Raw genomic sequence first — 101,912 nt, 5'->3', positions numbered from 1 at the left:
GAGCTTGAAATGGTGGGTGTATTTCTATACACCCCACTTTGCCATACCACCCCCAAAGTACTTCCTGTGGCTATGCCCTTGCCCCATTTGTTAGATATTATGCACAGCTTGATCGCAAACTTCCTCAACATGTGATTTATCATAGTAGCAGGCAGCAGCAATCGAAATGATCAGATCGAAAACATGCAAGGAAAACTGATTGGGTGAAATTATGAAGCGAGTGGAAGGAGAAATACAGTTTCACTCTATCCAATCAGAGCAGCAGGATCAACGCACAGCCCGCCCTTCTCTTTACAGACAGCCAGTTTAGTTATTTAAACCAGTGGTTCCCAAACTGTGGGGCATGCAGGGATCAGCAGGGGGCACATGTTTCTCTGTTTTCAAAACTAGAATCTGTTACGAACAAAGTGGACAATGTTTTGTAGACTTTACCCTTCGCACAAGTTATAAAAAATTTCTTCTTTAGGAGTGCAATGGCGAATTGAATTATTGCCAATTAAGTATATAAACCCTGGATTGCTGATGCTATGTATAGGCCATTGAGAGGCTTTGAAGCCACCGGTCGGCCATATTGGCACTCCCTAGTAAGAGCAGTCCTCCATAGGAATGAATGGAATCCTACAGTATTTCAATTAAATGTTTCAAGGACAAAATTACATGCATTTAAGTATTTTTGCTGTTTAAGGTCCCCAAAGCACATACATCCGTGGGTCGCTCCTCTTTTCAGTTTGCTGCAGCTAGCGACTGGAACGAGCTGCATAAAACAATCAAACTGGACAGTTTTATCTTCATCTCTTCATTCAAAGACTCAATCATGGACACTCTTACTGACAGTTATGGCTGCTTATCCTGATGTATTGTTGTTTCTACCTTCTTGCCCTTTGTGCTGTTGTCTTTGCCCAATAATGTTTGTACAATGTTTTGTACTGCTACCATGTTGTGTTGCCACTATGTTGTGGTCATGTTGTGTTGCTACTATGCTGGGTTGTCATGTGTTGCTGCCATGCTATGTTGTTGTCTTAGGTCTCTCTTTATGTAGTGTTGTGGTGTCTCTCTAGTCGTAATGTGTGTTTTGTCCTATATTTTTATTTCATTTTTTATTTTTAATCCCAGCCCCGTCCCCGCAAGAGGCCTTTTGGTAGGCCGTCATTGTAAATAAGAATTTCTTCTTAACTGACTTGCCTAGTTAAATAAAATAAAAATAAGTAAAAAATTGGTCATAATACCCATAAAACCAAGCGGTCAAACAAGAAAAAGGTTCCAATCATTTTAAGTCCATACACTTTTCACATAAATTAACATTAACACTTAAATTAATGGCTGTATTTTGTATAGGCTTACCCTGGCATGACGTTTTAATAACTGTATAAATCTCTCTAGGTCAAGGTGGCTTTTATCAATATATTCACCTGTATTTAGCCCCCCAAAATGAAATGCTTATTAGCTGTTAATGTAGCTATCATAAAGAACTACAAATGCCTTGATGATCTGGACGAGACTGCCGAATCAAGGCAAAGGTAACAATCTCTAGATGAATGTTTGCTAAATTTAGTAATGAATAAATTCGCAACATTACTTTAAATTGACAATTCTGTGAACTGTCTTATGCAAGTTTTAAATTGACACAGTACCTGTTAGCAAAGGTGTCAGCTAGAGAGGTGCAGGAGCTTGCATGGATTTGTAGTCTTGCATGATGTCTGCTTTGATAACTAATGAGCATTTTCGAATCTAAGAGTAAATAGAGCTGAATACATTGATAAAAGTCACCTTGTCCGAGAGAGGTTTACATGGTTATCAAAACGTCACACCAGGGTAAGCCTACCGAAACAGCCCTTATTTTAAGTGTTTCTAAAATTGTTTCTAAAAATCCATTTCTCTGTTTGACCACTAGGTGTTATGGATATTATGTACTCCTCCGATGTGGGGCTCTATAGGAAACAACAGAATGTGGTCTATCTTGGGTCAGTTATAACATTCTTAGTATTGTACATGCGTGATGTTCACCAATGACAGCTCATCAGTTACTAGGCAATCACGTTTCACAACATTTTATCATCATTGTTTTCCTGCTGCCTAGTGTTGCTCATAAAATATCCACAGAGTAGTGTTATCAACCCGACCTTCAGTATGCTGGTCTGCATATTGTTTGTATTTGGTTTTTACTTTCAATACTGATGCAATTTGCATGTGACAAGCACTTGCACTATATGGCTGAGCATAATCGAAAGGCAAACACTACCAGCTGATTGCGAGGAAACGTGCTTCGGTTGATTACAATTCTATACATTTTGCCATGACTAATGAGTATTCATGTGATATTTCAGTGACTCAAACATCACAACAAAATCTATGGGATAAAAAACTATCTAAAAAACCTAGCTGATATGTCTTAGTTCAGGTATTCCCAAACTGGGGTATGCTCAATGCCACCGGGGGTACGGCAAAAAAAAATCTGTTTTGAAACATTTCTTCACATTTTCAAACAGTCCATTTATATTTTCCATGGGGCTATACATTTGGGTGAGGTTTTTTTCTCGCCCGAGTAGCCTCGTTTCACTGTCATAAATAAAATTAAACCATTTACTGTTCAGCGAAATAACAACACAAAGGCAAATACAGGTAGCCTATTCAAATAATTCCACAAACGGTCCGCATGTAGCCAAACGTAGCTGCTGCTCAATCCGTTAGTTCGAAAATGGATAAATGGTTAAAAAAAGTAACTCCCAGCAGTAGTGCTACTACCAGCAGTACTACACCTGCACCTGTCGATGACACAAGTTGTTCTGCTTCCACGAGCACATGCAATGCTAGCATCAGTAATTCTACATTTGTTGTTAGCCCAGCTAGCATGGACACTGACAGTTGTGAATCTGATGCAGCCGAAGAGCTACTGCCGCCTTACCCAGAAAGCACCGAATAACGGACTAGAACGTTGTACCATCGAAGAGGCGCAAATATGATGAGATCTACATTGATTTGGGGTTCACTTATATTGGGAGTAGTGCCTTTCTTCACCCACAGTGTGTTATATGTGGAAAAGTAAAAAATCTCACAACTCAAAGAAACCACTCGTGCGCAGTTATTAGAAACAAATCATACCAATTAGAAAAATAAGCCACGGGAGTTTTTTGAGAGAGAATTAACATGACTTTCTAGTAAGACGTGTAAAAGCAACAGATACCATTAATAAGCGGCTAGATGCGTCTTATATGGTGAGCTACCGAGTGGCTAGGACAGGCAAGCCCCATACTATTGTGGAGGACTTAATTCTTCCTGCTGCCGCGGATATGGCTGGGACAATGCTGGGGGAAAAGGCCCAAAAAAACTATACAGACAATGCCTTCATCAAACAACTGTAACGGTCGTCTGAAGGAGAAGTGGACCAAAGTGCAGCGTGGTAAGTGCTCATGATTCTTTATTATCACAACACACTCAAACAAAATAACAAAAGGCGAAAAACGAAAACGTACAGTTCTGTCAGACAACAGAGGCTAAACAGAAAACAACCTCCCACAAACACAGGAAGAAAACAGGCTGCCTAAGTATGATTCCCAATCAGAGACAACGATAGACAGCTGCCTCTGATTGGGAACCACACTCGGCCCAAAAACAAAGAAACAAAAAACATAGATTTTTTCCCCACCCGAGTCACACCCTGACCTAACCAAACATAGTGAATAATAAGGATCTCTACGGTCAGGGCGTGACAACAACACTGTTTCATGACGCATCAGCGACATGGCAGGAGATGTTTTGAAACAGTTACTGCTTCGCATACAAGCCAGTGAATCATATGCGTTACAGCTGGATGAGTCAACAGACGTGGTGGGCCTCGCACAGCTCCTGGTATATGTCCGTTACGTTTATGGGGGGTCAATTAAGGAACACATCCTCTTCTGCAAACCCCTGGAAACCAGGACAACAGAAGCGGATATTTTTAAAGTACTGGACAGCTTTGTGACATCAAATGGACTTTGGTGGTCAAGGTGTGTTCGTATCTGTACTGATGGCGTAAAAGCCATGACAGGGAGACATACTGTAGTGGAGTGGTAACGTGCGTGCATGCATTTGCTCCCGTCGCCACTTGGGTACACTGCAGCATCCACCGAGAAGCTCGTTGCCAAGGGAATGCCTGACAGCTTGAAAGACGTTTTGGACACTACAGTGAAAATGGTTAACTTTGTTTTTTAATTGAGAAACGAGTTTAAAGTTTTCTTTACTGACCATCATTTTCACTTGTCTGACCGCTTGCATGATGACGAGTTTCTGACATGACTGGCCTATCTGGGTGATGTCTTTTCTCGCCTGAGGATTACAGGGACACTCCGCAACTATATTCAATGTGTGGGACAAAATTTAGGCTATGATTAAGAAGTCAGAGCTCTTCTCTGTCTGCATTAACAAGGACAACACACAGGTCTTTCCATCATTGTATGATTTTTGTGTGCAATGAACTCAAGCTTCCGAACAATGTCAAATGTGATATAGTGAAGCACCTGAGTGAGTTGGGTGCGCAATTACGCAGGTACTTCCCCAAAACGGATGACACAAACACCTGGATTCGTTATCTCTTTCATGTCCTGCCTCCAGTCCACTTACCGATATCTGAACAAGAGAGCCTCATCGAAATTGCAACAAGCGTTTATGTGAAAATGTAATTTAATCAGAAGCCACTGACAATTTCTGGATAGGGCTGCGCTCAGTGTTCCTTGCCTTGGCAAATCATGCTGTTAAGACACTGATGCCCTTTGCAACCACGTACCTATGTGAGAGTGGATTCTCAGCCCTCACTAGCATGAAAACTAAATACAGGCATAGACTGTGTGGAAAATGATTTAAGACTGAGACTCTCCAATACAACCCAACATTGCAGAGTTATGTGCATCTTTTCAAGCACACCCTTCTCATTAACCTGTGGTGAGTTATTCACAATTGTTGATGAACAAATAAAGTTTTATATGTAAGATGGCAAAATAAAGAGCAAAATTACTGATTATTATTATTTATGCCCTGGTCCTATAAGAGCTCTTTGTCACTTCCCACGAGCCGGGTTGTGACAAAAACTCACACTCATTCCTATGTTTAATAAATGTATTGTATAGTGTACATTGGTACTGACCCTGGTGCTAGAGGGGGTACGCAGCTGGAGGTTGAATGTTTGAAGGGGTACAGGACTATAAAAAGTTTGGGAACCACTGTCCTAGTTGATCTGGACATTTCTGACAAGTTATAAATAACTCTAAGGTAGGCTATGACTGAGATGACAAAAGGAAAACTCATGATGATACCAATTTCAAAAGTGCACCTCATACAGTATACTATTATAACTTTCAAGAGTAAGTTGAAAGCTGGACTAAGTTCCCAAAAATAAATACAAATATTATAATTATTTTTATTTATTTATTTTTTGGGGTGGGGGACCCACGCGACCCCCTGCCGACACCTCGCGCCACCGTAGAGTCCACGCCCCACAGTTTAGGAACCACTGATTTAGACCACGTAGGACCTTGCACAACCTGAAGGACATGATAAAGATGCATGCTAGCAACTGAAAAATACTAGGATCATAATCGTATCCAGAAAATTGCCCATATCCTTTATGATACTCATTTTGTCCGACTACTCGGCACACCCCTACTTTTGTCTCTTTTGTTGTACCGCACCACGACATTACACTTTAAAGTTAGTATGGGAATTCACCACCAAACCAGAAGATGCATCAAAACAGCCTGGTGTCATAGGCTAGACGTAACTTAGTAAATGTAAATCCGGGACACTCAAATTAGTATGATATGTTACGTTTGGTATGGTAACATAAGACAGATGGTTACTCAATATCAGTCGCAATCTGTCTTTTATATACAAGTACATTAGAGTTTCTAGTTTGAGAAACAAACGCCTCACAAGTCCTCAACTGGCAGCTTCATTAAATAGTACATGCAAAACACCAGTCTCAACGTCAACATGAAGAGGCGACTCCGGGATGCTGGCCTACTAGGCAGAGCTCCTCTGTCCAGTGTCTGTGTTCTTTTGCCCATCTTAATCATTTATTTTTATTTGCCAGTCTGAAATATGGCTTTTTCTTTGCAACTCTGCCTAGAATGCCAGCATCCCAGAGTCGCCTCTTCACTGTTGATGTTGAGACTGGTGTTTTGCGGGTACTATTTAATGAAGCTGCCATTTGAGGACTTGTGAGGCCTCTTACTCAGTTGTGCACCGGGGCCGCCCACTCCTCTTTCTATTCTGGTTATAGCCAGTTTGCGCTGTTCTGTGAAGGGAACAGTACACAGCGTTGTACGAGATCTTCAGTTTCTTTGCAATTTCTGGCATGGAATAGCCTTCATTTCTCAGAACAAGAATAGACTGATGAGTTTCAGAACAAAGGTCTTTGTTTCTGGCCATTTTGAGCCTGTAATCGAACCCACAAATGATGATTCTCCAGATACTCAACTAGTCTGAAGAAGGCCAGTTTTATTGCTTCTTTAATCAGACAACAGTTTTCAGCTGTGCTAATATAATTCCTAAAGGATTTTCTAATGATCAATTAGCCTTTTAAAATTATAAACTTGGATTAGCTAACACAACGTGCCATTGGAACACATGAGTGATGTTTGCTGATAATGAGCCTCTGTACTCCTATGTAGATATTCCATAAAAAAATCTGCCGTTTCCAGCTACAATAGTCATTTACAACATTAACAATGTCTACACTGTATTTCTTATCAATTTGATGTTATTTTAAATGGACAAAAAATGTGCTTTTCTTTGAAAAAGAAGGACATTTCTAAGTGACCCCAAACCTTTGAACGTTAGTGTATGTGTAGGTAGGGGTAAAGGGACTTTGCATAGATAATAAACAGTGGGTAGCAGCAGCATAAAACAGGGGTCAATGCAAATAGTCCGGGTAGCCATTTGATTAACTGTTTAACAGTCTTATGGCTTGGGGGTAGAATCTGTTAAGGAGCCTTTTGGACTTAGACTCGACGCTCCGGTATCGCTTGCCATGCAGTAGCAGAGAGAACAGCCTATGACTAGGGTGGCTGGAGTCTTTGACAATTTTTAGGGACTTCCTCTGACACCACCTGGCATAGAGGTCCTGGATTTTATTTTTAATTTAACCTTAATTTAACTAGGGAAGTCAGTTAAGAACACATTCTTATTTACAATGACAGCCTACACCGGCCAAACCTGGATGACACTGGGCAAATCACGGCCAGTTGTGATACAGCCTGGATTCGAACCAGGGTGTCTGTAGTGATGCCTCTAGCGCTGAGATGCAGTGCCTTAGATCGCTGCGCCACTCGGGAGCAGATGGCAGGAAGCTTGGCCCCAGTGGTGTACTGGGCTGTACGCACTACCCTCTGTAGCGGCTTGCAGTTGGATGCCGAGCAGTTGCCATACCAAGCGGTGATGCAACCATTCAGGATGCTCTCGATAGGCATTGTCGTGCCCTCTTCACGACTGTCTTAGTGTGTTTGGACAGTGATAGTTTGTTAGTGATGTGGACGCCAAGGATCTTGAAGTTCTCGACCCGCTCCACTACAGCCCCATTGATGTGAATCGGGGCGTGCTCGGACCACTTTTTCCTGTAGTCCACGATCAGCTCTTTTGTCTTGCTCATGTTGAACGCAAGGTTGTTGTCCTGGCACCACACTGCCCACACTGCCATGTCTCTGACCTCCTCCCTGTAGGCTGTCTCATCATTGTCGGTGATCAGTCCTACCACCGTTGTGTCGTCAATAAACTTAATGATGGTCTTGGAGTCATTCGTGGCCATGCAGTCATGGTGAACAGGGAGTTCAGGAGGGGACGAGCACACACCCCTGAGGGCCCCCGTATTTAGGATCAGCGTGGCAGATGTGTTGTTGCCTACTTTTACCACCTGGGGTCACTCTGGCGGATGTCAAGGATCCAGTTTCAGAGGGAGGTATTTAGCTTATTGATGAGCTTTGAGAGCATTATGGTATTGAACGCTGAGCTGTGGTCCACGAACAGCATTCTCACATAGGTGTTCCTTTTGTCCAGATGGGAAAGGGCAGTGTGGAGTGCAATGGAGATTGCGTCATCTGTAGATATGTTGGGGCGGTATGCGAATTGTAGTGGGTCCAGGGTGTCTGGGATGATGCTGTTGATGTGAGCCATGACGAGCCTTTCAAAGCCCTTCATGGCTACAGACGTGAGTACTACGGAGTGGTCGTCATTTAGGCAGGCTACCTTGGTGTTCTTGGGCACAAGGACTATGATGGTCTGCTTGAATACGTGTCCTGGTAATCCGTCTGGCCCTGCGGCCTTGTGAATGTTAACCTGTTTAAAGGGCTTACTCACATCGGTTACAGAGAGCGTGATCACACAGTCGTCCGGAACAGCTGGTGCTCTCATGCATGGTTCAGTGTTGCTTGCCTCGAAGAAACCATAGAAGGAATTTAGCTCGTCTGGTAGGCTCGCTTCACTGGCCAGCTCGCGGCTGGGTTTTCCTTTCGTAATCCGTAATAGTTTGCAAGCCCTGCCACATCCGTCTAGGGTTTACAGAGAATGGTGCAACAAACAAAAAACATCCAGCCAGTGGCAGTCCTGTGGGCAAAAACAGCCTGATGATGAGAGAGATGGAAGGAGAATGGCAAGAATCATGCAAGCCAATAGACGGGCCACAAGAAAACAAATAACCGTGCAGTACAACAGTGGTGCGCAGAATGGCATCTCGGAACTCACAACTCATCGATCCTTGTCACGGATGGGCTATTGCAGCAGACGACCACACTGGGTTCCATTCCTATCAGCTAAAAACAAGAAGAAGTGGCTACAGTGGGCACATGATCACCAACACTGGAAAATTGAGGAACGGAAAAACATTCCTGCTGTGTCATGCTGATGGCAGAGTCAAGATTTGGCATAAGCAGCATGAGTCCATGGACCCATCCTGCCTGGTTCAGATTGGTGTCGGTGGTGTACTGGTGTGGGGAATGCTTTCCTGGCACACGTTAGGTCCCTTGATGCCAATTTAGCAGCAAACTTTTACACACCTCCAGGCTGTTCTGGAGGCAAAGGGGAGTCCGACAGGGTATATTTCCTTACACATCCTGTTTTGTGTGCTTGTTCTTTTACCAGTTACAGCAGGAATGTCTACCAATGGCATGCCCATATTTTTGTGAGAAAATACACTGTTCACTCAAAACATTTATGGAGTATAAATAGCACTCACTTTAGATTTGGGACTGCGCAAAGACTACTAATGATTAGTAAATGCTTTATTAATGGGAGAGTAATGATTAATAAATGGTGAACACAATTTATAAATGTCTTATAATTGGTTTATTACAGACTCTTACAAAATAAAGTGATAACCATCCTAGTTGTGAATGAATAAACACTTTGTATATTAGACAAAGAACAAAAACACAAAATAAATGCCTTATAGATGAACATTGGCTTATGTAATATCTTAGAACAGCCTAACTACAGTGAGGGAAAAAGTATTTGATCCCCTGCTGATTTTGTACGTTTGCCCACTGACAAGGAAATGATCAGTCTATAATTTTAATGGTAGGTTTATTTGAACAGTGAGAGACAGAATAACAACAAAAAAATCCAGAAAAACGCATGTCAAAAATGTTAGAAATTGATTTGCATTTTAATGAGGGAAATAAGTATTTGACCCCCTCTCAATCAGAAAGATTTCTGGCTCCCAGGTGTCTTTTATACAGGTAACGAGCTGAGATTAGGAGCACACTCTTAACTTCTCTAGGGTAGGGGGCAGTATTTTGACGTCCGGATGAAAGGCGTGCCCGTAGTAAACTGCCTGCTACTCAGGCTCAGAAGGTAGGATATGCATATTATTAGTAGATTTGGATAGAAAACACGCTGAAGTTTCTAAAACTGTTTGAATGATGTCTGTGAGTATAACAGAACTCATATGGCAGGCAAAAACCTGAGACAAATCCAACCAGGAAGTGTGGAAATCTGAGATTTGTAGTTTTTCAAGTGATTGCCTATACAATATACAGTGACTTAGGGTTCATTTTGCACTTCCTAAGGATTCCACTAGATGTCAACAGTCTTTAGAACGTTGTTTCATGCTTCTACTGTGAATAGGGAGAGAAGAAGAGCTCCTGGAATTAGATGGCTGAGAAAATGACATGAGCTCAGAGGTGTGCGCTCACCTGAGAGTTAGCTGTGATCCTTTTCTTTTTTGAAGACATTGGAATTGTCCGGTTGGAATATTACTGAAGATTTATGATAAAAACATCCTGAAGATTGATGCTATACATCGTTTGATATGTTTCTACGACCGTAAATATAATTTCTTTTGACTTTTCCTTGTGAAATTTTGCGCGTGCTTCCTGCATTTGGAGTAGTTGACTAATCGCGCAAACAAAAAGGAGGTATTTGGACATAAATGATGGACTTTATCGAACAAAACTAACATTTATTCTGGAACTGGGATTCCTGAGAGTGCATTCCGATGAAGATCATCAAAGGTAAGTTAATATTTATAATGTAATTTTTGTCATTTCTGTTGAGTCCAATATGGCTTGTTTTGATATCTGAGCGCTGAACTCAGATTATTGAAAATTTGCTTTCGCCGTAAAGCTTTTTTGAAATCTGACACAGCGGTTGCATTAAGGAGAAGTGTATCTATAATTCTTTGAATAACTGTTGAATATTTTATCAACGTTTATGATGAGTATTTCTGTAAATTGATGTGCTCATTCACCGGAAGTTTTGGGATGCAAAACATTTCTGAACATTACACGCCAATGTAAAATGGGGTTTTTGGATATAAATATGAACTTTATTGAGCAAAACATATATGTATTGTGTAACATGAAGTCCTATGAGTGCCATCTGATGAAGATCATCAAAGGTTAGTGATTAATTTTAGCTTTATTTCTGGTTTTTGTGATGCCTCTCCTTGCTTGGAAAATGTGTTTTTTCTTGTCTAGGCGCTGTCCTAACATAATCTAATGTTATGCTTTCGCCGTAAAGCCTTTTGGAAATCAGACAATGTGGTTGGATTAAGGAGAAGTGTATCTTTACAATGGGATATAATAGTTGTATGTTTGAGAAATTTGAATTATGAGATTTTTGTTGTTTTTAATTTGCCGCCCTGCTATTTTTATGGCTGTTGAATAGTGTGTCCCGCAGGTGGGACGCTAGAGTCCCACATACCCCAGATAGGTTAAAGGGAGTGCTCCTAATCTCAGTTTGTTACCTGTATAAAAGACACCTGTCCACAGAAGCAATCAATCAATCAGATTCCAAACTCTCCACCATGGCCAAGACCAAAGAGCTCTCCAAGGATGTCAGGGATAAGATTGTATACCTACACAAGGCTGGAATGGGCTACAAGACCATCGCCAAGCAGCTTGGTGAGAAGGTGACAACAGTTGGTGCGATTGTTCGCAAATGGAAGAAACACAAAAGAACTGTCAATCTCCCTCGGCCTGGGGCTCCATGCAAGATCTCACCTCGTAGAGTTGCAATGATCATGAGAATGGTGAGGAATCAGCCCAGAACTACACGGGAGGATCTTGTCAATGATCTCAAGGCAGCTGGGACCATAGTCACCAAGAAAACAATTGGTAACACACTACGCTGTGAAGGACTGAAATCCTGTAGCGCCTGCAAGGTCCCCCTGCTCAAGAACACATATACATGCCCGTCTGAAGTTTGCCAATGAACATCTAAATGATTCAGAGGACAACTGGGTGAAAGTGTTGTGGTCAGATGAGACCAAAATGGAGCTCTTTGGCATCAACTCAACTTGCCATGTTTGGAGGAGGAGGAATGCTGCCTATGACCCCAAGAATACCATCCCCACCCTCAAACATGGAGGTGGAAACATTATGCTTTGGGGGTGTTTTTCTGCTAAGGGGACAGGACAACTTCACCGCATCAAAGGGACGATGGACGGGGCCATGTACCGTCAAATCTTGGGTGAGAACATCCTTCCCTCAGCCAGGGCATTGGAAATGGGTCGTGGATGGGTATTCCAGCATGACAATGACCCAAAACACTCGTCCAAGGCAACAAAGGAGTAGCTCAAGAAGAAGCACATTAAGGTCCTGTAGTGGCCAAGCCAGTCTCCAGACCTTAATCCCATAGAAAATCTGTGGAGGGGGCTGAAGGTTCGAGTTGCCAAACGTCAGCCTCAAAACCTTAATGACTTGGAGAAGATCTGCAAAGAGGAGTGGGACAAAATCCCTCCTGAGATGTGTGCAAACCTGGTGGCCAACTACAAGAAACATCTGACTGCTGTGATTGCCAACAAAGGTTTTGCCACCACGTACTAAGTCATGTTTTGCAGAGGGGTCAAATACTTATTTCCCTCATTAAAATGCAAATCATTTTATAACATTTTTGACATGCATTTTTTGTTGTTATTCTGTCTCTCACTGTTCAAATAAACCTACCATTAAAATTATAGACTGATCATTTCTTTGTCAGTGGGCAAACGTACAAAATCAGCAGGGGATCAAATACTTTTTCCCCCTCACTGTACATATTTCAAATTAGTGCATTTCAAGTGTTCCCCCCTGCCCACTTTAGATAAGTGTTTAAATATTAGATTGCATATAATTCAATAGAAGAAAACAGAGAGAAAAAAGGAGAGAGAGAGACTGCCACTTCCTTAATGTTTAGACTGTAGCCAATGGCTACATTAAGGACCTAGCAGTCTCTTTTTTCCCTCTCTCTCGGCTTTCTTCTACTGAATTCAAAATACAGTACAACATTCTGTGTTTGTCAACGAAGAATGCCGGGACTAGTGTTGTGCTTTGTTTGACAGTGCCGTGTGCATATACGTATATTTCTGCCAGGAAGTGACAGGCCTTTCAGCGAATAAAATAAGTGTGAGATAGGAGGGACTTTCCAGCCTTCAGTGCAGTGGCAATATAATGTAATCCAACACCATAGTCACTTGTTACTACAGATCATAAACTCACTCGCAGGGTTAAAGAGACTGAGACTCAGAACACTCAAAACATTTATAAAGTATAAATAGAACTCACTTTAGATTTGGGACTGCACAAAGATTTTACTAATGATTAGTAAATGCTTTATTAATGTGGGAGTAATTATTAATAAATGGTGAACACAATTTATAAATGTCTTATAATTGGTTTATTACAGACTCTTAAAATAAAGTGTTAACCATCCTAGTTGTGAATGAATAAACACTTTGTATATTAGACAAAGAAGAAAAACACTACATAGATGCCTTATAGATGAACATTGGCTTATATAATATCTTAGCGAATAAACATTGATAAAACAAATACATAGACAGTCCGCAAATTGACCTTTATTGTAATACACGATGACTTGTGTTTAGTAAAAAGCACTGTATAAATGTCTAGTAGATGGCTATTGCCTTACCTATGTTTTATTATAGCCAATCTAAAGACTTGTTATTGCAAGTGTACCACAGCAGATGATCTGTCATTTCTCACAGACACAGCACTCGGCCCAACAGAACCAGAACTTTTACTAAATAAATGTGTTAATTTCATACATTTAGCAACGTTGGCCTCGAGATCTTTTTTGGTCTCTAACTTTTTCAGCACCACCCTTCTGTTTTTCTGTTTTGACTGAGTGACTGACAGAGTCAGAGCGGGTCTCACTCTCTCTGATGAAGAGTGCTTGACTTTGAATATGAATTTGTGCCACCTCAGCCAATTAGAAAAGCGGGCTGCCAAAAGTGCTGTTATTTAGGTCAGAGGTCACCATGTGGGAGAAGTCGGAGCTCAAGGATGATCGACAAGTTTCCCACTAGTAATTACCAGTTGGTGGGCCATTCAAATGGATTTTTCGCAGTCACATGTGGTAAACAGAGAGAATGATAGAGATATCATCTTTATATACTCTCACACCTTGATCTGTTTCACCTGTCCTTGTGCTTGTCTCCACCCCTTCCAGGTGTCACCCACCTTCCCCATTATCCCCTGGGTATTTAAACCTGTGTTTTCTGTCTGTCTGTGAGTTCGTCTTGTATGTTCCAAGTCAACCAGCGTGGGTTTCCCCGTGCTCCTGCCTTTTCTATTCTCTTTTGCTAGTCCTCCCGGTTTTGACCCTTGCCTGTTTTCTGGACTCTGTACCCGCCTGCCTGACCATTCTGCCTACCCTGACCTCGGGCCTGCCTGCCACACTCTACCTCCTGGACTCTGAACTGGTTTTGACCTTTTGCCTGTCCACGAACATTCTCTTGCCTACCCCTTTTGGATTATTAATAAATATCAAAGACTCAAACCATCTGCCTCCTGTGTCTGCACCTGGGTCTCGCCTTGTGCCCTTATATATACTGAGTGTACAAAATATAATATTGAGTTGCACCCCCCTTTTGCCCTCAGCACACATTCAATTCATCAGTGCATGGACTCTACATGGTGTTAAAAGCATTCCACAGGGCTGCTGGCCCATGTAGACTCCAATGGAGTCATGTCAAGTTGGGTGGTGGACTATTCTTGATACACACGGGCAACTGTTGAGTGTGAAAAACCCAGCAGCGTTGCTGTTCTTGACACACTCAAACCGGTGCACCTGGTACCTACTACCATACCCGGTTCAAAGGCACTTAAATCTTTTGTCTTGCCCATTCACCCTCTCAATTGCACACATACACAATCCATGTCTCTATTGTCTCAAGGCTTAAAAATCCTTCTTTAACATGTCCTCCCCTTCAACCACACTGATTGAAGTGGATTTAAAAGGTGACATCAATAAGGGATCATGGCTGTCACCTGGATTCACCTGGTCAGTCTATGTCATGGAAAGAGCAGGAGTTCTTAATGTTTTGTACACTCAGTGCATGTCACATTATGGCATCTGTGAGCGCACGGGCAGTGCCATTGAGGCCATCTCCATTGAGGCCATCTCATATTTTTCTACTACATCTCGTTGGCAAACTGAAAGGGTGCATACTGCCAGCTAATGTTGTTCAAACAGGTATAAAGCCAAGGTTGGTGATTTACTACCACCTACAGTTATGTAATGTTTGCTCACGAGTACCACAGTATGAGTCATAATACCCATAAAACCTACACAGGATAGTGCGTACTGCCCAGTACATCACTAGGACTGAGTTTCCTGCCATCCAGGACCTCTATACCAGTGTCAGAGGAAGGCCCTAAAAATTGCCAAAGACTCCAGCCACTCTAGTCATAGACTGTTCTCTCTGCTCCCACACAGCAAGCGGTACCGAAGCGCCGAGTTTAGGTCCAAAAGGCTTCAACAGCTTCTACCCCCAAGCCATAAGACTGCTGAACAGCTAATCAAATGGCTACCCGGGAATTTGCATTGACCCCCCCCCCCTTTTTTTTACACTGCTGCTATTCTCTGTGCATAGTCACTTTACCCCTACCTACATGTAGATATTACCTCGACTAACCTGAACCCCGCACATTGACTCTGTACCGGTACACCCTGTATATAGCCTCGTTATTGTTATTTTATTGTTTCTCTTTTATTTTTTACTTCAGCGCATGTGACAAATACAATTTAATTTGATTTAGTAGTGCTCTTTTTCATTCTATCAAGCATCACACAGCAGAGAAGCAGATGGATGAGCACTTCCATAGTAGAAACTATGCTTGGCAGCTCATTTGCAGATTGGACTATCCAATTCCCAATACCGTAATGCTACCTAATATACTGTATGTATTGGTTCTATGTAGAACTGTCCCCTGAGGTGGGTGCTGTGCTGTAGAGATAAAAAATCTAATTAACCATTGTATCACATTCAGGTAAAATCTGAAGGGAATGCCAAGATACAAACATTAAGTTCTTCAACTTACTATGCTATTACAGTGGCAGAATTTTTCATCTCCACTGTGAGTAATACGTTTGTCATCAATGACAATGACAAGGTCTCCAAGATGGCGTAGCAGTGCAGACGTGTTTTGTTCATCCTCTCGTGTACTTTTGTATTTTTCGTCCTTTTTTGTATATATATTTCGATTTTTATTTTCAATCTCTTTTCCATTTTAACTCAATTATACCTTCTGGTAACCTGCCTCACCCAATGTGATACAGAACCACTATTATTTTTACCTTATAGCAAGAGCCACCTAGCCATCAGAAGCTAACCAGCTAATTTAGCTACAAGCTATTTAGTCATTGTTAGCCACTGCTAGCGGCCTTTACCTTCTGCACAGATACCAGCCCTTTTTTAGCTTGGATAATACTCGCCAGCCTACCAGTATCGGACTGTCTCTCCACTAAAACGCTGGATTCCTGCCGTAATCCCTGGACCATTACTCCTGATCTTCACAGCCAGCTTGCACCCACCGAGTTACCCAGTACCGAAGCTATCCCTGAGGCCCACCTCCGGGCCTACTCAGTGGTTCACCCCAACTCCACCCAAACACGGCTAGAACCCACTACTCCACCGGATCCTCGCCGTAAGCTCTGGACCTTGGCACCGGATCACCGCTGCTACCGAGTGGATATAGTGGCTAACGCCCCATGCCCTGAAGCTAGCACCAGTTAGCCATGAGCCAGGCGCATCCCCGGCTAGAAAACTAAATTACTACATCTACAATACCTCTTTCGCCATCTGGCTTGGATCCTTTGTCGACACGGCGCTCCACCCCACCACCACGACTGGTCTGCCGACGAATACTCCATCCGCTGTGCCTCCAACCGGCCTCCGTCGGACATCGGAGCAGACGCTTCTACTAGCCCCGAGCAACTACCTTTAAGTGCCGCGCGCCCGCGTAGTAGCGACTACTCCGCGGCCTTCCTGTTCCATCTACTGCTGCCCCTGGACACTATGATCACTTGGCTACATAGCTGATGCCTGCTGAACTGGCCATTTATCACGGTACTCCATTCTGTTTATTATTTGTTTATCTGTCGGCCCCAGCCGCGAACTCAGGCTGTGTGTGTAGTCAACCGACCCTCTCTGCCCAGTCATCGCCATTTTACCTGATGTTGTTGTTGTTTTAGCTGATCAGCTGTTGTCTCACCAGTTGTTGTCTAGCTAGCTCTCCCAATCAACACCTGTGATTACTTTATGCCTCGCTGTATGTCTCTCTCAAATGTCAATATGCCTTGTATACTGTTGCTTAGGTTACTTATCATTGTTTTAGTTTACAATGGAGCCCCGAGTTCCACTCATCATACCTCTGTTACCTCCTTTGTCCCACCTCCCACACATGCGGTGACCTCACCCAGCATAACCAGCACATCCAGAGATACAACCTCTCTTATCATCTCATCAATCACTCAGTGCCTGGGTTTACCTCCACTGTACCCGCACCCCACCATACCCCTGTCTGAACATTATGCCCTGAATCTATTCTACAACGGCCAGAAATCTGCTCCTTTTATTCTTTGTCCCCAACGCTCTAGGCGACCAGTTTTGATAGCCTTTAGCCGTACCCTCATCCTACTCCTCCTCTGTTCCTCGGGTGATGTGGAGGTAAACCCAGGCCCTGCATGTCCCCAGGCACCCTCATTTGTTGACTTCTGTGATCGAAAAAGCCTTGGTTTCATGCATGTCAACATCAGAAGCCTCCTCCCTAGGTCTGTTTTACTCACTGCTTTAGCACACTCCGCCAACCCTGATGTCCTTGCCGTGTCTGAATCCTGGCTTAGGAAGGCCACCAAAAATTCGGAGATTTCCATACCCAACTACAACATTTTCCGTCAAGATAGAACTGCCAAAGGAAGAGGAGTTCCAATCTACTGCAGAGATAGCCTGCAAAGTTCTGTCATACTTTCCAGGTCTATACCCAAACAGTTCGAACTTCTAATTTTAAAAATTAATCTCTCCAGAAATAAGTCTCTCACTGTTGCCACCTGCTATCGACCCCCCTCCACTCCCAGCTGTGCCCTGGACACCATTTGTGAATTGATCGCCCCCCATCTAACCTCAGAGTTCATTCTGTTAGATGACCTAAACTGGGATATGCTTAACACCCCTGCAGTCCTACAATTTATGCTAGATGCCCTCAATCTCACACAAATCATCAAGGAACCCACCAGGTACAACCCCAAATCTGTAAACATGGGCACCCTCATAGACGTTATCCTGACCAACTTGCCCTCCAAATACACCTCCGCTGTTTTCAATCAGGATCTCAGCGATCACTGCCTCATTGCCTGTATCCGCTATGGGTCCGCGGTCAACCGACCACCCCTCATCACTGTCAAACGCTCCCTAAAACACTTCTGTGAGCAGGCCTTTCTAATCGACCTGGCCCGGGTATCCTGGAAGGATATTGACCTCATCCCGTCAGTCGAGGATGCCTGGTCATTCTTTAAAAGTAATTTCCTCACCATCTTAGATAAGCATGCCCCTTTCAAAAAATGCAGAACTAAGAACAGATATAGCCCTTGGTTCACTCCAGACCTGACTGCCCTTGACCAGCACAAAAACATCCTGTGGCGGACTGCAATAGCATCGAATAGTCCCCGTCATATGCAACTGTTCAGGGAAGTCAGGAACCAATACACGCAGTCAGTCAGGAAAGCAAAGGCTAGCTTTTTCAAGCAGAAATTTGCATCCTGTAGCTCTAACTCCAAAAAGTTTTGTGACACTGTAAAGTCCATGGAGATCAAGAGCCTCCCAGCTTCTCCTTCACCCAAATCCAGATAGCAGATGTTCTGAAAGAGCTGCAAAACCTGGACCCGTACAAATCAGCTGGGTTAGACAATCTGGACCCTCTCTTTCTAAAACTATTCGCTGCCATTGTTGCAACCCCTATTACCAGTCTATTCAACCTCTCTTTCATATCGTCCGAGATCCCTAAAGATTGGAAAGCTGCCGCGGTCATCCCCCTCTTCAAAGGGGGTGACACCCTAGACCCAAACTGTTACAGACCTATTTCCATCCTGCCCTGCCTATCCAAAGTCTTCGAAAGCCAAGTTAATAAACAGATCACTGACCATTTCGAATCCCACCGTACCTTCTCCGCTGTGCAATCTGGTTTCCGAGCCGGTCACGGGTGCACCTCAGCCACGCTCAAGGTACTAAATGATATCATGACCACCATCGATAAAAGACAGTACTGTGCAGCCGTCTTCATCGACCTGGCCAAGGCTTTCGACTCTGTCAATCCCCGTATTTTTATCGGCAGACTCAATAGCCTTGGTTTTTCTAACGACTGCCTCACCTGGTTCACCAACTACTTTGCAGACAAACTTACCCTAGTAAAACTGACTATCCTACCGATCCTCGACTTCGGCGATGTCATCTACAAAATAGCTTCCAATACTCTACTCAGCAAACTGGATGCAGTCTATAACAGTGCCATCCGTTTTGTTACCAAATTGCCTTGTACCACCCACCACTGTGACCTGTATGCTCTAGTCGGCTGGCCCTCGCAACATATTCGTCGCCAGACCCACTGGCTCCAGGTCATCTATAAGTCTATGCTTGGTAAAGCTCCACCTTATCTCAGTTCACTGGTCACGATAACAACACTCACCCGTAGCACACGTTCCAGCAGGTATATCTCACTGATCATCCCCAAAGCCAACACCCCATTTGGCCGCCTTTCATTCCAGTTCTCTGATGCCAGTGACTGGAACGAATTGCAAAAATCGCTGAAGTTGGAGACTTTTATTTCCCTCACCAACTTTAACCATCAGCTATCTGAGCAGCTAACCGATCGCTGCAGCTGCACATAGTCCATCTGTACATTGCCCACCCTATCTACCTACCTCATCCCCTTACTGTTTTTATTTTATTTACTTTTCTGCTCTTTTGCACACCTGTATCTCTACATGCATACCATCATATGCTCATTTATCACTCCAGTATTAATCTGCTAAATTGTAATTATTTGCTCCTATGGCCTATTAATTGCCTACCTCCTCATGCCTTTTGCACACACTGTATATAGACTTTCTTTTTTCTACTGTATCATTGACTTGTTTATTGTGTTATTGGCTTGTTTATTGTTTACTCCATGTGTAACTCTGTGTTGTTGTCTGTGTCACACTGCTTTGGTTTATCTTGGCCAGGTCACAGTTGTAAATGAGAACTTGTTCTCAACTTGCCTACCTGGTTAAATAAAGGTGAAATAAAAATAAAAATAAAAATGAGGTAGAGGTGTAGAAAATGGTTAATGGAAAATGGTTAATGTACCATATGTTATATCTTCTATGTTATATCTTCTAAATCTCAATAATATTGGAAATTAACTCTAGTACATAAAAACACAATCAAAGTGCTGTTGCTATTTCATTCATTTTGGCAGTGATACGGTACTGTTTGGCAATAGAGGTACTTTTGCTGTATGTCCTACATTAAAACAAATACTGCAATAGCCCCAACACAATATAGCCTATCCTACTGCATACAAAGAAAAGGCTGAAATTAATAAATCTATGTGCCCATCAAATCAAATGTACACTAATCTACTTATGTGCACTCAAGGATCAGGAATCATCTCTTTTCAGAGATGGTCCATAGATGAGTATGAGTATTTGATTTTTCAATATTTTCAGTATTTTCAATTCATTATCAATATTTTTTTATTCATTATATATATTGGCACAACTCTGCTCAGTGTATACACCAATGTGTATTGGCTTAAGCCTTCATCAGGGTGTCCGAAACTCTGATGAAGGCGTGAGCCGATATATGTTGGTGTATTTGTTTTAAATTGCTTGGCACACACATGAAGGTTTCTTTAACTTTCAAACTCACACAAGTGCCTCAACTTGGATTTTGTATTCTACTTAGCACCTATTTGTGGGTATAATTTTCCCTTTAGCTTTTCTAGTACTATTCCCCTCCAAGAGCACCTGTAGTTGTTTTGGAATACCTGAAGCGCTCCTGCTACTTATTTTTCTTCTGCTCAGTATATGCTGATGATAATCTACCTTTCTTCTCATGGCATTCATATCAATATGTTGACCTTTCCAAGCTATTTCAAGTATGATAGCAGCTACTCTTTGTTGTGGTCTTGCAGGTTCTTTGTTTGGTTCGATACACTGCTTTACACTGTCAGTATTCCTGGCGTGTGCTCTGACACTTTTTGCCTTGGTTTCATACTTTTTCTAATTTTTACAGGCGCTCCTCCCCTAAACCTGTTCAGTATTGTATTTGACCCTCTCCCCAGTGCGTGAAACCCCCTCCAGCACTGACTACACCAGCAATGTTTCAGACACAGTACAGTCGAATTTTCCAGAATCACTGTGACTTAACGTGGCTTAGGGAGTTAAATGGGGAGAGGCAGACCGGAGATCAATGTGAAAATCGTGGGAACTACTGCCATACACAGCTTATAAAGCATACAAGCCTGGGTGTCATAGCCATAAATTGCGACCCTGTTCGAGGACCTTAGACTGGGAAATAAATAATTGATGGAAACCCAGAAGAAAAAAATGTATGTGTGTGAAAGTGTGGCAATGAGGAGAGTGCTACTGTCATAGATAATGTTGTTGTGTTGAAGGGAGGACCAATACGCAGCGGGAATGTGGATACTCATCTTTTTAATAAAACACGAGCAAAGCATCCACAGGAAAAAAACAATAAACAGTACTCACGACAAGAACAGTGTGGCAGGCTAAACAAAAGCAGTGCTCACAAACAACTACCCACAACCACAAAGAAAAACACACACCTGTTTATAGGACTCCCAATCAGAGGCAACTAGAAACACCTGCCTCCAATTGAGAGTCCAGCACCCAACCTACACATAGAAAACTACCTAGAACCTACACACAACACAACCCCTCTGCCACGTCCTGACCAAAACTAATACAATTACTCCCTCTGCTGGTCAGGATGTGACAGTACCCCCCCTAAAGGTGCAGACCCCGACTGCACCTAAAAGAAAAGACAAAAACCCCCAAACAACAAAAAATATCCCCCTAAACTAAAGGGAGGGAAGGAAGGGAGGGTGGGTGGCTGCCGTCAACGACGGCACTGTGCTACACCCCCCCCCTCCCCAACCCACCTATATAGGAGGCGGCTCAGGTGCGGGACGTGGACCTCGCTCCACCTTCGGCGTCGCCCACTTAGGTGGCGCCCCTGGCTGCGCCCGGCTGGCGGGCGGCAATAGCTGTGCCGGGCAGACGGGCCACTCTGGCTGACCCGGGCAGACGGGCCACTCTGGCTGGGCCGGAGGACAGGCGGGCCACTCTGGCTGGGCCGGAGGGCAGGCGGGCCACTCTGGCTGGGCCGGAGGGCAGGCGGGCCACTCTGGCTGGGCCGGAGGGCAGGCGGGCCACTCTGGCTGCTCCGGGCAGACGGGCCACTCTGACAGCTCCGGGCAGACGGGCCACTCTGGCAGCTCCGGGCAGACGGGCCACTCTGGCAGATCCGGGCAGACGGGCCACTTTGGCTGATCTGGGCAGACGGGCCACTCTGGCATCTCCGGGCAGACGGGCCACTCTGGCATCTCCGGGCAGACGGGCCACTCCTGACTGGCGGGCAGCTCTGGCGACTCCTGACTGGCGGGCAGCTCTGGCGACTCCTGACTGGCGGGCAGCTCTGGCGACTCCTGACTGGCGGGCAGCTCTGGCGGCCCCAGACTGGCGGGCAGCTCTGGCGGCCCCAGACTGGCGAGGCTGGGCTGACGCACTAGATGCCTGATGCGTGGGGCTGGTACAGGACGTGCCAGCCTGGAGATACGCACCTCAAGGCTAGTGCGTGTAGCGGGAAACGCTGGACCGTAGAGGCGCACTGGCGGTCTCGAGCGCAGGGTTGGCATCACCCCTTCAGGCTCGATGCCCACTCTCCCCTGGCACATGCGGGGCGCTGGTACTGCGCGTACCGGCCTGAAAATACCAGGCCTCACCACAGCCCCTACCCCAAAGCACGGGACCTGTCCAGTCTGTTTCTGTCCAAAAAGGGTACGGGGAGCTGGCCTGGGTCTCCAATCTCGCCCCGCCAAACAGCCCTTGTGCCCCCCCCCCAATATTTTTTTATTGGGGCTGCCTCTCGGGCTCCCTTACCCGCCGTGTTCCCCAGTCCTCGCCAGAATTCCTCCGCTGCTTGGTCCTGGTATGGTGGGTAGTTCTGTCACAGATAATGTCCTTGTGTTGAAGGGAGGACCAATACGCAGCGGGAATGTGGATACTCATCTTTTTAATAAAACACGAGCAAAGCATCCACAGGAAAAAAACAATAAACAATACTCACGACAAGAACAGTGTGGCAGGCTAAACAAAAGCAGTGCTCACAAACAACTACCCACAACCACAAAGAAAAACACACACCTGTTTATAAGACTCCCAATCAGAGGCAACTAGAAACACCTGCCTCCAATTGAGAGTCCAGCACCCAACCTACACATAGAAAACCTACCTAGAACCTACACACAACACAACTCCTCTGCCACATCCTGACCAAAACTAATACAATTACTCCCTCTGCTGGTCAGGACGTGACAGCTACAGTGCTAGTGTAACCAGGAAAAATAAAAACTCAGTGTTGAAATGATGCTAAATCAAGTGATTTTAGTTTAAAAGGCCATAATTGTTTTGCACATACATGTTTAAAAGAACATAACTTATCTGTGATGACCGCATTTACTTTTATCAACTGTACGAAGAACTGCTTTATCTAGTCGAAGGTTCAACAAATACTGTCTTTGTTTCCACAATTTCCTCTTACTACTTTGAGCAATTGAGATTAATATACATGTCACGACTTCCACCGAAGTCGGCTGCTCTCCTTGTTCGGGCGGCAATCGATGTCACCGGCCTTCTAGCCATCGCCGCTCCACACGTTTTGTGTGTAATTGTTTCATGTTTTTCGTGGTGTTTGATTTATGCGCTTTACTTTGGTTATGTTCCGTGGTTTTGAGCGCATTTGTATTTATGTAGTGCTCTCGTATTTTGGAACTATAATAAAGTGCGCTTGGTTACATTTCGCTTCTCTCCTGGACCTGACTTCGCCTCTCATGCACCCGATATTGACAGAATTACACACCTACCATGGAGTCAGCAGGAGCAGGTACCCCGGTTAGAGGAGTCGAGGAGCGCGTCCAGGAACATTCGGCCATGTTACATCATCTTGGTGCCATGATGGATCGCGTTGTCTAGACCATGGACTGCTGGGAGAGACAGGAAGTCTATCCAGTGCCTCGACCAGCACAACCGGGGTTGTCACCACCCATTCCATCCGGGAATGAATTCCAGTGGGATGCGTCTCTCCCTTGTGCCAGGGTTTTCTGTTACAACTGGATCTCTACCTGGCCACTGTGCGCCCAGCTCCCTGAGGAGGTGAGAGTGGCCGCCCTTGTCTTCTGTCTCACAGGAAGCGCGCTGGAGTGGGCAAACGCCATGTGGAGAGAAGGAGACACGGCGCCAGACAACTTCGAGGAGTTCACCCTTTACTTCAGGGCCATCTTCGACCATCCACCTGAGGGCAGAGCGGTGGGGGAGAGGCTCTTCCATTTGAGACACGGGACGAGGAGCGCCCAGGACTTCGCTCTGGAATTTCACACCTTGGCAGCCGGAGCAGGCTGGAATGACAGGGCCCTCATCGACCACTATCGATGCAGCCTACGAGAGGACGTCCGACGTGAGCTGGCCTGCAGGGATGCCACCATTTCCTTTGACCAACTGGTGGATTTGTCCATCCGGTTGGATAACCTGCTGGTCCAGAGGGGGCTCTGTCGGTTCCATCATCCAGCACCCCTGCTCCGGTGCCCATGGAGCTTGGAGGGGCTGCTCATAGGGAGACTGGAGGAGGATCCTCCTTGGCTATGGTTATACAGGGGAGTCATGAGGAGAGAATCAGTCTCTTTCTCATTGACTCTCCTGCGTTTCCTGTGGTATTAGGCCTTCCTTGGTTGGCTCTGCATAACTCCACTATTTCCTGGTAACAGAAGGCTCTCACGGGGTGGTCGCGAAAGTGCTCAGGGAGGTGTATAGGGGTTTCTGTTGGTGCTACCACGGTGGAAAGTCCAGACCAGGTCTCCACCGTGTACATCCCCCCCAGAATATGCCGATTTGGCTCTCGCCTTCTGTAAAAAGAAGGCGACTCAATTACCACATCGACGGGGGGATTGTGCGATAAATCTCCTGGCAGACGCTGCGCTTCCCAGGAGTCACGTGTATCCCCTGTCGCAAGCGGAGACGGTGGCTATGGATACATATGTCTCTGAATCCCTGCGTCAGGTGTACATTCGGCCCTCTACTTCACCCGCCTCCTCGAGTTTCTTTTTCGTAAAGAAGAAGGATGGGGGTTTATGCCCGTGCATTGACTATAGAGGTCTCAATCAAATTACAGTGAGGTACAGTTACCCGCTACCTCTTATCACCATGGCGATTGAGTCAATGCATGGGGCGCGCTTCTTCACGAAACTGGATCTCAGGAGTGCGTATAACCTGGTGCGTATCCGGGAGGGAGACAAGTGGAGTACCACCACAGGGCATTATGAGTACCTCGTCATGCCGTACGGGTTGATGAATGCTCCATCAGTTTTCCAATCCTTTGTAGATGAGATTTGTAGGGACCTGTACGGGCAGGGTGTAGTGGTGTATATCGATGACATTCTGATTCACTCCGCTACACACGCCGAGCATGTGTCTTTGGTGCGCAAGTTACTTGGACGACTGTTAGAGCATGACCTGTACGTCAAGGCTGGGAAATGCCTGTTCTTTCAGCAGGCCATCTCCTTCCTAGGGTATCACATTTCCACATCAGGTGTGGAGATGGAGAGGGACTGCATTGCAGCCGTGCGTAATTGGCCGACTCCCACCACGGTAAAGGCGGTGCAGCGATTTTTAGGGTTTGCCAATTACTACCGGAGATTTATCCGGGGTTTTGGTCAGGTTGCTGCGCCCATTACCTCACTGCTGAAGGAGGTCCTGTAAGGTTGCAGTGGACGGCTGAGCAACCTGGAGTTCATCCGGGCAGCGAGGAGACTGAATCCTCGTCAGGCAAGGTGGGCCATGTTCTTTACCCGTTTTGTCTTTACCCTATCCTACAGACCAGGTTCCCAGAATAAGAAGGCAGACGCACTGTCCCGGCTGTATGACACAGAGGAGCGACCCATGGATCAGACTCCCATACTCCCGGCTTCCTGCCTAGTAGTGTCGGTAGTGTGGGATCTGGATGCGGACATTGAGCAGGCGTTGCGTACAGAGCCCACTCCCCTCCAGTGTCCCGTTGGGCGTAAGTACGTTCCGTCTGCTGTCCGTGACCAGTTGATCTCTTGGGCCCACACATCTATCTCCTCTGGTCATCCGGGGATCGGTCGGACGGTGCGCTGTCTGACTGGGAAGTACTGGTGGCCCACTTTGGCTAAGGACGTGAGGGTTTATGTCTCCTCCTGCTCGGTGTGTGCCCAGTGTAAGGCTCAGAAGACACCTGCCCAGAGGTAAGTTACATCCCTTACCCGTTCCACAACGACCTTGGTCACATCTGTCCGTGGATTTTCTAACGGATCTTCCTCCCTCACAGGGAAATACCACGATCCTGGTCGTTGTGGATCGTTTTTCTAAGTCCTGTTGTCTCCTCCCTCTGCCTGGTCTCCCTACTGCCTACAGACTGTGGAGGCCCTGTTTACACACGTCTTCTGGCACTACGGGGTGCCTGAGGATATAGTGTCGGATCGGGGTCCCCAGTTCACGTCGAGAGTTTGGAAGGCATTCATGGAACGTCTGGGGGTCTCGATTAACCTTACCTCAGGTTTTCACCCCGATAGTAACGGGCAGGTAGAGAGAGTTAACCAGGATGTGGGCATGTTTCTGCGGTCATATTGCCAGGACCGGCCGGGGTAGTGGGCAGTGTTTGTGCCCTGGGCCGAGATGGTACAGAACTCGCTTTGCCACTCCTCCACTAACCTCTCCCCCTTTCAGTGCGTTTTGGGGTACCAGCCGGTTCTGGCACCGTGGCATCAGGGTCAGACCGAGACTCCTGCGGCGGATGACCGGTTTAGGCACGCGGAGGAGACATGGGAGGCTGTCCGTGTCCATCTGCAGCGAGCCGCGCTTCGCCAAAAAGCCAGCGCGGACCGTCACCGCAGTGAGACCCCGGTGTTCGCACCGGGGGACCGGGTCTGGCTCTCGACCCGTAACCTGCCCCTCCGCCTGCCCTGCCGGAAGCTGGGTCCGCGGTTTGTGGGGCCATTTAAAGTCCTGAGGAGGGTGAACAAGGTATGTTATAGATTACAGCTTCCCTCTGATTATCGTATTAACCCCTCGTTCCATGAGTCTCTCCTCAGGCCGGTGGTGGCTGGTCCACTCCAGGAATCTGAGGTGCGGGAGGTCCCTCCACCCCCTTTGGACATCGAGGGGGCCCCGGCGTATATCGTTTGTCCCATCCTGGATTCGAGGCGTCGGGCGGGGGACCTTCAGTACCTCGTGGAGTGGGAGGGGTATGAGCCGGAGGAGAGGTGCTGGGTTCCGGTTGCAGATGTTTTGGATCCTGAACTGCTGCGGGAGTTTCACTGTCGCCGGCCGGATCGCCCTGCACCTCGTCCTCTGGGTCGTCCTCGAGGCCGGTGTCGGGGCGCCGCTGGAGCCGCACGTCAAGGGGGGGTACTGTCACGACTTCCGCCGAAGTCGGCTCCTCTCCTTGTTCGTTCGGGAGCTCCATTTTTCTATTATCCATTTGTCTTGTCTTGTTTCCATACACACCTGGTTATCATTTCCCCAATCAATCTACTTGTATTTAACCCTCTGTTTCCCATCATGTTTTGTGTGTAATTGTTTCATGTTTTTTGTGGTGTTTGATTTCCGCGTTTTACTTTGGTTATGTTCCGTGGTTTTGATCGTATTTTATTTATTTAGTGCTCTCGTATTTTGGAACTATAATAAAGTGCGCTTGGTTACATTTCGCTTCTCTCCTGCACCTGACTTCGCCTTTCATACACCCGATATTGACAATACATGCATTCACATTCAACTTTTTTAGTATCCGTTAAAAACTGCTCAACCAAAACTTTTAATTGTAATGTATGCACAGCTGGCAATGCATGGCACATGCCTTCATTATTCTCCTGGTTGTTATTTTGATGAAAAGAACTAAGAACATCCAGAAGCTAAACACGATGAATGCTAATGACTTCGGATATATTCCATATCCTCTGCAGATTTTGGGAAGTCAAGCAAATTACATCTTTAGAGAATCTGAGTTTCACAGGCAATATATTCATTATGACTCTCCATCTGTCTCTCGCTCTCTCTCTCTCCTGCCCTCTCCCTTGGTCCTTTACTCTGATAGGAGGCAATCTATCTTGTTAACTGAATAGGCTTTTAACATTAGAGGTAAAAAAAAGTAATGAGTGATCTATTTCCTGCAGATCTGACACCTGCCTCAGGAGGATGATGATGGAGGATGATGGAACAGAATGGGGAGAGGGGTGCAAACTACAGACTACACAAATCTTCCCTCTAATCTGATGGGAAAGTGTGACCACTTCCGTTTCAAATCTGTTTTTGTTTTTAATGGTCTTCAAGAGCAAAATGCACAAAAACAGTAGCTATGTCCCAATGCCATGTCACAATATGATTACAAATGACATTGAAACAATGTTGATTCAACCAGTTTGTGCCCAGTGGGTTTTGTTATGTACACTTGATATGTCAGATGGTTCGTGGGAATCCATCAAAGATGGGTCTATAGTTTAACATCTGTGGTGACTGGTGAGTTATAGTTGTTGTATTTTAAGACTGGCTACATTGCTAAACCCAAGTATGTGTACCACAGGAATGTTAAACAGCAGAACTGCTGCAACTGAATCATAATCTATCTATTGGAATGAGAAAGGACTGTTGGAGCTGAGTTATGATAATCCCTAATGGTCTGTATTTTACTGTGTGCCTTCCTCACTGGAAAAACATTCAAATGAAATAACACATTTTTAAACTGATAATGAGAATGCCACCATAATTCTGTTGTACAGTATAACACTAGAAGAACCAGTGCAAACGAATTTCAAAGGGAAACAAATTGACTAGCCTCTAACGTTTCCACAGAAGAAAAGAGAATGCTAACCAAAGAAACTGTCTGACACTGAGGCCGGCCTAAATAAGGCTGTGAATATTACATCACAATGCAATTACATGCACCTTAATATTTGGAGTGCAGGGCCAATAACATTTGGCTCTTGATATGTTTCTTGTTTGACTTGGGGGAAGGATTTAATGATATCTGCAACTGTAGCGTTATCATTTCTGCTGAGCTGAACTGAGCTGTGTTCAATATTGTTGTGCCAGCCATTACCTTGTAGGCATACTTTCCCTCTCATTTGATTTGCATTGTTCTCACTGGTAGTTTGGTGGGAGGGGGCTCTTTGAAGGCAATGCAATTTGTTTTGATGAGAGTTTCATCACCCACTTGAGAGAAGACGATGAAACACAAGGAGATAATGGCTCCTCAGAATACACTTATCATGTTCCAATGGCCCTCCTGAATAGGGCTTTATGTAATGTTCATGTTGTAGATTCTCTGCCATTTCGTATTGATTTCAGTGCTATATTCCCCTGCTCGTGTTCATAATATGTCATTCTCAAATAAGTTTTTATACAAAGGCTTATTTCATACCGAGACCATTTCTAGTCCGATTAGCCTGATGAGCAACAGAATATGTTGTGTGATGAATGTAAGGAGAGTTCCACAGCATGTTGCATAATTCTCACTTATGTGATAATGTAAGCAGAACAATTACTGTTATAGTATGGGAAACCCGTTTTATTTCAGTCACATTGATAAGGCGATAGAGTTCCTCTATTGTTTTGTTTTTTTCAAGATACCTGAAATGGTGGCGATAAAGTAAATGCAAGACCCCAGAAAGAGGGAAGTGAAGGCAACTGCATGCATATTTTGATTTATGAGCAATAGAGTTAATTTTGCTATGGCTCATCGACAGGGGTTGCAGTGACTCATGTGCATCACTAACATAATTAACTTCTCTCTGATGGCAGAAATCCAACATCCATCGCTTAATGTACTGATGTTTTACTTTAAAAAAAAGGTGATAACCTCTTTTTATTTTGTGTGCATCATGAATATTGTCAGGCTGTGTGCGAAAGATTATAAAAATAATACACTGTATACAGTATACACCATAAAATCTGTTGATTGTGGGTGGATTATTGGCATGGTGTTTCCTCTCTCTACTGATAAGGACACAGTAGATGATTCAGTCTATCTTGCCCTGTGGGAACCCAGGTTATCTCTTTCTGTTGGCTCCTGTGGGTCTGTGCCTCTGTGCAAAATGGTACATGAAGGAAACGCAGTTGTGGTTGAAACATGATTGTCCTTATTCAATAAGTAGAATACAATGAAAACGATTAGAGTGCAGTGTTGTAAGTTTGAGTATTTGTTTTCTGGAACATTTACTTAATGTACAACAATACCCCTAAAACTCAATGGGTACCCCAACGAACGTACACTGATAGAACATACTGTAAAATTTAATACATGTTTAAATATGTTTATTCATTATACATACATATGCTCCCTGTTAATCTGCACAGCTAATCGATTATGCATGACTGAATTATAGCCTACATAATAACATTAAGCATCCTCCATGGAGATACAAGCCAGCTGCCTCACTACAATAGCATTAAGTAATAAAAATGGAATGTCAAATACATGTAAATGTATGTGGTGGGATTAAAGAATGTAATGATCTCAAAACTATTGTACATTGACACACATGTACAAAATTGATGAAACAAGTATTTCCCAATAGGTATATTTTCTTTCCATGAGAAACTGTACATGACTCCAACTTGTAAACAATTAAATCTGTATTCAGACAAGAAACAGTAGCTAGTCCAAAAAAAGTATATTCATAGCCCTCGTCTATCCTTCATGCAAAGGATCTTTTTGAAAGACCTCCTGAAGTCATTGTTAAAAATAGTGTAAATGACTGGATTCAGCGAGCTATTGCAGTATCCGAACCAGAAGAAGAAATTGAACAATGTCTCAGGGACACAGCAGGAGTCACATATAGCGGTGAGTGTATACGTGAAGAAGAAGGGGAACCAGCAGACAACAAACACTCCCATGACCACAGCCAGAACAAAGGTGAAGCGCTTCTCTCTGTTCTGCCTTCCTTTCCACCGGCTTACTTTCACACACTGCTGTGCATCACAATCTTTAGGGGACGGGTCTTCTAGTTTCACCTGACTCACTTTGGTCTTTCCCTTTCTCAGCTTCATTTTGATGGAGCACTGGTTCTCATTCCCATCAGACGAGGAGCACTCTTCCTCCACGTCGATTCCATTGACCTCCTCACCCTCCTCCACTCCATCTCTACCTCCTTCTCTGTTCCCTCTCTCCAGGGGGTCCTGCTGAACTAAGCCGTACTGACTTTTGTCTGGATTATTGTTTTCCCTTCTCCTTTCACCCGGAGGGGCCCTGGTTCTATTTTTTGCAACCTGGTAAATTCGAACGTACACCAGAATCATGATCACACAGGGGGCGAAGAATGAGGCGGTGCTGGAGAATATGATGTACCACTTCTCCTCATTGATCTTACATGTGGGACCCTCCTCTTTGGCCCCTTCCTTCTCCATTGAAATGAGAGGTGGGAATGATATAATGGCAGCCAGCACCCACACGAATAAAACTATACATTTGATCCTGCGTGGTGTCCTTTTCGAGTTGTACTCAATGGCTTGCGTGACTGACCAGTATCTGTCCAGACTTATGGCACACAGATGCGTGATGGACGAGGTGCAGAACAGAACATCCAGGGCCAGGTAGATCTCACACCACACTTGACCAAAGTACCAATATCCCATCAGTTCATTAGCCAGAGAAAAGGGCATCACCAGAGTGGCCACTAGAATGTCTGCACATGCTAAGGACACTAAAAACAAGTTCTGAGGGGCTCTTAGGGCCCGGCTGGTGAACACAGCAATGACCACTAGGACATTACCGAACACTGTGAGGAGAATAAGGATACCCACCAGTATTGTCAGAGGTACAGAAGTCTGCACAGTGTAAGGGAGCCTGCCAGGCAAAGTCTTGTTGCTGTTGGTCAAGTTATCACACCCCATAAGGATGAAGCTGGGGTCCTTATAAGACAAGTCAACCAATCCACTATTATGGCACATTCGTTAATTAAGCATCCCACGATAACATAGCCTTTAATTTTTGCCCACTGGGGAAAATGTCATATCAACAATCTCACATACAAATTATCTCAAAATGTGGTTTTACTCCTTTGTTTTCCAGCATCCAAAAACGTAGTTTTCTCCATTTACACATTCAGGAAAAAAGTGGTAATTCGTTATCCTCTTGCCTTCGAGCTTCAAACACTTCAAATTGTCCCACGTTGTGCATGGAATAGCATCGACAGGATTATATTTCTCTGCCACTGAAACAGTAGTTGGTGAAGCAGATATGTATGTGGCAGAGAAGGGGATTGCCGCTTTTTATATGGTGTTGAGCCTCATCTCCCTAGTCAGTGTATCTTAGTGGGAATAATGGGCGGGGTCCAATTACTATCGGAGCTACAGAAGAGTTTCATTGTTGCTTTCCAAATTGTACATTGACAAAATACCTTGTCATTCCAAATATTCTCCAGATATATCTATATATTTGGTATTTTGTGACTACGTCTAGGCTAGTGTTTATTAATGAACCACATGAGATATTAGTAATCTTATTTCATAATCTCGGGTAGCCTAGTGGTTAAGAGTGTTGAGCCAGTAACTGAAAGGTCGTTGGTTCCAACATATATATCTTTTTTTTTAATTTAACCTTTATTTTAACAGGGAAGACATATTGAGACCTAGGTCACTTTTACAAATGCACCCTGTATATACAACGCAAATATACACATTGAACCCAAACTATATACAGTGCTTTCGGAAAGTATTCAGATACTTCACTTTTTCCACATTTTGTTATGTTACAGCCTCATTCTAAAATGTATTACATTCTTTTTTTCCCTCATCAATCTACACACCATACCCCATAATGACAAAGCAAAAATAGGTTTTTAGAAATTTTTGCAAATGTATTCAAAACAAAAAAACAAAATGCCTTGGGGATGCTGTGGGGATGTTTTTCAGCAGCAGGGACTGGAAGACTAGTCAGGATCGAGGGAAAGATGAACAGAGCCAAGTACAGACATATCCTTGATGAAAACCTGCTTCAGAGCGAAGGTTAATCTTCCAACAGGACAACGGCCCTAAGCACACAGCCAAGACAACGCAGGAGTGGCTTCGGGACAAGTCTTTTAAGGTCTTTGAGTCAGCCTGCCATAACCTGGACTTGAATCCGATCAAATATCTCTGGAGAGACCTGAAAAATAGCTATGCAGCAACACTCCCCATCCAACCTGACAGATCTTGAGAGGATCTGCAGAAAAGAATGGAAGAATCTCCCCAAATACAGGTGTGCCAAGCTTGTAGCGTCATACTCAAGAAGACTCAAGGCTGTAATCACTGCCGAAGGTGCTTCAACAAAGTACTGAGTAAAGGGTCTGAATACTTATGTAAATATGATAAACGTGTCTAAAAACCTGTTTTTGCCCTGCGATTATGGGGCATTGTGTGTAGATTCAAAAACTATTGAATACATTTTAGAATATGGCTGTAACGTAACAAAATGTGGAAAAAGTCAAGGGGTCTGAATACTCTCCGAATGCACTGTATATACACATTAAAATACAAAAACACAGTCATGGGAAGCACAAATAAACCATCACAAATCACCCAGAAAAACAGTCACATTACTCCACAAATAAGTCCCCAATCAATACTTGAAATTGTCCTAAAGGGCACCAGAACATTAAGATGAAATGCATTTTGAATTTTGTTCCAGTAATACGGTGCATTAAAACTAAAAGCAGATTTACCTGGCTCGGTGGAGACGCTAGGAACCTTGAGTTAATCCAAGAATCCCCGAGCCGACTAGGTGAAAAATCTGTTGATTTGCCCTTGAGCAAGGCACTTAACCCTAAGGGCCTCTGTAAGTCTCTCTGGATAAGAGCGTCTTGTAATTTACTTATTTTTATGTTAAAAAATGCTAATGACAGCAAGTAGCCTAAGTTAATTGCTGAAAACAGTAGGCCTAAATAATAGCTTCATATATTATTATGCGCTCTAATCTACTCCGATTTCAGAGCACTCTCTTCTGGTTGTACCAGAGTAACAGAATAACTGATTAATTTACGACGGTGCAACACCCATTGAATATGACTTGTGTCAGTAAACCATTCTCCTCAGCCAGAGCGTCCAGTGTGCGCTCTGAACACTATGAGAGCAAAACGTTCTGAATTTATGAACAGACAATCTGACAATGCTCTGAATTTACTTAATGTAACTGACACACTGGAGGCAATTTACGAACGCACCCTGATATGACTTGTTGAAGACATACTGACGGCTCTTATTTAATGGTGCGTGTGTAAATTCACTCTGGCTATCTACTCCGACTTTAGAGTACTCTCGTCTCAGTGTGCAACAGTGCAGAATAACTTATGAATTTACGAACCTGCAACACTGGTCAAATATGACCGGTGTCAGTAAACGTTGGCAAAAAAACAGCAGTTAACACTAACGCTCTAGATAACATGAAAACAGCCTAACCAGTTCTGCTAGTGGAGTAAAATGGTCAGAGTAAGGTGCTCTCTCATTTGTATCTGGAGGTAGCTACTAGCAAGCTAGCCAAAGTTAGATTGGGTGCTCCTGGAGCAAAACACTCTGAATTTACAAATGGACAATCTGGCAACGCTCTGAATTCAAAACGCCCAGAGTGCACTCTGGCACTCCAAATGGAATTTACGAATGCACCCAACATATTATAGAATAACTGTGCGTTCGTAAATTCACTCTGGCTATCTACTCCGATTTCTGAGCACTCTTGTCTGAATGTACCAGAGCGCAGAATAACTGATTAATTTACATACACACAACACCGCTGAATATGATCGGTGTCCATAGACGGCAAAACAAAAAACGCCATTCAGCTGCAGTTACAGTCACCAATGCTCTAGGTAACACGAAAACAGCCTGACCACCTCTGCTATGGTAAGTACAATGGTCAGCGTGAGGTGTTCTCTCGTTGTGTTGCTCATTTGTCTGGAAGTAGCTAGCAAGCTAGCCAAATTTAGCCAGTTAGCTTGAGTGCTTGACTGCCGTTGTGAGGTCAGAACGCTCTGATCAACCCTACTCCTCCACCAGAGTGTCCAGTGTGTACACCGAGAGTGAAACACTCTTAATTTACGAACGGGAAAAGATTGAATTTACTACCGACCCAGAGCACACTCTGACACACTGGAGACAATTTACGAACGCACCCTATGAGTTACAGTCAGAGTTGACCTTTTACAGTGAATTCGTTACGGTGTCGATTCAAATACCAATTGTCCATTTAAGTACCATGGACAGAAATTATTGGGATAAAGCCCCATCTGCTGACAAAGAGCGATGTGACACTTTGGCAGACTACTATCGCGAGAAAAACATGTTATGAGAACAAATCGACATTTCCGGTTTATTTTTAAGATATTTATTTTTGCTGATTTATGAGAACCTATTTCAGTAAAATCTGAATATCCTTATTTATTCAGTTGAACCAAATACAGAAAGGTAAGATTATTAATGAACATTTAGCTGTTTTGAATGTTTTATTTTGCAAAAATGGCACTGGATGCCGGCTGTCACTGTGTTGTGATGATGGCCTACTAATTAACTAACGTTAGCTATCTAGCGGTAACGTTAGTTAGCTGACATTCTTGCTAGCGATGCCTATTTGAAAGTCGATAGCTAGAGTTGATACCCATCAGAGTAAGGCAATAAAGAGAACTAACGTTAGTTACCTGAGAAACGAGTGCTGAAAATGTGTTAACCCTCCACCGAAATGTAACTAGCTACGCCAGATAGCCAATTAAGCTAACTAGCCAGCTGGAATTTGTTGTGTAACTACACATGGCCAAAAGTATGCAGACACCCCTTCAAATTAGTTTATTCGACTATTTCAGCCACACTCGTTGCTGACCGGCGTATAAAATCGAACACACAGCTATGCAATCTCCACAGTCAATGGCCCATACTGAAGAGCTCAGTGACTATCAAATGGCGTAGTCATAGGATGCCACCTTTCCAACAAGTCAGATTGTCAAATTTCTAGCCAGCTAGAGCTGCCCCGGTCAACTGTAAGTGCTGTTATTGTGAAGTGGAAACATCTGAGAGCAACAGCGGCTCAGACGAGAAGTGGTAAGCCACACAAACTCACACAATGGGAGTGCTGAAGTGCGTAGCATCTAAACATCGTCTATCCTCGGTTGCAACACTCTACCGAAGCAACTTCAGCACAAAAACTGTTCATGAAATGGGTCTCCATTGCCAAGCAGCCGCATACAAGCCTAAGATCACCATGTGCAATGCCAAGCGTTGGCTGGAGTGATGTAAAGCTCGCCACCATTAGACTCTAGAGCAGTGGAAACTCGTTCACTGGAGTGAGGTATCATGCTTCGCCTTCTAGCAGTCTGACAGACAAATCTGGGTTTGGCGGATGCCAGGAGAGCGCTACCTTCCCGACTGTAAAGTTTGGTGGAGGAGGCATAATGGTCTGGCGCGTGTTTTTCATAGTTCGGTTGAGGCCCCTTAGTTCCGGGGAAGGGAAATTTTAACGTTACAGCATAAAATGATATTCTAGACTATTCTGTGCTCCCAACTTTGTGGCAACAGTTTGGGGAAGGCCCTTTCCTATATCAAATGTTATTTGTCACATGCGCTGACTACAACACCTTACCATTAAATGCTTACTTACAAGCCCATAACCAACAATGCAGGCAGTTCAAGAAATAGTTAAGAAAATGTTGTCTAAATAAATAAAGTAAAATAATCAAATCAAAAAGTAACAAGAAAATAACATAACAATACTGAGGCTATATACAGGGGGACCGGTACAGAGTCAATATGTACAGGTTAATCAAGGTAATTTGTAAAGTGACTATGCATAGACGATAGATGACACTGCTGCTACGCGCTAAAAACAAAGGGGGGTCAATGTAAATTGTCCGGGTGGCCATTTGATTAATTGTTCACCAGTCTTATTGCTTGGGAGTAGAAACTGTTAAGGAGCCTTTTGATCCTAGACTTGGCGTCTCGTTACTGCTTGCTGGGCGGTAGTGGAGAGAATAATCACTTGGGTGACGATTTTTTTGGGCCTTCCTCTGACACCCATCGCCTAGTATATAGGTCCTGGATGTTAGGAAGCTTGGCCCCAGTGATGTACTGGGCCGTACTCACTACCCTCTAGCGCCTTACGGTCAGATGCCGAGTAGTTGCCATATCAGGCGGTGATGCAACCGGTCAGGATGCTCTTGATGGTGCAGCTGTAGAACTTTTTGAGGATCTGGGGACCCATGCCAAATCTTTTCAGTCCTGAGGGGGAAAAGGTGTTTTCGTGCCCTCTTCACAACTGTCTTGGTGTGTTTGGACCATGATAGTTTGTTGGTGATGTGGGGACCAAGGACTTTGAAACTGTCGACGCGTTCCACTTCAGTCTCGTCCATGTTAATGGGGGCCTGTTCGGCCCTCCTTTTCTTATAGTCCACGATCAGCTCCTTTGTCTGTATCACATTGAGGGAGAGGTTGTTGTCCTCGCACCACACTGCCAGGTCTCTGACCTCCTCCCAATAGGCTGTCTCATCGTTGTCGGTGATCAGGTCTACCACTGTTGTCGTCAGCAAAGTAGATGTTGTTGGAGTCGTGCTTGGCCATGCAGTTGTGGGTGAACAGGGTGTACAGGACTAAGCACAGACCCCTGAGAGGCCCCAGTGTTGCGGATCAGCTTGGCAGATATGTTATTGCCTAACCTTACCACCTGGGGCTGTCAGGAAGTCCAGGTTCCAGTTGCAGAGGGAGGTGTTTAGTCCCAGGGTCTTTAGCTTGATGAGCTTTGTAGGCACTATGGTGTTGAACGCTGAGCTGTAGTCAATGAACAGCATTCTCACATAGGTATTCCTTTTGTCCAGGTGGGAAAGGGCAGTGTGGAGTGCGATTTGAGATTGTGTCATCTGTGGATCTGTTGGGGCAGTATGCGACTTGTAGTGGGTCTAGGGTTTCTGGGTTGATGGAGTTGTGAGCCATGACCAGCCTTTCAAAGCACTTCATATCTACTGACATGAGTGCTAGGGGGCAGTAATCATTTAGGCATGTTACCTTCGCTTTCTTTGGTACAGGGACTATGGTGGTCTGTTTGAAACATGTAGGTATTACAGACTCTGTCAGGGAGAGGTTGACGATATCAGTGAAGACACTTGCCAGTTGGCCCGGGCACGTCTTGGCAATCCGTCTGGCCCTGCGGCTTCATGGATGTTGACCTGCTTAAAGGTCTTGCTCACATTGGCTACGGACAGCTTGATCACACAGCTGGTATGAAAGCTAAACGCCTTTTATCCACAGAGCCCTTTTGCCCTTTGTTAGGTAACGTAACAATTAGAGGTCGACCGATTTAATCGGTATGGCCGATTTTAATTAGGGCCGATTTTCAAGTTTTCATAACAATCGGTAATCGGCCTTTTTGGATGCCGATTATGGCCGATTACATTGCAATCCATGAGGAAACTGTGGCAGGCTGACCACCTGTTACACAAGTGCAGCGTCAAAAGGACCTTGTGGTTGCAAGAAGCCAAGGTACTTTGCTAGCTAGCACTAAACTTATCTTATAAAAAAAACAATCAATCAATCTTCACATAATCACTAGTTAACTACACATGGTTGATGATATTACTAAGTTAACTAGCTTGTCCTGCGTTGGATATAATCAATGCGCTGCCTGTTAATTTATCATCGAATCACAGCCTACTTCAACTTCGCCAAACAGGTGAGGATTTAACAAAAGCGCATTGCCGAAAAAAGCACAGTCGTTGCACAAATGTACCTAACCATGAACATCAATGCCTTTTCTTAAAATCAATACACAGAAGTATATTTTTTAAACCTGCATATTTAGTTAAAATAAATTCATGTTAGCAGGCAATATTGACTAGGGAAATTGTGTCATGGTATATGCAACAGTTTTGGCCGCCTGGCTAGTTGTGAACTGTGTGACCGTAATTCATTTGCCAGAATTTTACATAATTATAACATAACATTGAAGGTTGTGTAATGTAACAGCAATATCTAGACTTGGGGTTGCCACCTGTTTGATAAAATACGGAACGGTTCCGTATTTCACTGAAAGAATAAACGTTTAGTTTTTTCGAAATGATAGTTTCCGTATTTGACCATAGTAATGACCTAAGGCTCGTATTTCTGTGTGTTTATTATTAAGTCTATGATTTGATAGAGCAGTCTGACTGAGCAATGGTAAGCAGCAGCAGGCTCGTAAGCATTCATTCAAACAGCACTTTACTGCGTTTGCCAGCAGCTCTTAGCAATGCTTGAAGCACAGCACTCTTTATGACTTCAAACCTATCAACTCCCGAGATTAGGCTGGCAATACTAAAGTGCCTATAAGAACATCCAATAGTCAAAGGTATATGAAATACAAATGGTGTAGAGAGAAATAGTTGACGCGTCATAATTCTTATAATAACTACAACCTAAAACTTAACTGGGAGTATTGAAGAACTGGGAATATTGAGCCACCAGCTTTCATATGTTCTCATGTTCTGAGCAAGGGACTTAAACGTTAGCTTTTTTACATGGCACATATTGCACTTTTACTTTCTTCTCCAACACTGTTTTTGCATTATTTAAACCAAATTGAACATGCTTCATTATTTATTTCAGAGTAAATATGTTATATATGTATTATATTAAGTTAAAATAAAAGTGTTCATTCAGTATTGTTGTAATTGTCATTATTACAAATATATATATTATTATTACAAATATCGGCTTTTTTTGGTCCTCCAATAATCCGTATCCGCATTGAAAAATCATAATTGGTCGACCTCTAGTAACAGTTCTCTGATGTGCAACACTTAATGATGTTATTGAGCTATGTGTGCTTGTTATTTGCTATCATTGCTTTGTTTCAACTGTATCGTTTTACCACTCTTTCATTGTGAAATTTCAGATGTCAGAGGATTTGTTGAAACAGTTGGGCAGCTACAAAGCACAGTTGCAACAAGTGGAAGCCGCCTTATCAACCGATCCTGACAATGAAGACCTTCTCAAATTACAGAAAGACTTATCGGTAACTAGTTAGCCATGTGTCACCTGTATTGGCCATGAACATTTTCGATTTTACATCATTTCTACATCATTGAGTGTCAATATGTTTCTTAGTGTGTCTGTTTTCAAATGCGATTATTATCCAGGAATTGAATGACCTCAATGACGTATCCTTCACAGGAAGTCATAGACTTAACAAAAGACCTCCTGACGTCCCAGCCCTCCGAAGGTACTGCTAGTGCCAACAGCTCAGATGCAGCCCCCCTGAAACATAGGTGGAGCGTTGGGGACAGGTGTATGACTGTGTGGAGTCAGGATGGACAGTGAGTATCACCCAGAAGCTCCTCAGTCCATAGTCAAACTGAATATTCAACTGTTACGTTACCAATTTTACAATGCCATCTTTGTTCGTCTTGCTTGCACATATAGGGTCTTGACTTCATTTGACCTACACTATTCAAATGTATTTGTTCAGTGAAGAAGTGATAGACATGACAAGACTATTTTGCAAGAAGGGCCTAGCCCATGAATAAGAACAATAACAGAAACTCTCAGAATCAGTAATTCTTTATAATTGTGTAGTAGGGCTTGAGTCTTGCTTGTACTCACCTGCTTACAGCCGGGATTCTTTGACAGGGTGTATGAAGCTGAGATTGAGGAGATAGACGGCGAGAATGGAACGGCGGCCATCACCTTCTCCGGCTACGGGAACGCAGAGGTGGTGCCACTGCAGAACCTCAAGCCTGCCGAGGAGGGCAAGCACTCTGAGGATGACGGGAAATCCAAGTCCAGGTAGGAGAGACAACGTATATGTTAATGAAATAGGTCCTGTGTTGGGTCAGGAGTTTCCCTTGTTTCCATTTCTTGATGTCCAGAAGAGTCCATGGCTGATCTAAAATTGTAACTTTGTGTGGGTGTGTGCGCCATGACAGGAAGGAGCAGATAGCAGACCAGAGGGAGTACAAGAAGAAGAAGGCCCAGAAGAAGGTGCTGAGGATGAAGGAGCTGGAACAGGAGCGAGAAGACCAGAAATCCAAGTGGCAGAGTTTTAACAACAAGGCCTATAACAAGAACAAGAAAGGACAGGTATATTCATTCATTCGCATATTCATCTACTTTACACACTAGAAATGCCGGGCCTTGAGCCATCCCGTTCTGAGCTAATAACATCCTAACAGTCTAATAAATACATTTCATATATTCTATTGCAAAAATAGTGTTTTTATGAAGATCTTAGGTAACATTGGAATATGCATTTTCCCCCCTCAAAGAATACAAAAGCATTTTCACTAAATCAAATCAAAGGTTATTGGTCGCATTCACATATTTAGCAGATGTTATTGAGGGTTTAGCGAAATACAGTGCAGTAATAGCTAACAATACACAATAATACACACAAATCTAAAAAGTAAAAGAATGGAATTAGGACAAGCAATGCTAGTGGGTATGGGATGAAGAGACAATATGAATAGAATATGTAGTACATCATCTGAAGAATAGTATATGTACAGCAATAGTTAAATAGGATAGGCCTTGACTAGAATACAGTATATACATATGAAGTGGGTAAAACAGTATGTAAACATTATTTAAAGTGACCAGTGTTCCATGACTATGTACATAGGTCAGCAGCCTCTAAGGTGCATGGTAGAGTGCCCGGGTGGTAGCTGTCTAGTGATGGTGACTAAAATTCAGGGGGCTGGCTAGTTGTCACTGTCTAACAATCTGATGGCCTTGAGATAGAAGCTGTTTTTCCAGTCTCTCAGCCCCAGCTTTGATGCACCTGTACTGACCTCGCCTTCTGGATGGTAACGGGGTGAACAGGCCATGGCTTGGTTGGCTGAGGTCCTTGATGATCTCCTTGGTCTTTCTGTGACACCGGGTGCTGTAAATGTCCTGGAGCGCAGGCAGTGTGCCCCTGTTTCTCTATTGGGTAGACTGCGTACCAGACGGTGATCTTAATGGTGCATCTGTAAAAGTTTGTCAGGATCTTAGGGGCCAAGCCAAATTTCTTCAGCTGCCTGAAGAAATTCACCACACTGTGTTGACCACTTCAGTTTGTCAATAATGTGTACGCCGAGGAACTTGAAGCTTTTCACCACCTCCACTCGGGCCCCGTCGATGTGGATGGGGGCGTGCTCCCTCTGCTATCTCCTGAAGTCCACGATCAGCTCCTTCGTTTTTTTGAAGGGAGGATATTTTCCTGGCACCACCCTGCCAGGGCCCTCACCACCTCTCTGTATGCTGTCTTGTATTTGTTGGTAATCAGGCCTACCACTGTTGTGTCATCTGTCAACTTGATTTTTGAGTTGGAACAGGAGGAACAGGAAGGGGCTGAGTACGCACCCTTGTGGGGGCCCTGGTGTTGAGGATCAGTGTAGTGGCGACCACCTGGGCGCGGCCTGTCAAAGTCTAGGACCCAGTTGCACAGGGTGGGGTTCAGACCCAGGGCCCCGAGCTTGGTGGGTACTATGGTATTGAGCTGTAGACAATTAACATCATTCTTACATAAGTATTGCTGTTGTTCAGATGGGATAGGGCAGTGCGATGGTGATTGCGTCATCCGTGGATCTATTGGGGCGATATGCAAATTGCAGTGGGTCTAGGGTGTTGGTTAAGGTGGCGATATGATCCTTAACTAGCCTCTCAAAGCACTTCAAGATGACAGAAGTGAGTGCAGCGGGGTAATAATCATTTAGTTACCTTTGCTTTCTTGGTTACAAGAACAATGGTGGACGTCTTGAAGCAAGTGGAGACAGCAGACTGGTATAGGGAGAGATTGAATATGTCCGTAAACACTCCAGCCAGCTGGTCTGTGCATTCTCTGAGGACGCGGCTAGGGATGCCGTCTGGGCCAGCAGCCTTGCGAGGGTTAACATGCTTAAATGTCTTACTCACGTCGGCCATGGAGAAGGGGAGCTCACAGTCCACAGGAGCAGTGTTGACCCACTGTGTTTCCCTTGAAGCGGGTGAAGAAGGTGTTTAGCATGTACGGGAGCAAGACGTCAGTGTCTTGCCATCTAACCACGTTTTTTTTGGTTTGAATAGGTTTTAATCGTCACAGTGGGAACAACATCCCCTATACACTTCCTGACGAACTCAGTAACCATGTCAATGTTATTCTCAGAGGCAACCTGGAACATATCCCAGTCCATGTGATCAAAACAATCTTGAAGCATGGATTCCGATTGGTCAGACCGGCATTGAACGGACCTTACCACGGGTACTTCCTGTTTGAGTTTCTGCCTATAGGAAGGGAGGAGCAGGACGTAGGTGTGATCTGATTTGCCGAAGGGAGGGTGGGGCAGGACTTGTAGCCGACCCCGAAGGGAGAGTAGCAATGGTCGATAGTTTTTGAAGCACGATTGGAGTGGGCGACGTGTTGATAGATCTTTGCTAGTGTTTTCCTCAGATTTGCTATATAAATGCAGCTACAATAAATGCGGTCTCAGGATATGCGGTTTCCAGTTTGCACAAAGTCCAGTGGAGTTCCTTGAGAGCCGTCATGGTATCGGCTTGAGGGGGAATATACACGGCTGTGATGATGACCGAAGAGAATTCTCTCAGGAGGTAATGCGGTCGGCATTTGATTGAGGTATTCAAGGTCGGGTGAACAGAAAGACTTGAGTTCCTGTACATTAAAAACGAAAACGCAAACACCACAATTCAGTGTTATATCCATCGCAATGAAATCCTTTTTTTTTTTTTTTTTTTTGCATGTCTTAAAGGTCCAATGCAGCTGTTTTTACCTCAATGTCAAATAATTAATTAATGATCTTACTGTGATTGTTTTCAGTTAAAATGGTCAAAAATAGCGTCTTAGCAAAGAGCAATTTCTCAAGAAAGAATTTTGCTAGGTATGTCTTAGTGGGAGGGGAAAACTAGAAATTAGCTGTTATTGGCAGAGAGGTTTGGAACTCTTTCGTATTGGTTGATTAACTAATTTACTGCCTGTTGATGTCACCAGGCAGGCCAAAAATCCCACCAAAACATTCTGAAATTTCAGGTGGTCTTTTCAAACAGCTCTTACGCTAAAAGGGCATTATACTTTTCACAGTATTATTCCATCCTTATATATATATATAAAACAAAGGAAAAACACTTTTGACTGCACTGGGCCTTTAAGAAACATTATGATCCTAAGACAATGCATTTTAAAAGAACAGAATAGCATATTTTAAATGTCATGTTACCATGTTACCAAAGCTACATTGCTTTGTAGCCTAGGCAATATGTTGCAGGGAGTGCTCACAAGTTGAAAGCATGGCTTCTTAGTTATTCATGGGAAAAGTTATATTTAGAAATGCAGCCCATCCACTCAAATTTGAGTTTTGGGAAAAGTTAGTTTTCTTGAAACCATAGATATGCTCTCTGATGGGTAATATTAATCTGAGCTGCATGAACCTCTCTGTAAGATGATTTGGAAAAGTAGCTTTTTGCTAAGCTCTGTTCTCTTTGTCAATTACACATGCCTCGCTGTTCATCAGTTTCTTCATTGACAATTGATAATATGGTCACCCATCAGACTTCTGTCAATTTAATCTTGTTTAAAGGTTACAACCAGGCTGTATCACAACCGGCCATGATTGTGAGTCCCATAGGGCGGCACAGAATTGGCCCAGCGTCGTCCGGGTTTGGCCGGTGTAGGTTGTCATTGTAAATAAGAATTTGTTCTTAACTGACTTGCCTAGTTAAGTAAGATAAAATGTCTGTGTGAAGTTGGTTTAGATATAGTTTAGCTGTAGTTTCGATGGGCTATAATCAGATGGGCAGCGAACTGTCATGTGAAGGAAGGGCAGGAAAGAAAATGACATGTCTTCCTGCTTATAACACAACCTTTTTGTAATCAAAATTCTAACATTTACATTTACATTTAAGTCATTTAGCAGACGCTCTTATCCAGAGTGACTTACAAATTGGTGGATTCACCTTATGATATCCAGTGGAACAACCACTTTACAATAGTGCATCTAAATCTTTTAAGGGGGGGGGGGGTTAGAAGGATTACTTTATCCTATCCTAGGTATTCCTTAAAGAGGTGGGGTTTCAGGTGTCTCCGGAAGGTGGTGATTGACTCCGCTGGCGTCGTGAGGGAGCTTGTTCCACCATTGGGGTGCCAGAGCAGCGAACAGTTTTGACTGGGCTGAGCGGGAACTGTGGTTCCTCAGAGGTAGGGAGGCGAGCAGTCCAGAGGTGGATGAACGCAGTGCCCTTGTTTGGGTGTAGGGCCTGATCAGAGCCTGAAGGTACGGAGGTGCCGTTCCCCTCACAGCTCCGTAGGCAAGCACCATGGTCTTGTAGCGGATGCGAGCTTCAACAGAAAGCCAGTGGAGAGAGCGGAGGAGCGGGGTGACGTGAGAGAACTTGGGAAGGTTGAACACCAGACGGGCTGTGGCGTTCTGGATGAGTTGTAGGGGTTTAATGGCACAGGCAGGGAGCCCAGCCAACAGCGAGTTGCAGTAATCCAGACGGGAGATGACAAGTGCCTGGATTAGGACCTGCGCCGCTTCCTGTGTGAGGCAGGGTCGTACTCTGCGAATGTTGTAGAGCATGAACCTACAGGATCGGGTCACCGCCTTGATGTTAGTAGAGAACGACAGGGTGTTGTCCAGGGTCACGCCAAGGTTCTTAGCACTCTGGCAGGAGGACACAATGGAGTTGTCAACCGTGATGGCGAGATCATGGAAAGGGCAGACCTTCCCCGGGAGGAAGAGCAGCTCCGTCTTGCCGAGGTTCAGCTTGAGGTGGTGATCCGTCATCCACACTGATGTCTGCCAGACATGCAGAGATGCGATTCGCCACCTGGTTATCAGAAGGGGGGGAAAGGAGAAGATTAATTGTGTGTCGTCTGCATAGCAATGATAGGAGAGACCATGTGAGGATATGACAGAGCCAAGTGACTTGGTGTATAGCGAGAATAGGAGAGGGCCTAGAACAGAGCCCTGGGGGACACCAGTGGTGAGAGCACGTGGTGCGGAGACAGATTCTCGCCACGCCACCTGGTAGGAGCGACCTGTCAGGTAGGACGCAATCCAAGCGTGGGCCGCGCCGGAGATGCCCAACTCGGAGAGGGTGGAGAGGAGGATCTGATGGTTCACCGTATCAAAGGCAGCAGATAGGTCTAGGAGGATGAGAGGAGAGAGAGTTAGCTTTAGCAGTGCGGAGAGCCTCCGTGACACAGAGAAGAGCAGTCTCAGTTGAATGACCAGTCTTGAAACCTGACTGATTTGGATCAAGAAGGTAATTCTGAGAGAGATAGCAGGAGAGCTGGCCAAGGACGGCACGTTCAAGAGTTTTGGAGAGAAAAGAAAGAAGGGATACTGGTCTGTCGTTGTTGACATCGGAGGGATCGAGTGTAGGTTTTTTCAGAAGGGGTGCAACTCTCGCTCTCTTGAAGACGGAAGGGACGTAGCCAGCGGTCAAGGATGAGTTGATGAGCGGGGTGAGGTAAGGGAGAAGGTCTCCGGAAATGGTCTGGAGAAGAGAGTAGGGGATAGGGTCAAGCGGGCAGGTTGTTGGGCGGCCGGCCGTCACAAGACGCGAGATTTCATCTGGAGAGAGAGGGGAGAAAGAGGTCAAAGCACAGGGTAGGGCAGTGTGAGCAGGACCAGCGGTGTCGTTTGACTTAGCAAACGAGGATCATTGTGTTGAATATTCCTAAATAAGTCTATTTAAGGATGGAGGTGGACATGACTTAAAACATTGCAGAGGTATTACCATTTTAAATTCATATGAAATCAAAATGACTCTGCGCTTCGTGTTAAATTAAGTAACTTTTCAAATGTTATTTGCACATTTTCAGCTGTTGCATTTTTGCAGAAGTACCATCACAAATAGTCTTACTGAGATTTCCATTGTCTGTTGCAGGTGAAGAGGAGTATATTTGCATCGCCGGAGAGTGTAAACGGAAAGGTGGGAGTAGGAACATGTGGCATTGCAGACAAACCTATGACCACGTATCATGACACATCCAAATATAACGTCAGGCATCTAATGCCACAGTGACCGAACATTTTATCTTGGTGTAAAAGTATCCTATTGTATAGTAGCAAGATCATTGCTTACCGTTGTGTTTTATATGGTTTGGGTTACCCCAGTAAAGGAGCTTTGAAACAAATTGCTTGCTCACCATTGGTTGCCTCATTGGGAAATTGTCCTTACCAGTATATCACACAGAACAGCAGAATTCATAATAAAATAAATGACCACTGTAATGGAGTTGCAGCACAAATAATGGTTGTGGTGAAATTAGTCTGGGTTGCTGTATCCTTCTGAATGCAACAAAGGCCAAAAAAGCATTTCCATGTTTTCAATGTTACACATTTATTATCGATTTTTCAGGTTGAACTAGACTTGCTTTTTAAAGCAAGTCATAAAGCTAATTTTACATCTCAGTTTTGTACATTTACAGGGAAACAAATTGTTTTTTGTTTAGAGGTAAGATGTTCCTCTCATTTTTTCCCTGAACTTGGGCTTTAACTTAAGTCTGAAGAATTGTTCATATTGGTACTGAATGTTGTTTAACACAGTTCCTCCAGATGGCAGTAATGTATTTTATACCATCTTTGTTCTGTGATGTATGTCAATGACCTTATGCCACTGCTGGTGATATAAGCTTTTTTTTAAATAAAATCAGGGATGTTGTGGATTCTCCTATTAAATCTTCATGTTTGTGTGATTTATTCTGAGGTTTTGTCTCTGGTGCTGGTGCATAAGTGTGCAATCTGCAGATATAAATGTATTGTATAGAAAATACATGATTTCAATCATGAAGAGTATATATCTTACAGCTTTGGGCACCACAATAACAAAGAACAACTGAACACTGTATAGGTACATTATGGTGGTAGAGGTTTATTGATCAAGTTTTCAAGGGACCATTACCATGAACCACACAAAATAGTAGCAGGGGACCAGCAATATATTCTTTGTAAAAGTCACCTTTGATGGCTGATTTAGCACAGGAGTGTTCAGAGACACTTTCTTAGTCCAAGTCTTTTTCAAAATGCATTTTACAAATTACCCAAAACTGACATTGAATAAATTCCTGGAACTAAGAAACCTGTGCAAGAGTCAATTTAGCCATGTTAAGACACAGTTGGTGGTGATAATCTATTTAGTTGTACCACAAAAATATGGGTATGGTCATAAGATGAAATGCCCAATTTGGTTAGTGGAATAGTCTTGCGGTGTGTGATTTTTTTTTGTAGACAAATACTCAAAATATACGGCTTCAGGGTTTTAACTTTGGAATGCTTTTCAACTACAATACAAAAAATAAGTTACTAAATAAGGATGCGATTCAAAACTCAAATTACATTCTGCCATGTGCTATTGTTCATGCTACAAAGACATGAGCTCTCAAAACTGGTCATTCCAAAGCACATGACAATACAATTGAAAGCTACATTCAATACACATGCACCATTACTTTTTTGTTCCAACTTTTACAGCCATTTTATCTTACTATTGATTACTATTTGTAAATAATACATCTATTGAAGTTGCATACAAAACGAGCAAGTGGTGTTGGACGGACAAAATTGTGTGCCAAAAACAGCCAATTTAAGAGTTGACATAACTGTCAATAAGTGTTATTGCTTCAGAATTGTGCTTGGGAAGTGCGGGATAGCTTATTATAGCTGCCTACCGTATACAAACAATATTACTTTTGAAATCTCAAGGGGGATTGATGTCAATCATCTCACAAAAGAGGCCACTGAGTGATACTTTTAGCCTGTCCTGTACCATTGCACTAGCTTTTGTCTGGGATAACTTGTCAAACAATGCTCAGTTCAAACCACAACAGACTTAACTTTACATTTGTCAAAACATCTAAATAATAATTCAAGTGTGACCAAGACATACAGTACAACACAATAAATATTGGAAAAATAAATACTACATTTCTCAATTATACTCTAATAAATTAGGAATAACATTGGTGACTTGTGTCAAAGATTTCAGGTGTAAGTGTGGTTTATTCAACCTGTAGGTACCTTAATAGAGAACCGGTTTGGAGTGCAGTTATAGAAGCGCGAGTGACCTACTTGGTGATTGATGAGAATAGTTGTTTTATTAGATGGTCATCTGCTAGAGGTTTCCAAAGTGGGGGGAAAAGTGGCACTGGTGAGCTTCTGGCTGGTTTTGTGTTTTTTTGTGCTGGTTTTAGGAGGATACAGGTAACATTAGACTGTAAGTGCAGTCGCCCACATCATGGGCAATATTTACAGTTGTTGTAGTAGGATTAGTCCACTTTAAAACTGCAGGTGGGGTTTAGCTTTAAACTACTGGTTCTTGGGAGGAGAAGGCTAGTTTAGACTGCAGGTGGTTGATTTTTAGGCTGGTTCATAAGAGTTGTGGTCCAGTTTTAAACTTCAAGAGGAGTTGAACTTCAGGCAGGTTCTTTGTACAGTACCAGTTATAGACTGCAGGTGGAGTAGAGTTTTAGGCTGGTTCTTAGGAGAAGGCCAGTTTAGACTGCAGCTGTGGATGAGGAGCTTCTTAGGAGGAAAAGGTCTGTTTAAGACTGCAGGTGGAGTAGCCCTCGTCGCTGGCCAGGCTCTGCCGACTGCTGTGGTCATCCAAGTCACTGCAGCCACTGGTGCAGATACTGTCCAACTCTCCATGGGAGAACTCAGTGTTTTCCACGTCCACCTCGATCTCTTCTACAGAAATTGGGGTGAGATACATTTTTTATTATGATCATCCCACACTTAGTAATCAGATAATCGTATTGATTGACAACTAATGCTTGATGACACCAAATGCTACATTATAGACTGTAACAAATGTAAATTATATTTACTGGTTTGAAATGGAACTGAACCAAACCGTTTCTTAGTATAATATACAGTGCCTTCAGAAAGTAGTCATACCCCTTGACTTATTCCACATTTTGTGTTACAGACTGAATTCAAAAAGGGTTACATTGCTTTTGTAGGTTAGCCTGCCCTCTTGTGGATTCATGTATAACTACATGTATGAAACATTTCTCTACATAAAATCTTCTAAAAGTCTCTGCATGCTTCCCATCCAAAACAGTTCGGAACAGTTTCTAAGTATATTATGATGAGATTTTGTGACATTTTTGTTCGTTTTGGTCTTCACCAAAGGATCTCTCTGTACTTTGCTCCATTTATCTTTCCCTCGATCCTGACTTCCGCCACTCTACCATAAAGGCCTGATTTGTGGGGTGCTGCAAAGATGGTTGTTCTTCTGGAAAGTTCTCCCATCTCCACAGAAGAACTCTGGAGCTCTGTCAGAGTGACCATCGGGTACTTGATCACCTCCCTGACAAAGGCCCTTCTCCCCGGATTGCTCAGTTTGGCCGGGCAACCAGCTCTAGGAAGAGTCTTGGTGGTTCCAAACTTCAGCCATTTAAGAATGATGGAGGCCACTCTGTTCTTGGGTACCTTCAATGCTGCAGATATTTTTTGGTACCCTCCCCCAGATCTGTGCCTCAACACAATCCTGTCTTGGTGCTCTACGGACAATTCCTTCAACCTCATGGCTTGGTTTTTGCTCTGACATGCACTGTCAACTGTGCAACCTTATATAGACAGATGTGTGCCTTTTCAAATCATGTCCAATCAATTGAATTTACCACAGGTGGACTCCAATCAAGTTGTAGAAACCCCTCAAGGATGATCAATGGAAACAGGATGCACCTGAGCTCAATTTCAAGTCTCATAGCAAAGGGTCTGAATACTTATGTAAATAAGGTATTTCTGTTTTTTATTTATAATGCATTCGCATTTTTTAAAAATAAAAACCTGTTTTTGCTTTGTTATTATGGGGTATTGTGTGTAGATGGATGAGCATTTTTTTATTGATTTAATCCATTTTAGAATAAGGCTGTAACGTAACAAAATGTGGAAAAAGTCAAGGGGTCTGAATACTTTCCGAATGCACTGTACATGTACATATTACCTCCATTATCTCGACTACCCCGTACCCCTGCACATTGAGTTGGTACCGGTACCCCTTGTATATATCCTCGTTATTCTTCTTTTTATTCTGCAACTATTTTTTGTTGTTGTATATTTAGCACATTTTTCTTATTAACTTTTTAAAAACTGGTTATGGCTCGTAAGTAAGCATTTCACAGTAAGGTCAACGCCTGTTGTATTCGGCGCATGTGATAAATACAATTGTATTTTATTTGAACAGTAGGGATTATTCAATGAAGTGTTTGCTGTTGTTCAATGAGACACATCATTGTAATGCAATTTCTTTTACATGAGAAATACTGCACCAAACATCTAAGTTAGATGTGAAATTTCACAACTAAGACTTCCTCGGCAAAAACATCAAAATTACTGACAGATTTCTTGAGTTATCTTTGATTAATTCTATTTTGAGAAAGTGTACAGTGCCTTAAAGAAATATGCACTTCCCTTGACTTTTTCAAAAAAAAATTGGTGATACAGCCTGAATTTAAAATGGATTCAATTGATTTTGAAATACAGAAATATCTAATTTACATATGTATTCACACCCCTTAGTCAATACTTTGTAGAAGCATACTTTCTGGGTATGTCTCTATGAGCTTTCCACACCTGGATTGGGCATCAGTTGCCCACTATTCATTTCAAAATTCTTCAAGCTCTGTCAAATTGGTTGTTGATCATTGCTAGACAACCATTTTCAGGTCTTGCCATAGATTTTCATTTATATATAAGTCAAAACTGTAACTCGGCCACTCAGGAACATTCACTGTCTTCTTGGTAAGCAACTCCAATGTAGATGGACTTGTGTTTAGGTTATTGTCTTGGGGCTCCTGAGTGGCGCAGTGGTCTAAGGCACTGCATTTCAGTACAAGAGCTGTCACTACAGTCCCTGGTTCAAATCCAGGCTGTATCACATCCGGCCGTGATTGGGAGTCCCATAGGGCGGCACACAATTGGCCCAGCGTCGTCCAGGTTTGGCTGGGGTAGGCCGTCGTTGTAAATAAGAATTTGATATTAACTGACTTGCCTAGTTAAATAAAGGTTCAATAAATAAAAAAAATATTAAATAAATTGTCCTGCTGAAAAGTGAATTCATCTCCCAGTGCTGGTGGAAAGCAGACTGAACCAGGTTTTCCTCTAGGATTGTGCCTGTGCTTAGCGCCATTCCGTAAAACATGTTGTCCTGAAAAACTCCCTAGTCCTTAACGATTACAAGGATACCAATAACATGATGCAGCCACCACTATGCTTGAAAATATGGGGAGTGGTACTCAGTATTGTGTTGTATTGGATTTGCCCCAAACATAACACTTTGTATTCACGACAAAAATTTAATTGCTTTGCAACATTTTTTGCATTATTACTTTAGTGCCTCGTTGCAAACAGGATGCATGTTTTGGAATATTTGTATTCTGTACAGGCTTCCTTCTATTCCCTCTGTCAGTTAGGTTAGTATTGTGGAGTAACTACAATATTGTTGATCCATAATCAGTTTTCTCCTATCACAGCCATTAAACTCTGTAACTGTTTTAAAGTCACCGTTGACCTCATGTTGAAATCCCTGAGCCGTTTCCTTCCTCTCCGGTAACTGAGTTAGGAACGACACCTGTATCTTTGTAGTGACTAGGTGTATTGACACACCATCCAAAGTGTAATTAATAACTTCATCATGCTCAAATTAATATTCAATGTCTGTTTTTTATGTTTACCTATCTACCAATAGTTGCCCTTCTTTGTGAGGCATTGGAAAACCTCCCTGATCTTTGTGGTTGAATCTGTCTTTGAAATTCCCTGCTCGACTGAGGGACCTTACAGATAATTGTATGTGTGGGTACAGAGATGAGGTAGTCAATCAAAAATCATTTTAAACACTATTATTGCACACAGAGTGAGTCCATGCACGTTATTATGTGAGTTAAGCACATTTTTACTAATGAAGTTATTTAGGCTTGCCATAATATTTCAGCTTTGAATTTGTATGAATTTGTAAAAATCTGGAAAACATTATTCCACTTTGACATTATGGGGTATTGTATGTAGGCCTATGACCAAATAAATATCAATGTAATCAATTTTAAATTCAGGTTGTAACACAACAAAATGTGGAAAAAGTAAAGGGGTCTGAATATTTTCTGAAGGCACTGTAACATTGCCACTGTCATCCGAAATATGCTGGGAGTAACTAAGCTCTGTGGAATGGTTGGCTCACCTCGGTCCGAGTGTTCTAAGGCCAAAGGGGAACCTACGCTGTCCATACGGACTCTGTCCCTGTCTCCGCCTCCAGGGGTCTGCAGGTGGGCCAGCTGCCTCTGCAGGTGCCTCTGCTCACGCTCCAGGCTCTCCAGCTGGTGCTGACTCCTCCGGTCCATCTCCTCTAGTTTCTACACACAAACAGAGGAGAGAGAGTTAATCAACCTTAGAATTTTTTGGTATTTTATACTTGAGTAAAAGTAAAGATACCTTAATAGAAAATTACTCAAGTAAAAGTGCAAGTAACCCAGTAAAATACTACTTGAGTAAAAGTCTAAATTATTTGGTTTTAAATATACTTAAATATCAAAAGTAAATGGAATTGCTAAAAGTAAAAGAATAAATCACTTAAAATTCTTTATATTAAGCAAACCAGACAGCACAATATATATTTTTTATTTATTTATGGATAGCCATGGGCACAATTGAACACTCAGACATAATTTACAAACAAAGCATTTGTGTTTAGTGAGGCCACCAGATCAGAGGCAGTAGGGATTACCAGGGATTTTCTCTTGATAAGTGCGTGAATTGGACCATTTTCCGGTCAAAATGTAACGAGTACTTTTGGGTGTCAGGGAAAATGTATGGAGTAAAAAGTACATTATTTTTTGGGGGAATGTAGTGAAGTAAAAGTTGTTCAAATATAAATAGTAAAGTACAGTTACCCCCAAAACGACTTAAGTAGTACTTCAAAGTATTTTTACTTAAGTACATTACACCACTGGTATTTTATGGATAATAATTGCATATAAATAAATGGTGTAGGATAAGGACCAGCTATTTATCACATTTCGTCAGACATCTGCACATAGTATGACACAGATATTCAGTTTTACTGTACAAATTATAGAATCTTCAACAGCTGCCATATTTAAACATATTTAAAATGGAATAATGTTTTTATTTTTGTTTTACTCTGCTCTTGCGACAACACAAATTCTGCCCATTCAAGATTGAGGGACAAACTGTGTGTTCTTCTGAGCCTGAATAATCATATGTGAATTTATCAACATCAGACCAGGCTAAAAATACCAACAGATCCAAACAGCTGTAGTGGCAAAATAATTCCTGACATTTTTGTACAATGGCCAAATGTAGAGCTGGATTTGCTGCTTGTAGGAAAACAAGGGCAACGGCTCGGTTGGTTCAGGCTAAGCATACAAGCCACACTTTCTTTCACTTTTTATTTTCTTTCTGAAACACAGCAATGGGCCAAGCATTTCTCAGATCAATTGGAAATACTTTTTCAGAGTTCACAAGGTGACAAATAGGTTCCAGACTATATCTACACCTGGATAAAATGGGTAAATTCAAGCTTTCTAACTAATCATGTTTGATAAATCAGTTATACCCATTAAAGGTATATCCCCATTTCTGTTGCATTTGCTTGTGTTTCCAGGCCCACAAGTGTGCAGCCAGGAATAGCAAGTGTTTTGTAGGCTGAGGAAGTAGACCACATTGTGTTTGTGTGCTGCAGTGCTGTGGCAGGTCATGGGAGCACACAGCTTCTCTATCGATAGGCAAGGGGCTTCCATTGAACCATTCACTATTCACCAGATCCCATAACACCATGGTCCCCATGACACCACCATGGTGGCATTGTTGACTACAGTACCTTAATGTGCCCCTTGGCCTTGTTGAGCAACCCCAGGGTAGTGTGCCGACTGCAGTCTGGTCCCAGTGGGATCAGTGTCTTCAACCTCTCCAAACACAGGCGGAGATGTGCTCGTCTAAGAGGGCGAAGAAACAACGGACTACTCTTTAGTGAAACCAATAATAGGAATGGTCTCTCTACATCCAGATGAAATTCCTGGATTTGAATGACATGATCCCCTCCACATCGATTGATGAATATCTTTGGACGTAATTAGTCATTGATCTGGTTATTATACTGAACAAAATTATAAACGCAACATGCAACAATTTTAACAATTTTACTGAGTTACAGTTCATATGAGGAATCAGTAAATTTAAAGAAATTCACTAAGCCCATTCTATGGATTTCACATGACTGGCAAAAAACATACATTTTGCATCTGTTGGTCACAGATACCTTAAAAAAAAATGGGCCTCACAATGGGCCTCAGGATTTCCTCACGGTATTTTTGTGCATTCAAATTTCCATTGGTAAAATGCAATTGTGTTTATTGTCTGTAGTTTATGCTTGCCCATACCATAACCCCACAGCCACCATGGGACACTGTTCACAATGTTGACATCAGCAAAACCCTCGCCCACACGACGCCATACACATGGTGTACGGTTCTGAAGCCGGTTGGACGTAATGCCAAATTCTCTAAAATAACGTTAGAGACGGCTTATGGTAGAGAAATTAACATTCAATTATCTGGCAACAGCTCTGGTAGACCTTCCTGCCAATTGCACGCTACCTGAAAACTTGAGACGTCTGTGGCATTGTGTTGCGTGACAAAACTGCACATTTTAGAGTGGCCTTTTATTGTCCCCAACTTCTTAATATGCCACACCTATCAGGTGGATGGATTATCTTGGCAAAGGTAAAATGCTCACTAACAGGGATGTAAACAAATCTGTGCACAACATTTGAGAGAAATTCGTTTTTTGTGCATATGGATAATTTCTGTGATAATTTATTTCAGCTCATGAAACATGGTACCAACACTTTACATGTTGCATTTATATTTTTGTTCATTATAGTGATAGATTGACCTACAAAAGCAGACCTTTTATATTATTTTCCATTTTGTTGGATAGAAAGATGTAATAGTCTGCGCCCAGAGCTGCTGAGGTCAGCCAGACTGACAGGCATACAGACAATCTTGTTTTAAGGTCATGGCCTTTGCTCCATAAGAAATGAACATTCTAGTGTCTAGAAAACCCCTTTGTAGTGCACTTTGAGATTAAGCTACACATTAGCTCTCATCACTGCACAGAAAAGCTTAGTTTACGGGGAGGGAAGCACACTGTCTGAAACAAGCAGTTTCAGTTCCAACTGTGAAAACATTATATGGTTGTCTTCCAAGAACAACCTATACTGGACTGCACTCCCTGATTTGCCTTGCAAAACAGACATCTCTGTTCTACCACCAGGATGCTAGCATGCTAATGTACAAACAAACTTTAAATTGTGAAGGTGTTGATAAAATAAGTCCAGCTGTAAAATATGCCGCTTTATTAACCAGTATTACATTTTCAAATTCTGGGTCAATATATTTAGAATAACATCAGGATATGCTAAATAAATCCAGCCTTCACAGTATTTTTGATTATCAGCTTGAAGTTCCATTTTGAAAAGACAGTTGGAGATAAAGTCCCTGAATATAACTATTTGCCACACCACATAAAATGTTACGAAATTTGTAGCTTAACAAAATCCCTGTATATGTATTTATTATGGATCCCCATTCACTGCTGCACTCTTCCTAGGGTCCAGCAAAATTAGGCAGTTATACATTTTTTTGTAAACATTACAATACATTCACAACAGATTTCACAACATATTAAGTGTGTGCGCCTGTGTTACCTGTGTACTATCAAACCATGTATCAGTCTGCACAGTTGAATGATTATGTGGATATGATGTTTGATATGCACCAAGACAGGTTATGCACCATCAGATATATTAGGCCTATATCTCTTTGACTAATGAATGATTATGTAATTCAAGTGTTTTACCCCATGTTACACAGTTATGGACCAAATCACTGTCAGGTGGGGAATCAGAGTAGAGAAGAAAATGGTAGATGAGTGCACATTCAGTACTTGAAGAGATCTTCAATTGATCAACAGTAACTACTGTCAATGGAAATACTCGCAATGGCCTCTAACACAGAATGACAGTCACAACCCCTTCTGACTCACCTATTTTTTTCCAGCTCATTGTGTGCTGATCTGGGTGTAAAACAAAATGGACAGGTTATAGACCATAGACTTAGATAGACATTGCATCATTGTATCTATGTTATTATGGCATCTGTGAGAGCATGGGCAGTGCCATTGAGGCCATTTCCATTTTGAAGTTGTCCATTTTCTTCTACTACTTCTATGAGTTAGCAAACAAACTGAAATGGTGCATACTGCCACCTAGAGTGTGTTGTTTGAACAGGTATAAGGCCAAGGTTTGCGGTTTACAAGTATAAGTATAATTCATTGGCTGATCCCTCCTGATGACCCGGATGGAATCATGTGATCCTTTCTTAACCCATAGGACATCCCACCCAGTTTACTACTTCAAAATGGTGAAAGTGGCGCTGCCCATGCTAAAACTGGCTTTTGGGCACTAGAGTCTTCTATCTATTTCTATGTTATAGACAGAAATCCAAAGACAAGATATGTTAGCAATAAGCTTTATAAAAGACTAGTTTGACAGTTTCTGTCTTGGTGCACTTTGTTTCTTCCAAGTCCAATAATGAAGAAGGGGTAAAAAACGAAATGTTATCAAATCAAAATGTATTGGTCATGTCCACATATTTGCAGGTGTTATAGCAGGTGCAGTGAAATGCTTATGTTACTAGCTCCAACAGTGCAGTAAACTGTCTCATCAATACAATACAAATTCACAAATAATCAAAGAGTGAGCATGCAACTGTAATAACATGGCCATTTGTAATATCACAGTTATAAATAATTATGACAAGATTAATTTACCTGTTGTGAATATTGTCAATTTTCTTATTCTTTAATTTCCGTTGTCTCTGATGATGCTTGTTCTCAGTTGCAGGGCATGTTGAGGCATATCCATGTTCACATTCTGTTGATCAAATGTATATTTTTAACACATCAGACCTTACATTATAAATTCTGTCATTTCTGTCAGACAAATACTTTTTTTGTTTTGGTCTGTAACATTTTGACATTAAGCTAGTCCCAAAACAACAGGGAATGAATAAACATCTCACATAGTCTACCCCTCCCTCCTGTCTATATGCTGCAGCTTCCAATAATCTTACAATGTTGGCAAACAGTAATGTAGTCATACTGTTGATTATTGTAAAAATATATATATAAAGAAAAAATATGTATTTTTAAGTTTAGTAAAACTTGGGGAAATGCCTATAGCTTCACCCTACACTGTCTTTTAGTTTCTCAACAGCATGTAAACCTATTTTCGTTCATTGAAAATAACAACAAACATTCTTCAAGACATAGGCCTATTCATTCATTACCAATTTTGAAATCTCATTTAGTAGGCTATATTAGGCTACATTAGACAATAAAATGCATATAGAAAACTATAACATGTATAATAAGCTAACATAGGCTATAAACGTTTTTACCTATTTCTAGGCATAATAAAATGTCCAATATGAGATTGATGACAACAGAATTGTTTTAATGTGATATTTTTTTAATCTAATCCTAAATTGTGTATGCACCTACAAATCCAACAGAATACATGTGACGTCAAAGTTTAACCTGGGTTTGATTGGGTATCTGCAAGGACTCCAGACGGGAACATGGGTTTAGTCCAATCAAAACGGCCAATTTTGCTCCATGTGGAAACCATGTGAGCAACAGTGAAGATACGAGGAAGCGCAATTGATTGAAATAAAGAAAGTATAGGGCTGGCATTATAGGGCTTCTCTATTCAGCCTCTGCACAACATGCCGACATTTCAACAAAAAAATGTTAAAGGTTTATTTTCCTCATTTGACAGTTGGATTTGGTCTGAGATAAATAAGCATAGGCCTATGAATTATTTGCTCTTCTTCGGCCTGCAGGCGTCCACATCCACTGCCAGAAATGTAATGAAAACCTATGCTGTGTTGAGTAGGCTAGGCTAGGTTTAAAAATAAGGTGAGTGAGAGTTTGATAAATCGACAAGCCTATTATGTAGCCTAAATATTTTAATAAGTAGCCTACATTTTAGGAAGACATAGCTCAAAGGATGACAGTCCAACGCACACAGGGCAACATTCATGGATACCATTAGGATATGTTTAGTTTAGACCTATTAATGTCTCTAAGAAAATGAATTAATGGGGCCATAGTCAAGTCCCATCCAATTGGAAAATGCGCACTTGAATAGCCATTTCAATTATGCTACCATTCGTAGAAAATGCCATAGCGGGTGAGAGCATAATTCTATGTCACGGGTTTGCTTTTGACCATGGATTGTTTTTTTTTGTAGGCTATATCTCATTCATAAACCAATCAAAATATGTTCAGTCCAAGTGATTCATTTGAAAAACCTACTGGCATTATCTCAACAAATGTGCATTGGCAGAATAGGTTGAAATATTAGGCCCATTCACAATCAGACAAATGGAAGCAGGGGAGTCAGACAGTTGGCTCTCATGTTTACGCGTCTTTTGTCACCCTAACCATCTCGGTCCATTGTTGTCTGCCTTGGCGAGTCTGCCTCTGAAATCACCAGAATAGCCTACATTACTTACTTCCGTTGTTCTTTTCATTGTTCTCAATGTAATTTGCTGCATCCAGCAACACCTGAACGTTTTTCATAAAAGTGTCGATTTGGTCCATTGCGGAACATTCGGAATATAGAATGTCGGAATATCCAGACATATCGCTAAAATCCTGTTGGTCCATGGACGCACCCGACTCCAAAAGGATCTCGTCTGATTTCAACTCGATCTGCTGCCTCATATATTTAACCATTTTCTTTTATGAGAACTGCCAGCAGTCTGAATTTGGTCTCCTTGTTCAAACTGTGCAATGTGCAGAATGAGGGAGATACTGCAATGAACTGGAGTAGATGGAATTGTGCAGTCCTTGAGCCACTTGCCCTAGTTGGCGGTTAATCCCTCCCACCAACGCATGCACTTTGCATTCACCATAGTCAACTGTATGCAAGCCTTGTCTTCAACATATTGCAGGAAAGCAACATGTATATGTATGTATAGTCTTACACAGCACCACATCAGTATTGACAATATAGCTAATCCTGATTATAACTCCCCAAAATGGACTGAACGTTTGGCTCACATAATGTGTAATGCATGAATGTAATTTGTTTTAGACTAGTTTAAATAATGTCTCTACTTGTACAGTATATTGTTACTCTCCTTATGACTAGCATCAGCATCAAAGCATTTACTAGTGATGGTGTAAAAACAAATGAGGCTGGGGTGCAGGTGATTATATCAGTTTAAAAAAAAATCCATAGTGTGACCCGCTTAACAAGGACAGAGGAGTTTAACCTATTGAAAATGTCTTCCTCTACCTATCACATCAAGTCCTCACAAAGTGCATTGTCATCCGGCCTCAATCGCTTTAATGTATTGAAGTAGGATGCTCTGCAGGGGCTTGATATGATTGGGAATGAACCTCCAAAGTCACAGTTTAGAGTTTAAATGATTTCCCAATAGACAAAGTTTAATGGAATGCATTTATGAGTGTACACTGTGGAAGCACTTGGTATTTAAGTGATAATACCCGAAAAGCCTGAGGCGAAGTAGAGTCGTTCAGTCTTTTTGTTCTGTATCTATGGACGCGACCCAGTCGTTCGTTCTAAGTGTTCCATTGCCATACTGGCTGGCAACGTTCTTATCCCTTGCTAGATAGCCAACTATGGCTAACTTACATTCACAAAAACGGCTAACTTGCAGCCAGAATAACAGCAAAGTAGCTGCATTTGCATTTGTTTAAGCTGTTTTCTAGTGACATTTACTTGTATACATCCTTAACAATGAGCTAATGATGCATGATTTTGCCTGGCATAGAAATTGGGCTCACTTGTCAGGACACTGTTGTTTGGAGGAGTTAGCCAACAACACAGCTAACACAATCACTTCAAACTGAAGCTGGAAAGACTGCAATCTAGCTGCACTTTGTTTCGTTTTACCTTTTTTCAATGGACAGTTCTTTGTATATATTCATAAAAATTAGGCCAGCTGATTCATGATTTCCACTGGCTGAGAAACGCTGCCTGTCTGCCTCGTCCTGACTCACCACACGTTCATTACTATGGGACAGCTGGAGATCAAATTTGAATATTGAGATTTTTTGCAAATGTCGGAGAGACAGGTTTATACAAATCTCCACTGTTGAAAACTAAATGTTAGTCTAAAAGAAATGTGCGGATAATGGTGGAAATAGTGGAAATCATGTTCATAAAGTGCCTGGCTGGGCTGATGAGACAGTGGATTGCGCAGTCAGATGGAAGAGAGTAAATAGGCATTTTAATGTCATAGATTTAGCTGGTGGTAACTTGTGGAATAGACACCGGCTAGAATGTGGTTTTAACCAATCAGCATGCAGGATTACACCCACCCGTTGTATAATATATAATATCCCACATTCCTTCCCCAAGGTTTAGTCACTTTAGCACCCCCTGTTGCTACTTTGAATACATAAACATACAATTTTCTGGAGACAAGCATTATTTTCGATGTTGACAGTTTGTATTTGTATGTTTGACTTACAATAACTTACTTCAATAGACTTGACTTCTGAAAGAGTCAACTCTAAATAAATTAATCCATTGTGGGACCACTTCAAATGAACTATACAATAATATTTATTGCTCCATATAAAGCACGGGTGTCAAACTCATTCCACAGAGGGCCGAGTGTCTGTAGGTTTTTCCTTTCAATGAAGACCTAGACAACCAGGTGAGGGGAGTTCCATCCTAATTATTGACCTTAATTCATCAATCAAGTACAAGGGTGGAGCGAAAACCCAGACACTCGGCCCACCATGGAATGAGTTTGACACGTGATATAAAGGATACCATGAAGTTACCATATTTCATAATCTGATGTGAAAGCCCCAGAGCTATACAATAAAGCTTACCTTGAAATTGAATGAATTTCTAGTTGGACGGTCTATTACTATTGTGCCTTTGATTGATTAAGAAGTCATTTTTTCCTTGGCAGAGAAGGAGGGAGGAGGACAGAGGGTAGAGGGGCTGCCTTTAGGGGGGCAGTCATGCGTGTGAGCCTGTGTTGTGCCTCTGAGACAATGGGTGCAGATGGCTGCCTTACTGCAGATGTGGCCATGGCTGTAACGGACGCCTGGGAGAGAGAACACCCTCCCATGGAGTCTATTTCAGCTGCTTGGCAAGGACTGATGCACGCACACACACACACACACACACACACACACACACACACACACACACACGAACACACACACACACGAACACACACACACACGAACACACACACACACGAACACACACACACACGAACACACACACACACACACACACACGAACACACAATTAGAGAAAGAAAGCGAGACAGATGCTCATGTTGAATGCATATGAGGACTGGGTTTAGGTATCTGTCCATATTACATACTGTGCTCGTGGACAGACTGTCAGCTCTCTGCTTTGACACAGACAGCATAGAAAGCTGACCCATTGTAGGATAGTGTAGAATGTGACCCCAACTGAAGTAATCTGAAAAGCCTGAGGATTATACCAGTCGGCTCAGCTGTCACAGAGGAGGCAAAGTCACACGTTGTGTGTGTGTGTCAGTCAAACCATGTGGCAGCAGTGCCTATGGTTACCCTCAGTAGGGAGTGTATTGCATGTAATGTTCTGAACAGCAAGATTTGTATTCTTAAAGAGGAAGAAAACTGTGGATAATAGGCATGTGCAAGTCCGATTTCTGTCTCCAGACATTTTATCATCAGATAGTGACCAAAAATAAGATATATGATTCCAACATACTGTCTCCTGACAGGCTGTTCTGAAGACTGGTACATGAAGTAAAATGTTGTGTAAGAGTGTTCTAAGATGTATTTTACTTTGAAGAGTAAGATATTTCCTATATAACCTTATTGTAACATATTGTCTACTCTATATGACTATCTTATTACATACCATGGTGGTCATCTGCTCTGAGATGCTATCTGTATCTGTCTGTAGTTAGGTATTATGCAGTTGTACCTATTGTCTGAACACAATGGTTGTTCTTTACCCTGAGGTCACATCAGGCGGTCACTCCACCAGACCAGAGTGTGTCACCTGTTCCTTAAAGCAAGCCCCCACCGACTCATCCTCTCGTTAACACTCATTAACACAGGCAGGAGATGGAAGAGCTGCTGAACACTAAGCTTTGTACTCCACAGACACAGCGAGGGTTGTTGATCAGAAAACCTTAGGAAGTTTGTCACCTACGTTTTCTAGTGTGAATAAAACATGAATCATGTAGGCTGCTGCTTAATACAGGGTCATCCCAGTCCCAATTATAGTCAGTCGTCTAGTGTCACCTCCTGAGATGAGATGGGGTGGTGGTATGATCCTGTCTCACATCCCTGACAGGAACACCTGTTGGACGGCAAATCCCCTCTTTGTCTCCACAGCCCCTCTCATTCGATTACCATGGCAACCTCTATTCACAGACAATGGCAATAGACCTACTGTATATTACATTTTATATTTACATATAGAGGGGCTTCACATAGATAGACAATTATCAATCAGGAAGATGCATTGTTTTTAGGTGACACCACCGTTTTCTAGTAGACTACTGTGTAAATACAAGTTTTAAAAGAAAGCCTTATTCCCTGGGGTATTGTATGTGTGTGGGTGTTTCTAAGGAGAAGGCCTGCCAGGATTATTCTACCTGGAGCCTGTTGATAGGAGGATGCAACGTTACAGAATGTTTAGCTCTTAATGTATGATGTAGAACCTATATGATTTTCTGCCAAGTAGAACAGGCAGCTCTATTCATTACAATTCAATTTGCCTTGTATTAAATGCATCATGAAGAAAATTGTGTAGGCCTACTGTTGAGTACACGAAAAAAAGGGCCTTTCTGACGACAAGCTCACAAGTATCCCAAAGTAGTAAGCGAAAACGAGCATAGAAAACAGCATTGGCATGAATAGAAAATATAAAAAACGTAAGGCTACTATTTTAAGTATCTCAGTGACAACCTGGTTGATTAACAATATTGGTTTGTTTACAAGTTTGTTTTTTAATATAAATACACGTGGACACAAAAAGGGCAGCGTTGAACACCATTGCCCAAAATGCATCGCTCCAATAGCTTTCAAAAGATTGATTAGAAGTTTGCCCCCCCCAGAAAATGATTTTCCTTTGAATGACGTCACACAAAAATGTGTATTTTTTCCTACGAATTAAGTGGCACAAATATGTGTGTGTCTTCACATAAATTAAGCCACACAAAAACGCACCAAATCTGCTGAAATACTTTTTGTACATATTTGCACGAATTGAGTGTGAGATTGTGATGATGTATGCCATGGGCTCTCCAGCCTTGTTCCTGCAGCTACCCAGTGCTTAGTTTGGGAATCCAAGTTAAATATATTCGGGAACATCCATAGTAACATGTTTCACTAAACTGTTGACAGTCCGTCTGCGTGCTCGAGAAAGGAATAAAAAGGAGATGATTTGGAAACTCATGGTGGTGAGATATTCTCTATAACTACAGGTAATGTGTCACCCAATTCATTATGAAAATACAACACCAAAAATCACTAGGCTATTCAAAATCATATCCAAATACAATAATTGTAGGCTAACTGTAAGCCGCCCTGCACAATCAATGAACCAGCAGCATCGCTAAAGGCTATACGTTCTCTCCCAAACTCATGGATAGACATTTTGGAGTGTAGCATAAGGTAACCAGTCCATCCAGTATGCATAATAATACAGTCCACACTCAAAGGCTAGACCAATTGTACCAAAGACATCTTAAATCAGTTTTGTTTAGTTTTTCTGCCATGCATACTATGCGGCAGGCTACATTATGTACTGTTTAATGGCACAATCAGAATTGTATAACTTTTTTTTTTTTCGGGTTTGGGCTCATAAGCCTATGTATAAGCTAGTATGCGTATGGGTGTTCTGAATTAATCATCACCTTAGAAAGCGCTGCCCATTTCGTTGAGTTAGGCTTTGAAACAACATCCACAACAACCATGTTTACAGTTTCAACCTGTTGAACTTCTTTCTTCAAATTGATCATCACAGTGAGGTGTTTTAAAAGTAGATAGGCCTACTGTTTTGATAAGTGTTTGATGTAATTTTCGGTTAGATTTGCATTGATGTCAGAGTGGTTAGAGGAACAATAGAGCCCTGAGTACCAGGCCATTAGGACCTGTTGGTAGTTAACAAGTTGGGTACTACCAAAGCATGTCCAGAGTGCATAAAAGGAGATTACCGTGGAATAGTACTGTGGTCATGACTGCCGCAACAGCCCTATCTGAGACCAGGTTGCTTAATGGGGTGTTGGGCAGCCACAACAGCATCAATGCACCATGGCATAGATTCTACAAGTGTTTGGAACTCTATTGGAGGGATGTGACACCATTTTTTAATGAGAAATTCCATACTTTGGTGTTTTGTTGATGGTGGTGGAAAACGTTGACTCTGGCGCTGCTCCAGAATCTCCCATAAAGTGTACAATTGGTTTGAGATCTGGTTACTAAGACAGCCATGGCATATGGCAGGGGTATTCAACTCTTAACCTATGAGATTCAGAGCCTGTTGGTTCTCTGTTCTACCTGATAATTAATTGTACACACCCGGTGTCCCAAGTCTAAATCAATCCCTGATTAGAGGAACAATTAAAAAAGCAGTGAAACTGGCTTTGAGGTCCAGAGTTGAGTTTAAAAGCAAAATGGTTTACATCAGTTTCATGCTTATCAAACCATTCAGTGACAACTCGTGCCCTGTGGATGGGGCCATAACCATGTAGCCAAAATAATGGCATGCCCAGCATTGTTATACATGACCCTAAGTTTGAATGGATGTTAATTGCTTAATTAACACAGGAACCACACCTGTGTGGAAGCACCTGCTTTCAATATACTTTGTATCCCTCATTTACTCAAGTGTTTCCATTATTTTGGCAGTTACATGTATGTCAATGTTTGTGGCATGATTTAATGACATAAGAATGCAAAAAGATTTTAAAGAATGTAAGCAACACTATGTTTCAATCAACCTTGGTAAAATAATACAATCATGTAAACACACTTTTTATTACATATAGTAAAATGTAATTTCATAAGGAATGTAATGAAATGCTATGAAGCTGCTATACAGAGCACACATTACAAAAGCTCAGTCAATACAAAATCAATTCTAACAAAATAAGCATTAGTAATACAAGTTAACTGGGACTGTGAACATTATATACTGGGTATATTCAATTCAGTTAAGCTTGTGATACTTAATTTCTTGTATTTTCCCCCCCTTTTTTCTCCTCAATTTCGATCTTGTCTGATCGCTGCAACTCCCCAACGGGCTCGGGAGGTGAGGGTCAAGTCATTTAAAAAATGTTTCCATTTATTTAACTAGGCAAGTCAGTTAAGAACAGATTCTTATTTACAATGACGGCCTAGCCCGGCCAAACACGACGCTGGGCCAATTGTGCGCCGCCTTTTGGGCTACTGATCACAGCCGGTTGTGATCACAGCCGGTTGTGAACCTGGGTCTGTAGCGACACCTCTAGCACCTCGATGCAGTGCCTTAGACCGCTGCGCCACTCGGGAGGCCTGCTTGTAATACTTTAACAGAGCATAAACTGACAAGCATCAAAACATACAACATAAATGTTAAAGCAACCGTTGCAAATTAATCAACCTTAATTTCAGTATTGCATTTAAAACTGCTTCACAAAACGTAGTATCATCAAAGGAAAACCATGTTTCTCCCTGTGGATCGAAGAAAATCATTCACATTGCTAACTGGGATAAATCCTCGATTTATATCGTCTCTGGATGTTTGACTTTGTCTTCAGTTTAACTCCGGTCCAGAGAACAGCTTTTTATAACATATTGCTATTAATCTGCCATAAAGCCATACAAATGTAATTGAATGTTTTTGAAAAGTGAGACTAGCGAACCTTACTAAGCTATCTTAGTTCAACACCTAGTGACCTAATCAAGACATTTAAGCCTCTTGGGAAGGCAAAAAGAGGCATAGTTCAGCCATAACCTGAGAGGAAGTTATTTTGCCATAATCTTGCATTTCTTTCTTAATTTTTGGGGAAATGGTAAAATTAAACATTTTATTACTTTTGTATGGCCAACTTTCAAATTATCTATCAAAATACTGTCTCAACAAATCTTTCACATATACAACACATTCATATTACATTTTATAGTCTGATATAGGCCTATTTCATATCTTTACATTTGTAATTTAGCATTCAGTAGTAATATCCATGCCAAGATATCAGTGAATGTGGTAAAAATAGAGATTGGAGATTTTTCAAATCTTCACACTTTCAGTTCATTTTGTCACAATAATGAATAAGTAGCAACCACTAAAATAATATCACTGGCATAAATAAAGGTTTCTGCAAAACATGCCCAGCTAAAATTGCTTTCACTGTTTTACATTGTTAAAAGTATTATGTACAGTACAATTATTATTAAGAAGACATGTAGTGTATATCAAAATGTTAACCGAATACCGAATAATTATAAACACTACTACAACCCATACTTTAGCCTACTTTTAATAAACTAAAACAACACTATTATGAATAGTTCCAGATAAAAACCAACCACACTCCTTAAGGCTTGACCTCATATACAGTTGAAGTCGGAAGTTTACATACACTTTAGCCAAATACATTTAAACTCCGTTTTTCACAATTCCTGACATTTAATCCTAGTAACAATTCCCTGTCTTAGGTCAGTTAGGATCACCACTTTATTTTAAGAATGTGAAATATCAGAATAATAGTCGAGAGAATTATTTATTTCAGATTTTCCTTCTTTCATCACATTCCCAGTGGGTCAGAAGTTTACATACACTCAATTAGCATTTGGTAGCATTGCCTTTAAATTGTTTAACTTGGGTCAAACGTTTAGTGTAGCCTTCCACAAGCTTCCCACAATAAGTTGGGTGAATTTTGGCCAATTCCTGACAGAGCTGGTATAACTGAGTCAGATTTTAAGGCCTCTTTGCTCGCACATGCTTTTTCAGTTCTGCCCACAAATGTTCTATAGAATTGAGGTCAGGGCTTTGTGATGGCCACTCCAATACCTCGACTTTGTTGTCCTTAAGCCATTTTGCCACAACTTTGGAAGTATGCTTGGGGTCATTGTCCATTTGGAAGACCCATTTGCGACCAAGCTTTAACTTCCTGACTGATGTCTTGATGTTGCTTCAATATATCCACATAATTTTCTTTCCTCATGATGCCATCTATTTTGTGAAGTGCACCAGTCCCTCCTGCAGCAAAGCACCCCCACAACATAATGCTCCCACCCCCATGCTTCACGGTTGGGATGGTGTTCTTCGGCTTGCAAGCCTCCCCCTTTTTCCTCCAAACATAACGATGGTCATTATGGACAAACAGTTCTATTTTTGTTTATCAGACCAGAGGACATTTCTCCAAAAAGTACGATCTTTGTCCCCATGTGCAGTTGCAAACCGTAGTCTGGCTTTTTTATGGCGGTTTTGGAGCAGTTGCTTTTCCTTGCTGAGCGGCCTTTCAGGTTATGTCGATATAGGACTCGTTTTACTGTGGATATAGATACTTTTGTACCTGTTTCCTCCAACATCTTCACAAGGTCCTTTGCTGTAGTTCTGGGATTGATTTGCACTTTTCGCACCAAAGTACGTTAATCTCTATGAGACAGAACGTGTCTCCTTCCTGAGCGGTATGATGGCTGCGTGGTCCCATGGTGTTTATACTTGCGTACTATTGTTTGTACAGATGAACGTGGTACCTTCAGGCATTTGGAAATTGCTCCCAAGGACGAACCAGACTTGTGGAGGTCTACAATTTTTTTTCTGAGGTCTTGGCTGATTTCTTTTGATTTTCCCATGATGTCAAGCAAAGAAGCATTTACGTTTGAAGGTAGGCCTTGAAATACATCCACTGGTACACCTCCAATTGACTAAAATGATGTCAATTAGCCTATCAGAAGCTTCTAAAGCCATGACATCATTTTCTGGAATTTTCCAAGCTGTTTAAAGGCACAGTCAACTTAGTGTATGTAAACATCTGACCCACTGGAATTGTGATCCAGTTTAAAAGTGAAATAATCTGTCTGTAAACAATTGTTGGAAAAATGACTTGTGTCATGCACAAAGTAGATTACATGTATATGTCTCACCTTCATCTATGGCCTACTGTTCAATGATGAGCTGAATGGAAAAAGTATCTGACCACAAATACATAGCAGGCAATGTGGTATTTCAGTAAGAGTTTTATATTTTAAAGAACGAGGTTCTGTATCTGCACAGTATAATATAATTGTTTTGGATTACAGAATAGCGATTTGGCTATAGTAGATACTAAGAACAATGCAGCTGATATACTACATGTTCAACCCATCATGCCTGGAGCCCTATCCATGTTTGGAGCCCTCAGAGGAAGTGATTGAGTTATAAGGAGATTGTAATAACAGGCTTATTGTTACAGTTGCTCCTTCCCAAAAGCTGGAGATCTATTAAGATCTTAGTGACTCATACATTTCCTCTCTAAGGAACACATCTCATCCCATGAGCTCATCTCATACCAAATAAGCTGACCTGTCATTCTTCAGTGTCTCTCCTTCTAGGCCTCAGCCTTCTCCTTTTTTTAATTCATTTTAAGGAAGGAGGGAGTGCGAAACTTATTTTTCTTCTTGGGGGACTTGGTTTGGCTGTCAGGGGTCTTGTCTCCCCCTGATTTCTCTGAGGTTGTTATGGATATTTCAACCGTTTCTGTGGTGCTTATGCTGAGCTTGGATACTTTGATGTTTAGTTTCTCTTCCAGTTCTTCCATATAATCTTTCCCATTGGGTATAATCTCTGTTAATTGGAAGAAACCATGTCAGTGAGGAAAGATGGGGCTTGTAAAAAAATGTATAACTGCAGGAAGAATGAAGATTACCATTTTGTCTATAGTGCACCCTTTCCAAAACTCCAAAAATTTGAACGAATAATGTTTAAGAGAAGGAATGCCCTGATTTAGGAATTCATCTTCTCATGGAAACTTTTTGGACACACCGGTCTTGCTCCTTTCTTATGAAATACTACCTTTGGCAGGAGACACGAGTGGAGACAGGGACAGTGAGATGGTAGACTCGTCAAATGTTGTCATCTCATCTGCATCTGTGACAGCATCTGCAAGTTCAAGGGTTATCAATAGGGCCTGGAGTTTTCCTGACCATGTGACCTGGCCAGATAAAACATTGGTCCCTAGTCATCACAGATTCAGCAACACAAATACAGTAACAATACTGTAGATAAGAGGTGAGAATTAAATGAAATGTTGATGAAGTGAGTGTTCTACATCATGATGATAGTGTTGATATTTGTATGGGATAGGGGAGAATCGTACCATCCTGGCCCAGCTGCCTTCGCTCCACAACGCTCTTATACTCTTCTAGCACCTTCTCTGTCAGCTCACTGAAGGGGTTGGGAGGAAGAGAGCGCATCTGCTCCTCATCCTCAATGATAAAGGCCTGAGGGGAGAGAGAGATACAGAACAATGGGGTTAAACTTAACTGCTATACATACTGCTTAGTGACTAATGAGCTCCACTAATGCCCAGTCAAACCTTAAACCAATGGGAAAGTCCATACCAGTGAGCTCCAACCCAACTATGTCACTGAACACAATATAAGGATGGACCAACGAAGACCCACATTACAGTCTTCTGATCACGAGTCATGGAACTCACCACCATATCATGTTAGAGTGTTGTGTGGTGTGAAGCTGACCCAAGTACTTACTGGTCCTGGTATGGTGTCCACAACGATGCTAGCTAGAAGATGGGACTTTGGTCCTGGAGTCATGTGATCAACAGTGTTCTGTTGCCTTATCTAAAATACAGATTTCCATTACAAATTATTTTAAGTTCTGTTAAGCATCGATAAAAATGTATACAAATGCTTTATGACTGATTGGACCACCCAGTTGTCATGCCATAGGGAGACAGGCTGCATCCTATAGGTCACTGCAATCAACACTCATTTGCTTGGGAGGAGAGTTCAATAGTACATTTACATTTTAGTCATTTAGCAGATGCTCTTATCCAGAGCGACTTACAGTAGTGAATGCATACATTTCATACATTTTTTTTTTCTCCCTGTGCTGGCCCCCCGTGGGAATCGAACCCACAACCCTGGCGTTGCAAACACCATGCTCTACCAACTGAGCTACAGGGAAGACTAGTACCTCCTTTACAATGTGTGTAGCAAATGGTCAAGCTGTTGAACTCAATATGTATCCCAGCCCAATATGTCTGAACATGTCAATAAGGAACATGATTAGAGAACATGATGTTTTAGCTCACCCAGTTCCTCTTCTCCAGAACATCAGTGGGGTTTGTATTAAGGGGAACAAACTGGTTGGGGTCCTCAATCTTTATGGAGGTGCCAGTGCCATTGCTGGTTTCTTCAGATTTCATCCACTAAAAGGAAAGATACTTGTTTAATAAAGATATTTCAGTCTGGAGCTCATTACATCCTTTTTGCTGAAAGGTGAGTTTATTTCCTAGTGTCTGGTGGAAAGCAGACTGAACCAGGTTTTCCTCTAGGACATTGCCTGTGCTTAGCTCCATTCCGTTTATAATTTATCCTGAAAAACTCTCCAGTCCTTAACAATTACAAGCATACCCATAACATGATGCAGCCACCACTATGCTTGAAAATATGGAGAGTGGTACTCAGTAATGTATTCTATTGGATTTGCCCCAAACAACACTTTGTATTCAAGACAAAAAGATAATTCCTTTGCCACATTTTTTGCCGTATTACTTGAGTGCCTTGTTGCAAACAGAATGCATGTTTGGAATATTTTTATTCTGTACAGGCTTCTTCTTTTCACTCTGTCAATTTAGTTAGTATTGTGGAGTAACTACAATGTTGCTGATCCATCCTCAGTTCTCTTATCACTGCCATTAAATTACTTAACTGTCACCATTGGCCTCATGGTGAAATCCCTGAGCCATTTCCTTCCTCTCCGGCCACTGAGTTCGGAAGGATGCCTGTATCTTTGTAGTGACTGGGTGTATTGATACACCATCCAAAGTGTAATTAATAACTTCATGCTCATCTACCAATACGTTCTCTTTTTTGCAAGGCATTGGAAAACCCTGGTCTTTGTGGTTGAATCTGTGTTTGAAATTCATTGCTCGACTGAGGGACTTTACATATAATTGTATGTGTGGGGTGCAGAGACGAGGTAGTCATTCAAAAATCATGTTAAACACTGTTATTGCACACAGAGTGAGTCCATGCAATTTATTATTCAACTTGTTTTTACTCCTGAACTTATTTGAATACTTATTGACTCAAGACATTTCAGCTTTACATGTTTTATGAATTTGTAAACATTTCTCGAAACATAATTCCACTTTGACATTTATGTGGTATTGTGTGTAGGCCAGTGACCAACAATCTTAATGAAATCCATTTTAAATTCAGCCTGTAACACAACAAAATTGAGAAAAAAGGGATGTGAATACTTTCTGAAGGCACTATACACTTCCTCAAAATAATCAGAATTTTCCCAAGATAACTCAAGAAATGTCATTAATTTTGACATTTTTGCAGAGGTCTTAGTCGCAAAATCTAACTTAGATGTTTGGTGCAGTATTTCTCAAGTAAAAATTTTTGTATGAAAACGATTAATCTCTCGTTGAATGGCAGCAAACACTTCATTGAATAATACTGTTCAAATCAAATTTGTCACATACGTCGAATACAACAGGTGTAGACCTTACTGTGAAATGCTTACGAGTCCTTAATAACCAACAATGCAGAGTTTTTAAAAAGTAAGACAAATTTGCTAAATAAACTAAAGGAAAAATGGTAACACAAAAATAACAATAACGAGGATATATACAAAGGGTACCGGTACCGAGTCAATGTGCAGGGGTACGGGGTAGTCGAGGTAATGGAGGTAATATGTACATGTAGGTAGGGGTAAAGTGACTATGCATAGATAATAAACAAGAGTAGCAGCAGCTTGACCAATTGTTGACCAATCACAAAACGTCTTCATAATATATGCACAAACTGTTCCGGGTGGGAAGCATGCGGACACCTTTAGAAGATTTTATGTAGGGAAATATGTTTCATACATGTAGTTATACAAGATTCCACAAGAGGGCAGGCTAACCTACAACATTTGATATTTCATCTCTGCTATAGGAAGACATTTTGTGAGGTGGAAGCAATAGAGGTGCAATACTGCATGTACACAATGTAGTCTACCAGTACACATGGTAGATTGAAGAAGACTGGTTTATAGCAGCTCACCATGGTCTTGGTTCTGGGGCTACACTCTCCGCTGAGTGAGCGTTCAGGCACATTGACCTTCAGGTAGCTGTTGGGAGAGTTGAGCCAGCGCGCCCTCTCCCTCTGCTGTTTCTGCACCAGGAAGTTAAAGGGGTTTCTCTGACCCAGATCACTGTCCTGCAAAGGGACAGTGTAGACCGTGGCAGGAATCTCCACATCATTTTTGGTCCGAATCTTTTCCCTCACTATGGGGTGGTGGTACGTATAGCCTGTACGGTAACCCTAGCAACACAGAGAGACAATGTTTCAGTCCTCCTGTCAAAATGGATTCCACGAAAACTCGGCCACCTGTTATCCATCAACTGTAAAGTCTCTATTAGTGTTGAGAATGTTTATTCGATTTTCATGGAAAAGGTTTGTGCAACTTAATTATGCTCGGAACCAACACAAGGTGTTCTCTGTTACGTGAATGGCCCTCGACAGCATATAAAAACAATCTACCAAGGACACGTTTTCAAACATTGGTCCTGCAGTTTCCCATCACAAATTTGTACGATTATTTTCATCTTTAACAATGTGAACATACACTTCATATCAGTGACTAAAGCCTGTGGTTTAAGGGGATCCTAGACCACCCAATGTTTAGCCTCCATTGTTTGAACACTTTGTACAGTACATATATATAACACTTTCAGAAGTGCCTGGTTTCATAGGGAATAGATCATGCCTGGCAACACAGTGCAATTGGCAGGGGAATTGTTGTTTGGGACACATCAGAGAAAAAGGGGGGACCGCAAACCCCAAACCCAACCATGTTGAGTGGAACCCAGGGAGTGTGTTGAGTTTTCCAGTCAATTGACTCTGAAGGATTGTGTGGTCTGTGCTCTTAACTCCACACAGCATGGCCTGGCATCTGGAATCCAAGATGGGGGAGGCGGGCTATGATCACACAGAGCTGTACAAGCTAACACAGCTGTAGCCTACACCAGCCCCAGTCCCCAGCAAGTGGCATGTCATTAGTAGATTCAATAGAGAGATCAGGCTTGCTCATTGTCTGCTATGCCCACAGAATGTGTCTGGCCCTAGTCATTAGCAGTGTTGTTGAGATAGTATTGTTTAAAGGGGAAGCCCTTTGAACATCACACAGTTATCTACAGTGGATGCTAAACACAGACCCATCGCTAACAAACAGCCTGATAGCTACAGGCTAAGATTAGATGCTCATCTTTGATAAACACGCAACGGTCTTTAATAAGGCACATTGGGACAATAATTGTGCATTAGTTCAAAGAGCTACAGCTGGCCTTGATGATCTCCCATGTTTGATTCATGAGTTAAAAATACTACTTTCCAGTTGGGATTATGATGTCAATATATTCACACACATCCTCAGGATGTGCATGGGAGAGGAAACGCAAAGCATTGTGGGAAAGGTCAGATATAATGGTCAGGTCACTTACCAGGTTGTCCAGCATCCTCATGAGCGACTCAAACTCTGCCTCACCCACTTTCCACTTGACTTCACTGTCCACGGTGACCCCAGCAGCAGCCACTCCGTGGGTCATGGGCTTGAGCCTCTCCCTGTCCAGGAGCACCAGGTTCTCTACTCCTGCAGAGCACCGCAGAGCACTGACCTGAATGACCACATCAAAAACACATATCATCGTCAAGGTCAGGAATTTGTCCTGACCATTTGAATTCACCAGGTTAGCCGAATAATGAGTAAAGTCTAAAACTAGCTATTATAGTGAAAATATGAGGTAAAATGTGTCACGAGGCATCACTAGAGAGCTTAGTAAAGAAAACAGGAATCCCAGACTGACCACACATGGAATGACCTGCTCAATGGAAAAACCAACACTATCCCAGACACATTCTTTTTTATTTATTTAACTAGGCAAGTCAGTTAAGAACAAATTCTTATTTACAATGGCGGCCTACCCCGTCCAAACCCTCCCCTAACTCGGACGACGCTGGGCCAATTGCGTGCCGCCCTATGGGACTCCCAATCACGGCCGGTTGTGATACAGCCCGGGATCGAACCAGGGTCTGTAGCGACGCCTCTCGCTCTGAGATGCAGTGCCTTAGACCGCTGCGCCACTCATATGATGATAAGAGAACACATTATCTGTCTGCTCCACATAGAGCTATGAGCTACATGGGGACTCAACCAAGTCCTAGAACACTAAACTCCACCTGGTGCTGTTAGAGAACAGTGGTTTTAATCACGCATAGAGTATTTGATGTAGCTTTGTTTTAACAGATGTTTGACTTCTTACTTGTTTCTCTCTCACGCAGGGAATGTAACACCATATCATGCAATTGAAAAATGACCAACACCAAGTTTGATTTGTTTCCAAAAACCTGGGACCATTTTTATTCACATGCTGGTGGGTTTAGACCACACACGTTTACTGAGGCAAAGTAAACACACATACATCTAGGATTGCAGCACGCCAACATCCTATTTCCAAGGTAAGAAAAAAGAAATAGCAGTGAACTATTCCATGCCCTATACAATAATGTGGTAGAAAAGGTGTGGCTGATGAATTCAAGTGTTACCTGGATTTCACAAGCTTGCTGTGAGTGGTAAATGTAGTGGAAAGCCTCCTCAATAGTTTCCCCCAGAGCAACCAGGCCATGGTTCCTCAGAACAAGCACCTGCAAAATGATTAAGCGTGGGATAACAACATCTAAAAAGGTCATATGAATGCATAAGTAAATACAAAGACATGAAAGGTAAAGCAGTTTAGCAAGTGGATACAACTTCCTGTAATGTGAAAATGCATTTTAAATGCTCTTATACCTGTGTAGAAAGTGCAATTACTACAGTAACAGAGCAGTTTGATTAAATGCACTGTGTTCTGTTTCTATGTTTGGCACACACTACAGTGAGCCTGTTGTTGTTAAGGAAACCCATCATTCTGCGTTACCTTGGCAGTGGGCCCTAGGGCTTTCTGGAACTCCACCTTCTCTTCTTGATCATCCAGACAGCCTTGGTAACCGAAGTAGGCAACATCGCCCAGAACCAGAGCCTCTTGGGAAATGGGCAGGATGCCACATTTCATCGAGGACACCTGTGAGTTCAAGATAAAAGCAACCGTGGCTATGCTGTGTCAACAACAACTAACAAAAGTGATTTCCGGCTAGTAAAACATCAGACATATAGCAACTATAAACTAGTAACTATAAACTTTAGAAGGCAACAGCACAATTACATTAGGTGCACTTACTGTACATATAATAATGAAACAAAACTGATGGTAAAGATGGTAAATACACTTCCAGAGGTTGCTCTTAATTCAGTCATGAAGGGACATGGCCACTCATTGAGCTTTAGTTTAAAGTGTACTCACAGCAGCAGTGGCAGAGGTGTGGATGTGTATGATACACTTGACGTCAGGGCGCATGGAATAGACAGCAGCGTGAGGGCTTAAGCCAGAGTGGTCCACCTCCAGGTAGGTGGATCCCTGGTCGACAACATCACCAATCATGTTCACTTTCACCTGGAAACAGACCAGGTCACAATATCTCTAGGTCTACTATGGCAGCAAGTTACTGAGTCGGATACAAAGTCACACTAATGTATTGGGTATTATTCCAACTCATTGTGCTGTTATTCAATGTATTCAGTTATTATGATTATATTGCAAGAGGAATCTAGTTATCCTTCTATTGGGACTTCCATCAATACTGTATTAAGGCATCTACATGCTGACAACAAGCTAGAAAACATCCATTCAACACAATTGTCAATTCTCCTTGACTAGTGAGGCATGTCTCTCAGCACAGCACAAGGCTGTTTGAGTGGCTGGCTATTGATTATGAGGCCCTGTCAATAGTCTGAACACATATTCTGCACAATTCACACATCTGAATAAGGGTTGTTTTGTATTGTTAATGATTGTGTTGTTCACCCAGTGGAGATAAGCGCAAACTGTTATTTTCTAGGCTAGTTCTAAGCCATGTGTATCTGGAATATGAAAACGCATTGACTATTATACCTACCAGATTGCCAGCCGTCACTTCAGTGAAAGAGAGCCCTTGTGGGATGATAAGAACATGGTCTTGTTCTTTGCTAACCCGGACCTGTACAAGGAAAAGGAAAACGTATATAACAAGCAAATGTCAAAAGGCATGCATTGCCAAGAGCAACATTGTACCACCTATATAATTTGCTACTGGATATAGACAATTATCAAGATAAAAATGTCTAGACAATTTATACTTTAACAATGCTTGCCAATTGCAAAAAATAGAGTGTGTATTGGGTGACTGAGAACTCCATGTGTCATTTTGACATGCCTACAGTTATCAAAATTCATACTGTGCTTATGAGCCTAGCGGTTAGGGCGTTGGGCCAGTAATCGAGAGGTTGCTGGATCGAATCCCCAAGCTGACAAGTTAAAAATCTGTCGTTCTGCCCCTGAGCAAGGCAGTTAACCCACTGTTCCCCAGGCGCCGAAGACGTGGATGTCGATTATGGCAGCCCCCCCGCACCTCTCTGATTCAGAGACTTTATACTGTATAAGGGCATTCGACAAAACTGAACCCTAATCTTTTACAACCACTTTAACAGTGACTGTTGGTTTATAAAGAGACAGTGCTGCCTCCATCACCTCAAAGCCATAGGAGACAACCGTTATGTTTACATTTCCTAACAGTTTCAGTAAATATTCCTAGTGTTTTTAAAATACTATACTATGGTATAAATACTATAGTATTCACTGTAGTACACTGTAGCCCCCCCGCACCTCTCTGATTCAGAGGGGTTGGGTTAAATGCGGAAGACACATTTCAGTTGAATGCATTCAGTTGTACAACTGACTAGGCATCCCCTTTTCCCTAATGCTACATTAAGTTGGTATAATACGTTTTTTTTTATGTGGGTTCTACTCACAGTAATGTATGAGCTGGTGAAATGGGCCCAGCTGAAAAGGTCCACCAGTCTGTAGACACTGGCTAGCTTACAGCGACACTGTTTCTCTCCTTTGGTAAAGGATGGAGACTCTACCCCATAGAGGTCATTGACTGGGGCGACCATCCCTGGGCCTGGAGAGAAAACGCATTGCATTCATGGTGAACTGATGTGACTGAGAGCAGAGTCACTAACACCCTACAGCCTTCGTGACAAGCACCACACATTTCTAAACGGCCATCTTTGTTAAAACTGAACAAGCTAAACCATTCATAATACTTCAGAGATATAACATTTATGAATGTTCATGAAACAAGAGCTTTCTTTATGTTCGTGTTGCATTATAACATGGTCAATGGAATTAACTTTCTCTATGCCTACTCGTTCAACATGAACAGCTCTTAAAATGTTCTGCCTCTCTCTTCTCAAGTTCCTCTAACATTTAGCTCAAACGATTGCTATAAAAAAATGACTTTCTCATTAAATCACTACATCTCAGCATCCCTTGCTTAACTTTTGGATAATAATAGTGGCTGTTCTCAGAACTTCTCATGAGTTCTAAGTAGTATATATTTTTTTACTTTATACTTTATAAAGGGCATTCAACAAAACTGAACCCTAATCTTTTACAACCACTTTAACAATGACTGTTGGTTTATAAAGAGACAGTGCTGCCTCCATCACCTCAAAGCCATAGGAGACAACCGTTATGTTTACATTTCCTAACAGTTTCAGTAAACATTCCTAGTGTTTTTAAAATACTATACTATGGTATAAATACTATAGTATTCACTGTAGTGTTTTTACGGACTATAGTCAGCAAAAACACTATAGGCAATACTGTAGTATTTACAGTTAGATGCACTATGCAGAAATGGCTCTGGTTGCTAAAATTCTAATAGTTTGCCTAATTTCAGTTTATGTGACAAAACAAGCAAGTATAGTGTAGAGAATCATTGTACCATCTAAACCGCTGTGAAATATATTTTCCATAACCAAAAATATTGTATTTTTGCATGTTTGAAGCCGGTGTTAAAAACTGAAAGTAAATAAGGCAAAAGCGAAACTTAAGACCGGGAAGCATAGATATAGCACACATAGAACAGATCTACCACTTCTTAGACTTGCTTTTAATGAGTGACATATCTATGACAATTTCTATGTGAATTTGGTCAAGTTGCTCAAAAAGTTGCATATTGCAGCTTTAACAATAGTATACAGTATATTCTGAAAATATTCAGACCCCTTGACTTTTTCCACATTTTGTTACATTACAGCCTTATTCTAAAATTGATTCAATTGGGTATTTTCCTCATCAATCTACACACAATACCCCATAATGTCAAATCCCCCCCCCAAAAAATAATGTTTAATGTAAATTTATCAAATAAAAACTGAAATATTACATTTACATAAGTATTCAGACACTTTACTCAGTACATTGTTGAAGCACCTTTGGCAGCTATTACAGCCTTGAGTCTTCTTGGGTATGACGCTACAAGCTTGGCACACCTGTATTTGGGGAGTTTCTCCCATTCTTCTCTGCAGATCCTCTCAAATTCTGTCAGGTTGGATGGGGAGCGTCGCTGCACAGCTATTTTCAGGTCTCTCCAGAGATGTTCGGTCGGGTTCAAGTCCGGGCTCTGGCTGGGCCACTCGGACATTCAGAGACTTGTCCCGAAGCCACTTCAGCGTTGTCTTGGCTGTGTGCTTAGGGTCGTTGTCCTATTGGAAGGTGAACCTTCTCCCCAGTCTGAGGTCCTGAGTGCTCTGGAGCAGGTTTTCATCAAGGATCTCTCTGTACTTTGCTACGTTCATCTTTCCCTCGATCCTGACTAGAGGTCAACCGATTAAATCGGCATGGACGATTAATTAGGGCCGATTTCAAGTTTTCATAACAATCGGTAATCAGCCTTTTTGGACGCCGATTATGGCCGATTACATTGCAATCCACGAGGAAACTGCGTGGCAGGATGACCACCTGTTACGCGAGTGCAGCAAGGAGCCAAGGTAAGTTGCTAGCTAGCATTAAACTTATCTTATAAAAAACAATCAATCTTCACATAATCACTAGTTAACCTAGTAATATCATCAACCATGTGTAGTTAACTAGCTTGTCCTGCGTTGCATATAATCAATGCGGTGGCTGTTAATTTATCATCGAATCACTGCCTACTTCAACTTCGCCAAACGGGTGATGATTTAACAAAAGCGCATTACCGAAAAAAAGCACAATATTTGCACAGATTTACCTAACCATAAACATCAATGACTTTCTTAAAAAAAATTGTTAAAAGAAATGCATGTTAGCAGGCAATATTAACTAGGGAAATGTGTGTCACTTATCTTGTGTTCAGTGTAAGCAGAGTCAGGGTATATGCAACAGTTTGGGCCGGCAGGCTCATTGCAAACTAATTTGCCAGAATTTTACATAATTATGACATAACATTGAAGGTTGTGCAATGTAACAGCAATATTTAGACTTCGGGTTGCCACCCGTCCGATAAAATACGGAACGGTTCCGTATTTCACTGAAAGAATAAACGTTTTGTTTTCAAAATGATAGTTTCCGGATTTGACCATAGTAATGACCAAAGGCTCGTATTTCTGTGTGTTTATTATATTATAATTAAGTCTATGATTTGATTTTTGATAGAGCAGTCTGATTGAGCAGTGGTAGGCAGCAGCAGGTTCGTAAGCATTCATTCAAACTTTACTGCGTTTGCCAGCAGCTCTTAGCAATGCTTGAGGCACAGCACTGTTTGACTTCAAGCCTATCAACTCCTGAGATTAGGCTGGCAATACTAAAGTGCCGATTAGAACACCCAGTAGTCAAAGGTATATGAAATACAAATGGTATAGAGAGAAATAGTCGCCGCGTAATAATTCCTATAATAACTACAACCTAAAACTTCCTAACTGGGAATATTGAAGAACTGGGAATATTGAACCACCAGCTTTCATATGTTCTGAGCAAGAAACTTAAACGTTAGCTTTTTTACATGGCACATATTGCACTTTTACTTTCTTCTCCAACACTGTGTTTTTGCAATATTTAAACCAAATTGAGCATGTTTCGTGTCATGTTCCTTTTACTGAGGAGTGCTTTCCATTTGGCCACTCTACCATAAAGGCGTGATTGGTGGAGTGCTGCAGAGATAGTTGTTCTTCTGGAAGATTCTCCAATCTCCACAGACGAACTCTGAAGCTCTGTCAGAGTGACCATCGGGTTCTTGGTCACCTACCTGACCAAGACCCTTCTCCCCCGAATTCCTGGTTTGACCGGGTGGCCAGTTCTAGGAAGAGTCTTGGTGGTTCCAAACTTCTTCCATTTAAGAACAATGGAGGCCACCGTGTTCTTGGGGACCTTCAATGCTGCAGACATTTTTTGGTACCCTTCCCCAGATCTGTGCCTCGACACAATCCTGTCTCGGCGCTCTAAGGACAATTCCTTCGAGCTCATGGCTTGGTTTTGGCTCTGACATGCACTGTCAACTGTGGGACCTTATATAGACAGGTGTGTGCCTTTCCAAATCATGTCCAAACAATTAAATTCACCACAGGTGGACAACAATCAAGTAGTAGAAACATCTCAAGGATGATCAATGGAAACAGGATGCACCAGAGCTCAATTTTTCGAGTCTCATAGCAAAGGGTCTGAATACTTACAGTTGAAGTTGGAAGTTTACATACACTTAGGTTGGAGTCATTAAAACTCGTTTTTCAACCACTCCACAAATTTCTTGTTAACATACTATAGTTTTGGCAAGTCAGTTAGGACATCTACTTTGTGCATGACACAAGTAACTTTTCCAACAATTGTTTACAGACAGATTATTTCACTTATAATTCACTGTATCACAATTCCAGTGGGTCAGAAGTTTACATACACTAAGTTGACTGTGCCTTTAAACAGCTTGGAAAATTTCAGAAAATGATGCCATGGTTTTAGAAGCTTCCGATAGGCTAATTGACATCTTTTGAGTCATTTGGAGGTGTACCTGTGGATGTATTTCAAGGCCTCTGGTCTGATGAAACAAAAATCGAACTGTTTCGCAATAATGAACATCGTTATGTTTGCAGGAAAAAGGGGGAGGCATGCAAGCCGAAGAACACCATCCCAACCGTGAAGCACGGGGGTGGCAGCATTATGTTGTGGGGGTGCTTTGCTGCAGGAGGGACTGGTGCACTTCACAAAATAGATGGCATTATGAGGAGGGAAATTATGTGGATATATTGAAGCAACATCTCAAGACAGGAAGTTAAAGCTTGGTCACAAATGGGTCTTCCAAATGGACAATGACTCCAAGCATACTTCCAAAGTTGTGACAAAATGGCTTAAGGACAACAAAGTCAAGGTATTGGAGTGGCTATGAAAAAGCCCTGACCTCAGTCCTATAGAAAATGTGTGGGCAGAACTGAAAAAGCATGTGCGAGCAAGGAGGTCTACAAACCTGACTCAGTTACACCAGCTCTGTCAGGAGGAATGGGCCAAAATTCACCCAACTTATTGTGGGAAGCTTGTGGAAGGCTACCTGAAACATTTGACCCAAGTTAAACAATTTAAAGGCAATGCTTCCAAATACTGAGTGTATGCAAACTTCTGACCCACTGGGAATGTGATGAAAGAAATAAAAGCTGAAATAAATCACTCTCAACTATTACTCTGACATTTCACATTCTTAAAATAAAGTTGTGATCCTAACTGACCTAAGATAGGGAATTATTATTAGGATTAAGTGTCAGGAATTGTGAAAAACTGAGTTTAAATGTATTTGGCTAAGGTGTATGTAAACTTCCGACTTCAACTGTATGTAAATAAGGTATTTCTGTTTTTTATTTATAATGCATGTGCAAAAATGTCTAAAAACCTGTTTTCACTTTGTCATTATGGGGTATTGTGTGTAGATTGACAAGGACATTTTTATTTAATACATTTTAGAATAAGTCTGTAACGTAACAAAATGTGGAAAAACAGAAGGGGTCTAAATACTTTGCGAATGCACTGTAATTACTGTCGTAAAAAAACTGTAGTGTATATACTACAGTAATCAATTAAGTGTCTTTGCAGATTGTAGTATACTGGTGGTAAATTGTGGAATAGACACCGGCTGGAATGCAGTTTTAACCAATCAACATCTAGGATTAGACGCAACCATTGTGTAATATTCTACAGTATACTAGATTTTACTACAGAATTCTATAATAAGTACTGTAGTATTCTATAGTAAACTGTAGTATTTTTTTATGTGGATGACCTCCATTGAAAGACGGAGGGAAACATAATTGACGCTCCAGACAGCTGTAATTCATTATAAAGTCCAGGACATGTGGCCGACTTATTAGAAACATTTGGAATGTGGAATGTTGTCAACAAGTACTTGAGCAGAATTTTGCTGCATAAGGGCTCTCAATGTCACAGGTTTTTGTGAATTCCGTGTTCCAAAACATTGACAATGCAGAGAATCAGGATGCATCACTGAAAGTCTATGCAGACCCACATGTACTCTCTCACATGTATGCGCACACACTGCTACTTACTGAGAGGAGATGTGAAGGAGCCTGTCCCTCCCACAGAACTAGCCATGATCAGATCAGCTACCTGCCTAAGAGCCAGCAGCCCTGTTGGATTACTGCCCTTAGTCATCTGATCCTGGATCAGGCCTTCCAGCTCATCCTTAAACACCTGGAAACCAAACAATGGCATGTTAAAATGACTGAGTGAAAATAGTCCCAATAGTCACTGGCTAACATCTATCAATCTTTACCAGTCCAGGATAGTGGTCACTGGTCATAAAGAATAAGATGAGGAAAGGAAGTAGGGCGGAAGGTAGCCTAGTGGTTAGAAAGGTGAACAAGCAACCTGAGGGTTGCTTGGTCAAATCCCAGGTCTGCTGGGAAAAATCTCCTGGGAAGTGGGCTGGCAACTGGAGGGTTGCTGGTTTCAAATCCTAGGTGCCATTGAGCAGGACCCTTAATGTCCCACAACAACAGCTTCCTGGGCGCCCAGTGTGGCAGCCCCTGCACCTCTCCAAAACCTATATATGTGTGTCTTTCAGAAGGGTTGGGTTTAAAGTGGAAGTCTTGTGTACAATTGATCAATAAAGTTATCTTACAACTCCTGGGATGGTTTACTGTATGTGTAGTTATGCAATTCTTCTCACCTTGACCCTGTTCCAGCTCCCTGTCTATTCAGCCGTTCACATTAGGACAATGTACTTCCAGTGTACTCTCAGGCCTAAAGAAGCCCTCCTGAATTAAATCACATTAGATTCTTCTAAAACCCTCTTTGTGCCAATGTCACTAGAGGTAATTGGGAAGTATCCTCCTCATTAAGCCAGCCTATTAATTTATACCCACAGTGTCGTTGTATATCTTGGGTATCCTTCCCAAAAAGACGATTCTCCTGCAAGCCTCTTTGGTGGAACGCCAACATTCCGCCCCATCTCAGTGCGGTTCCCATGGTGATGAGCTAAGTTCCACTTGTTGGGGTCTGTTATGCAATCACAGACATGCGTGGGCTCATCTTATTTCCATGCACTTTACGGGCATGTGTTTGTTGCACCTCCTAGCAGCATCTCTAACCACATTTTACTGCTCGATTATCTATGCCTCCGATTCACAATTGTATATATGCATTTATCATGGGTGCATATAGGCAACATTTACCGCTTATACTACAAACATATAAGTATGTGTTCTTGAGAGACAGAAAAATATAGGCATGAACATAATTTTTGGGGGCATCCAAAAATGCCCCCAAAAATTATGTTCATGCCTATATTTTTCTGTCTATATATATATATATATATATTTTTTTTTTTTTTTCTGTCTCTCAAGAATTCAATTTGACAAAAATGTTTCATGAGCTAAGCTGTGAACTTGACAAGGACATTTGGCAGGCAAAGTATAATAAGGCTAAAATCTATTCGGACTGGTTCATATTTACAACCACAGCAGTGGAGCTTGGCTGTTTCCTCTGACAGTAGCACATTGCAACAAAGATTTACACTGTACAAACACCTTACTACTTAATATGACTGTTGCCTAACTTGTCTTACTTAGCTACCTCAAGATGAATGCACTGTAAGTCGCTCTGGGTAAGAGCATCTGCTAAATGTCTAAAATATAAAAGTAATAGCCTCTTTATTTGCAGATCAGTTCAAATGTAGCCATCAGAATGAAAACTGAAGACATCAATGATGTAGTGTCTCTACTAGAGCCAATGACATAGGCCTGGACCTCGAAGAGAAAAACTTTTCAGGCCATTTGATGGTCTGCAGCCAGATAATGAAAATGGCTGTACTGTGTACACACATTAACATAGACATAAAGAACAAGAGACATACTGGACTCTGTAGGATCTGAGTGACTCTCTTCTTTTGCTCCATCATGTTGAAGTCCTGCTGTATTTCAGGTGACATGTTCCTGCTGCGGAGGTACTCAGGGTCACTCTCGTCCACCCGGTCAAAGTACCTCTCTTTGGAGTCTGTGCTGGATAAGGACAGGGTCATGGACCCAACAGCATGTCTGATCTCCACCAAACTCATACTGTCCAAGTCTTCACAACAGCCTCACTCTCTCTGATCCTCACCCGCCACACTCCAGGACAGCTGGCTCTGGGAATCTGTTGGGGACAGACCAAAACTTTAGTTTTCCACCAGTGCTGATGAGGCAACAAGTATGGCCAGATGTTAGACATAAAACAAATGTTCCACAGAAAACTTGATTCATACTAAATCAATTATCTTATTGCTGAGGTAAACTAATAGGCTTGCATAAAGTTGTAAACAAACACACAGGGAAGGAAAAACACACAGGACCCCATAAAGAGTAGCTGCTGCTTTTGCAAAAGCTAATGGGGATCCTAATAAAAAAAAAGGTTTACCATAACCACCTCTATCTCTGCAGACAAACAGAGAATCCCCTGTGTGTCTACTGTTAATCTGTGGGGTGGGGGAAGGGAACAACAATCACCAATGTTTACTATCATGCAAACAGCCAGAACGCATGTCAATAGAATATCACAGGGGTCCTTTGCATTATCGCCTCATATAAAATCAACTAGTTTGGGAGAGCATTTAGCACCTATTGTGTTAAAGTTACACCATTTTGGGGGGGGGGATCAACAGGGGATAAGTAAATTGTTAAAACAGTCTGTGACCTGGATTTATTTTTGCTCTACTATGCCTGTTCAATATCTCACCAAGTTCTTATCAACACAACTACAAATTGGTCTACATGTGATGGAGGCTAGACAAATAAATTATAACAGATATTCTACCCATTTTAAGGTGTGAAACGTGGTCTATTCAATGTGCCTTTTCTTGCTGTGAAAAACCAGAGACAGATCATTTAAACATGTTATCTGAAGATAATATACAGAAAAGGCACATTACAGAAAACATCTGCAGAGCATTTCCTGTATTACACAAATATAATAACTATTGGCCAGAAAATCGGTCAACTTTCTTATTTCTATACAGACATCTAATCAAAATAAATAGTAGGGCTAGGCTACAAGAATTCAACAATATGTTCAAAGAGTCAAAGATATCGAGTTCTGCTAATACGAAAGGCAAGGAGCACAAAAAAGGCACCCAGGTCCCGTAAATATACCATTACGTAAGCGTTAACACTTTAAAATCAGATCCAACAATGTGATCTGATGAAAGGAACAACAGAAGAAGAGGAAAAATGCGCTACATGATGCATCTTACGCTTTAATCAAAGGAGATACTCAACTCACCGACGAAATAGGATACTCCATTGAGGAGAGCACCACGACAAAAAAGTTGAGTATGTACAGTATATGCCATCATTGAATTGACCATCGACTCGTAACTTCAAATTTCCATGAGTATTATCAAGACGCTGTGCTACAAAGTAACCCTAAACCATTTGCACTAAACCAGTCCACAGGAATTAGGCAACATTGTACACAGTAACTATTTGAAATATCAAACCTTTTTGGCAGTGATCGTATCTCCGTAGCCTATCTAACGACAGAAAACCCCTAACACCCAAGTCCTGGAAAGAATTCAAAGATCGAGACGAAAAGTGTTAAATGATTTCGATGCATTCTGCAAACGTGTAAAATATTACTCCGTATGTGCGCCCGATGTCATTGCGGTGAGCATGCAAACAGCTGTGTGTTAAATTTGCAGGGGCGAATTCATTAAGGCGATTATGTTGCAAAACGTTTCTTAGACGGAAACAAACAGAACGTAACGGGGTGAGACCTACTTGCATTTGTCCAATAGAAGCTCTCGTTTGGACAAATGATGATTACACCCCTGAACGCAAGCAAGTCCGCATGTTGTGAGTGGGTGTGTTTGTGTGGGAAAAAGTGAAACCATGTGACTTCTCATATCCCCCCCAATACATCCATATATGCTAAGGTCAAACAGATCATGACTGCATCCATTTGTATTGCTGATTAACTGATTTCCTGAACACTTTTATACCAATGGGAACACAGGAATAATGTCACTGTTTTCTGGAGAAGTGTGTGAGCTGTGTGTGTGTGGGAGTACATAAGTGTATGACGATCTTGAAAATATTCACTAGCATACTAGATTTTAACTAATAATTGAGAAATCTGGCATTCCCATGGTCCTGGAGTAAGGTTGGCATCAAATATTTGGCAGCCTACTGTAGACATCATGGGGCACTTGATCTGTTCATTTTCTTGAATAATGTAGCTGTTCTATAAACACGATTGACACCAAGTCTAATTCTCGAGGGTATTTTCAGTCAGATACAACTCAGAAATGTAAAGACTGGAAAATGATGTATTGAATGGACAAAATGATATTTACTGTACTATAGAGAGCACACATACAGTGCCTTCAGAAAGTATTCACACCCCTTGACTTTTTCTACATTTTGATGTGTCACGCCCTGACCTTAGAGAGCCTTTTCATTTATCTATTTGGTTAGGTCAGGGTGTGATTTGGGTGGGCATTCTATTTTTTCACATTTTTTTGTTGGCCGGGTATGGTTCCCAATCAGAGGCAGCTGTCTATTGTTGTCTCTGATTGGGGATCATACTTAGGCAGCCTTTTTTCCCACCTTAGTTTGTGGGATCTTGTTTTTGGTACTGTGCTGTATGCCCTACTGAACATTACGTTTTCGTTATGTATTTAATTTGTTTTGTTTTTGGTGTTCATTGAATAAAGAAAGATGTATGCCTACCACACTGCACCTTGGTCCAATCCTTCCATCAACGAGCGTAACACTGAGTTTACAATAGATTCAATTGAGATTTTTTCACTGGTCTGCACACTGGTCTGCACACAATACCCCACAATACCCCACAATGTCAAAGTGGAATTATGTTTTTCGAAATTTGTACAAATTCATTAAAAATGAAAAGCTGAAGTGTCTTAAGTGTCAATAAGTATTCAACCCCTTTGTTATGGCAAGCCTAATTAACTTCAGGAGTAAACATTTGCGTAACAAGTCACATAATAAATTACATGGACTCACGCGGTGTGCAATAATAAGGTTTAACATGATGAATCTCGTCTCTGTACCCTATATATACAAATGAGCAGTGAATTTCAAACAAAGATTCAACCACAAAGAACAGGGAGGTTTTTCAATGCCTCGCAAAGAAGGGAACCTATTGGTAGTTTTTTACATTGAATATCCCTTTGAGTATGGTGAAGTTCTTAATGACACTTTGGATGGTGTATCAATACACCCAGTCACTACAAAGACACAGATGTCCTTCCTTGCCAGAGAGGAAGGAAACGGTTCAGGGATTTCACCATGAGGCCAATAGGGACTTTATAACAGTTACAGAGTTTAATGGATGTGACAGGAGAAAACTGAGGATGGATCAACAACATTGTAGTTACTCCACAATACTAGCCTAATTGACAGAGTGAAAAGAAGGAAGCCTGTACAGAATAAAAATATTCCAAAACATGCATCCTGTTTGCAGCAATGCACTAAAGTAATACAGCAAATAATGTGGCAAAGCAACTTTTTGTCCTGAATACAAAGTGTTATGCTTGGGGCAAATCCAATACAACACATTACCTAGTACCACTCTCCATATTTTCAAGCATAGTGTCAGCTGCATCATGTTATGGGTATGCTTGTAATCATAAAGGACTGGGGAGTTTTTCAGAATAAAAAAGAAATGGAATGGGGCTAAGCACAGGCAATATCCTAGAGGAAAACCTGATTCAGTCTGCTTTCCACCAGACACTGGGAGATTAATTCACATTTCAGCATGACAATAACCTAAAACACAAGGCCAAATCCACACTGGAGTTGCTACACTGGAGTTGCTTTCCAAGAAGACAGTGAATGATGCCGAGTGGCCAAATGACAGTTTTGACTTAAGTCTGCTTGAAAATCAATGGCAAGACTTGAAAATGGTTGTCTAGCAATGATCAAAAAAACAATTTGACAGAGCTTGAAGAATTTTGAAAAGAATAATGGGAAAATATTGTACAATCCAGGTGTGCAAAGCTCTTAGAGACATACCCAGAAAGACTCACAGCTGTAATCACTGTTCAAAGGTGATTCTAACATTTATTGACTCAGGGGTATGAATACTTATGTAAATTAGATATTTCTGTATTTAATTTTCTATAAATTAGCAACATTTTCTAAAAAGATGTTTTCAATTTGTCATTATGGGGTATTGTGTGTAGATGGGTGAGAAAAAATAAATGTAATCCATTTTGAATTCAGGCTGTAACACAACAAAATGTGGAATAAGTCAAAGGGTATGAATACTATGAATACTTTCTGAAGGCACTGTACATCACATTTCGAACAGCAACATTGTGATATGCCCCTAAAGCGCTGGTGTGATTGTGCACATCTCATGCTTAGTTGATTAGCCTACAGACACAGTCACATGTGTTCTAGTTCTAGTCAAGGGTTGAATTAATGAAAGAGATTTTCCGGTACTTTGTATACTTTTTAGCATGTCGTTTTGAAAGTAGAGGTCACGAGCCAAAAGTGGTCCCCAAAAATTGCGTACTACATCACCTATGTGCACCACGTCATTGCTTTCTCTCACTCGCTCTGCTGTGTGTGCATCTCTTGCTAGCTGTCACTCAAATGGCGAGGGGCTGCATGCTCGTTGGCTAGAACTCAAATTGCTAGGGGGCTGGCACATGTGGGGAAAATGTATGGAAAATGGCGCAGCACAGCTTCCAGAAAAACAGCTGCTTTCAAACTAGGAATTTCGTGGCTAATTGAGGTAAGACAGTAATTCTGTTCATAGATTATGCATTTACATTACATTTACATTTAAGTCATTTAGCAGACGCTCTTATCCAGAGCGACTTACAAATTGGTGCATTCACCTTATGATATCCAGTGGAACAACCACTTTACAATAGTGCCTCTAAATCTTTTAAGGGGGGGGGGGGGGGGGTTAGAAGGATTACTTTATCCTATCCTAGGTATTCCTTAAAGAGGTGGGATTTCAGGTGTCTCCGGAAGGTGGTGATTGACTCCGCTGTCCTGGCGTCGTGAGGGAGCTTGTTCCACCATTGGGGTGCCAGAGCATGAATTATGCATTCATGAACTACACATTGACACATCCAGGTCAAAGAGGGAGGTTTAAAAAATACTTAGTAGTCACCAAAGTTCCAGAGAATGTTTTTAAAGAAAATAAAAAACTAGAAATTACAGTTCATTACTTATTCAGATTCATGTCAAAATTGGATTCCTTACTTGAATTAAATGTAATAGTAAATGCTGGCATCCTTTTAAAAATGTTATGTGATTAAATGTATATCTCTGTCCCCTGTTTTGGTCACTTGGGAATGTGATTCACTAGTCTATTCAGGAAATAATAATATTGAACTGTTAACTCTCTTAATGGAATCCCACTGTGGGTTGTGTCCAAACCACTCACTATCAGGAATCAAGGTAAGACCCAGATGCAGACACATCGAATAGACAATGGTTTCATATTCCAACAGGGGCAGGCAATAGACAGGTCAAGGCAGGCAGGGGTCAGGAAACCAGAGGTGGGTCAATGGTACCGAATGGCAGGCAGGCTCAGGGTCAGGGTAGGCAGAGGTCAACAATCCAGAGGTGGGGCAAAGGTACAGGTCGACAGGCTCAGGGCCAGGGGCAGACAGAGTAGTCAGGCAGGCGGGCTCAGAGTCAGGACAGGCAAGTCAAAACCAGGAGGGCGAGAAAAAGACACTGGGAAAAGCAGGAGCTGATAACAAAAACGCTGGTTGACTTGACAAACAAGATGAACTGGCAACGGATAACAGAGAAAACAGGTATAAATACACAGGGGATAATGGGGAAGATGGGCTACACCTGGAGGAGGGTGGAGACAATCACAAGGACAGGTGAAACAGATCAGGGTGTGACACTCCCAAAATGTTTTTATTTTGACACATGAAATTGGCTTTATTGCAGAAAACTAGAGATCAATCCGTTCAACACAAAGACACAGAAATTCCAACAAATCCCACCATGAACTCATGCCAACTTTTAAGAACAGTTAATCACATAAACTTATGCAGATGCAATAACCTCCGCGCAAACACACACAGAACGTTCATAGTAAAATGTAGTCTCCCAATGAACCAAATGTAAACATTTCTTGTTGCCCCAAGGACCTCTAACTGATCGGTCCAAAAGGTGTCTCTCACACACACACACACACACACACACACACACACACACACACACACACACACACACACACACACACACACACACACACACACACACACACACACACACACACACACACACACACACACACACACACACACACACACACACACACACACACACACACACAAACATATACACAATTGGAGAGGGAGAGAGAGATTTGTTCAGTGACTGACATAACAATTCCAGGAAGTAGAGTGGAGTCTCCATAGCAAGGCAGATACAGGGACATATGGCTTGATGTAATAAAAAGCAGAACTTTCTCAATTAAGAGCTAAATGACCCTTCAACTCCCCACTGCTACCCTAGCTGCAACCCTACGGGGACTGGCAGAGTTCCTATGGAATCACACACTAAATATATGCACTCACAAACAAATATGGTGCACATACACACACATACTTTCCACATACTCTCTGTAACTCTATTTGGATATTTTTTGGAAGGGCAGTCCTTCTTGTGTAACATTGACCAGATGTCTGGTGTTATTACTAGAGACCTCATTTATAAGGTGAACGGTAAGATACAGTCCAAAGTTTTAGAACACCTACTCATTCAAGGGTTTTTCTTTATTCTTTCTATTTTCTACACTGTAGAATAATAGTGAAGACATCACAACTATGAAATAACACATATGGAATCATGTAGTAACCAAAAAAGTGTTAAACAAATCAAAATATATTAAATTTTTGAGAATCTTCAAAGTAGCCACCCTTTGCCTTGATGACAGCTTTGCACACTCTTGGCATGCTCTCAACCAGCTTCATGAGGAATGTTTTTCCAACAGTATTGAAGGAGTTCCCAGATATGCTTAGCACTTGTTGGCAGCTTTTCCTTCAATCTGCGGTCCAAATCATCCCAAAATATCTCAATTGGGTTAAGGTTGGGTGATTGTGGAGGCCAGCTCATCTGATGCAGCACTCCATCACTCTCCTTCTTGGTCAAATAGCCCTTACACAGCCTGGAGGTGGGTTTTGGGTCATTGTCCTGTTGAAAACAAATTATAGTCCCAGTAAGTGCAAACCAGATGGGATGGCGTATCGCTGCAGAATGCTGTGGTAGCCATACTGGTTAAGTGTGCCTTGAATTCTAAATAAATCTCTGACAGTGTCACCAGGAAAGCACCCCCACACCATTATACCTCCTCCTCCATTCTTTACGGTGCGAACCACACATGTGGAGATCATCCGTTCACCTACTCTGCGTCTCACAAAGACACAACGGTTGGAACCAAAAATCTCAAATTTGGACTCATCAGACCAAAGGAAATATTTCCACCAGTGTAATGTCCATTGCTCATGTTTCTTGGACAAGCAAGTCTCTTCTTCTTATTGGTGTCCTTTAGTAGTGGTTTCTTTGCAGCAATTCAACCACAAAGGCCTGATTCACGCAGTCTCCTTTGAACAGTTGATGTTGAGATGTGTCTGTTAGTTGAACTCTGTGAAGCATTTATTTGGGCTGCAATCTGAGGTGCAGTTAACTCTAATGAACTTATCCTCTGCAGCAGAGGTAACTCTGGATCTTCCTTTCCTGTGGCGGTCCTCATGAGAGCCAGTTTCATCATATCGCTTGATAGTTTTTGTGACTGCACTTGAAAAAACTTTCAAAGTTCTTGACATTTTCTGGATTGACTGACCTTCATGTCTTAAAGTAAAGATGCACTGTCATTTCTCTTTGCTTATTTGAGCTGTTCTTGCCATAATATGAACTTGATCTTTTACCAAAAAGGGCTATCTTCTGTATACCACCCCTACCTTGTCACAACACAACTGATTGGCTCAAACACATTAAGAAGCAAAGAAATTCCACAAATTAACTTTTTACAAGGAACACCTGTTAATTGAAATGCATTCCAGGTGACTACTTCATGAAGCTGGTTGAGAGAATGCCAAGAGTGTGCAAAGCTGTCATCAAGGCAAAGGGTGGCTACTTTGAAGAATCTCAATAAAATATATTTTGATTTGTTTAACACTTTTTTGGTTACTACATGATTCCATAGGTGTTATTTCATAGTTTTGATGTCTTCATTATTATTTTACAATGTAGAAAATAGTAAAAATAAAGAAAAACCCATGAATGAGTAGGTGTGTCCAAACTTTTGACTGGTACTGTATCTATACAGTATATCAGAAAAACAAGCACACCTTTCTTATGATCGATTTCTAAGCGCCTAAATACAATACCCCTAAGCACTTGATTAATAGTTACCCAAAAGGTATGCAAGACATGAAGAATACCACACTATCTAAGGACAACACCTAGAGCGATAACAGCAAAAGTGTTCATGAGATCCTACGTCAACAATGGCTTAAACTTGACCTCACTCCTTGGCAGAGGGAACAGTATAAAAGGCTGCTTTATTTAAAAGGATGGGTTTACAGAAACAAGTACAGCTGCTCTTCCAAAGGCTTCCAATGACCTTCCAAAATGTCCACTCTAAGAATAATAACAAGTAGACTAGACTCATGGCCAGGTTATGTATTTACATCCACTCCAGAAGATGGAATATGCTGCATGTTGTTTGGATCAGTTACAGTATGTGGTTTTCCTTTTTCTCTTCTCTATCATAATGTGCATAATAACTACCCGACAGTATATTTTTACAACTCAAAAAGTCATTGTGAAACAGAAAGTTAAGCTGGAATTTAATGAGATTTAAGCTTTAATGAGCTACTGGACCAGAGCTCTGGCAGGCAAGACATAGTGCTATAGTACATACTATATCATGATAAAATGACTGTAATGGTAACTAAAATCATGAATTCATATCTTTCTCTACATTTGGTTTTGTCACGATGTGTTCATTTTCCCTTTTATTTTCCTTATCTGTTTTTCCATCAGAGACCATCTACTGTAAATCAACACAAACAGGAATGCTTTTTTATCAGTAATTGTTCAATAGATTTTTTGTTCTTCAATTTTAGTTTTCAAATTGAATTTTTGTCATTCTCTAATGGATTTGACTTTTATTTCTCAAGCTATAGCAATTGTAATTTCTGTACCAATCTGAAATGTAACACAACATTAGTTATCACTGAAGCTAATCATGGAATTTCCTTCACCACTCTGCCAAATATTTCCAGTTGACAAGACTTTTGGTTCGTTGGAGGGAGGCCTTTAGATTTTACAGGTATCATTATTACGTCTGTTGCTCAAACACAGGAAATAATTTCTGCATCATAGTGACTTTCTAATGAAGGAATAAAGAGAAAAACTCTTCACAGGAAGTCCAATGGTGAACTCCGGGCTTCCAGACAGAAAATAATCTGTTTGTCATCTCAGAGAAAGGGAGAAGAGAGAGAGTGAGAGAAAAATAATCATATGCAGATCAGCAATATCTTACCCCAAACTTCACTTTTCAGGGGGAGTCTAGGAGGTGGACACATCCTATTCTCATCAGACAAAATTACAGGTTATATTGCCTTCTTGACTGATTATTCCTTCTGTCAGAGCAAAATGTTAAAGGTCATATCCTCTCATCAGCCAATCGCAGTCACTCTACATCATATCTGTTGATTTTCTCGTGTCTAGTTGACTATTTAAAGATTGAAAGGGGAACTTTTCTCTCTAGGGTCTATGAAATATTGCCAGACACTTTTACATCCATGTCTGTCTCCTCCCATGCCTACATTTATGGTAATTTCCCTGTGGCCTCTGTGATGGGGAACCCCATATTTTATTATCAACAAAATTACTTTTGACCCTAACCCCAACGAATTGATACCAACTGTTTAGAACCAACAGAACCACAGTCCTCTTGTGAGAATAAATGTGTTGTTTATGAGTTTATTCGATACAGTAAAATATCCTACCACATAGTTTCAGAGTTTGAGGAAATGGATACCTCATCTAATTTCACCAACAATTTCACCAACAACAACAAAAATATTCATCAACAGCAGTTCTTTGAAGAGAATACAGCCATGGACAAATGTTTAACAACTTCACATCACAACTCCCTAGATATGCATAAAAATTGAACTTTAAAAACATTTGCTTTGATACAGCGTCTTAGCCACTGAATGTTTTACCCACTTCAAGGCTTTTTGTATGTAATGAAATACTCTGTAATCCTGATTTAAATTGGTACCTCACTGTAAATGGGTGGTGCACAGCTTTCTCATATCATGGACATGTAGGTAATTTTCCCTGAGAGCCTAATGTAATAACCAAGTCAGTGTCAAAGGCCTGAGAAACGTCTATTTCTGAAGCCCTATTTCAGGATTTTGAATGCTGCATAGCTTAACTGAAGGCTACTCTTGCCTTTGGTCTGAGCTATTATTTTCCCTTGCTGTGTTCTAAGTTTACTGATGTCAAATGTGCAAAAAAGAGGACCACTGTTTTGAACAGTTACATTTATGCAAAATGTAGGGCTGGAGTAAGGGTCTGGCCAAATTTAACTCGTGGTGGGTTTATCATATAAACATAGACAATGAGAAGACAAAGCTGAGGATATACTGTACACTGAGTATGCAAAACTGAACACCTGCTCTTTCCATGACAAACTGTACACTGACCAGGTGAATCCAGGTGAAAGCTATAATCCCCCTGTTAAATCCACTTCAATCAGTGTAGATGAAGGGGAGGAGACAGGCTAAAGAAGGATTGTGTATGTGTGCTATTCAGAAGGTCAAGACAAAAGATTTAAGTGCCTTTGAACAAGGTATGGTAGTAGGTGCCAAACACACCGGTTTGTAATAGGCACTGTCCACACAATATCTACAGTACTGGCTTCCCCTTTAACAGTGTGAGAATACCCAGTACCCTATATGATAGGTGTTTCTGTCTCTGTCTCTCTGTTTCCTCCCACACTAACATACTTTTTGACCATCTCTCTCTCTCTCTCTCTCTCTCTTTACTATTGTTTTTTGTTTGTTACTGTCTGCATTGCTATACTACTTCTCTATGCCACAATGTACTGAATAATGTGACTGATGTATTCAAACAGGCAGCACAGTGGAGAGGGGAAGCAGTACTCTCTTACTCATCCACTCTTGAAATGTGTGGGAGTATTAAGTGATAGTGGGTAAGCATTCTCTGCAATGTCCTCCGAGCTGCACAATAGATGTACAAAATATCTGGTTGAAAAGGTTGAAAATATCTCATCTAGACAACTGAAAGTGGATATAGCCATAATGTATAAATTGATAAGATGATTTAGTCCATTGGTAATCCCTCATTATTGTAATTTCATAGATCCCTATGTGCAACACTCCACTACAATTTCTCTAATTTGATGTGGAGTATTTAGTAATTAAAATCCCGCTCTCCAAAAACTGAATATTTATTTTCGAGTAATCTATATAATTGTATGCCAGAACATATCTGGTGGGTGTGTGACTGTATTGCTCCTCCCACTTTTGGACAATACAGTCCCATACAACAGATTGTTGTCTCCACGACCTCCTCTGACAAGTTTGGAAGTTTTTCCCAGAAAGCTGTGCGAATGTGCATCACAAGACATTGAGGAACAGAAGGAGTAGGAGATGATAGGCAAGGCATCAGTGACTCATCCTAGTTGGAGCTAGATGATGACCCTTCCTATTGTGATAATGTAAACAGCAGACTGACAACTGGCAGAACTGTGGGAGTTAGACCTTAAAAGGTGAGTGGAACAGCATTTTTTATGTTTTTGCAATGGTGGTTGTTGAGACAAGTCAATTGAACTAGAATACTCGTTTGTAACTGCAAACAGGGCAAGGTACTTGATATTTTATGTAATATCAGTGAATCAGGAAATGTTTTGAAAATAGCTTCTCATTCTTAGCAGTTACTTTAGACTTTATAAGGACTTGCTCAATGACGTATCAAAATGAAAATCCCTTTCATGGTTGGATGGAGTGAATCACCCGTGAGTCTGTTTAGAAGGAAATGTTGGACTGCTAAGGCTTTCACTTACCAGATGTGTTATCTTATTCTGTATTACTCTATACAGCAATACTGTGTGTATAGTGCTGTGTATGCTATAGTACACTTTCTTAGGATAGTAAATGCTGTTTTTACAATGTTGTCGAGATATATTTTTATTGTTTGGCTGTAATAGACCAGAACTACATCAGTTCCAGATGCTGAGTTCAGTCACGAACAGCTGCTTTCAATTAATGTCTCTCTAGAAACATTATACACTGGGTGTGTTTACTTTAGATGTGGAATTGAGGCATACAAGATTTCATAGCTAATTGGGTACTTTAATGTAGGTTTTCAGACACCCATCAAGTTCACATGCAGTGGGTGGTGACCCAAACCATTTTAACCATGTAATTGAGCGTTAGCAATTAATTTGTCATGTTTAAGTGATTACTTGGAACATATTGGATATTTTCTACACAAAACAAGTCTATTTTAGCCATGAATTTAACTCACATAGTTGCCATTTTCTTAAAAGTAAAGTTATTAGGAACACCTTCCTAATATTGCGTTGCACCCCCTTTTGCCCTTAGAACAGCCTCAATTCCTCGGGGCATGAACTCTACAAGGTATCCCTGTTCCCCAGGGATGCTGGCTCCAATGCTTCCCACAGTTGTGTCAAGTTGGCTGGATGTCCTTTGGGTGGTGGACCATTCTTGATACACATGGGAAACTGTTGAGCGTGGAAAAACCCAGCAGCGTTGCAATTCTTCTTCCTGTCTTATCCGGTGTCCTGTGTGAATTTAAGTATGCTGTCTCTAATTCTCTCTTTCTTTCTCTCTCTCGGAAAACCTGAGCCCTAGGACCATGCCTCAGGACTACCTGGCATGATGACTCCTTGTTGTCCCCAGTCCACCTGGCTGTGCTGCTGCTCCAGTTTCAACTGTTCTGCCTGCGGCTATGGAACCCTGACCTGTTCACTGTGATTACTATTATTTGACCATGCTGGTCATTTATGAACATTTGGACATCTTGGCCATGTTCTGTAATAATCCCCACCCTGCACAGCCAGAAGAGGACTGGTCACCCCTCATAGCCTGGTTCCTCTCTAGGTTTCTTCCTAGGTTTTGGCCTTTCTAGGGAGTTTTCCCTAGCCACAGTGCTTCTACACCTGCATTGCTTGCTGATTTGGGGTTTTAGGCTGGGTTTCTGTACAGCACTTTGATATATCAGCTGATGTAAGAAGGGCTATATAAATACATTTGATTTGTTGTGTAGCCCTTACAGTGAAATGCTTACTTACAAACCCTTAACCAACAATGCAGTTTTAAGAAAAATAAGTGTTAAGTCATTTTTTAAATAAGATAACAAATAATTAAAGAGCAGCAGTAAAATAACAGCAGCGAGGCTATATACAGGGGGTACCGGTACTGAGTCAGTGTGTGGTGGCACAGGTTAGTCGAGGTAATTGAGGTAATATGTACATGTAGGTAGAGTTAAAGTGACTATGCATAGATAATAAACAGAGAGTAGCAGCAGCGTAAAAGAGGGGGTGGGGGGCAATGCAAATAGTCTGGGTAGCCATTTGATTAGCTGTTCTGGAGTCTTATGGCTTGGGAGTAGAAGCTGTTAAAACCTCTACAGGATTGGTGTCCCCCCTGTGGCACGGTTGAGCTAACGTGTGCTAATGTGATTAGCATGAGGTTGTAAGTAACAAGAACATTTCCCAGCACATAGACATTTCTGATATGGGCAGAAAGCTTAAATTCTTGTTAATCTAACTGCACTGTCCAGTTTACAGTAGCTATTACAGTGAAATAATACCATGCTATTGTTTGAGGAGAGTGCACAGTTATGAACTTTAACATGTATTAATAAACCAATTAGGCACATTTGGGCAGACTTGATACAACATTTGAACAGAAATGCAATGGTTCATAGGATCAGTCTTAAACTTTGCACATACACTGCTGCCATCTAGTGGCCAAATTCTAAATTGTGCCTAAACTGTGGCCTTTCTATTGCATTTCAAAGACTATGAAGAAAATAAAAAACACATGTTTTTTTCTTTGTATTATCTTTTACCAGATCTAATGTGTTATATTTTCCTACATTAATTTCACATTTCCACAAACTTCAAAGCGTTTCCTTTCAAATGGTATCAAGAATATGCATATCCCTGCTTCAGGTCCTGAGCTACAGGCAGTTAGATTTGGTTATGTCTTTTAGGTGAAAATTGAAAAAAAGGGTCAGATCCTTAATAAGGAGCCTTTTGGACCTAGACTCCGGCACCGCTTGCCGTGCGGTAGCAGAGAGAACAGTTTATGACTTGGGTGGCTGGAGTCTTTGAAACATTTTAGGGCCTTCCTCTGACACCGCCTGGTATAGAGTTCCTGGATGGCAGGAAGCTTGGCCCCAGTGATGTACTGGGCCGTACACACTACCCTCTGTATTGCTTTACGGTCAGAGGCCGAGCAATTACCTTACCAGGCAGTGATGCAACCAGTCAAGATGCTCTCGATGGTGCAGTTGTAGAACTTTTTGAGGATCTGAGGACCCATGCCAAATCTTTTCAGTCTCCTGAGGGGGAATAGGCTTTGTCGTGCCCTCTTCACGACTGTCTTGGTGTGTTTGGACCATGATAGTTTGTTGGTGATGTGGACACCAAGGAACATGATGCTCTCAACGTGCTCCACGACAGCCCCGTTGATGAGAATGGGGGCGTGCTCAGTCCTCCTTTTCCTGTAGTCCACAATCATCTCCTATGTCTGTATCATGTTGAGGGAGAGGTTGTTATCCTGGCACCATATGGCCAGGTCTCTGACCTCCTCCATATAGACTGTCTCATCATTGTCAGTGATCAGGCCTACCACTGTTGTGTCGTCAGTAAACTTAATGATGGTGTTGGAGTCGTGCCTTGCCATGCAGCCATGGGTGAACAGGAGTACAGGAGGGGACTGAGCACACACCCCTGAGGGGCCACCGTGTTGAGGATCAGCTGGGGTGTCAGGTAGGCTAATGGTTAGAGCATTGGGCTAGTAACTGAAAGGTTGCTGGATTGAATCCCTGAGCTGTCAAGGTACAAAATCTGTCGTTCTGCCCCTGAACAAGGCATTTAACCCACTGTTCCCTGGTAGGCTGTCATTGTAAATAAGAATTTGTTCTTAACTGACTTGCCTAGTTAAATAAAGGCTACATTTTAAAAATCAGCGTGGCAGATGTGTTGTTACCTAGCCTTACCACCTGTGGGTGGCCTGTCAGGAAGTCAAGGATCCAGGGTCATTAGCTTAGTGATGAGCTTTGAGAGCACAATGGTGTTGAACGCTGAGCACGTAGGTGTTCCTTTTGTCCAGGTGGGAAAGGGCAGTGTGGAGTGCAATAGAGATTGCTTCATCTGTGGATCTGTTGGGGTGGTATGCAAATTGGAGTGGATCTAGGATTTCTGGGATAATGGTGTTGATGTGAGTCATGACCAGCCTTTCAAAGCACTTTATGGCTACAAACATGAGTGCTATGGGTCGATAGTCATTTAGGCATGTTACCTTAGTGTTCTTGGGCACAGGGACTAAGGTGGTCTGCTTGAATCATTACAGACTCAGTCAGGGACAGGTTGAAAATGTCAGTGAAGACATTTGCCAGTTGGTCAGCGCATGCTCGGAGTACATGTCCTGGTAATCTGTCTGGCCCTGCGGCTTTGTGAATGTCGTTTTTAATAGGCTGATAAAACTTTATTTTCCTGAATGTTCTCCAATCAGTAAACTACACTGCAGGATAACACCCCATCCCAGGAGCACAACCAAAAAGGTCAGTGTCACAAAGTTAAGAGTGGTTATGTTGATATAAATCTAGGAATTCAGCATTTGGAAACAGGCCCATGTCAATGGCTGAGATCTCTTTAATACATGAATGATAATGTAAGCAACACTTTCTCATTAGAGGAGCCTAAACACTAAGTAATACAACACTTGGACTCATAAGATTTTGGATTTAGTTTAGGCCTATTACTTCAGTTGGAAAAATCTGTAACTCCAATGCTGGCTTACACTGCCATCTAGTGAAAGAAAATGGTGAAAGGGCTATAGACCCACGATGCACTTTTCAGTTATACCTCTCTCCGGAATCTCTATTTTTAAACATGTATT

At 41.9% G+C, this 101,912-nt stretch overlaps 4 protein-coding genes across 7 annotated transcripts; 1 reads left to right on the top strand and 3 right to left on the bottom strand.

Moving 5' to 3' along the window:
* Positions 1–30,324: 30,324 nt before the first annotated feature.
* LOC106607268 (alpha-2A adrenergic receptor-like) lies at positions 30,325–32,268 on the bottom strand. Its single transcript, XM_014204070.2, has one exon. The coding sequence runs from the start codon at positions 31,981–31,983 to the stop codon at positions 30,712–30,714; it is 1,272 nt and encodes a 423-aa protein (XP_014059545.1). The 5' UTR covers positions 31,984–32,268; the 3' UTR covers positions 30,325–30,711.
* Positions 32,269–34,791: 2,523 nt separating this feature from the next.
* LOC106607287 (survival of motor neuron-related-splicing factor 30) lies at positions 34,792–47,676 on the top strand. 2 transcript variants are annotated; one of them, XM_014204103.2, is made up of 6 exons: positions 34,792–34,908; positions 39,914–40,033; positions 40,192–40,334; positions 40,648–40,803; positions 40,944–41,097; positions 46,879–47,676. In XM_014204103.2, exons 1-6 carry the CDS (start codon positions 34,906–34,908, stop codon positions 47,014–47,016), a joined length of 714 nt encoding a protein of 237 aa, XP_014059578.1. In that variant the 5' UTR covers positions 34,792–34,905; the 3' UTR covers positions 47,017–47,676. The 2 variants fall into 2 exon arrangements, with proteins under 2 accessions (XP_014059578.1, XP_014059586.1); XM_014204111.2 differs by lacking the exon at positions 34,792–34,908 and adding an exon at positions 35,313–35,469.
* Positions 47,677–47,841: 165 nt separating this feature from the next.
* LOC106607275 (max-interacting protein 1) lies at positions 47,842–59,946 on the bottom strand. 2 transcript variants are annotated; one of them, XM_014204082.2, is made up of 6 exons: positions 59,591–59,945; positions 57,843–57,945; positions 57,057–57,086; positions 54,832–54,946; positions 53,173–53,344; positions 47,842–49,679 (listed from the first exon to the last, which is right to left on the bottom strand). In XM_014204082.2, exons 1-6 carry the CDS (start codon positions 59,811–59,813, stop codon positions 49,516–49,518), a joined length of 807 nt encoding a protein of 268 aa, XP_014059557.1. In that variant the 5' UTR covers positions 59,814–59,945; the 3' UTR covers positions 47,842–49,515. The 2 variants fall into 2 exon arrangements, with proteins under 2 accessions (XP_014059557.1, XP_014059566.1); XM_014204091.2 differs by lacking the exon at positions 57,057–57,086 and having other exon boundaries at positions 59,591–59,946.
* An 8,976-nt stretch (positions 59,947–68,922) lies between these two features.
* Positions 68,923–87,500, bottom strand: LOC106607248 (gamma-adducin). Of its 2 annotated transcripts, none has more exons than XM_014204029.2 (15): positions 87,213–87,500; positions 85,596–85,873; positions 83,788–83,932; positions 78,229–78,380; positions 77,337–77,417; positions 76,685–76,834; positions 76,262–76,405; positions 75,891–75,989; positions 74,789–74,962; positions 73,350–73,610; positions 71,381–71,497; positions 70,818–70,907; positions 70,424–70,547; positions 70,120–70,206; positions 68,923–69,891 (listed from the first exon to the last, which is right to left on the bottom strand). In XM_014204029.2, exons 2-15 carry the CDS (start codon positions 85,794–85,796, stop codon positions 69,680–69,682), a joined length of 2,037 nt encoding a protein of 678 aa, XP_014059504.1. In that variant the 5' UTR covers positions 85,797–85,873; positions 87,213–87,500; the 3' UTR covers positions 68,923–69,679. The 2 variants fall into 2 exon arrangements, with proteins under 2 accessions (XP_014059504.1, XP_014059513.1); XM_014204038.2 differs by having other exon boundaries at positions 86,996–87,465.
* Positions 87,501–101,912: the final 14,412 nt, after the last annotated feature.

The sequence above is a fragment of the Salmo salar genome, chromosome ssa01, assembly GCF_905237065.1.
Source record: "Salmo salar chromosome ssa01, Ssal_v3.1, whole genome shotgun sequence".
Classification (NCBI taxonomy): domain Eukaryota; kingdom Metazoa; phylum Chordata; class Actinopteri; order Salmoniformes; family Salmonidae; genus Salmo; species Salmo salar.
This window is presented reverse-complemented; position numbering and strand designations above follow the sequence as displayed.

Coding starts and splice junctions, on each gene's coding strand:
- LOC106607268 (XM_014204070.2), bottom strand. CDS start 31,983: ATGTGCCATAATAGTGGATTGGTTGACTTGTCTTATAAGGACCCCAGC.
- LOC106607287 (XM_014204103.2), top strand. Junction 40,034..40,191: donor AATTACAGAAAGACTTATCG/GTAACTAGTTAG, acceptor TATCCTTCACAG/GAAGTCATAGACTTAACAAA. Junction 40,335..40,647: donor GTGTGGAGTCAGGATGGACA/GTGAGTATCACC, acceptor ATTCTTTGACAG/GGTGTATGAAGCTGAGATTG.
- LOC106607275 (XM_014204082.2), bottom strand. CDS start 59,813: ATGGTTAAATATATGAGGCAGCAGATCGAGTTGAAATCAGACGAGATC. Junction 57,946..59,590: donor CAATGAAAAGAACAACGGAA/GTAAGTAATGTA, acceptor TTTGATCAACAG/AATGTGAACATGGATATGCC. Junction 49,680..53,172: donor CTTAGAACACTCGGACCGAG/GTGAGCCAACCA, acceptor CAATTTCTGTAG/AAGAGATCGAGGTGGACGTG.
- LOC106607248 (XM_014204029.2), bottom strand. CDS start 85,796: ATGAGTTTGGTGGAGATCAGACATGCTGTTGGGTCCATGACCCTGTCC. Junction 73,611..74,788: donor TGAGGATGCTGGACAACCTG/GTAAGTGACCTG, acceptor CTGTGTTGCTAG/GGTTACCGTACAGGCTATAC. Junction 71,498..73,349: donor GCCCCAGAACCAAGACCATG/GTGAGCTGCTAT, acceptor CTTTCCTTTTAG/TGGATGAAATCTGAAGAAAC.